Source organism: Symphalangus syndactylus, chromosome 7 (assembly GCF_028878055.3).
Source record: "Symphalangus syndactylus isolate Jambi chromosome 7, NHGRI_mSymSyn1-v2.1_pri, whole genome shotgun sequence".
In the NCBI taxonomy this organism is placed as follows: Eukaryota; Metazoa; Chordata; class Mammalia; order Primates; family Hylobatidae; genus Symphalangus; species Symphalangus syndactylus.
In genome coordinates this window covers 96,175,474-96,297,369 of record NC_072429.2, presented here as the reverse complement: position 1 = coordinate 96,297,369, position 121,896 = coordinate 96,175,474, and the positions used below count along the sequence as shown (strand labels likewise).

Sequence of the window (121,896 nt, the reverse complement as noted above, 5' to 3'; positions counted from 1 at the left end):
CAAGACTCCATCTCTACAAAAAATAAAAATTAGCTGGGTATGGTAGTGAGCATCTGTAATCACAGTTACTTGGGAGGCTAAGGCAGGAGGATCTCTTGAGCCCAGGAGGTTGAGATTACTATGATGAGCTATGATTTCACCACTGCTCTCCAGCCTGGGCAACAGAGTGAGACTCTGAAAAAAAAGAAAAAAGAAAAAAGGAAAAAAAAAAGAAAAATGAATGGCAGAGGAAATTTTGGAGGTGTGACTATGTAGCCTTTTGTTAAAATCTCAGAAAGATGAACGAATCAGTATCCAGTTATATACAAGGCCCTTGAAAGAGACTAAGACCTTGAAAGAGACTAAGAGTGTGCCTCAAGGACCTTTTCAGTGAAACCACAGGTCTTCTAGGAAGTTTAAGGACATTGTTCTCAGCAAAATCAACAGGACCCCAAGGTAGAACAAGATCTTACCTAGATGAGATTTTTGGATATGGCTTTTATCCAATGGAGTGAATGCCAATGAAATTCACAGAAGGCCTACAAAGTTTTTAAGAAAATTGTATCACCAAAAACACTGCCAGTTTGGACTGAAAGGGACAGAAAGAGTAGCAAATGAAAAGAAGTCATTGGACTTCCAAAATTCTATTAGCAGGAAGCAGCATAAGAAAACCACTGAGCATCAAACTTTACACCTTTCATGAAAAAGGAAGGGAGACTCAGAAGGCAGAACCAGGAGCATAGAGGGTGGAGCCAAGATCCGCAGAAAATTATTTCCATACATTGAAACCTAATCAAAGAACTTCCAATATTTGCTGAGTTGCATTTCAGAATTGCTATGGACCACGGCCTTTATACTTCACATTTCCTTCCTTTTTCTATTTTTTTAGAGACAGGGTCTCACTCTGGGTCTTACCTAGGCTGGAGTGCAATGGTGCCATCACAGCTCACTGCAGCCTTGACCTCCTGAGCTCCAGTGATCCTTCTGCTGTAGCCTCCTGAGTAGCTGGGACTATAGGTGTGCACCACCAGGACTGGCTAATTTTTAAAATTTTTTGTAGAGATGAAGTCTTGCTATGTTTCCCAGGCTGGTCTCAAACTCCTGGCCTCGAGCAATTCTCCTTCCTTGGCTTCCCCAAGTGCAGGTAGTGTGTACTTTGTCTACAACTAAAATAAGAACACTCCATATTGATGGGATGTGGTGGCTTACACCTGTAATCCCAACACTTTGGGAGGCCAAGGAGGGCGGATCACTTGAACCTGGGAGTTCGAGACTGGCCTGGGCAACATAGGGAGACTCTGTCTTTACAAAAAATACAAAAAATTAGCCAGGTGTGGTGGTGTGCACCTGTAGTCCTAACTACTGGGGAGGCAGAGGTGGGAGGATCACCTGAGCCCCTGGGAAATCAAGGCTGCAGTGAGCTGAGATCGCACCACTGCACTCTAGCCTGGGCTATGGGGTGAGGCCCTGTCTCCAAAAAAAAAAAAAAAAAAAAAAGTTGATACAGTGGCTCATGCCTGGAATCCCAGCACATTTGGGAGGCTGAGGCGGGAGGATCGCTTAAGCCCAGGAGTTTGGGACCAGCCTAGGCAACATGGGCGAAACCTCGCCTCTACAAAAAATAAAAAAGTCGGGTATAGTAGTGTCGTGCACCTGTGGTCCCAGCTTACTTGGGAAGCTGAGGTGGTAGAATTGCTTTAGTCTGGACAGTCAAGGCATCAGTGAGCCAAGATTGTGCCACTCACTGCACTCCAGCTGGGTGACAGAGTCAGACCCTTTCTCAAAAAAAAAAAAATAAATAAAAAGAGGAAGAAGGAGAAGGGGAAGAAGAAAGAAGAAGAAAAAGCCTGCCTTTGGAGAATTTTACTTACCAGGAGCTGAGGGATGGTAACAGAGAATAGTGCCTAAGTCTGGTGTGAACAAGAGTGACAGGATGTATTAATTCAGGCTGCCGTAACAGCATACCACAGACTGAGTGGTTTAAACAGCAGACATTGATTTTCTCACAGTTCTGGAAGCTGGAAGTCCAAGATCAAGATGCTTCCAGGATTAGTTTCTCCTGGCCTCTCTCCTTGGCTTGCAGATGGCTGCCTTCTTGCCATGTCCTCACATGGCCTTTCCTCTGTGTGTCCTTGGAGAGAAAGAGAGACAGAGAGGTCCCTGGGGTCTCTTCCTCTTCCTGTGAGGACATCAGTGGTGTCAGATTAGGGACCCACCCTTATGAACTAATTTAAGCTTAAAGACTGTATCTCTAAATACAGTCACATTGGGGGGTTAGGACTTCAAAATATGAATTTGTGGGTGGGAGGATACACTTCAGTTAATAACATAGGATAAGATCCAGGGCTATTCTATAGTCTCTGAGGACAAGTATGTAATAAAACTAGTTTGCCAGCATCCCTTGCTAGAACATATGCTCCACTGGGGCAGGAAGGGTGTCTGACTTGTGTAATATGGTACTCACAGCACTTACTGCAGTGCCTATTCATGTAAATATGTATTGAATGAATGAATTAGTGAATGTGGTATTGGAAAGTGGGTGCAAAGAAGGCTATCTCAGTGGTCTGAGATGTGAGGTACCCCAAGTACCTACATTCATTCAGTGGTGGTGGGAATGAAGAGAAAGGCTGACAATGAATGGCAATAAGTAGTGACAGACGTGGGATAAAGTGGAGGGAAGAATCATGGGTGTGTAATGCTTTGTGACTAAGTGACCTGGTGATCACTGTCCTATTAGTGAAAATAGAGAAACTGAGAAAAGTTAATTCATTACTACTAATCCTCACTTTGAAATGAGATTACTGTCATTAATTTAGGACTTATTCATGATTTGTAAAACTGAATGTTCTCGTAGCTTCTCCCAGATGTTCCCTGAATGTTCTCTAAGACGTGATTTCTCTCCCCTCCAGCAACATTTAGGGACCCTGTATTCTTACCACTCTTACCCTACTTTGGTAGCCCAAAGAGAATTATAAGCAGTAGGCTGGGCAAGGTGGCTCACACCTGTAATCCCAGCACTTTGGGAGGCTGAGGTGGGCAGATGACTTGAGCTCAGGAGTTCAAGATCAGCCTGGACAACAGGGTGAAACCCTGTCTCTACAAAATACAAAAAAATTAGCTGGATAAGGTGGTGCATGCCTGTAGTACCTGCTACTTGGGAGGCTGCTATGGGAGGATCACTTGAGCCCGTGGAGGTCAAGGCTGCAGTGAGCTGTGATGGCGCCACTGCACTCCAGCCTGATAGAGTGAGAGAATGAAATCCTGTCTCAAAGCAACAACAACAAAGAAAATTATAAGGGCTGGAAATACATTTTCTTTTTTTCTTTTCCTTTTTTATTATTTTGTTTTTTTTGAGAGAGGGCCTCCTTCTGTCACCCAGGCTGGAGTGCAGTGGTGCAATCATGGCTCACAGCAGCCTCAACCTCCCAGGCCCAAGTGATCCTCCTATCTCAGCTGCCCAAGTAGCTGGGACCACAGGTGCGTGGCACGATGCCTGACTAATTTTTTTATTTTTGTAGAGACCGGGTGTCCCTATGTTTCCCAGGCTGGTCTCGAACTCCTTGGCTCAACCAGTCCTCCCACCTCAGCCTCCCAAAGTGGTGAGATTACAGGTATTACAAAGTGGTGAGATTAAACTGCGCCCACCTCTCCTAGTAATACTACTTCTTTTATTTGTGGTAGCTATAGTAGAAATAGAAATTATGGTCATTGGCTGGGTGTGGTGGCTCACTCCCGTAATCCCAGCACTTAGGGAGGCCAAGGCGGTCAGATCACTTGAGGTTAGGAGTTTGAAACCTGCCTGACCAACATGACGAAACCCTGTCTCTGCTAAAAATACAAAAGTTTAGCTGGACGTGGTGGTGGGCACCTGTTGTCCCAGCTACTCGGGAGGCTGAGGCAGGAGAATTGTTTGAACACAGAAGGTGAAGTTGCAGTGAGCCGAGACTGCACCATTGCACTCCAACCTGGGCTACAGAGCAAGACTCTGTCTAAAAAAAAGGGGGAAAAAAAAAGAAAAATAAATTATGGTCATGTTGGGCATCACAATGACATAAAACTTCTAGGTACTAGTGCTCTTTATTTCAAGATTATTTCTTTTCTTCACTTCTTCCTTGTATTTATAATCCTGAGAGAATGACTCAAAACTAACTTTCTCAGTTCTCTAGCTGAGTTATTTATGAATGGAAATTTGCATCTAATGGCAATCTACTTTCTGAAAGAGCTCATAATTACAATAATTTCAGTTTTCTTGAACTTTTTGAATATAACTCTTATGAACATTTCTTTTGAACATATCTCTATGAACAGACTATTCTTAGCTAACTTTAAAACTGAAACTGAAGGCCAGGTGTGGTGTCTCACACCTGTAATCCCAGCACTTTAGGAGGCTGAAGTGGGTAGATCACTTGAGGCCAGGGGTTCGAGCCCAGCCTTGGCAACATGGTGAAACCCCCTCTCTACTAAAAATACAAAAAATAACCGGGAATGGTGGCATGCACCTGTAGCCCTAGCTACTAAGGAAGCTGAGGCAGGAGAATTGCTTGAACCTGGGAGGTGGTGGTTGCAGTGAGCTGAGATCGCAGCCACTGCACTCCAGCCTGGGTGACAGAGTGAGACTCTGTCTCAAAAACCAAAACAAAAACAAAAACAAACAAACAAACAAAAAACAAAGCCTAAAACTCAAAAGATTGTTAAATGTAGATTTAGAATAGCTGGGTAACATCTGCTAATAGGAGTTAGCCCCAAGAAATTACTTATTATGAATTTTGCACAAATTGCACAAAATTATGAATTTTGCACAAATTGCATGAAATTATGAATTTTGCACAAATGCTGCCTACTCACAAATCCTTGAGAAAAGGATTTGCTCATTGGGTTAGAACTTTTTTAATTAGCTGATATAATGACCATTTTCAACTACTGCATCATGTTAATGTCCATCAATTTTAGTAAAGTTACTATCTTTGTACAAAAATTTGTATAATTCTTTGAATGCGTTATTGCTCCTTGCCTTAAATACGCTGTAACAATTAGTGAAAATGAAATAGCAATTAGTAACAAAAACATGAATTCTAAATGTGACATTGAAATTGCAAGATACTTCAATTAGGATAAAGTTTCAGCTGTTTTAACAAAGACAACAAAAATTTAAACAGGATAGAATGTTATTTTTCTAATCTGTCACTCAGGGGTAGAGTTTTAAAAATAATAAAAAAGAATTTTATTTCTCATTTAATAGTCTGATTCATTTCTCAAATAATGCTGATATGTTGGCTCTTCCATGCTGCCGTTCAAGCGTCCCTAAAATATTAGCCTCATCTGTTTGGTCCTAGATGGTTTGTTGCCATGTCCAAGTTCCAGGCAGCAAGATGGGAGAAGGCAAAGTAGAATAAAAAGACATGTTATCCATTTAAGGGGCACAACCCAGAAGTTCCATGTCAGTTCTGCTCTCCTCCTTCTCCTCCTCCTTCTCCTCCTCCTCCTCCTCCTCCTCCTCCTCCTCCTTCTTCTTTCTTCTTTTTGAGACAGGGTCTCACTCTGTCACATAGACTGGAGTGCAGTGGTACAATCATAACTCACTGTAACCTCGAATTCCTGAGCTCAAAGGATCCTTTTGCCTCAGCCTCCCAGGTAGCTGGGACTATAGGTACTTGCCAGTGGGCCCAGCTAATTAATTTTTTTTTTTTTTGTAGAGACGAGGTCTTGCTTTGTTGCCCAGGCTGGTTCTTGAACCCCTGGCCTCAAGCAGCCCTCCTGCCTCGACCTCCCAAAGTGTTGGGATTACAGGTGTGAGCCACCACACCCAGCTGGGTTCTGTTTATTTTATTTTATTTATTTTTATTTTTGAGACAGGGTCTTGCTCTGTCGCCCAGGCTGGAGTGCAGTGGCATGATCATGGCTCACTGCAGCCTCAACCTCTTGGGCTCAAGGCATCTTCCCACCTCAGCCTCTTGAGTAGCTGGGACTACAGGTGCACACCACCATGCCTGGCTATGAATTCTATTTCTTAAGGGAATATGTGAAGTATGAATTTGGCATGCCAAAAGTTATGACTCTTTAGTCTCAAATTACTGCTTGTTGGACTAAGCTGCTTGACTGCATGTTCAATTGTGAAGAAGAAAACAAAAGAAACCTTATGCATCATCAGCAAATGCTGAAAATACATTGTCAAAAACTAAGTGTAAACGATGAAGTATAATTAACTGTTTTGTTTATTTTATAGATCTTGACTTTCAAAGATTTGGCCTTTGAATTCACTTAAGAGTCACATAACTTTATATGAAAGTAATGAACAACCTATCTGTATGGAAATTTCTGGCTTATTTGTTGTTCTGAAATTTTATGGTTGAATCAGCATTTCTGAGAAAGCTAGAGGCTTTGAGTGGCCAGCTTTTAAGTTAAGTGTAGAATGTAGTGGATTTCAATACTTTCTAAATAGGGTATCTCTGTTGAGCTTTAGAAAGTACTTTGAGCACAGGCGAGTCACTGTTGTCAGGCAATGCCAATGCTCACCTTAGTCAGAGCTGCTCTGGAGGGAAGCAGCATTCTCCAGTCTCCTGGCCAATGCTCAGTTGTAGCATTGTCACCCCTGACGGGGAAGGGGAAGAAGAGTACAGACTGTGAGCAAGTGAAGGGCCAAGAAGCGTGGAGTCCCAGCCTGGGTCCAAGTGGCCCAGAGAAAAGGATGATCAGAAATGTCAGGGGTCCTAGCACAGCAAGGAAATGAAGTCACATGATACTTCTCTGCTCTGGTCCGTTTGAGAGCAGCAGAACCTCAGCAGGTGGTAAGGGAGTGCCTGCGGGTGGCCATCTCCTGCAATACTAGAGCCACCGTGGCTTCAGATGCTTGATGACAGACCAGGACTAAGTGGCCATATGTTTAGGGCTTCTTTGAGGAGTACTCCAAATTTCACCCAGATGTATTCTATTTCTTTATATTCATTTTTTTTTTTTTTTTTTTGAGACAGGGTCTCACTTTGTCACCCAGGCTGGAGTGCAGTGGCGCTGTCACAAATCACTGCAGCCTCGACCTCCTAGGCTTAAGCAATCCTCCCACCTCAGCCTCCCGATATCTGGGACCACAGATGCATGCCACCATACCTGGCTAATTGTTTAATTTTGTAGAGACAAGATCTCACCATATTGCCCAGAATGGTCTTGAACTCCTGGCCTCAAGGGATCCTCCCACCATGGCCTCTCAAAGTGCTGGGGTTACAGACGTGAGCCACCATGCCCTGCTCATGTTTATTATAGTAGTCTACTACAGCCCTCAGTTACCTCTAACAAGTATGGGATGCCATGGCTTTCTTCTGGCTCCTGTAGCAAGAATTTTTTTTTTTTTTTTTAACCACTGAAGACATTTCTTTAGGTTAAGCAATAAAGATGAAGTCACCATCTCTGAAAGCTTCAGTCTTACTCATATATATTTCCAGAGAGGGGAAGGGAGTGGGATGTTGTATCTCTAGTCTCCTTTATCTCTCTCTTTTTTTTTTTAGATGAAGTTTCGCTCTTGTCGCCCAGGCTAGAGTGCAAATGGTGTGATCTCGGCTTACTGCAACCTCCGCCTCCTGGGTTCAAGTGATTCTCCTGCCCCAGCCTCCTGAGTAGCTGGGATTACAGGCGCCCACCACCACACCCAGCTAATTTTTATGTTTTTAGTAGAGACAGGTTTCCCCATGTTGGCCAGGCTGGCCTTGAACTTCTGACCTCAGGTGATCCACCTGCCTTGGCCTCCCAAAGTGTTGGGATTACAGGGGTGAGCCACCGCGCCTGGCCTTAGTTTCCTTTATCTCTTAACCATTTAAAGCTGACCTGTTTATCTGATTAACTGGTTGCCACATTAGGAGTAAGAAAAATTTGAATTAATGGCATCTATATTTCAGGCTGGAATAGTGAGACAAGAATAACAACAATACAATCTGAATGACCGGGGGCCATTTTTAGGGTGTGAGCTGAGGAGGGCAGGGTCTGGGTGTTGGGTTGCACGAAGGAGAGCGCCTGGTGGCTGTGCACCAAAGAAGCTGGAGTGGCACAGGAGCTTTATGTAGTGAAATGTATTCTCCAAGGCTACTCCTTCTCTGACACCTTTTAGGCTAAGAACGTCTGGGTTGGAGGCAATGTACGTTATTAGGATGGTGCAAGTCACTGTGGTCTAAGATATTAAATATTTTTTTCCTCTAAGGATTCGTTATGTTTTTTGAGCTAATCACAACATTACATTTTTAGTACTGTGACCTTTAAATGCATATCTTATGATGAATTATAAATTTGCATTAAAACTTTTATACTAGTGGGTATGGACAAAGGTAAGACTTTCATTAGCTTAGTGTATCTTTTTTTTTTTTTTTAGACAGAGTCTCACTCTGTCCCCCAGGCTGTAGTGCAGTGGCACAATCTCCGGCTCACTCACTGCAAGCTCCACCTCCTGGGTTCATGCCATTCTCCTGCCTCAGCCTCCGGAGTAGCTGGGAGTACAGGCGCCAGCCACCAAGCCCAGCTAATTTTTTTGTATTTTTAGTAGAGACGGCGTTTCACTGTGTTGGCCAGGATGGTCTCGATCTGCTGACCTTGTGATCCACCCTCCTCGGCCTCCCAAAGTGCTGGGATTACAGGCGTGAGCCACCGCGCCCGGCTACTTAGTGTATCTTTTTATATATATATATTTCTTTTTCTTCTTTTTAGTAGCTAAGCCTTCACAAGCTTAGTGTAACTCTGTGAGAGTCCTATATCTTTTGAATAGTTTGGATATTTAATGATATGTCTCCTTATCCACTTTAACATGTTTTTAAAAACCCCGATAACATTTCTTTATTTCTTTTTATAAAAATTTATTTATTTATTTATTTTTGAGGCAGGGTGCTTGCTCTGTTGCCCAGGCTAGGAAGGCATTGGCATGATCTCTGCTCACTACAACCTCTGCCTCCTGGGCTTAGGGTGTTTCTGCCGGGGTGCCACCACGCTCGGCTAAGTTTTGTTTTTAAGGTTTTTTTTTTTTTTTTTTAATAGAGACAAGGTCTCGCTATATTATCCAGGCTGGTCTTGAACTCCCGGGCACAAGCAGTCCTCCCACCTCAGCCTGCCAAACTGCTGGGATTACAGGCAATGAGCCACTGCACCTGGCTATTTATTTATTTATTTATTTGAGACTGAGTCTTGCTCTGTTGTCCAGGCTAGAGTGCAGTGGCACAATCTCGTCTCGCTGCAACCTCTGTCTCCCAGGTTTAAACGATTCTCTTGCCTCAGCCTCCTGAGTAGCTGGGACTACAGGCACACGCTACCATGCCTGGCTACTTTTTGGATTTTTAGTAGAGATGGAGTTTCACCATGTTGGCCAGGCTGGTCTCGAACTCCTGACCTCAAGTGATCCGCCTGCCTCGGCCCCCCAAAGTGCTGAGATTACAGGCGTGAGCCACTGCGCCCAGCCTATTTCTTTATTTGTAAAATTTTACACTTCTTTATATAAATATTTTTGTAATCCTTCATGGGATTGAAGATAGTTCCTTTGATAATGTAAGCGAAGCTGTCAATTAGTGGAAAGTACACCAGACCTAGATTCAGAGGTCTCAGATTGTTGTCACAGGTCCTGTTGAAATGATTTTGTTGTGTTTTTAATAAATTGGATACCTAGTTAATAATTTACAATGAGAAATGCCCCTTCACAAGGATTAGAATGTTCATGCCCATTGATCAAGAATCTAATTCCAGTGTCAGGATATTGAGGAGTAGGTATAATATATCTGATGCAATTTCTCATGATCTTAATTCTTCTTTTGTGATGTGAGAGGCTTGGATAAGATAACCTTTAAATTTCCTTTAATTCAAAAAATTTCTTTTCCATGGCCTGCGTCACGGAAAGGGGAAGCAGCATGCAAAACCTAGAAAATAGGTGGGTTCCGTGCCAGGCACCGTGGCAAGCATTTAGTGTGCATTATTTCATTTAATCCTCACAACTGATGAGGTAGGTATTATTATCATCCCCTTTTTAATATTAGGTTGGTGCAAAAGTAATTGTGGTTTTGCCATTAAAAGTAACTAAGCGTTAGGTAACTTGCTCAGTTATCCCACAACTAGCGAGCGGCAGAGTTGGGATCTTGAATACAGGTCTGTCAGGGTCTGGAGTTTGGGGGCTGAGGTCTATGCTGGCTCTTTAACTGTCATACAGTAGCAGTTTTGAGGAATGTTTATTTAAGAGCAATAAACAGGATGGAGATTGTTTGCTTTTAAAAAAGTTATGTATTGGTAATAGTTCTCTAGGTATTTTACATCCTTACATTATATAAATATATAAAATTTGACAGTATAAAAAGCAAAGAAATCTCTGAATGCAAGTGGCAAAATAAAGTCAGATTAAATCATCTGCCTCTAAATCTAATGAAATAAACAGAAGTACTGAAAAAACAAAGGAGAACAACTTTACACCATAAACTCCAAAAAGTGAGAGCCAAGGAAAGTGACGTTGTTGGGGTAGCTTTTTTTCCCACCCACCCCTCAGGAATAATGCTGAGAACTCTGATAATTTTTATGAATGTCTTCCAATTTGGAAAGAAACAGTTGGAAGGAGTGAGTAGGTGGCCCTGGGAAAAGTAAAGGAAAAGCCTGAAGTGTGGCAGACCCTGCTTACCCCTCCGGGCCTGACAGAGGCAGGAAGGGCCTCCCTGGCTTCCCATCTTTCCAGGTCTCTGTGATGAGTTAGAAGAGCAAGACAGACATACCCACAGCTAGCTGGGTGTCGGAGGGGGGGCGGCGGGCGGGCACTGGTACAGGATGTTTAACTGGACTCCAGAAGAGAAATCAGAGCTCCTCCTGACCTACTGTGGGTCTCCCTTCACATGACCCTCACCATGTCCTCAGGCTAAAGATAAGTGGATTGAAAGCAACCCCAACAACTTAAATAGCTCCAGATGAGGCAGACAGACCGGTCCTGAATATTAATGTAGAAACATTATATCAGACCCAATGAGAAGTCAGTACAGAGCTAAGTAATTTTTTTTTTTTTTTTTTTTTTGAGACAGAGTCTCATTCTGTCACCCAGGCTGGAGTACAGTGGCGCCATCTCAGCTCACTGCAACCTCCGCCTCCTGGGTGTAAGCAGTTCTCCTGCCTCAGCCTCCCGAGTAGATGGGATTACAGGCATGTGTCATCATGCTCAGCTAATTTTTGTAGTTTTAGTAGAGATGGGGTTTCACCATGTTGGCCAAGCTGGTCTTGAACTCCGGACATCAGGTGATCCGCCTGCCTCGGCCTCCCACAGTGCTGGGATTACAGGTGTGAGCCACTGAGTCCGGCCAGAGCTATGTAATTTAAAAGAAGAATGGAAAAAGTAAAGGCAAGGCAAGTGAGCAAACACATTAAAGCAGGAAGAAAAAGAAGGAGAAGGAAAAGAAGAATGAGAAAAATAAAAAGAGGAAGAAAAGAAGACAGAAAGAAGACAAAACCTGGTGTAAAAAGACAAGTGTTTAAAGGTGAAAAATAGTTTTCAAAATAATGAAAATATACCTCTTCCAAACAAACAGAAAAGACCCCCTGGAAGTGCTTTAAGATATAGGATAACTTTGTGGTACTATTATTCTAGAAAACTAAGGCCCCGAAATGAGGTAATAAAATAACAGAATGAAAAGAAAGGAGAAATTTTCAGAGCTAAGGAAACTAATTGAGACCCCAAAGACAGCCACCATAGATCTAATAAATAATTTAGGAAGAGCAGGGAACAGGATAGACATGACTGAAAATAGAATTAGTGGCTGACAATAATCAGCAAATGCAGGGCCAGGCGCGGTGGCTCATGCCTGTAATCCCAGCACTTTGGGAGACCAAGGTGGGAGGATCATTCAAGTGATCCGCCCAGGAGTTTGAGACCAGCCTGGTCAACATAGTGAGACCCTGCCTCTACAAAACATTAGCTTGGGGGTGTGGCACATGCCTGTAGTCCTAGCTACTCTGGAGGCTGAGGCAGGAGGATTGCTTCAGCTCAGGGTTTCGAGGTTGCAGTGAATTATGATCACACCACTGCACTCCAGCCTGAGTGACAGAGTGAGACCACCCTGTCTCTGGAAAAAAAAAAAAAAGATAAGAAAAACAACAGCAATAATAATCAGTAAATGCAGAGAAAAGGGACAAAGAGATTAAAATAAATGGAAGGCAATCAACATGGAGGTCATAGACTGTAAAATAATAACAGACATATATGTTATATATATTCTCATAAGGTATATATTATATATAAAATATTCTTATATGTTGTGCATGTTAATATACATATTCCTATAAGGAAGGAAATTGGGCCGGGCTTGTGGTACAGAAGGGAATGGAGCAATATCCACTAACTTCTGAGGACAAGAAAGTGTAGCCCGCTTCTTCTCCGAGAAAACACAGAAGTTGCAAATGGTAGATGGCTCTGGGACAGCGGAGAGAGGAAGGGGCCCTGGGATGGGGAACCGCGGAGTCTTCTGCGGAGGCTGCGGCAGTGGCATCCCCGGCGAGGGTTGCTGCCATGATTGGGGGCGGAAGCGGCTGAAGCCGCAGAGCTTGTAGAGGCAAGGCCAAGGACAAAGAATGGATGCCCATCACCAAGCTGGGCCAGCCTGGTCAAGGACATGAAGATCAAGTCCCTGGAGGAGATGTATCTCTTCTCCCTGCCCATCGAGGAGTCTGAGATCATTGACTTTTTCCTGTGGGCCTCTCTCAAGCATGAGGTTTTGAAGATTATGCTGGTGAAGAAGCAGACCCATGCTGGCCAATGCACCAGGTTCAAGGCGTTGGTGGCCATAGGGGACTACAGTGGCCACGTCGGTCTGGGTGTTAAGTGCTCCGAGGAGGTAGCCACTGCCATCTGAGGGGCCATGATCCTGGCCAACCTCTCCATTGTCCCCGTGCGCAGAGGCTACTGGGGAAACAAGTTCGGCAAGCCCCACACCGTCCCTTGCAAGGTGACAGGCTGCTGCGGCTCTATGCTGGTGCACCTCATCCCTGCACCTGGGGCATTGGCATCGCCTCGACCCCAGTAGCTAAGAAGCTGCTGATGATGGCCGGTATCCACGACTGCCACACCTCAGCTGGGGGCTGCAATGCCACCCTGGGCAACTTCGCCAAGGCCACCTTTGATGCCATCTTCAAGACCTACAGCTACCTGACCCCTGACCTCTGGAAGGAGACTGTATTCACCATGTCTCCCTATCAGGAATTCACTGACCACCTTGTCAAGACCCATGCCAGAGTCTACGTTCAGAGGACCCAGGCTCCAGCTGTGGCTACAACATAAGGTTTTTATACAAGTAAAATAAAGTGAATTAAGCCTGTTAAAAAAAGTGTAGTCCAACGAAACTGTTCAGTTATAAAGTCAACCAGCAAGCTTTCTCAAATATGAAAAGACAGAGGGAAAGTAGTACTTAGAATCTAGTGTGTAAAAGATATAGAAGTAAGCCTTGGCCGGGCGCGGTGGCTTACGCCTGTAATCCCAGCACTTTGGGAGGCCGAGGCAGGTGGATCACGAGGTCAGGAGATCGAGACCATCCTGGCTAACACGGTGAAACCCCGTCTCTATTAAAAATACAAAAAATTAGCCGGGCGAGGTGGCGGGCGCCTGTAGTCCCAGCTATTCGGGAGGCTGAGGCAGGAGAATGGCGTGAACCCCGGGGGGTGGAGCCTGCAGTGAGCCAAGATCGCGCCACTGCACTCCAGCCTGGGTGACAGAGCGAGACTCCTTCTCAAAAAAAAAAAAAAAAAAAAAAAAAAGAAGTAAGCCTTTCATGAACAAAACCTTTGGACATTGAAATCCAGCCAAAGAAATGAATCAAAATCAAGGATGTAGGAGTGGTAAAAGAACTGGAAATGAGGACTAGACGCTTTTTAAAATAGAACAAAAACTAAGTAACTAGGGGTATCATAATTACAGAACATGATGTGATGGCTTATAACCTGGCAAAGTAAAATACATTATAATTAATGAGAAGAGAAATGGAGAAAAATGTGTAGGTAGGAGAAATTGTTAAGAGTGTAATCACTTCATCTTTCATAGCAGGGAGTCAACCCGTGCTGTCTAAAATTCAACCACGCAGTTAAGAAAAAAACAAAAACATTTCCAGATCTTTGATTATTTTAATAATCTCTTTGCTTAACCTGAGAGCCAGAGAGGAAAGCCAGCATCTGTGTGCCAGATTTGCATACAGCTGTGTTTTGGTTTTGTATGACCAGATCAATGTTTTCAAATATTTTAAAATCTGAATGTCTTTAGGTGGGAGTGCACTCGCCTGTTAACTTCATTTTATACATTTGTATTTCATACATTTAAGGGCCTGCCTGGCCTTGTCTTTAGAGGACTCTTTGGCAACTAGTATCTTCTGTGATGAAGAATCGTTTATCTGAAATTCAGTAATTCCTGGAGTAAGATGAAATAATTGACCAATAGATACATTCCTCTTATTTTTTGTGTGAAATATCTTTCTCTCTGGCTTAACAAATGGAAAGTTTCCTGTGCATTATAACGACAGTAATCTGTCTCCTAGCAAAGCCAGACACTGCTGCCTCCAGCCTTTTCTTAAATTGGCTGCGCCCTGGCCTTTGACTCCAGTGCATGCATGAGTGATGCACAGAGAGTGATTTTCCTGAGAGATCCCTTTCATTGGGTAGGCGCCTCCAGGGAGGCTTCTCCTTACACGTCTTACTCTATTTAAAGCCTTGGGGACTTAGCTGTTGTCACCTTCTAGCTATTTCTTTGGCTCAAATTTAACTTTCAGTTCTTCAAACAGACTGAGGATTGGGACTGAAAGGGAGCCAGAAGAAACAACTGATTGGCTGTGCAGGTCTTGTTGGGGTATTCTGACCCTGGCTGGAGAGGCTGAGCTGGTCATTCTGAGAGCAACTGTGAGGGCAGCCTGAGTCTGCTCTGACGCTTTAGAAGGGACAGCGGATGGACATTGGAAGGACTGGTGTTCCAGCAGGAGACCAAAGATTGGGCATTGCAAAGAGAACTGCAGAACTCTTAAGATAGTATTTCCACATAAAGGTACTGTATTAGTTCTTTAGGGAGCTGCTGAAGACAAAATAGATACCGCCTTAAAAAAGCAAAACAAACCTTTTATTTAAATTAAATTTTGTAATAATCAAGAGAGAGATGCCTGTCACACTTAGATTTTGAACTTTTAAATGTTTCCATAATTAGAAGGCATTTCATGGGAAGGAATAAAGGCTGGATTGTGTGATGGTGGCTGTGAGAATGGGATGGGAAGGGTAGAGATGAGCTCTGTGAAAGAAAGAACCAAAGTTTGGTTGTTGATTGGATATGAGAACAGAGAAGGATTCAAGCTTGATCACCTGAATGACAGGTAATATTATTATTATTATTATTTTTGAGACAGAGTTTGGCTCTTGTTGCCCAGGCTGGAGTGCAATGGCGTGATCTTGGCTCACCGCAACTTCCATCTCCTGGGTTCAAGCAATTCTCCTGCCTCAGCCTTCGAAGTAGCTGGGATTACAGGCATGCACCACCACGCCTGGCTAATTTTGTATTTTTAGTAGAGACAGGATTTCACCATGTTGATCAGGCTGTTCTCAAACTCCTGACCTCAGGTAATCCACCCACCTCAGCCTCACAAAGTGCTGGGATTACAGGTATAAGCCACTGCACCTGGCCCCAGTAATATTATTAACTACGGGCAAGCCAAGGGGCTCACACCAAGGTGTTCTCATTGGCTTGCTTCTTGCTTTCGTAGGTAATATCATTACAGTCAGAAAATTTTCTCTAGTAAGGTGATTTTCTTCTGTCTTTGTAGTGCTTACAATGAGTGTTCTCCTAGGATAACCTTTCTAAACTCACCACATATTATCCAGGGCAGTTGGACTCCTTGCATATAACATTTTTGTTGTGGAAAAAAAGTTTAAAAATTTGTGTAAGGCCAATCACAATTAACCTATTGATTAACTTCAAAATTTATCATTGAGAAAGGTAAATTGTTTGCTACTAAAATATTTAAGGCATTCAGGCATATACAGACAAATATATATATATATATATATTTTATTTTTTTATTTTTTATTTTTTTAGAGACAGAGGCTGGCTCTGTTGCCCAGACTGGAGTGCAATGGCACAATCATAGCTCACTTGAACTTCTGGGCTCAAGTGATCCTTCTGCCTCAGCCCCCTGAGTAGCTGAGATTACAGGCGTGCCTTACCACATGCAGCTAATTTATTATTATTATTACTATTATTATTTTTGAGATGGATTCTTCCTCTGTCGCCCAGGCTGGAGTATAGTGGCATGATCTCAGCTCACTGCAACCTCTACCTCCTGGGTTCAAGTGATCCTCCCACCTCAGCCTCTCTAGTAGCTGGGATTACAAGTGTGCGCCACCACACCCAGCTAATTTTTGTATTTTTAGTAGAGACGAGGTTTCACCATGTTGGCCAGGCTGGGCTCGAACTCCTGACCTCAAGTGATCCACCCACCTCGGCTTCCCGAAGTGCTAGGATTACAGGCATGAGCCATGGCACTCGGCCAATAATATGTTTCTTAACCCATTGGTACTAAGAACTCTCAATGGAGATTGTTACCCCTATTCTGCATGCCATTCTATGACATCTTTTGAGTTTTTATCTGAGGGTGAAATTATGCGTGGAAATAGCTGCCTATATTTGCTTACATTTAATGAATGTCCAACTAATTAGAATTATAAATTGGAGAATTTTGTTTTTCTTATGCCTCTTAGTCAAAGTTGCAACTTGTTATTTTATTAATAAATGTTATACATTTTTGTAAAAATTAAGAAAAATTGCTTTCATTAAAAATTCCATGTTTCATTAATTTATAAATTTAACAGATTAAAGTTCCCAAAATAAAAGTAGTTTATTGAGTTTTCTTAAACATTTTAAACTACTTTTACGAGTTTCATAATATAGCATCAAATCTAAACTGCCATTAGTTGTAAGATGCACCATTATTTTATGTACTACCAGAAAGGGAAAATGCCACCAATGCAATCTTATATTGATTGTAAGACATATCCAGATCCATTTTGCACATTTGCTAAAATGAGGAAGAAATGTGCATCTAGAATTGATAAAATACTATATATCTGGTATCTCAAATAGTGCAAATGTTAGGTTTGAAACAAGCAAAATCTTTGTAAGCATTTAAACAGCTCTTGTGAATCTAAACGCATTTAAATTAATATACAGATTTCTAAATGTAGTATATATTAAATATTTAAGTACTGTCTATAAATGTAACCAAATTCTGTTACACATTCTGCAATAAGTTAAAAAAAGGGAAAATTTCAGTAATCATAGGATGATGTTAGTTTCTATAATGTGTCAGTTTCTCTTGAACAATTCCAAACACCTTCAAATGCAAACTCACGAGGATATTCTTGATGTTTATAAAACTTATTACTAAGCACAAAATTAATGCATGGGTTTGGTTACTTCACCATCCTTTCACCATTCTTATTATTTTTTTTCCTTTTTTTTTAGATGGAGTCTTGCGCTGTCGCCCAGGCTTGCAGTGGCACGACTGCAGCCTCGGCTCACTATAGCCTCTGCCTCCCGGTTCAAATGATTCTCCCACCTCAGCCTCCCAAGTAGCTGGGATTACAGGTGGCTGTCACCAATCCTGGCTAATTCTTGTATTTTTGTATAGTAGAGATGGGGTTTCACCATGTTGGCCAGGCTGGTCTCGAACTCCTGACCTCAAGTGATCCACTGCCTCAGCCTCCCAAAGTGCTGAGATTAGAGGTGTGAGCCACCGAGCCTGGACTTCACCATCCTTATTATTATTTTAATGTTATAGAGTCACTTATCCAATGAGCAGATTTACTGTCTTAGGCCAGCATTACTAGTTCTCAAAATCCCCCTTTGGATTCTGAATTAGATTAGTGGTTCACAAAATTTTAGGCATCAGGACCCCATTACCCTAAAAAATTACTGAGAATCCTAAAGAGCTTTTATTTACATGGGTTATAACTATTGATATTTACTACAATAGAAATTAAATCTGAGAAATTTAAAAAAATATTTTTATTGATTCATTTAAAAATAACAATAGTAAGCCTGGTGCAGTGGCTCACACCTATAATCCCAGCGCTTTGAGAGGCCGAGGTGAGAGGATTGCTTGAGCCCAGGAGTTCAAGAGTAGCCTGGGCAGCACAGTGAGACCCCATCTCCAAAAAATTAAGAAAATTAGTTGGGTGTGGTGGCACATGCTTGTAGCCCCAGCCACAGGGGAGGCTGATGTGGGAGAATTGCTTGAGCCTGGGAGGTGAAGGCTGCAGTGAGCTGTGATTGCACCACTGCACTTCAGCCTGAGTGACAGAGCAAGGCCTTGTCTCAGAAAAAAAACCAAAAACACATCAATGTTAGTATTAATAATATAGTTTTATGGGACAAACAATTAAAAAAAAATTTTGGAATTTTTTTAGCAATGAATTGAGTAAGGATAAAAATCTGAAAGATGCAGAGGAGACACATGACAAAAGGTATGGACTTGTCCCCATTGACACAACAGAAAAATGTGACCCTAACACTTTGACCCTAAATCCTATTCTCCTGCATATAATAGTCAAGCATCCAGACATTGCTACTTTATCTGTATTCAGCAGAAGCTGGGTGATCATTGTTAGAGAAATTGAAGAAGTAATTCCTTCATTAGGCAAGAAATTGGACCAGACCAATGATCACAAAGTTCCATTTTCATCCTATGATTCTATGCTCCTTTGAACCTTGAAAAACTCCAGGCTTCTCTGAGTATCTATGCAAGGGTAGGTCCTGTTGCTTGCTTTTCCTGTATGTGGTCTCCATTTCCCTTTGTGACAGAGTCCCAATTGTGCTTAGGGAATTAGAATGTCCAGTTAAGGAGACATAATTCCCTGGGTCCCCTGCAACTAGGAGCAGCTTTGTGACCTAGTTCCAGCCCATGAGATATAAGCAAAATCCACAAGATGAGAATTCTGGGAGATTGATTATTTACTTTATGAAAAAAAAGCATATTTAGAGATAGGTGTCTTTTTCCTTCTTTCTGCCTGGAACATTGATGTAATACCTGGAGATGGGGTAGCTGTCTATGACCATGAAGAAGAAAGCCATACACAAAAAATGGATGATCAGAAAGTGAAAGGAGCCTCCTTCTGGACTTCTTGTTACATAGGAAAAATCTTTCCTTAAGACACTGCAATTGAATTTCTGTTACATGCAGGCTAACTCAAACCTAACCAGAATAATGGTCAAAAATGCTTCAATTTAATCTGAACTTGATTGTCCAAGACCTTCTCTACAGGCCAGTGTGGCAGGCAGCCAGTGCATTCTTAAATTGCTTTAGCCTGTCATCTCACCACTTGGGTATTCTTGATGAGGTTAGTGCCATGGCACACTGCCAAGGGTGGCTTTGGGATCAGCCAGAAGAGTCCTGGGTTTGTATCACTAGCTGTGTGACCTCAGGCAAGTGACTTAATTTCTTTGAGCTTTAGTTTTCTCATCCATATAAATGAGATGAAGAATCGCTTCTCGGCCTTTTGGCTAAGATCAAGTGTATAAATGAGATGAAGATTTAATATCTCCTAGTTGTTGTGAGGATTACCTGAGATAACAGGGAGAATCTCTAGCACAAGGCCTTGTGGGCCACAAAGTAGGTACTTAACAAATGGCAGGCTCTGTTTCTCTCTTCCTGTTATGGAAGTAAATTAGTCTCATTCATGGTCAGTGGCAAATATTCCAGACCTATGTCCTACTAGTTTAAAGTTGAGTAACAAAAATATAACAGGATTTTTGGGTGCTAATGTTTATGCAAATGTTTATACAATAAACCAGATGAAGTATGGATGCCTGTGACCCCTACCAAGCATGCAGATGAGCAGGTGATATCTATGGATCTGAGTAAGTGCTGGTGACTTCAGAGGGTAGGGGTTAATAAAGATGATGATGATGATGATGATGATAGTAGTTAATAGCTCTTTTTTTTAAATCTGCCTTCTAAACATGAAGTAGCTAATATTTCTTAAGCACCTACTATGTGCTAGCCACCGTGGTAAGCACTTGATATGCCTTCTCTCATTTAATACTTATGAACTAAGGTTGCTATTATCATCTCCAGTTCATGAATAAGGAAATGGAAGCTTGGAGACGTTAAACAAGTTGCCCAGCATCACACAGTAGTAGAGTTGGGACTAGATTTCAGCTTTGTCCAACTTCAAGATCATGCTGGTAACCACTGTCTATTGATAAGATGAAAATCAATGGTGAGCTAAAGTAGGGTTTTGAGAGTCTATTATGTTCATCTCTTCTGGAATATGCATTTAATGAAGTCACACTAGTAGCTTGAAATCAGCCCTCATGAAAGTGTATCTGTGCCACTGAAACTGGCAAGTGCTACCTACCAGTCAGGTCTCTCTCCCACGCCACTGCCCTAAGAGCTGGTTGCTAAACATTTACCAGCACACCGCTGGATGGGATATAGCTGTGTTAGAGAAGGTATGGATCAAGAAACAGTGAATCTGGCTGATGGGAGATTAATGAATAAGTGAGGACAGAAAGCCTCTTAAACATTTGTCCTGAGTTATTTGCTAGGTGAGATAGATTCCTGTGAACAGTGGAAAAGGATAATTTTTCCTGGTGCTATGGACAGAAGGGAATCAGGCTGGACTGAGGGTCTGAGGATCTTAAACACGAAGGACAGACACAATGTACATTTCCTCACTTATTTCAAGGTCCTCTTTGTGAGTCCCTTCTCTGTGCCAGGTACTTCTATGTGTCACATCTAGAAATATAGATAGCATAGAATCCCTCTGGATTAGTCAGCCTCAGCTGCTGTAACAAAATACCATAGACTGGGGGGCTTAAATAATAGAAACCTATTTCTCACAGTTCTGGGGTCTGAGAAGTCCAGATCAGGGTGTTGGCTGATTTGGGTCCTGGGGTGGGCTCTCTTCCTGGCTTGCAGACAGCTGCCTTCTCAATTTTCTAGCATGGTGGAGAGAGATCGAGCGAGCCCTCTGGTTTCTCCTATCAAATTAGGGCTCCACTCTTATGATCTCATTTAACCTTAATTATTTCTTAAATCCAAATACAACCATACATATTAGGGGTTGGTTAGGGCTTCAACATATAAATTTTTAGGAGATACAATTTATTATTTATTTATTTATTTATTTTGAGACAGAGTTTTCCTCTTGTTGCCCAGGCTGGAGTGCAATGGCGTGATCTTGGCTCACTGCAATCTCCACCTCCCTGGATTCTCCTGCCTCAGCCTCCAGAGTAACTGGTATTACAGGTACCCGCCACCGCGCCCAGCTAATTTTCTGTATTTTTAGTAGAGATGAAGTTTCACCATTTTGGCCAGGCTGGTCTTGAATTCCTGACCTCAGGTGATCTGCCCACCTTGGCCTCCCCAACTGCTCAGATTACAGGCATGAGCCACCGTTGCCCAGCCCAAGACACAATTCAGAAGAGAAGTTTTCTTCTCTTCTTTAGTGATTCACTTACCATGAATCACTAAAAGGATTCCCTGCAGTAGTTAAGACGAACTTGCATCTCACTAAAAAATTATATGTAATGTTTAAATTACTTTTTAAAACATTACATTGTAATTATTTGTATATATGTTTGCAGATTAAACTAAAAGTGTTTCATGCCTAAAACAGTTCCTTTGTGACTAGCACAAAAATTGAGAAATTGAGAAAATATCCTTCAAGTATTTGAAGCTATTAATCTGATTCTGCAGTCACTCACTTAATTGACAATTGAGTCAAGTTGTGACAGAAGTATTGTTTCACTTTCATCTTACTGTTTAACATAAATGAAAATATCCACCAACACTTATGTTAGAACTAAATCTTTCCTTAGTTGCAACCATATATTGGCTACAACCATATAAAAGAATTCATAAAAAGTCTGTGAAAACATTCCATGAGAATCAATTGTGTGCATTGAATTTAAAATAGAGTATTGTATGTTTTATTGTTATTTTAAAATTGTGTGCTATATATCCTTTATGTCAGTAAAATTTATAACAAACACATGTATCTAGATATACAAAAAGTTTTTTTTTTGGAGCTCAGGTTGTTAATCATTTACTAGCACACTGCTGCGTTCGTGGTCTTCTTTTCTTCCTTAGCGCTCACTGCAATCATAGCTCAATAACTAAATGTGTATTTAAAAAAATCTAATGTCTGTCTTCCTTGCTTAGAATATAAGCTCCATAAGGGCAGAAAACATTTCTGTTTTATACATAGCCATTTTCTCAGACCCTGGCTCAGTATTTGGCACCTGGCAGGTGCTCAGTAAATATTTTTGGATGAATGAATGGATGAATGAGTGAATCCAAATCCTAACTTTTGTTTTCCTGCTGCCAATGATTCATTTAATGTTTTCTTATAAATCAATATATATATGTATTTGCTTTAAAAAATAATAAAGAGAGGGTTTCGCCATGTTGCTCAGGCTGGTCTCGAACTCCTGAGCTCAGGCAATTCACTTGCCTTGGCCTCCAAAAGTGCTGGGATTACAGGCGTGAGCCACCATGCCTGGCCACTTAACATTTTCTTACATTTAATATTAATTATGAGACATTTAACTTTAATTTTAAACATTTAACTTTAATTATGTAATAACATTTCTTTTTTGTGACATCTTAGAATGACTCTATAATTATGCTGTACTATGTTTTCCCTGATAACAAAGCTTCTGATTAAATGGTATAAAAACAATGCATTCACTTCATAAATACTCTTTTCTTTTCTTTTTCTTTTTTTCTGGGACAGAGGCTCACTTTGTCTCCCAGGCTGGAGTGTAGGGGCATGATCTTAGCTCACTGCAACCTCCATCTCCTGGGTTCAAGCGATTCTCCTGCCTCAGGCTCCTGAGTAGCTGGAACTACAGGCACCTACCACCATGCCAGGCTAATTTTTGTATTTTTAGTAGAGAGAGGGTTTCGCCATGTTGGCCAGGCTGGTCTCAAACTCCTGCCCTTAAGTGATCCTCCCGCCTCGGCCTCCCAAAATGCTGAGATTACAGACTTGAGCTACTGCGCCCAGCCACTTCATTAATATTCTTATATTGCTTTATCCAAATGCCTCTCATTAAACAATTATTGTGCAGTCTAATTAATATTTTTCAAACTATTTGTCTATGACACAGTAAGAAATACATTTTACATGACAGGTCTCTGATGCAGACATATGTGTATGTATGTATAATGTAATAAAATGTTTGTATGTATATATGTTTTTAACAAAAGTTTCCTAAAACAAAACACTTAATGATATGTACTCTGGTATTTTTTACCCTAGGTTAGTGTGTCCTAATTTATCTTTTAAAAACTCCTGATGGTGAACTTAAACAAATCAACAAGAAAAAAAAAAAAAACTCCATTATAAAGTTGGCAAAGGACGTGAACAGACATTCCTTAAAAGAAGGCATACAAGCAGCCAGCAAACACATGAAAAAATCCTCAATATCACTAATCATCAAAGGGATGCAAATTAAAACCAAAATGAGACACCATCTCATACCATACCGAACGGCTATGGGTTTTGTTGTTGTTGTTGTTTTGAGACAGAGTCTCACTCTGTCTCCCAGGCTGGAGGGCAGCGGCACAATCTTGGCTCACTGCAACCTCCACCTCCTGGGTTCAAGTGATTCTCCTGCCTCAGCTTCCCGAGTAGCTGGGATTACAGGTGTGTGCCAACATGCCCACCCTAATTTTTGTATTTTTAGTAGAGAACGAGTTTCACCATGTTGGCCAGGCTGGTTTCAAACTCCTGAACTCAAGTGATTCACCTGCTTCGGTCTCCCAAAGTGCTGGGATTACAGGCATGAGCCACTGCGCCTGACCTGAATGGCTATGATTAAAAAGTAAAAAATAACAGATGTTAGTGAGGATTCGGAGAAAAGGGAATGGTTACACACTGTTGGTGGGAATGTAAGTTAGTTCAACCACTGTGGAAAACACTATGGAGATTTCTCAAAGAACTAAAAATAGAATTACCGTTTAACCCAGCAGTCCCACTACTGGGTATCTACCCAAAAGAAAATAAATTATTTTATCAAAAAGATACCTGCACTTGTATGTTTATCACAGCACTATTCATAATAGCAAAGTCATGAAATCAACTTAAGTGCCCATCAACAGTTGTTTGGATAAAGAAAATGTGGTACACATATACCATGGAATACTGTGCAGCCATAAAAAAGAATGAAATCATGTCCCTTACATCAACGTGGGTAGAGCTGGAGGTTATTATCCTAAGTGAAGTAACTCAGAAGTAGACAATTAAGAACTACTCATTCTCCCTTTAAGTGGAAGCTAAATGATAGGTACACATGGGCACAAAGATGGAAATAATAGACACTGGGGACTCCAAAATGGGGGAGGAAGGTATAAGGCTGAAAAATGACCTATTGGGTACTGTGTTCGCTATTCAAGTGATGAGTTCACTAGAAGCCCAAGCCTCAGCATTACATAATACAACCAAGTAACAGACCTGCACATGTACCCCCCTGAACCTAAAATAATAATAAAAATATCCACAAAACCCCTACTGAATAACAAACATAAATAAATAAAATAAAAATTCCTAATTGTGACTTAAATTGATTTTAAAGTTAGTATGTCTCAATCTGGTTTTGAAGAATACTGATCTTTTAACTACAGCTCTCACCTGGAAGGCAGGATATTCTATTTCAGTACTGACTAATTTTAGGCAACTCACTAAATGTTTCTGTCTTATTTCTCCATTGGCAAAATGGAGAGATGTCATAAGAGCGAATGTGACTCCTTTGAGAATATGGGCAAGGAAGAATAGGCCATGTCATGGTAATAACTTCCAAATCTCAGTGGTTTAGCACAACAAAGTTCATCTCTTGCTCACAGGACATTCGATGAATGTCAGCAACTTTCCAGGGTACCTGTCCTTGTTGTGACCTAGCAATCTAGGCTGTCTCCATCTTTTGAAACTTCATCTGAATACATGGCCTCCATGACTGTAGTGGCTGGAGTGGAAAGAGCTAGAGAATAGCTCTGTCTCTTAAATGCTTCCTCCTTGGCCAGGTGCAGTGGCTCACACATGTAATCCCAGCATTTTGGGAGGCCGAGGCAGGTGGATCACTTGAGGTCAGGAGTTCGAGACCAGCCTGGCCAACATGGTGAAACTCTGTCTCTACAAAAAAATACAAAAATTAGCTGGGCATAGTGGTGTGTGCCTGTAGTCCCAGCTACTTGGGATGCTGAGGCAGGAGAATCACTTGAACCCAGGAGGCAGAGGTTGCAGTGAGCCAAGATTGTACCACTGCAGTCCAGCCTGGGCGACAGAGTGAGATTCTGTCTCAAAAAAAAAAAAAAAGAAAAGAAAAAAGAAAAAAAAAATGCTTCCTCCTAGAAATGATACACTTCTCCACCCAGCCCATTGGCCCAAACTAATCACATGACTGCCTATTTGGAAGAATGTCTGGGAAATTTGAGGGATCATATGGATATTCTAACAACATTAAGTATTTCATTGAGGTTTCTGGTACGATAAACATTCAAATTTAGACTCCACTTATATTCTCTCATAGCACACTATATTCCCCTTCCTAGTAGTCACCATAGTTGAGATTACATTAATTCCTAATATCTTCTTACTCTCTATTGTAATGATCTGTTTAGTTATTTGTCCCTCCCAAAGCTTCATATAGGCAGGGACCATGTCTGTTTTATTCAGAGTTGTATTTCGAGTTCTGAGCCCAGTGCCTGGCATATAATACAGTAGTTTGCCAAACTTACTGCTGTATTTGTTAAATGAATGAATACGTATATAATCTATATTGCTTGACCTATAGAAGGGAAGAGAGTTTCCCTTCTATGTAAGTGAATGATAAATAAGTGCTTTCGAAAACTGAAAATGAGGATGACAACATCTACATTATCAGTAATCTGAGTGTGTGATGGTGGGCTTGATTTGCAGTTATGTCTTTTCAACAACTGAGCACCTGTTATTTCTCTGATTGCATACAAAATATTGACATATTCTCTTCAGCGGAAAAATTTGATAAAATAGGAAATCTATAACATTTTAGATTTTTATAATTATAGTGATTGATTCTGCATTTTCTCTACTCTTGTTTTTTTTTTTTTTTTTCAGACAGTCTTATTCTGTTGCTCAGGCTGGAGTGCAGTAGTGTGATCAAAGCTCACTGTGATCTCAAACTCCTGGGCTCAAGCGATCCTGCTGCCTCAGCCTTCTGAGTAGCTAGGACTACAGGTGTAGTTTTTTAAGTTTTTAATTTTTTTTAATTTTTAAAATTTTTTATAGAGACAGAGTCTATGTTACTCAGGCTGGTCTCGAATTCCTGGCCTCAAGCAATCCTCCTGACTCAGCCTCCCAAAGTGCTGGGATTACAGGCATAAACCACCATGCCTGCCTCTACTCTTTCTTTTAATTTCTTACCTCTTATTACTATGTGAAAGCCTTTAGAATCAGTAAATTTGTGGTAAAACAACTCTGTTTGTATATAGTTCAAATTCATCTTGTTTCACCTATGAATCTAGTAGAAAATTTTTTAAAATCACGTTTTTATGATCCAGTATTTTATCTCTGGTGTTTGAAGAATCCTTGTGAATATTTATCTCTGTTTCTTGGAAAAGAATAAAGAATTAGTCTGATCTCTTATGACCTAAAAAGTGATCTCCTCCCACAACAGAATATGTTGGGTAGAAAACAGTTTTCAACCTCAAAGCTATATATTAAAGTCAGAGACATAATGTCTCGGCCATTAGATACAAGCAGAATAATGAATATAGCTATCCTGAGTTATATTCAAGAGAAAAGATAATATTGGTCTTAATTAGACCAGGGATGAACTCCAGACCAATTTTTTAAAAACTTGGTAATAAGTTATTCTAAGCTTGATTCATTATGTTTCTGAAAAGTCTCCTTTATTTATTTATATTTTTCTTTTCTTTTCTTTTTTTTTTTTTGGAGACAGGGTCTAACTCTGTCACCCTGGCTGAAGTGCCGTGGCCTGCATGGCTCACTGCAGGCTAGACCTCTCAGGCTCAAGTCATCCTCCCACCTTGGCTTCCTAAGTAGCTGGGACTACAGGTGTGTGCCACCACGACTAGTTTTTGTATTTTTGTAGAGAGGAGATCTCCCTATATGCCTGGGCTGATCTAGAACTCTTGCGCTCAAGTAATCCTTCTGCCTCAGCCTCCTAAAATGCTGGGATTACAGGCATGAGCCACCTTGCATGACCCTTTTAGTTTTTTTTTTTTAATTGTATTTTAAAAAAATAATTGAGACAAGGTCTTGCTATGTTGCCCAGGCTGGTCTCCAATTCATGGGCTTAAGCAATCCTCCTGCCTCGGCCTTCCAAAGTGCTGGGATTACAGGTGTGAGCCACAGTGCCTGGCCAAAAGTCTCCTTTAATATCTTGATCAGACAAGTTAATTTCTTTGGAGTCGTGGATGGTTTGAAGTTGATGTCACTACTCCAGCCTTATATAGTAGCTCCACAGGTACTGCAGAAATGAACAAACAGTTCAGTGCTGGTGTCAGCCTGACCAGTGTGTGGTGGACACTTCCCTTTCTCCCAGATGGTCTTACAGGCAGGCCAGCTGGGCCACTGCCAGAAGCTTCTGATTGCTATTGGAAATGGACCAAACTTCATACATCAGGGGATGTAAGAGGCAGGCTGTTCTCCATTGTTCAAATTTTTCCATTCAAATTCATATTCCCTTGAGGACCATATATCTTTTTGCCTGTCTACAAGTATATTGCCTGCTTTTTCATTCCTTGAAAGTCTCAGTAATACTTTTTTTGGTAATGTGTTGAAATAGGCTTTTTACTATGAATAGAAGTAGTGATACATTTTCCTTGGCACGGCTTGGACACGCTATTGTTTTGCCAATTATTTTTGTTATGTATTTTGGAGAGTTGTTTTTATTTTTATTTTTTTGAGACAGAGTTTCGCTCTGTCCACTGTCCAGGCTGGACTGCAGTGGCATGATCTTGGCTCACTGCAACCTCCACCTCCCGGCTTCAAGTGATTCTCCTGTGTCAGCCTCCTGAGCAGCTGGGATTAAGGCACGCACCACCACACCCAGCTAATTTTTTTTGTATTTTTAGTAGAAGTAGGGTTTCACCATGTTGGTCAGGCTGGTCACGAACTCCTGACCTCAGGTGATCTGCCCCCCTCAGCCTCCCAAAGTGCCGGGATTACAGGCGTGAGCCACCATGCCCAGCCAAAGTTTTTGAATGGCTGAAACCCAGATGCCAGCTGTCCCCAAGGACAGCTTCTGTTCTCATTTCATGCAAACCTAGACACATGGCTTGGCATCATTATGCAGTCTCCAGAAAACCCACTTCTGAGACAATGGTTACTTAGTACGCGGATTTGAGTCTTTTGCTACATGGTCTTTGATACATTAATTAACCTCTCCAAGCCTCAGTTTCCTTACCTCTAAAATGGAGATTATAGTAATAGTACCTACCTCACAGTAGGTACTACTGTGTTGTTAAGATAAAAAAAGATGATTTATGTTAATTGTTCAATAAATTGTAGCTTTTTTTAAATCTGCAATATAGATTTTTAAAAATTAAGGAAAGTTTCTAATGTATATAAAAGTAAAGAGAAAAGTACAATAAACTGCCATGTACTGGTCTTCCGGCTTCAATGATTATTAGTTCATGAACCATCTTATTTCATCTTATTTCTCACTCTTTACCCATTTGAAGCAAATTTCAGATTTCATATAATTTTACTCATAAATGTTTCAGTATATATATATATATAAAATTTATTTTTTGAGATGGAGTCTCACTCTGTCACCCAGGCTGGAGTGCAATGGCGCTGCTCTTGGCTCACTGCAACCTCTGCCTCCTGGCTTAAGCCATTCTCCTGCCTCAGCCTCCTGAGTAGCTGAGATTACAGGTGCCTGTCACCATGCCCGGCTAATTTTTGTACTTTTAGTAGAGACAGGGTTTCACTATGTTGGTCAGGCTGGTCTCAAACACCTGCCACAAGCAATCCACCCGCCTCGGCCTCCTAAAGTGCTGGGATTACAAGCGTGAGCCACTGCGCCCAGCCCTAGTATATGTTTTTGAAAGATAAAACAGCCTCATGTTGTAAAATAACCACAATGCCATTATCACGTATTAACATTAATAAAAATTCCTAAAGACCAGGCACTGTGGCTCACAACTGTAATCCCAGCAATTTGGGAGGTCAACATGGACAGATTGCTTGAGCTCAGGAGTTTGAGACCAGCCTGGGCAACATGATGAAACCTTGTCCCTAACAAAAATACAAAAAAAATTAGTTGGGAGTGGTGATGCACACCTGTGTTCCCAGCTACTTGGGAGGCTGAGTTGGGAGGATCGCTTGAGTCTGGGATGTGGAGGTTGCAGTAAGCCGAGGTCTCACCATTGCACTTTGGCCTGGGCGACACAGACAGACCCTGTCTCAATAAAAAAAATAAATTTTTATTTTAAAGCCACTGTTCAAGTTTCTAATTGTCTCAAAGATCATAATTTAAAAAATTGATTTACTTGTTTGACTCAGCATGCAATTAATGTCCACACATTGTGACTGTTGATGTGTCTCCTAGGTCTAGCTTAGTCCATAATTTTCTCACCCTTTCTTTGTTTTCCCCCTTGCAATTTAATTGTCGAAGATTGTCATGTCATGACATTGTCATGTGGATTTTGCTAATTGCATCCCCATAGTGTGTAGCATGTGCCTTTGCCTCCTAAGATTCTTGTGACCTGGTAGTTAGATCTTGAAGCTTTGTCAGCTTCAAGTTTGAGTTTTCAGCAAGACCACTTCATAGGTTATATAGTCCTTCCATCCATAGGTGTGATTGTCTCTCTGTGATACTAGCAGCCATTGATGGTTAATGCCTAGGTCCATTAATTCATTAGGGATTGCAGAATGGTGACATTCTAATTCTGTCACTCATTCTTCATTTTCTAGCTGAATACAATTTGGTTACACAGTGGCATAGTTTGTGTAGGAAAGGCAGGATAAATGCTTGATTCTTTCTCTTTATCAGCTTTCAAAATAATAATCTGGCTCGTTAGTATCCTGCAACAGTGACCAATTAGGCTATATTTTGCTTTACTGCCTTTGCAAATTCATAAAGTAAACATATTGGATGGATTTCAAGCCATTGCTATTATTATTCATAGTTATGCTTGAATTGTTTCATCTCTTGCCAGTGGGAGTCTCTTTAGGTTGGCACCTGAGCCCTTTTGACATGATCCTGTGGTCTGTGGTAGCCGCTTCGTTGTCTGATATGACAAGGTGTTCCAAGGTCATGTATTTGTCTGGCCCCTAGAATTAGTTCTTTCTAAAGAGTCTTGTTTCTTTTAGTGGGAATAGTATTTAAGGTCACAATTGGGGCACTAGAGTACTCATTGCTACCTTTTTTGTTATTATTTCTAGGACTTCTTATCAAACGGAACTAGGAAATATTTTTGGTTTTGTTTAGAAGATAAAATACCGCATTTGTTCATATTGGTACTCCATATTGAAATTCATGACTACGGGATTTTCAGTTAATCTCTTCTATCATTTATTTCCTTCCTCCCATGCCAAGAATCTGGTCTCAGTGACTCTGGGTATGAGAGAATGAACATCAGACAATTACTCATTTGCTTTGTCCCAAGTTATACGTTAATCTCTGATACCAACATCACAAACTCTAAAATAATTTTACGATTTTTTAAATTATCTTTTTACAGTTCTTTTTATCCTTACAGTATATCCCACTGGGAAAGCCCGTGAAATTACTGTGTTTTAGGTCACTTAAAGTGGTTCCTCTCTGGTGTTATGCCACCAACTGGATATACATGTTCATTTGTTTCCTTTTATTTTTTGATTTTGAGGATTGTTTTTTCATAATTTAATGATAAATTATTTAAATAATTACACCCAAAGTTATATCTACCCAGTGAGGCACATTTTAAGAAGTCTAGCCAGGCATGGTGGCACACACCTGTCATCCCAGCACTTTGGGAGCCCGAGGTGGGTGGATTGCTTGAGCCCAGGAGTTTGAGACCAGCCTGGCAATATGGCAAAACCCCTTCCCTATAAAAATTACAAAAATTAGCCAGGCATCATGGCATGAGCCTGTGGTCCCAGCTACTCGAGAGGCTGAGGTAGGAGGATCACTTGAACCCAGGAAGGTACAGGCTGCAATGAGCCGATATTGCACCACTGCACTCCAGCCTGGGCTATAGAGTAAGACTGTCTCACAAAAAAAAAAAAATCTACCTTCCTTGCTTCCTTTCTCTTTCTTTCTTTCTTTCTTTCTTCTTTCTTTCTTTCTTTCTTTCTTTCTTTCTTTCTTTCTTTCTTTCTTTCTTTCTTCTTTCTTTCTTTTTCTTTCTTCCTTTCTTTCTCTCTTTCTCCCTCTCTCTCTCTTTCTCTTTTCTCTCTTTCTTTCTGACAGAGTCTTGCTCTGTCACCCAGGCTGGAGTGCAGTGGTGCAATCTTGGCTCACCACCTCCCGGGTTCAAGTGATTCTCCTGCCTCAGCCTCCTGAGTAGCTGGGATTATAGGCACCCACCACTACGCCTGGCTAATTCTGGTATTTTAGCAGAGGCCGCATTTCACCATATTGCTCAAGCTGGTCTCGAACTCCTGACCTCAGGTGATCCTCCCACCTTGGCCTCCCAAAGTGCTGGGATTACAGGCATGAGCCACCACGCCCAGCCTTCTGTCTCTTTTTTCTCTACCATATTTCCTCCCTCCCCAGAGGTGGGCATTATGATTTTTTGTTTTATAATTATCCTTTAGTTTTGTTTTAAAAATATAAAAATATAATCATACAAATGTGTGAAATATAAACAAATTTGTAGACTCAGTTCTTTTTTTTTTTTTTTTTTTTTTTTTTTGAGACGGAGTTTCTGTCTTGTCACCCAGGCTGGAGTGCAATAGCATGATCTCGGCTCACTGCAACCTCCACCTCCCTGTTCAAGTGATTCTCCTGTCTCAGCCTCCTGAGTGGCTGGGATTACAGGCACTCACCACAATGCCCAGCTAATTTTTGTGTTTTTAGTAGAGACGGGGTTTCACCACATTGGCCAGGCTGGTTTTGAACTCCTGACCTCAGGCCATCCGCCTGCCTTGGCCTGCCAAAGTGCTGGGATTATAGGTGTGAGCCACTGCACCCAGCCTAGACTCAGTTCTTATATGTAGCTGGAGCATGCTATACACACTGTCCTAGATCTGGCTTTCTTCACTTAACAACGTATCCTCTCCCCAGCATTTTTTCCTTTCTCCCCGCCCCCTCCTCTCCCTTTGACAGCTGTGGAGTCCTCCACTGTTTGGATGCCCCACGTTTTACTCACCTAGTCGCTTATTCAAGGACATTTAGATTATTCCCAGCTGTTTGTTATTGCTGCAAATAGTGCTACAATGAGTAGCTTTGTGCATATATATAATTTTAGTTTTGCCAGTGTATGGTTTTGATCAATTTCTAGAAACAGGGCTGTTAGACACAGAAAATTTGAAAGCAGGACAAAAAGTTTAATTTCATTTTTTCTGTAATTATTTCACTTCTCCCCAGAACCTTTCTCTACACCATCAGGAACAATCTTCAGACTACAAGCTCCTCACTCTCATGCTTGCTCTTTTCATTGTACAGAGTATGTAAGGTCTCACTCATTCTCTTCCCTTCAACCCTGCTGAGCACCATGCAACAAAGACCTGCCAGATACCAGAACCCTACTGTTGGAAGCCACTTGGAATAGCTCTCTCTCTCAAAGATATTTATTTTTCTTCCCCAAAGGTACCTATCTCAAAGACATTTTTTATCTTTAAGATGTGTACCTACAAAACTCCAGTTGTAATGCCCATGTACATATCTTAGAGATAAATACTTCTACACTTTATTTATTTATTTTTTGAGACAGAGTCTCGCTCTGTTGTCCAGGCTGGAGTGCAGTGGCACGATCTCAGCTCACTACAACCTCCGCCTCCTGGGTTCTAGCTATTCTCCTGCCTCAGCCTCCTGAGTAGTTGGGATTACAGGCACATAACACCACACCAGGCTAATTTTTTTTTTTTTTTTGTGCATATATATATATATATATGTATTTTTTTTTTTTTGTAGGGACAGAATTTCACTGTGTTGGCCAGGCTGGTCTCGAACTCCTGACCTCAGGTGATCTGCCCGCCTTGGCCTCCCAAAGTGTTGGGATTACAGGCATGATCCACCGTGCCCAGCCCCTCTACACTTTAAATCCTGTGAGTCCCAACCAATAAAGCCTGTAGGCCTTGCTCATATGGAGGAAATAGTGAAGAATAATTTCTTATTGATTGGAAAATAGCCTTTAAACAAACTCCATAGAAATAAATCCAGTGATGACTGATCACTCCCATTGCTGGTTTTCAGTTCTTTTGTCCATCTGTCTCCCTCCAGCAAAGCTGATCTGGTTGCTGCCATGGCCAGGAATTACTTGCTCATCTCGGTTTCAGTGCCATCAACATGCACTGGCCACATGTGGAATGTCTTCTGTTTCCAGCCACTGCTTTCCTCAGCAGTTGGCTGAAAGCTCACATTCTCCAGGAAGCTCATTTGATGAACTCCACTCTGTCAAGATCCTTTTTGTAATGCACATGCCTCAAGTTTAGAGCTGCAGAATTTAGCAAAGAATAATACAAGATGCCCAGTTAAACTTGAATTTCAGATACATGATGAATACTTTTTTTTTTTAGCATGAGACATGCTATACATAACCTAAAAATTATTTGTTGTTTATGAAATTCAAGTTTAACTGGTGGTCCTGTATTTCACCTGACAACTCAAGTTGTAAAGGTCATGAAAAACAAATAATCCCCATTGTTACACTTGTTTATGATGTTGTTTTCAACATTTTCTTTTCTTTTTTTTTTTTTTGGTGGAGAAGGGGTTTCACCATGTTGGCCAGGCTGGTCTCCAGCTCCTGAGCTCAAGCGATCTGCCTGCCTCGGCCTCCCGAAGTGCTGGGATTACAGGCAAGAGCCACCATGTCTGGCCTCAAAATTTTTTTTAAAATCTTTTTTCTTTTTTATTTATCTCATTTTGTTTTTCTCCCCCTGTCTTATGGTGGTGATCAAGATTTCCTATGAGTGATTTTATGTATATACTTTGTTCTCTAAGTAGATCATAAACGTGGAAGTGGAAACTGTCTTCTGCTTTCTGTAACCCCTCCCCCACCACACTCCCAACACTACGCGATTATCAATTCCAAGCTAATGTCTGATGAATGAATAAATCCTCAAAATAAGTTTTGTTTTCCATTAAAGAGAAAACAACCTCTATCCTTGTGAGAACTTTGTGATTTAAATATAAAACAATATAAAGCTAATTTAAAAATTTTTATTTATTTATATTTTTTGAGACAGGGTCTCACTTTGTCACCAAGGCTCACTGAAGCCTCAAACTCCTGGGCCCAAACGATCCTCCTGCCTTAGCCTCCTCAGTGGCTGGGACCACAGGTGTACACCACCACACCAGGCTAATTTTTAGAAGTTTTAGTAAAGACGAGGTCTCGCTATATTGCCCAGGCTGGTCTCGAACTCCTGGGCTCAAGTGATCCTTTTGCCTTGGCCTATTGAAGTGCTGGGATTATAGGTATGAGCCACACCCGGGCTAAAAATTACTCTTGAACCAATCTAAATGTCTAAGGCTGATGGGAGTAAAATCAGAAGTTACTTTCATTTACTGTATTTTATCCTTACAAAATCATACCATTATCCTACCTGCAATATACATTTATAATTAAATGTAGTAGCTACTTCTTGCTTCAATTAAAAAATAAGATAAAATTGTAGTAGCAGTTGCTTCTAATTGCATTAATCGCTAAATGCAAAAAATTGTGTTATGCCAGAGTCAGTTATCTGTGAATTCCAGTGTCAGCAGAGCTCCAGCCCTTTTAAATCAGCAGAGGGGGTCAACTTCAGTTTTGATTTCTTTCTACTACTGAGAATTAATTCGCTGGCTTCTACTTCCAAAGTTTCAAAAGTAGAGGCTAATATTTGAAGGCCATTGATTAGGTGAAATAGTTAATTGAGAAAACTCAATAACCAGCATCAAGTTTGTGTTAGCAATTGAGTGGGGTGCAATTAAAGAAGATATCATGAATTGCAGTGATAGAAGCAGTTTAATTAGATGTTAATTTTCTAAACAAAACTTTCTGGTGTAGGTCGGGATTTTGAAACTTTCACCTTGGTTTCTGAAGGAACTGGCAAGGTTGAAAAGGGAAGCGGCTGGAGGGTGTTACATTGCTGAGACATTGTACACAAAGCAACCAGACAATGAAAAAGGAAGGAGGTTGGACAGGGTGGGTGGAGTGCGTGGAGTAGGAGAGGAGCTGTTCTTTATTTAGAGGGAACACAAAGGGAAACGGTGGTTCAGAGGCCGAGAAGAGGTCTGACTGGAGGGAATCTAACTGGAGGAATTAGTTTTTCTTAAACAGGGAATGGTTTGGGGTCCCTGTGGTAGGAAGAAAGAAGTAGGAGTAGAATAGGAGGATCCCATTTTAGCCCGCCAGGGCTCTGGTAAGAGGACCTGCGCTGCAGGGCTAGGGCAGTTCTAGGCTGGGCGAAGCGCCCCACCCCAAGCGCCAGTTAGGATGCGGTGTAAAGAAGCATTCCAAACAGGCTCTGCTGAGATGAGAGACGGAATCAAACATTGTTTTAAAAAGGAAAATTATTAGAAAGGAGAAACACTAGACCTTATTTTAAAACAATGATTTTTTTTTTGGTTATTCAATACAATTTTTCTGAATAAAAATCTTTAATTTGAGGCTGGGTGTGGCGGCTCATGCCTGTCATCTCAGCACTTTGGGAGGTCGAGGTGGATCTCTTGAGCTGAGGAGATCAAGGCTGTAGCGAGTCATGATCTCGCCACTGCACTACAGCCTGGGTAAGAGTGAGACCACCTCTTTCGAAAAGGAAAAAAAAAAGAATACATATATATATATTACAGACACATACACATTTAATTTTTTATTAGAAAGATGGTATGGAAGTCATAGTTACAGATCTGTGTATTTGAGTATATAGAGCCATCATCAGAATTTTTTTCACCAAATTATTAAGAGCTTTAATCAAAATACTATCTGCAATCCCACCACTGGGATATAACAATTATAACATTTTGATACGTGTCTTTCTAGAAAATGCATGTGTCTAAATACAGATATATTGGATGTTTAACAAGACAATGAGATCACACTTTACATTATAATGGTAGCTACAGTTGCTGAGAGCTTATTGTATGTCAGACATTATTCTTAGACTTTACCTGTAATACTCGGTTTAATTTCCACAACAATGTGGTGAGGCAGTAATATCACTTTCATTTTATAGTAGTATCATTTTCATTTAACCTAGAGAGGTTAAGAAAATTCCCTAGGGTCACAGCTAATAGTAGGACTATGAACCCAGACCATTTGGCTCTAGATAGTGTGCTTTTAGCTGTTATAACAAATTACCTCCTATATTAGTGTCCTGTAATCTGCTTTCTATTCACTTAACAAGAGTGTATAATGGACATCTTTCCATGTCAATATAGAGCTTGGTCATTAGTAAGACATCATAATGTATGCATTCAATCCACCATTGATTGGCATTTAAGTTGTTTTATATTTTTTGCTATTGTATACTCTCATGATTAATTTTATGTGTCAACTTGATTGGGCCATGGGGTGTGCAGATATTTGGTTAAACATCATTCTGCGGAGGCCGAGGCGGGCAGATCACCTGAGGTCGGGAGTTCAAGACCAGCCTGGCCAACATCGTTAAACCCTGTCTCTACTAAAAATACAAAAATTAGCCAGGCGTGATGGCATGCTCTTGTAATCCCAGCTACTCGGGAGGCTGAGGCAGGAGAATCGCTTGAATCTGGGAGGCGGAGGTTGTAGTGAGCTGAGGTTGTGCCACTGCACTCCAGCCTGGGCGACAGAGCAAGACTCTGTCAGAAGAAGGAGAAGGAGAAGGAGAAGAAGAAGAAGAAGAAGAGGAAGAGGAAGAGGAAGAGGAAGAAGAAGGAAGAAGAAGAAGAAGAAGAAGAAGAAGAAGAAGAAGAAGAAGAAGAAGAAGAAGAAGAAGAAGAAGAGGAGGAAGAAGAAGAAGAAAAAACCATTATTCTGAAAAAAACGTTTTAAAGAGTAAAAAGATAAATAAAGGGCTGGGGGTGATGGCTCACGCCTGTAATCCTAGCACTTCGAAGGCTGAGGTGGGAAGATCACTTGAGCCCAGGAGTTTGAGAACAGCCTGGGCAACACTGTGAAACCACATCTCTACAAAAAACAAGAATAAAATTTAAAAAATAACAACAAAAACATTCTGGGAGTGTCGTGAGTGCTTTTGGATGAGATGAACATTTGAATTGGTAGGCTGAGTAAAGCCAATTGTCTTCCCCAGTGTAGGTGGGCATCCTCCAATCTGTCATAGGCCCAAATAGAACAAAAAGGCTTCATGAGGAAGAATTTGCTGTTTCTGTCTTTGAGCCAGGACATCAGTCTTCTGCCTTCAGACTCAGCCTGGAGCTTACCTCAGCTCTCCTGGTTCTTGGGCCTTTGGACTTGGACTGGAACTACACCATCTGCTCTCCCGGGCACTTCTCAGCCTCTGTAATCATGTGAGTTGACACCTTATGGTAAATCTGTTTCTAGCTATCTATCTATCTGTATATCATATTGGTTCTGTTTTTCTGGAGAACCCAGACTAATACATGTACATACATCTTGTTCATTTAGGTCTATTATTTTCTGTAGTTTATCTCTAAGTCTGGTTTCTTGGTTAAAGGCTTTTTTGGTTCTTTTGGGTAACATTTTGAGATCACTTTGATAAAGATTCTCAATGAACATTCCATCAGGCTGGGCTCTCAAAGTTTGCAAGCTAATCTTGAAGTTGGACTCTCAAGGCGGAGACTCTCTAGTGCCACCTAGTGGTACCATCTCCAAATTGTAGTAGCAACATTTTGAGGTCATTGAAAAGCAATTCAGGAAACTGCCTTGAGCAAAATGGTCTCAATTTTTCATTATTATAAATAATACTACAGTCATCAAATATATTCATGTTTCAAATTATTTCCTTAGGGGAGAGATTCTTAGAAATGCGATCACGTTGTCAAAAGGTATAAACATCAAAAATTATTGTCTCGTAAGTATAATACATATTACAAATGTAATACAGAATAAAATTACATTAAAGTATAAGAAAAATAAAATGAATTATAATTTCATTAGCCAGAAAAACTATGTTTAAAGGTACCATTTAAGTACATTTATTTTAATTTTTAAAAAACAATTTTAAATTTTGAGACGGAGTCTCAAAAAAGGATCCATTGAGTCCAGGAGGTTGAGGCTGCAGTGAGCTGTGTTCATGCCACTGCACTCCAGTCTGAGTGAGAAAGTGAGACCCTGTCTCAAAAAAAAAAAGGTTACTAAATTGGTCTCTTTAGCAAGAGGAGTTCGATTTCATAAATAATAGTTTAATTAAAAGTGGCTTATGTTTGAGCCCAGGAGTTCCAGGTTGCAGTGAGCCATAATTGCACCATTGCACTCCAGCCTGGGTGACAGAGAGTGACTCTAAAAAAAAAAAAAAAACCAACAAAAACAACAAGAAAAAACCCATAGCTTATGGCAGACATTTCTAAATCATTTTTCTATTATCTGTGGAAGAGTTAACTGTGTACACCCAAATAGGCTCATACCAGAGACTGTTTATAGGGATACTGAGGAAATAAGGGAAAGAAATGAAGACGTTTTTACCAGAGGCCCAGAGCTGCAAAGATCCTCATTTTTTATTTCTAGCAACCAAAAGATCAGCCAGCACATATCAAAGCACCTGGTGTAACACTTTCTGCAGATGATCAACTCTTAATTATTTCCCGGATGAATGAATGAGCAAGTTTGAGGACTAAGTTAGAAACAGATGTAAATATGTTTTACAAACAACAACAACAAAAAATAAGTGACACTATACAATTTAAGAACAGGTTGCTTTTTCCCCCAAGATCTTTCACGTATGTTACATCCTTCGATCCCCGACACCTATTTAGTGAGTGGCTGAATGGATATCGTCATTTTATAGAAGAGGCAATTGAAACTCAGCCATACCTCAGGATGGTGAGTCTGCTGACCCCTAATGTAATGTCCTTCCCACCACCACAGAGCTGATTTGTGAAAATCAGACAACAACACTTGGATTCTGAAATTCCAACCTCAGTTGAACAAAGTTTACAAAGTGTTTGGTGGTCTACCTTCCTGAGATCAGGTGTGGCCCATGTCTTTTTCTCTCTCTGCCATAAGCCCCTTACCCGCCTTCACTCCTTTCCCAGTGTCTTGGCCTCTCTGCCTACCCTGAGCCTGATCCTCACCTGGGAAGTACAGACAAGAACTCAGCATCAAGTCATCTTGCTGCTGAATATTCCCTGACCTTGGTAGCCTGGTGTTTGAGAGCAGGTTTCTGTCCTAAGCAATTGAGTCTTAAATGCTTCCTTGGAACACAGGTTTTTAGCAACTGGGTTCATCTCCCGTTAGTGACCTACCCGCTTTGTGGCTGGTTTCTGCTCTCGATTTATCGGTCTGCTCTGGGTTTTGGCATTGCCTGTGCTTCCCACTGCCTTGCTTTCGAGAGCGGTTGCTCAGGGTCTCTGGGGTCTGTGGACACCTCACATCTGCTCCACAAATGCATGCGCTCCCTGACACTAACCATGGCTCCTCCACTACTCTGCACTTTGTGGCTCAGCGTGTTCAAAGAACAGGCTGCTCACAGTCTCGGGAAATCCTCACCTCTCTGAGGCCAGGCCAGTTCTCCCTGGGCCCTTGAACACTCTTGGCACACAGAGATTTGGGCTAAAGTTAGGACATCTGAGGTCGGTCGCCAGTGCCCTGCTAAGCCATAGGGAAGCCTGAGTCAAAAAAAAAAATGTGGATCTCTATGTACATTTATCAAAATTTCTTCCCATATTTTGAACAGTCCCTAAACATAACTGTATATAAAGCCCTGTGTTACTCAATCTGTTCACGTGCCACTGTCGACTCTTAGAGGATGCAACAGGCTAGAAGGGCTGGATCTGAGAACAGTGGGCTGATTGGAAATGACTGTTCCCACTGTACAATAACACCAGGTAGTAAAATACACAGCTTGTCTTTGTTTAAAATTTTGATATTTGGTTCATCATGAATTTTTTTTTGGCATTACCTTTGATTCTTAAATATTTGTGTTAAACTATACATATACATATATATTATACATATATAATACATATATATTATACATATATAGTATACATATATTATACATATATAGTATACATATATAATACACATATATTACACATATATATTATACATATATTATACATATATATTATACATATATATTATACATATACATATATATTATACATATATATTATACATATACATATATATTATACATATATATTATACATATATATTATACATATATATATATAGTTTTTTTTTTTTTTTTTTTGGAGAGAGAGTTTTGCTTTTTCGCCCAGGCTGGAGTGAAGTGGCGCGATCTCGGCTCACTATAACCTCCGCCCCCCCCGCCCCCACCGGGTTCAAGCGATTCTCCTGCCTCAGCCTCTTGAGTAGCTGGGATTACAGGCATGTTCCGGCCAGGCTGGTCCCGATCTCTTGACCTCAGGTGATCCACCCGCCTTGGCCTTACCCAAAGTGCTAGGATTACAGGCGTGAGCCACTGCACCCGGCCCTGTGTTAAACTATTTATTTTGGTTAATGAGTTTTTTTGGCACTTTTAAATTTTGTGCCCCAGGCAAGTGCCTCTCTTGTCTCATCCTAACCCCAGCTCTGTCAGTCACTTCCAACTGGTCCTCTCCTTTCTGTGATCACTGGAAAAGCCAAGTCCACCCCCAAACCTCCGCCCCAGTTTCTGCTCCCTTGTCCTCTCTGTACTTTTCCTATCTTCCTGGTCTGCACTTTCTCAGCCTCCTTCCCCTGCACAGTCTGCAGCACTTATTCCACTGTTAGCAAACTCCTCCACATCTCCCGTACTTTCAGACTCCTATCTCCCCGCTCCTGGCCTTAACTAAAACCTGGCTCAATCCCCAAAAACATTCTTCTGTAGCTCTTTTATTCTTCCCCACCAAGGACCGTTGGTGGAGGAAGGGAAGGAGGAGGTGTTGGCTTCCTCCTGGCTCGTCTCAGCCTCTTCTTGGCTGTGGATCATTTGTTCTTATGTCCAAGAACATCCTCCTTTGAGGGCCTGGTGTTCAGGTAGATTTTCCTCACCTTCTGCTGGGGGTCACCCACTAGTAAGTTGGAGCTCATCCCCCTCATTCACTGAAAACCTGGGAGTTGAGCTTACTCTTCCTGTTGAAGAAGTCTGCCACAAGCTAGAATATTTTGATGCCTTGTAGATCTCCCAACCCAGAGCTTGGCCTTGCAGTTCTTGAGCTTCCCATGACTTTCACTTCTAATCCTTGGTAACCACCTGCTTCCTGGGCCTCATCGTCAATTGTGTTAAAACTGGAAACAACTACCAAAAGTTTGGCTGGGTGCAGTAGCTCACGCTTGTAATCCCAGCACTTTGGGAGGTGAGGTGGGCGGACTGCTTGAGTTCAGGAGTTTGAGACCAGCCTGGGCAATGTGGCAAAACCCCATCTCTACCAGAAATACAAAAAATTAGGCTGGGCGCGGTGGCTCATGCCTGTAATCCCAGCACTTTGGGAGGCCGAGGAGGGCAGATCACAAGGTCAGGAGTTTGAGACCAGCCTGGCCAACATAGTTAAACCCTGTCTCTACTGAAAATACAAAAATTAGCCGGGCGTGGTGGTGCACACCAGTAGTCCCAGCTACTTGGGAGGCTGAGGCAGGAGAATCGGTTGAACCCGGGAGACAGAGGTTGTGGTGAGCCGAGATCGTGCCACTGCACTCCAGCCTGGGCAACAGAGCAAGACTCATCTAAAAAAAAAAAAAAAAATTAGCTGGGCATGATGGTGCATGCCTGTGGTCGCAGCTACTTGGGAGACTGAGGTGGGAGGATCATTTGAATCTGGGAGGGAGAGGTTGCAGTGAGCCAAGATTGTGCCACTGCACTCCAGCCTGGGCAACAGAGCTAGACTCTGTCTAAAAAAAAAGAAAAAGAAGTTTCACCTTAATTTTCTATTTTTCCCCACCAACCAGCTGTCTTTCTGTCTTTCCTATGGCCTAACTCCCACCTTACCTTCCTCTTGGCCTCCTTTCTACCGTCTCTAATGCTAAATCACTCAGTTTTCTTCCTGTCTTTTCAGCCTTCTAGGCTTTCTTCATTCTCTACCTGGCCATTTCATGGTTATTCAACTAAAGTAATCTACCACTTCTTTTGCACCTTTACCCTTCCGTCACACTCATCCATATAACTCAAACCCTAAATAAATCTGTCTTCTCTCTTCCTATAGACTTAAGGTTAGGCATTTCTGGAGACAGACAAGATGCAGTCTTTTGTCCCATCATTAGCTGGTCCTCTGCTGAGATTGTTTTCCTCACAGTATAACCACAGCCTCCCCTGGGTCCCAGGACAGTGAACTGACATCAGGCAGAAGTTTGCCTTGCAGACCTCCAGGCCACGTCACTGACCATGTGGGGTCCACTGGAAATGTGCCCGTGGGGAATGTGCTGTCTCAAAGCTGGCTTAGGGGAGTAAATGCTGATGGGACCTGTGCTGTATATTGCATATCACAAATCTTTCAAAAAGCACCTCCCACTTGAGCCTACTCCCCATCACCATAACAATCCACAACTCACAAACACAGCAGAGGGGAAGGAGTGTCTGGGTGGACTCAGAGGGCTTGTAAATGGTGCTTTTGCCACCATCCGCAAGGTCTTGTCATCCGTGGGACCCTTGGTGATCTTCTCTTCTTTGGGCTTCTATATGTCTCGTGGTATACAGCATCCACAAAATTTTTCAGAGGGATTTTGTGACCAAAAACATCACTTTGAACTTTACAAATCTTGTTTAAGTTCAAAAAAAATGGGAAATTTCATGTCTTAAGCCTCTTATCTGGGAATACTTAATTATATGCCAAATAAAAAAGGAGGACTATAACACCTTTTAGGCTAAAAAGAAATGTTGAACATTATGAAATAGTGAATTACCATTACACAACTGCCATGCAAAAAAAAAAAAAAAAAAATCCAGGCCAAGTGTGAAATAACTACTGACTGAATCTAGGCCTCTTGAGCTGAGGCCTCAGTATTAGTCACTTCTGTCCCCCTGTGTAGCTCCATCTTCACATTGTCTGCTGAAGCGAGAGCCAGGAGTTTCTCTGGGGCCTGCCACAGCAAAATGCAAGGGGATCCTGAATCCTGGCCCAGAATCATTGGGGAGATGTTGAGGAGACTCAGAGGGATCTGCAGAGGCCAGTGAAGGCCAAGACCAGGCCGAAGCAGCCAGGAAGTCCCACCTGAGAGGCCAGCCTAGAAGCTATGCTATCGTGGGAGTGGGAATTGATGATGTGCTGGTAAATTAGCCCTCTAGGAAAAACAAAACCAAAATAGCCCAGTTTAAAAGATTCATAGTGTTTGCTAATTTCTGTGGTGTAACTACTCCTAATGTAGTTGATTTCAAGCTATCAACATGTTACCCAACACAGATGTGAGAAAAGATGTGTGCAATTAGCTGTTGATGGCTGGGATGAACTGGCTCTAGAACCGTCACTGGGGGCAAGCAGTGATGAGGGATCCCACCCCCACAGAGGCCAGGGAGAATCCAAAAGCAGCAAAGGGATCTAGATGCCGTTCTGACACCTTCTTTCCCTGCCACTGTGACATTACATAAGTCATGGTTAAAAGAAGCCTACAGTTTCTTTGCATTCTGAGTTGAACTGAGAGTTAATCTGGGGCCCTCCTACATATGGGATGAAACCTAAGCTTATTTACATGGCATATAGGCTTGAATGATCTGCTTCTGCCTGAATTTCTGGATTCACTTATTATTCTTTGTCATGTTCATTTTCTCTTCTTGGACTAATATTCATCCCACTTTTTTTTTGTTTTTTTGCTTGCCTAAATTCTATGCATTTTTAAAAAATGGATGAACCCCAGTCTCACAGTTATGTAGTTGAAGGAAGTAGGAGTATTTTAATAGTCTTTTAAGACAATTGGGGGATATTCTTTGCTATTATGATAAAACAAATGGTAGCTTCTTAAAAGTTAGTTGCAGTATAAAATCTGAAACCACAATAAACAGAGTAACAAGCTCTGTTACATAAAACCCATTGGCCTGTCTTGTACTTTGAATTAGTCTTTTACCTATGTGCGATTTAGTGACATCTTGCACTGGTTCATATGCATTTAAAAAATTATTGTTTTTTTGTAGAAATGGGTCTTGTCATGTTGCCCAGGCTGGTCTTGAACTCTTAGACCCAAGCAATCCTCCCATTTTGGCCTTCTAAAGTGCTCAAATTATGGACATGAGCCATGATAAGCATTTTTAGAGTGAATTTAGGCATTAGAAAGCCTTCTCTGAATTTGCTAGAATTGAAGTGCTGTCTAATACAACTTTTTGCCATAACAAAACATCCCATATCTGTGTTGTTCTATATGGCAGCCATTAGGCACATGTGATTTTGAGAACTTCAAATGTGGCCAGCATGACTAAGGAGCTGAATTTTTAATTTTAACTAATTTAAATAGCCACATTGGTTAATAGCTAGCATAATGGATAGTGCAGCTCTGGAATGAGGTGGGTTCTTCTTTTCATGCTCATAAAATACGTTTTGCATTGCTCTAATTTTGTGTTTCTCTTAACATTTGCTCTTGTCTTTGCCTATTTCCCCACCAGATGGCGCCCACTTTGAGGGAAAGGAATGGGTTTGCAATTTGGTCGCCCTCCGTAAACGTCAGTTGAATGAATGATTAGTACTGGGGCTTCCAACACTGGCAACTGCCTCATGCACCAGTGGAGCCTCTGCTGGCTGACTAGGCCCTTACTTTTAGGCCACTGACTAGACCTGACTCTCCGCTAGACTAACTTCATTCCTAGAAAAGTTGAGTAAAATACAAAAATTATCTATTCGAAGGCATCAGAAAGCTACCCAAACAGCTAGGAATTAAGAAGGCACACATTTCTGGGAATGCACTTTCCACTTGCTCCATCTCTACTTAGACTGACATTTAAGGGTTTACTTGGGTCATGACTTAAGGTATCCATCTCTCCATTTCTGGACCCATATGTTGGTTTCCTTTGTCTGCTAGACTCAAGCTTCTATGTGCTGTGCTGGTCCCTACAATCATAGCTATACTATAAATTACCTATGTATTTGGCCTGAGTCTTGTCCTCTCTCAGTCTTTTCTAAGATGTCACCTCTTGAGAATTGGTTTTAACTCACTGGTTCATAAGGTATACACATTTTCTTTTATAGTCATTGTCATTATTCTCAATGTAGATTTGCCCATTCAAGAGGTCCCCCCAAGCCTTTTATTTATTTATCTATTTTGAGACAGGGTCTCGCTCTGTCATCCAGGCTGGAGTGCAGTGGCACGATCTCAGCTCACTGCAGCCTTGACCTCCCTGAGCTCAAGTGATCCTCCCACCTCAGGCTCCTGAGTATCTGGGATTACAGGTACCCACCACGATGCCTGGCTAATTTTTGTATTTTTTGTAGAGACGAGGTTTTGCTGTGTTGCCCAGGCTGGTCTTGAACTCCTGAGCTTACAGGTGTGTGTGAGCCACTACACCTGGCCACCCAAGCCCCTTAAAACTTGATTTTATAATTAATGTGTGCTGCTTTTGTACCCTGGTCATTTTACCTACTGTATTTAAAATAAGCCATGCAATTAGCTGAGTGGAAATGAACACACATTGTTCTTCTAAAAAATAAAAATAACTAGGTGTGGTGGCATGTGCCTGTAGTCCCAGCTATTCAGGAGGCTGAAATGGGAGGATCTCTTGAGCCTGAAGGGTCCTGGCTGCAGGGAGCCGAGATCACACCACTGTACCCCAGCCTGGGTGACAGAGTGAGACCCTGTCTCAAAAGAAGAGAGAAATATTTAATAAATATCCAAACCAAATATTAAATACCATCTTATGTAGATGATCATATAATTTTCTCCTTTATTTTATTCATATGGTAAAATCACATTGATTGATTTTTAAGTATAAATTAGCCTTTTGCTCCACTTTTGTTTTTTAAAAAATATTTTTTTAAATTAAATTTTATTTTAGTTTAGTTTTTGAGACAGGGTATCGCTTTGTTGCCCAGGCTGGAGTGCAGTGGTGTGATCTCGGCTCACTGCAGCCTCTGCCTCCTAGGCTCAAACCATCCTCCCACCTTAATGTCCTGAGTAGCTGGGACTACAGGCACCTACCACCATGCCTGGCTGATTTTTGTATTATTTGTAGAGACAGAGTATCGCTATGTTGCCCAGGCTAGTCTTGAACTCCTGGGCTCAAGTGATCCACCCACCTCAGCCTCCCAAATTATTGGGATTACAGGTGTCAGCCACCTAGCCTGGCCAGTCTTGTGTTCTTGGAATAAGCCCAATCTGGATGGGATATATAGCATATAGCCATATTTGATTGGCTTATATTTTGTTTCAGATTTTTGCATCTATGTTCATAAGAGAGAATGGCCTACAATTTTTCTTTTTTGCAGTATTATTATCTAGTTTGCTATCACGGTCAAGAAGACCCATAAATGCCGCAGATCCCCTTGCCCTTTGGGTGAGATAACTCTGAGGAAAAAGGTCTCCTCGATTTCCCCAGTGGACTCGAGCTCCAGTTACTCACAGTGGCAGTTTGTTTAAAAACCAGCTCTTTTTGGCTGTCTTCTCTTTCTTGTTTCTCTTCCTCACTTCCCTGCTAATGCTTCCTGAAATCACCTCCTTATGTTCAAATCCTTCCCTGGGGATCTACTTCAGGGGGAACTCAGAGTCAGGATCTTGAGCTCTTAATTCCTGGCTATTTTTGTAGTTTTCTGATGCTTTTAAACAAATGACTTTTGTATTTTATCCAACTTTTCTAGTTGTTCCTGGTAGAAGAGTTGGTTGGGTGTAATCTAGTCTATCATGGCTGAAACAGAAATTTAAACATACATCTAGCATAAAAAAAAGAAACACCATAGTATAATTTGGTAACTTTCCTAATAGTTGGATTCAGTCTTTAATATTTTATCAATTCTGATGTAAAGTAACCCTGATAAAATAGCTAGTCCTACTCTGTATGTATGTATGTATGTATGTATGTATGTATGTATGTGTTTATTATTTTTTTGAGACAGGGTCTTGCTCTGTCACCCAGGCTGGAGTGCAATGGTACAATCTCGGCTCACTGCAACCTCTGCCTCCTGGGTTCAAGCCATCCTCCCATCTCAGCCTCCTGAGTAGCTGGGACTACAGGCACATACCACCGTGCCTGGCTAATTTTTGTATTTTTTGTAGAGATGGGGTATTGCTGTGTTGCCCAGACCGGTGTTGAACTCTTGAGCTCAGGTGGTCTGCCCGTCTTGACTTCCCAAAGCTCTGGGATTACAGGCATGAGCCACCGCACGCAGCCTACCAGTCCTAATCGTTATAATTCACTCCAAAGGCTTATCTTGGAGTCAGGACTCTCCTGAAGAAGGAACACACTTTGGGACTTCAGGCCAGTTTGGGGCACCTCCACTTCTCCCAGCTGCCTGGATGCCTCATTTGCATGTGGCATTAGCCAAGCTAATAAAAGGTAAACCTAAGTGTATCCTCCTAGCCTCCTTACTGTCTTGGGAGGCTGCCACCTTCCCTGATTCCCCTGTATTCTCTTCAAAGCAGAAAGAGAGACTGCAGATGATCAACCCCACATTCACTCTGATGACAACAAAACCTCCTTTCTCCTGAACAAAATGAATCCAATTTCTACATAACCTAAAAAAGGAAACGTTTCTGTTCTCAGCCACTATTGCATCTTGAGTTTCTTACATATTGCTTCCATGTTCCTAAATTTAAATCATAGCATTTCATTTGTTTGAGTTGTCCCTAAATAATACACAACTTTTATAAACAGCTTTACTTAAAAGGGACATACCACTTTTTACAGAATATTTTTCAAAAACAGCTTTGAAATCACAGTCAGCATTTAAAGAAGAATGTTGTCCTATTCTTTTTTCTTATCTGTTTTCCCTTCTGTTTCCTTCCAGAACAATCCATTTCAAAAGCCATTAGATGGAGTTGGGCAGGTCAGTGACGAAAGGTAGGGTATCAGTGTCTGAACAAGTTCAGGTGGGGAGGCATGCAGGGAGGAAGACCAGGGCGGGGTGTTGGAGGCCATGCAGAGTGAGAAGGGCATGCACACGAGGGGATGATGGGGGCCTGGCACAGGTGTCAGATACCAAGCAAGGTGGGGTGCACATTCCTATGGTAGCCCAGCATGTGGTGTCAGAGGCCAGGTGGGGTGAGGAGGGCCTTAGATGAGGGGAATCAGCAGCCTGGTGCTGGGTGTGGGAGTCCGAATAGGGTGAGAGGGGCCTGCCTAGGGGAGGGCAACCTGGCAGGGGGGTGTCAGGGCCTACCAGGTGGGATATTACATATAGTAGTGCTCCAATATGTCAAGATATGGAGGAGAGTAGGAGCAAAGTTTCTCACTGTCACAGAAGGGAGTTAAAATATGGAAAGGGAGAAAACTGTTGAGCTCTCTATTGTTAGAGTTTGGAGTTGGAGATATTATTGTGAGTTCATAGTTTTCAATATACACAGATGGGTAGATATGGGAATCAATATAGATATGTGTGTGTGAGTATGTGTGTGTGTGTACATGTGTGTGTGTATGCGTGTGCATATGTATGCTCCCTAGCTTTGCCCCTTTTGAGGGCCTGGATGTAGTACACATCAACAGCAATGAGCAAATCTAGCACTGAGGTCTTGATTTTTAAGTACCATTCTCCACTAAAAGGATCCTGGACCCCTTGGAGAAGTGGCTGATACAGGGTTTGAGTAGGGAAGCACAGGATGAGCCTGAAATATCTTGTTGTGCCAAAGGATGCAGAAGCCAGCTTGATAGGAATGGATTAAAATCCACTGAATAAAATAGAACCATGATTCAATATGACGTAAATAAGTAAATGACTAACTTGAAAGATTGGTGAGGAACAGGATGTCTATATGTTCTCAAAGTACCTCCCTACAAAATATGTATTAATTACAGAGGGGAGAAGTATAAATTTACACTGGAGAAGTCTGGTGGATACCACCTTAATCAAGTGATAGAAGTTAACATCAACAATAATAGATTCTTATGGAATGCTTCGAGAAGATCCCAGCATCACTTCCATGATATTCCTGATAAAGATGACACAGAACCTGGATTTAATCACAGGGAAACATCAGACACACATGTTCTCTGTCTCTTTCTCTCTCTCTCTTTCACTCAGACACACATTGGGAAATGTGTTGTCATTGACTTCTTGTGATGTGCTAAAACTTTCCAATTCTAGAATCCAATCTTAGAGGAGGTTTGAAAAGATGAGGCTCCAAATATCTGTGATAATTATCTATGAAGATTACTTATAGAATGTGATTTAAAAAAATTTGCTGAGTGTAAAATGCATTCATGAAAGAAATGTTCAGACATTTATTTTTTCAAAAGTGAGACAAATGACAAAAGTATTGACTCCACTTGTAAGAAATTGAAAAGAGTCATGAGGGAAGGAAGTCAGTATCTGCCCAATATAAATTTTCATGATAACATGCAACATAATAAAGTGGCCCTAAAAATGCCAAACGATTTATTCGTACTCTGCACTGTCTGAACGAAACTCTCAAACTGGCTAGGATCTGTTAGGGAGAAGTGTGTAACTTTTCCTTTTTTTTTTTTTTTTAGGTTTTATTTTTTTTATTTTTATTTATTTATTTTTATTTATTTATTTATTTATTTTTTATTATTATTATACTTTAGGTTTTAGGGTACATGTGCACAATGTGCAGGTTTGTTACATATGTATCCATGTGCCATGTTGATTTCCTGCGCCCATTAACTCGCCATTTAGCATTAGGTATATCTCCTAATGCTGTCCCTCCCCTCACCGCCAACCCCACAACAGTCCCCGGAGTGTGATGTTCCCCTTCCTGTGTCCATGAGTTCTCATTGTTCAATTCCCACCTATGAGTGAGAACATGCAGTGTTTGGTTTTCTGTCCTTGTGATAGTTTACTGAGAATGATGTTTTCCAGTTTCATCCATGACCCTACAAAGGACATGAACTCATCATTTTTTATGGCTGCATAGTATTCCATGGTGTATATGTGCCACATTTTCTTAATCCAGTCTATTGTTGTTGGACATTTGGGTTGGTTCCAACTCTTTGCTATTGTGAATAGTGCTGCAATAAACATACGTGTGCATGTGTCTTTATAGCAGCATGATTTATAGTCCTTTCGGTATATACCCAGTAATGGATGGCTGGGTCAAATGGTATTTCTAGTTCTAGATCCCTGAGGAATCGCCACACTGACTTCCACAATGGTTGAGCTAGTTTACAGTCCCACCAACAGTGTAAAAGTGTTCCTATTTCTCCACATCCTCTCCAGCTTGGTAGACTCTCTCGGACCTCTTTCACTAATCAGACATCATGAATCTGAATCGGTGGCTGAAAATAAGTTCCTTGTTTTGTAGAATTCCTTGATAGACCATTGTTACCTGAAAACACTTTTTTTTCCCCCTCTGGGCTTCTGAGACGCCCACTCTCCTGACTTCTTTCCTTTTTCATTGGTCACTAGGTCTTCATTTATTTTGCTGACGTCTCCTCCCTGAGCTGACCGTTAAAAGCAGAAACGCTCTAGGGCTCCATCCTCCTTCTGCTCTGTCCGTGCCCTCCTGCTAGGTGAGTTCTCTAGTTCTTGGCTTTATATTCCATTGATGTGCTCATGACATTCACATTTTGATTGCCAGCCTAGGTCTCGCCTCTGGTCTCTAAACTCATATATCCACATTTTGAAGTAACGTCTCCACTGGGGTGTCTAATAGGAATAGCAAACTTAGCATGACAAATATAGAATTGTTGATTTCCCTTTCACCCCATACCCGTATTCTTCCTCCACAAAGCCTTCCTCATTTGAGTTAGAAGTACCAACATCTATTACTTCTAGTTTGGTAGCTCTGGCTAAAAACTTTGGAGTCCTTTTTGATTTTTCTTTTTTTTTTCCCCCTTAAAATCCACAGTCAATCCATCAGTAAGTGTTATCATCTTTGCCTTTAAGAAAGAGCCTAAAGGCGACCATTTTTCTCTCTTTCCACTGCTGCAAACCTGGCTCGAGACACCTGGATGATTGCAACAGCCTCCTGTTTGGTCTTCTGGCCTCTACTCTTTCTTCTACACAATACCCGGAGTAATCTTTTTGAAGCATAGGTTTGGGAAAGATCACACCTCTCCTTAAAACACCCTGTGGCTTCTTTCCCATAGCAACCAGAATAAAACGCTTTTCAAACTGTTTTTAAAAATTGCATTTATTTATTCTTTTTAAAGACAGGATCTCACTCTGTTGCCCAATCTAGAGTGCAGCTATAATAGCTCACTGCAGCTTTGAACTCTTGAGTTCAAGCGATCCTCCACCTCTGCCTTCTGGGACTACAGGTGTGTGCCATGACACCCAGCCCAACTATCACAGCCTACACGGGCAACATAATCTGGCCGTTAACAGCTTCTTGAATCTCATCTTTTCTACTCTCTTCTTTATTTGTGCATGTGTGTGTGTGTGTGTGTGTGTATGTATGCATTTTTTTTTTTTTTTTTTGAGATAGGGTCTTACTTTCTTGTACAGGCTGGAGTGCAGCAGCATGATCACAGCTTACTGCAGCCTCAACATCCCCAGGCTCAGGTGAGCCTCCCACCCCAGCTTTTGTATTTTTTTGTGGAGACAGAGTTTCACCATGTTACCCAGGCTGGTCTTGAACTCCTGGGCTCAAGTGATCTGCCTGTCTTGGCCTCCCAGTGTTCTGGGATTACAGGTGTGAGCCACCGCACCTGGCTTTCCACTCTCTTCTTGTTCACTTGGCTTGTATTAGTTTTTTTTTGTTTTTTTTTTTTTGTTTTTTTTTTTGAGACGGAGTCTTGCTCTGTAGCCCAGGCTGGAGTGCAGTGGCACGATCTTGGCTTACTGCAAGCTCCGCCTCCTGGGTTCAAGCGATTCTCCTGCCTCAGCCTCCCGAGTAGCTGGGACTATAGGTGCCCGCCATCATGCCTGGCTTATTTTTTGTATTTTTGGTAGAGATAGGGTTTCACTGTGTTAGCCAGGATGGTCTCGATCTCCTGACCTCATGATCTGCCTGCCTCGGCCTCCCAAAGTGTTGGGATTACAGGCGTGAGCCACTGTGCCCGGCCAAGCTTCTATTAGTTTTATATTGCTGCTGCAACAAATTACCACCAACAATAGTGGCCTAAACAATATAAATCTATTCTCTTGCAGTTCTGGAAGTAAAGAGTCCCAAAATTAAGGTGCTGGTAGGTTTCTGTTGTTGCTGGAGGCTCTAGATGGGAATCTGTTTCTTTGCCTTTTCCAGCTTTCAAAGACCATCTGTAGTTTGTGGCTTGTGATCTCATCTTCTGTCTTCAAAGCCAGCAGGGGTGACATCTTCCATTCTCTCTCTCTGATTCTCCTGCCTCCGTCTTATGAGGACCCCTGTGATTAATCATACTGGGTCCAGCAGATAATTCAGGATAATTTTCTTATCTCAAGATCCTTAATCACGTCTGCAAAGTTCCTTTTGCCATAAAAGTAACATGTTCACAGTTCTCAGGGATTAGGACACGGACATCTTTGGGGCAGGACATTATTCAGCCTACTCCACTGCTGTACCCCCACTGACCTTCTTTCTGTTCTCAGTGACATCAGATTTATTCCCACCTCAGAACCTTTGCCCTAAGCATTCATTCTGCTTAGAATGGCCTTCTCCCAAGGCACTGGGGAGCTGACTCCAGCTCGAATACCTCTCCTCTGAGAGGTCTTCCATGAACATCCTGGGCAAGGAAGATTCTCCCCCTACCCCACATTCTCATACTACTTTATATTATGTTCTTCATAGCTCTATTTATTCCTAAAAATATCTGATTTATTGTTAGAGGGGAACATTCTCCCCACTCCCCTAATTTCCATGAGGAGGGCATTTTCCTCAACATTTTCGACATTTTGTTCCACTTAATTCTCCTCCCTAGAGCAGGTTATCTGAGTAGTGAGTTTGAGGAGTGTCTCAGTCTGCTTTATGTTGCTATAACAGAATACCACAAACTGGGTAGCTTATATTCAAAAAAGTAATTTATTTCTCACAGTTCTAGGGGCTGGGAAGTCCAATGTCAAGGTGCCAACATCTGGTGAAGACCTCCTTGCTGCATCAACCCATGGTGGAAAGTGGAAGGGCAAGAGAGCATAAGAGCACAAAAGATCAAACTTGCAGCTTCTAGACTTTATAATTGGCATTAATCCATTCATTAGGGTGGAGCCCTCATGACCTAAACCCCTCCCATTAAGCCCCTCTTCCCAACGCTGTTACTTTAAGTTTCCAACACATGATTTTTGGAGAACACATTGAAGCCATAGCAAGAAGGAACTGGATATGAGTAGCAAAGTTCTTTTTGCTGCCTTCTCTTTCAGGATCTGCCTGCCTACAGAGAACACTTGTTCCCAATTGTTTTCAGTCATATATATAAGTAGGAGAGGTCTAGTCATGTGGGGAGAACTGCCTGCGGTGATTCTGAATCTTCTACGACTGGGTTGATGAGTCTGCCCAATTTAGGGGAGCTGGGAGTTGAAAGCTCACATGGCCCCCACACCTAAAGTCAGACTGCCAGATTCTCCATATCGGCCTTGTCAGTTATGAGGGTAATATTTTGGTCTCCTACACGGACTCTTTTGTCTTAATTCCTAATTGGTGCAGAACTTGGGCAGGGAAATGTGAATCTATTTGTTGGTGTTTCCCTCAAGTCTCCCAACATTTATATACTTAATTTTTGACGTTTCCTTTGCCCTTTGAATGTGAGTCCTTGAAGGAAGAAAGAGTATTGGCCATTTTCTCTGCCTAGGCTATCCCCACAGCCAAGGATAATGTTTGGCACAAAGAATGTATTCAATAAATATTTATTTAATACATAAATTTTATGTCAAAATACAATAGCTGCTGAAGTTTTGGTTGTGAATTCATTGGAGACTTACTGTGCTATAGGTCAAATTAACCATAAGGGCAAAGGCAATCTTTTGTCTGAAATTGCCCCTCTTAACCTGTAACTTATTTAAAGGAATATTACTGATATGGTTTGGCTGTGTTCCCACCCAAATCTCATCTTGAATTGTAGTTCTCATGATTATGTCATGGAAGAGACCCGGTGGGAGGTAATAAAATCATGGGGTTGGTTATCCCCATGCTGTTCTCATGATAGTGAGTGAGTTCTCAGGAGATCTGATGGTTTTCTAAGGAGCTTCCCCACTTTTGCTCAGCACTTCTCCTTGCTGCCACCATGTAAAGAAAGACGTGTTTGCTTCCCTTTCTGTCATGATTGTAAGTTTCCTGAGGACTCCCCAGCCATGCTGAACTGTGAGTCAGTTAAACCTCTTTCCTTTATAAATTATCCATTGGGGTTATCTCTATTATTAGCAGTGTGAGAATGAACTAATACAGTTGCATTTTTTTTTTTTTTTTGAGATGGAGTCTCGCTCTGACACCCAGGCTGGAGAGCAGTGGCACGATCTCGGCTCACTACAACCTTTGCCTCCGGGGTTCAAGCAATTCTCCTGCTTCAGCCTTCTGAGTAGCTGGGACTACAGGCGTGTGCCACCACGCCTGGCTAGTTTTTTATTTTTAGTAGAGACAGGGTTTCGCCATGTTGGCCGGGCTGGTTTCAAACTTCTGACCTCAAGTGATCCACCCACCTTGGCCCAAAAGTGCTGGCATTACAGGCATGAGCCACAGTGCCTGGCCCCAGGAATATTACTTTTTATGGAGTATAGTTTAAAAACAAGCATTTAGACATTATTAACTCTTTTTTAAAAAGCAGGATGTAAAATGATTTTCTTTCCCACACAACTCATGTTAACTTGACAGCTTTCACAATTAGCATTAACATTGTAATTTACTTGTTAAGCCTAAAATGAGTCAGTATTTAAGATTTCTATCACTAAAGCACCTAGAATGTAAAATAGTACATTTGATATTTCAAGATCTTCAGATATTTGACAACCAACTATTTAGTAAACATTTATCATGCAACTACTTTGTGCAATACATCGTGCTGAACATGGGCTTATGAGATGGGTAATACACACCCTCAAGCAACAAGCTATTGGGAGACAGAGTCATGAAATCATATTAGGGCTTACTATTTGCCTAACACTATTCTAAAGATTTTCATTTATTAACACATTTAATACTCACAACCTGGTAAGTTAGCTGCTATATAATTTTCCTCATTTTATTGTGCATCTTGTGAGCTAGGCACTGATTGCCCTTTGTTCTAGTCTATCATTTCAAGACATCTGTGTAGCAAAACAGCCTGTCTTGAAAGATATATTGTCTCCCTTTGGGGCAAACAACAGTTCCTCTAAGCTCAGACTTTCTTTCCAGTAACCACACTGCATGTGTGGGTGCCATCTGGCCCTTTTTGCATTACCCTGTGGAAGTTAGGGTGCAGGGAACCACAGCAAAATGTACTGATACTCTGGTTACTGCAGTTGTTGTCAGTAACAAACCGTTCTTTGCTTCTAGACCAGGAGTTTTCTGTCTTCTGCCAGCATCCATGAAACAGTGGCAGACTAACTTCTAGTTAGTAGGATAACATTGCAAACACTTGGCAGTGCTTGATGCTCACAAAAGAGGAAATTGAAACACAAAAAGTTTCCCAACTTTTTCACAGTCACTTGGCCTATAAGTGCTAGAGATGGGATCTAAACTCTTATAGCTCGGGGAAATTGATGAGTTCAATTTCAGGCATATGAAGTTTTAATGATCTTAGGTCATTGACTTGGTGATGTATCCAGTATGGGTTTGATTACATAGTGAGGAATCCAGGACATAGATTTGATTTACATCTGGAAACCATTTAGGTAGAGGTTGATGCTGAGATAATAAAGTGAGGATAGAAAGTGTAGATTTCCCTTTCTGGGACTTGGCTATGGTGAGACACAGATAAGTTGGATGCTAGAGGAGGACTTAGGGAAGCAGCAATTTTTTTTTTTGAGATGGGATCTCACTCTGTTGCCCAGGCTGGACTGCAATGGTGCAATCACTACAGCCTCAACCTCCTGGGCTCAAGTGAGCCTCCCACCTCACAAGTAGCTGGGACTAGAGGTGCACTCCACCATGCCCAGCTAATTTTTAAATTGTTTTTGTAGAGATGAGGTATCACTACATTGTCATACAATCACTTGAGCCCAGTGGTCTCGAATTTCTGGGCTTAAGTGATCCTCCTACCTTGGCCTCCCAAAGTGTTGGGATCACAGGTATGAGCCACCACACCCAGCCACAGCAGCCATTTATTTATGAATTTTTAATTTGGGATAGACCTGAACATTTAAATATTGTTGGGAGAGAACAACTAACAAGAAAGAGGTTGAGGGTAGAGAAGAGAGAGAGGGGAAATTAATGGAGTGAAACTCCTGAGAAAATAAGTGATGGGAACCAAGTCATACCTTTTCCATGGACGTGAGGGAAGAGGAATAAGGTGCTGATATGTGTGTAGATGTGAGGATGGTATAAAAGGTTGAGGGAGTCAGTGGGCTCGATGGCTCATGCCTGTAATCCCAGCACTTTGGGAGGCCGAGGCAGGTGGATCACGAGGTCAGGAGATTGAGACCATCCTGGTTAACACGGTGAAACCCCATCTCTACCAAAAATACAAAACCAAAAAATTAGCCGGGTATGGTGGTGGGTGCCTGTTGCCCCAGCTACTTGGGAGGCTGAAGTGGGAGAATGGCGTGAACCCGGGAGGCAGAGCTTGCAGTGAGCCAAGACTGCACCACTGCACAACTTCAGCCTGGGCAACAGAGTGAGACTCTGTCTCAGAAAAAAAAAAAAAAAAAAGAAAAAAAAAGTTGAGGGAGTCTTTCTCTAAAATAGGCTAGGTCATTGTTAAGAGAAATAAAGGAGGTGTTGGAGTTGGGGGCTTCAGAACAGCTGGGGTTAGAAACAGGTGTAGGGGGAATAGGAGATGGAGCTGTTTGCAGACCATGAACTCTCTGTGTCTGACACAATGCCTTGCATGGAGTAGGTGCTCAGTAAAATGAATTGAATTAATGAGTATTGTATTAGTCCATTTTCATACTGCTATGGAGAAATACCTGAGACTGGGTGATTTATAAAGAAAGAGAGGTTTAATGGAATCACAGTTTCACATGACTGGGGAGGCCTCACAATCATGGTGGAAGGTGAAGGAGGAGCAAAGGCATGTCTTACATGGTGGCAGACAAGAGAGCATGTGCAGGCTTTATAAAACCATCAGATCTCATGAGACTTAGTTATTATCCCAAGAACAGCATGGGAAAAACCAACCCCCATGATTCAATTACCTCCCACTGGGTCCCTCCCATGACACCTGGGGATTATGGGAGCTACAGCTCAAGATGAGATTTGGGTGGGGACACAGCCAAACCATATCAAATAGGGACATGTGGAAGGATTCGTGGATAGCACTAAGATGTCACTGAAGGTTGGAGACTACCTTTCTGCAAAGGCCAGTTTCTGAGATGTTCAGTTAGATGGTGTCATGGGCAGGAAGCAGTATCATACTTGGTCACTACTTGTTATCCAGTCCAACTGCAGAGAGATGGCAGGACAATTTATCCTAGAAAACAGGCAGGGCCAAAGCAGCAATCAGCTGGGATGGGGGAAGGAGTAGCACAGCTTACGAGCTCTACTTTGATCACTATGGAAACCAAGAGTTTGAAGCTTGGCCATACTTGAATTCTAATCACATCATAGAGTGAACAAGAACTGTTTCAATCATGATGTAATCTGAGAATAAATTCACCAACATGACCTCATTGCAAATAGGGTCAGTTTTTATTTTTAACATGTTTATGAAATTGAGGTTCAGGCTTCCAATAGAATGAGATAAAGGGACAGAGGTCAATAAAGAGGGTGAGAAAAATAGCTCAAAACGAGCCATAGGGCATTCCATTTTAAAAGAAATGTGTTTGTGGCTAGCCAGAAAATGGTCATTTAAAATGTAAATATGGAACAGTTATAAGAGAAATGTTTAAATAACTTTCCATTACTTGACAGTGTTTTTAATTTGGCTACATCTGACATGAGCAGGTGAGGGAGAAAGCCAGCCCATAATTCTAAAACCAAATTAAAACAGCTCTTGAGGCATCTGAAGATTTTGATCTTAGAGAGTAATTGGTTTTTGTTTCAGCTTACCAAGTCAGCAGGCAGGGTAAAAAGAAAAAAAAAATAACTGACAGCAGCAAAGCATTAGCCAGCCCTTCAAGTGGTGGGTCTTGGTTTCCATAAGTGCAGTTTAGGAAAAAACTCTTCCAACCTTCTGCCTCTGAACTGATTGGCGCTGTACAATTTAAATGTACACAACCCCCCACCCACGTGTATTTGGCTGGTGTCCAGGGATACCATGGCTCATGGTCCTGACATACAGTGAAGGGCACAGCATGATAGGACATCCCAAGAGAGCTGTGTATAGGACCCTAGTGCATGCCATTTTCCTTAACTATCCTTTAATTGGTCTTGATGTTTTTGAACTCTGCCATTTATTTCAACATTAAATTATAGGCTTTTAAAATCAAACCATTATGTCTGGTGATCCAGAGGTTTCCTATTCCTCACCTGCCACTGCTTGGGAAAGTCATCTGAGGAAATGTAATGGGATGACTGGGGAAACCCCTTTTCGAGGCTAATTATTCAGGCACACTCTGTATTGCATTTTATTTTTAACTTACTAATGCTAGCTTTTTTCTTTCCGAGGCAACTTTGGTCCACTCAATTTCCCTGACTGTCCAAAACGCAAATTGCAATTTACTTATTTTTTCCTTATTTCCTGGGAAACTGTAACCCTTATGTCCAGCCCCATTTTCTCTTTTTTTATTTTTTGCAGAGCAGGGATTAAGTATGATTGCTGTGAGATGACATTGCAAGAGCAGGCAGGATACATTTTCTTTTTTTTTTTTTTTTGAGACGGAGTCTCGCTCTGTTGCCCAGGCTGCAGTGCAGTGGTGCGATTTCGGCTCACTGCAAGCTCCGCCTCCCGGGTTTACGCCGTTCTCCTGCCTCAGCCTCCCGAGTAGCTGGGACTACAGGCGCCTGCCACTGCGCCTGGCTAATTTTTTGTATTTTTAGTAGAGACGGGGTTTCACCGTGTTAGCCAGGATGGTCTCGATCACCTGACCTCGTGATCCGCCCGCCTCGGCCTCCCAAAGTGCTGGGATTACAGGCGTGAGCCACCGCACCCGGCCCTGGATACATTTTCAAGTGGCCCAACCTTTGGAGGTGAATGCTGTTGGGAGAGGTGGCTTCTACTCCAGGAGGGCAACAAAAGCTTCTTGACTCATCTTCCTGCCTGGCCCCTCTCCAGTCTATTCTCAGTGCAGCGGGCAAGATGATTCTGCTGAGATACCAATGGATCACGTAAGTCCTTTACCCCAAACCCCCCATGGTTTCCATCTCAGTACAATAACTTGCAGGCACCACCCAACCTGTCCTCCCCTACCTCTCTGACCTCATCTCTTACCACGCCCTCCCCTCTTTCCACTTCCACTCAGGAATTCCTTATTACGTTCCTTAAACACACCAGGCATGTTCCTGCCCCCGACATGGTCCTTGCTGATTCTGTAACAGTGAAACAGCCAAAGAACTAACTAACAAAGCCCTTTTTTTGTTGTTTTTATTTTTTGAGACAGTCCTGCTCTATTGCCCAGGCTGGAATGCAGTGGCACTATCTCGGCTCACTGCAGCCTCACCTCCTGGGTTCAAGCGATTCTCCTGCCTCAGCCTCCTAAGTAGCTGGGATTACAGGTGCCCACCACCACGCTCAGCTAATTTTTGTAGTTTTAGTAGAGATGGGGTTTCACCATGTTGGCCACACTGGTCTTAAACTCCTGACCTCCAGTGATCTGCCCGCCTCGGCCTCCCAAAGTGCTGGGATTACAGGCATGAGCCACCATGTCTGGCAACGAAGCCCTTTAGTTAGCTGCACAGTTTAGTTTAAGGAGCTATTCCTGCATATACGCTAGGATAATTTTAGAGCACTGAGGTAATATGCAAAAACAGTAATCATGTAGTTTTAAAAACTAATTCTGGGATGAAAGGGGAAGTATGTAAACAACTATGTTTTGTTAAAGATTTATAGGAGCAATTGTGACCTGACCAAGGACAAGGAAATTCTCAGACACACGCTGGTGCCCAGATGTCTCGGCTGTGGATCAGCCCTGCGGTCATTGATCCCAGCCTCTCTCTCTTCTCCCTGCCCTTAACATAAAAAGAGCCTGAAATTTGTACTGACTTAAGATGGTACCTTAGGATGCCAATCTACTGTCTTCTTGGTTTGCTATTATTTAAGAAACCTTAAGTTATTTGAGGGAAGGGATAGGATTTCCAAACTCTCATACAACTTAGTTCTGGTTACACAGTAGACACTTAAAAATACATGAAATAATGAAGTAAATTTATTTTAAAAACGTAACAAAAGCTGTAAATTATAGGAATCCTATGGTGAATTACCTTACCAAGTGATAATTATTTTCTGTTTGGATTTTGGTCCAGGTCTAGGTGGTCTACACCAGTGGTTTTTAAACTTGGGTGTGGGTCAGAATCACTCCAGGAATTTGGTAAATAGATGGAGGCCAGGGCCCTATCCTACTTGAATGAGCCCTGGGGTCTGCATTCTTTATTGGTGCTCCAGGTGGTTCTGATACAGGGGCCCATACATTAGGCTTTCTTAAAATGTGTTCACCTGTAGGTAATTCTTTGCAAGTCCCAGAGATGAAGATACCTACAAGCATGAGAACTGGGAAGGAGCTCCATGGCTGTGAGGAAGGAAGGGATTTCTTGGGATTCTCTTAGTTGAGTTTATTTTTCTCCCCATTTCTTTAGCTTGTATGTGGGAACTCCATCACAAAACTGCTTTTTCACTTTTTCTTCATTCTCCTTGCCCCCCCCCCACCCCAGGTGTTCTCACTGTTACCCTTTCCACAAATGGAAACACAAATAGCCACAATCACCCTAAAAGAGAAACAAAGAAGAGTAAAATGGGTTTTTAAAGTATGCCTCCATTTTTGTACACTTGAAAAATAGGCCATACATAGTCTTTCTTATATAATTAAGAACTCCATTAGTACCATTAGCACATTATAAGCAGTGACTTGGAACAAAGTAGGTGTATCATATTCCTTCCTCAAATAAAGGAAATAACTGTAACAGCCCCAAAAGATGCCTTCGATTGAATAGGATCAACTTGGTTTTATTCTTTGCAGAAGTGATTTCTCTATATTGGGAGGCACTTTGTTGATTCATTCAATATTTATTAAGCACTTTCTGTATTCCAAGCAACAATAAATGAAATAAATTATTTCATTTATTAAGTTCTATTATTAGCAGTCTATTAGCAATCTTGCGTTTGGGTACTTGGTTCCTATTGGCTCAGGCCTATGGTAAATGTGTTAATTATTTTCTCTTTTAATAATTCTCTGTTTTTATAGTAGGAAGTGGAAAAAAAAATTCCCAGGAGATTACACCCTTTGAGGGACACACAGTTTCCCCTCCTAGGGGCTGCCTGGCTCTTTGGTAAGCCCCAGTCTTGGTCTCCAAGCTCTGTCCCACTTCCTGTCTAACTCACAAAGAAGCTGGAAGACAGGATTTCTCCAGGGCAGCTTCTGCTGTTCTGTGCTTTTGTGGGGAGTTAATGTATAGATCAATCATACTCTTTCTTTCTTTCTTTTTTTTTTTTTTGAAACAAAGAGTCTTGCCGTGTTACCCAGCCTGGAGTGCAGTGGCTTGATAACGGTTCACTGCAGCCTCCATCTCCTGGGCTCAAGTGATTCTTGAGCCTCAGCCTCCCGAGTAGCTGGGGCCACAGGAGTGCACCACCACACCCGGCTAATTTTTTAATTTTTTATAGAGACGGGGTTTCACCATGTTGCTCAGGCTCGTCTCAAACTCCTGACCTCAAGTGATCCACCTATCTTAGCCTCCCAAAGTGCTGAAATTACAGGCGTAGATAAACAATATTTTGTTGCACCAATTTACTCATAACTCTTTTAGAGACTGGTGGGTTTCAGTTGTGGTTTTCACTCCCTTCTTAGACATGATCAACACATATTTTCTGATTCAACACACATCATTCATTCATTGCAGTACAGTGGTTAAGCATGTGGGTTTTAGTGCACCAAATAAAACATTTAAAACGTTAAAAATAGACTGCTCTCAGCTGGGCACGGTGACTCATGCCTGTAATCCCAGCACTTTGGGTGGCTGAGGTGGATGGATCACTTGAGCTCAGGAGTTCGAGACCAGCCTGGGCAACAAAGTGAGACCCTTGTCTCTACAAAAAATAAAATAATTAGCCTGGCATGGTGGCATGAGCCCGTAGTCCCAGCTACTTGGGAGGCTGAGACAGGAAGATCACTTGAGACAAGGAGATCGAGGCTGCAGCGAGCTATGATTGCGCCACTGCACTCCAACCTGGACCATACAGTGAGAAGCTGTATCTAAAAAACAAAACAAAACAAAGCCAAACAAAAGATTGTTCCAGCAGCTGGTTAGTCTGGGAAGCCCACAGAAGTGTGGCAGTGGAGCTTATGAATGCATTGGAGAGCTATAGGGATTGGGGAGTTTACAAGTTGAATTGTGTCCCCCAGGAGATTCGTTGAAGTCTTTTTTCTTTTTTTGTTTATTTCATTTTATTTATTTATTTATTTATTTATTTATTTATTTATTTATTTATTTTTCCTTTTACAAACCCTTGTGTCAAGGGCTGAGTTTCAGTAGATCTCAGCAGGTAGATGCTCTGCTACGTACGAAACCCCCACCCAGAAGCAGGTGGGCTACGAATGGTTTAGCGTCAGGTTCCCCACGTGAGGGTCGAGGGTGCAGCTGCCTTTCCGGCAGCACCCCGTTTCCCAGGACGTGGGGCTCTCTGCGCTGCACCCCTGTCCCGGCCATGTGAGGACAGAATAACAGCCATGTGCGGACAGAGGCAAACATTCTGCTGCCACAAGCCAAGGAAGGCCAGGAGGCTGCCAGAAACTGGAAGAGACTAGAAAGGGCTTTCCACGAGAGGCTTTAGGAGGAGCGCGACCCTGCTGACGCCTTGGATGAGAGCTGGGAAAGAGCCTGGTGGCTGTAGCCAGACTTCTAGCCCCAAGTACTGGGGCAGAAGAAATTTCTGTTGTTCTAAGCCAAGTTTGTGGTACTTTGTTATGGCAGTCACAAGAAACTAGGGGATTTAGTTCTTTAGAACCTGAGATGTAAAGGTAGCTTTCCTTGAAAGGGATATTATTTATACTTATTTCAAAGTTTGTATTAAAAACATTTGCAGTCTGGGCATAGTGGCTCAAGCCTGTAATTCTAGCACTTTGGGAGGCTGAGGCAGGCAGATTGCTGGAGTGCCGGAGTTCAAGACCAGCCTGGGCAACGTGGCGAAACCCCATCTCTAAAAATTACAAAAATTCACAGGGTGTGGTGACAGGCACCTGTAGTCTCAGTTACTCAGTAGGTTTAGGTGGGAGGATCACCTGAGCCCGGGAGGTTGAGGCTACAGTGAGCTGTGATTGTGCCACTGTACTCTGGCCTTGGTGACAGAGTGGGACCCTATCTCAAAAACCATTTTGCAGAATAGGGAAACACTGATAGAAGATTTACAAAGCACAGTGGACAGTGGACATGGTTCAATTCTGGAATGGTCTAGTCAAAGAGGAAGACCTATGAAACCACGTGAGAAAAGAACACTGGGTAACATTCACTGAAGGCTGAAGCGAATATTGAGGAGATGGTCTACACTATCCCAAGTGATTTACATGAAAGAATTTATTTAACCCTTTTAAACAATCCTTAGTTATGTATTATTATTATCTCCATGTTACAGATGAAGAAATAAGTTATGGAGAGGTTAAGCAACTTGCTGAAGGTTACTGTTAATAAGTAATAGGATGGGGATTTAAAACCAGGCAGTCTGGTTCCAGAGCTTCTGCTCCAAACCACGCCAGTGCTGGAGTCCTTTACCTGCACTTCAGTGTGGGGAGAGGGCAAAACATCTCCCGCAGCGCCCTCCCCTTCCACTCCACTCATACCTGCAGTTGCTCTTTCCACAGCCACTGCCCTCAAACACTCTCTCTGCAAACATTCCCTGGTGCCATCTCTTCTTTTTCTTTTTGCTCAACTGATTTTTAAAAAATTGAGATAAAATTCACAAAACCTAAAATTAACCATTTTAAAGTGAAAAATTCAGTGTCAATACATTCTTAATATTGTAGAGCCATCACCTCTATCTAGTTCTGAAACATTTTATTCTCCCCAAATACAACCCCATGCCCATTAAGCAGTTACTCCTCATTCTCCCCTCCCTGAGCCCCTGGCAACCACCAATTTGCTGCCTATCTCTTTGGATTTAACTATTCTGGACATTTCCTATAAATGGAACCATACGATATGTGGCCTTTTGTGTCTTGTTTCTTTCAAGCAGCTTAATGTTTTTGAGGCTTATCCAGCATGTATCGATACTTCCTTCCTTTGGATGACTGAATAATATTCCACGGTATGTAAAATACCACAATTTGTTTATCCACTCATCTGTCGATGGGCTTTTGGGTTGTTTCTTGTTTTTGGCTATCATGGATAGCGCTGCTATAAACATGTGTGTACAAGTGTTTGTTTGACTCCGTTTCCAGTTCTTTTCAGTATTTATGTGGGTATGGAATTGCTAAGTCATGCATTATTTTTCTGCTTAATTTTTGACCTGGCGACTCTTGTGTTTCACATCTTTCCATACTGATTCCTTATCACACACACAGAAAAAACCCTGCTTGGACAGTGGGGAAGCTGAAGGGCCTGAAGCAGGCCAAGGAGTAGAATCAGGGTCAAAAAAAGGCTGCAACACACCCACATTAATCATCATTTACTTCACCTGTCACACTTAGTATGCGTGACTATTCTCAAGTTTGGGAATTAGGCCAAGTGTTTGCTCCTTAATACTGAATTGTAGAACTTTCAAGCTAGAAGAGACTGCAGAGATTTCCCAGTTTGGTGAGTTTTCAAACTTTCCTTGGCAGACTTCTCTCAGGCCTCTGGGGGAGGGCCCTGGGGTCCTCTCATCTTCCATTCTTTCCACCCCTTAACCATATTCTGGTTTTTATGTTTTACATTTTGGGTTTCTGGGTAAGATTTCACATGAAGAGCAGAGGAATGATATTTTAAAACCTATTTTTCTCTTTTCTTTTTCTAGGCAGGGTCTCACCCTGTTGCCTAGGCTGGAGTGCAGAGGCATGATCACAGCTCACTGCAGCCTCAACCTCCCCAGGCTCAGGTGATCCTCCTACATCAGCTCCTGAGTAACTGGGCCTACAGGTGTGTGCCACCATGCCTGGCTAATTTTTGTATTTTTTTGTAGAGATGGGGTTTCACTATGTTTTCGAGGGTGGTCTCGAACTCCTGGGCTCAAGTGATCTGTTCGCCTCGGCCTCCCAAATTGCTAGGATTACAGGTGTGAGCCACCAAGCTGCCACCGGCCTAAATCTAATTTGTTGTTGTTCCTGGAACTTCCTTATACCCCTGGTTCCTTTATGCATTCAGTGAGCATGGCATTCTGTGTTCACTGCCTTAGAGAAAGGTGACAGAGAAAACAGAGGGACAAAGAAAGAAGAGTATTCTTGGGTTCTGTGTTTCAGAAGCTCAGGCTTCAGAAAGAGCAGATTCCTGTGTGCAGACTAGAGATTTGGGAAGTGAGGAAGGGCAAGGGACTCTCAGAGCTGGAGGAGAGGCCAAGATGGAGAGGAAGAGAATAGGGAGGGAGGTCAGAGGGGCTGGGATGAGGGACCAGACTCCAGCAGGTGCAGAGTTGGCACCTAGAGGGTGTGATGCTCTGCTGGCTCAGCAGCCATTGATGAATGGCTCACCTTTGCAGGCTGTCAAAAGAAGCCAAGACTCCCTTGCAGTGAGCGCTGCATCCACCATAAGGAGGAGGTTGGTTAGCAGATTTCTTGTTGCTGTCTGGTGAGGACTTCCTCGTAGACAGCCATCTGCTGCATGCCCTAGCATGAGGACCTCCGAATCTGTATCCTAATACTTTTCTCCTTCTTTTGACATATGCAGCCAGTGGCCTACTCAATTTCCATGCGCCTCATTTCCCTTGCTTGTTATAGCTCCAATTTGCTTCAGGATGGCGTTGGGCCCATCAGCAATTCAAGGTCACGTGGATAGTCTGGCCAATGACATGTGAATGAAAGGTTTATATCTTCCACTCCATGAGGTTCCAGGAAAGCTACTGTTTTCCCAGGAAAATTGGGCAGACTCAGTGGGTGTGAGCCCTTTGACTTCTCCTTTCTCCTCCTTCCTGCCTGAAATGGTGACATGATGCCTAAAGATGCCCCAGCCATCTTATGACCACTTGCAAAGATGACAGTGGGGAGGTAGCAGGAGCCTGTTCTGTGAACAGCCCCATTAGGGCTGGCTTACCCAGTACTTGGTTTCCTGGTTACATAAGAGAAATAAACCCCTCACTTAATCCACTATTTTTGCTTCTGAAACATGTACCTGAGCACAATTATGAAGGCCCCATGACTTTTCTTCTTCTTTTTTTTTTTTTTTTTTGATACAGCATCTTGCTCTTGTCGCCCAGGCTGGAGTGCAATGGCACGATCTGAACTCACTGCAACCTCTGCCTCCTGGGTTCAAGCGATTCTCCTGCCTCAGCCTCCCAAGTAGCCAGGTTTACAGGTGCCCACCACCATTTCTGTGTGTGTGTGTGTATTTATATATATATATATATATATATATTTTTTTTTTTTTTTTTTTTAGTAGAGACAGGGTTTCACCCCGTTGCCCAGGTGATCTTCAACTATTGACCTCAGGTGATCTGCCTGCCTTGGCCTCCCAAAGTGCTGGGATTATAGGCATGAGCCACCGCACCTGGCCCCATGACTCTTTTTTTTTCTTTTTCAAAAATTATTATTATTATACTTTAAGTTTTAGGGTACATGTGCACAACGTGCAGGTTTGTCACATATGTATACGTGTGCCATGTTGGTGTGCTGCACCCATCAATTCGTCATTTAGCATTAGGTATATCTCCCAATGCTATCGACTCTTACTTTGTGTAGACAACCTGCATTGGAATGTCTGTCCTGCACTTATGAGCTCCGCCCACGTGATTTTTTGGGGGCCTAGCCTCTAGAGACCTGGAGAGGTGGTGTAGAATGAAAGGCAAAACATTATAAACTTGAGTGAAGCCAAATGTAATCTGTTTACCATCTCCTTAGAGCCAGGACATTGGTGGAATATACCCCTTCTGTTACAGAAGAAGGGGTTCACTTGAAAAGGTAAAATCCTCTACTGTAGTCCAACCCTCTCTCTGAGGTCGAGAAGTACAGAGTGACTTGCTCACGGTCCCACAGGTAATTGGTGGCTAACGTGATGGGAGAGCAGGTATCTCCCCACCTATGCCCCCCTGGCTTTCTTCATGACCATGGTGGTTCAAGTGTTGAGCTTCTGCATATTTTGTTTTCTGCTAAGACGATTAGCTGAGTATCTGGCATGTCAAATTAGTGAAATCTGAGGGCTTTTGAATGAGAATAAACAAGGCTTAAACAAATCAAATAATTGACAAGAAATCCAGATGGCAATTAAGAGGATGAATCCTGGTGTTCCTAAATGACAAATAGGTCTCTTAATCTTAACTATTAATTATGAAATTAAATGTAACAGTCTCATAGGTTTTCATATTGTCCTGATTTATTAATCACCAGTGTACTTAAGGGAAGTGACAGACATAAATTAACCATATGTAAATTACTATATTCATGAGCAGATGCAAGAATAGAAAAGGGACTGTTCACGTAAGGGTACCGGGTTGTAGGTGATAGAGCTCTCCCGCTGAGGGCAGTGTTGGTCCCATGTGACTCTGCTTCTAAGAAAGGGTGTTCTGCTCTGGAAGTCTAGAGCAGAAGTCAGGGTGCTTTTCCATGAAGCACAGTTTATGGAGAACTGATTGGGAAAACCAGGAAAGCTTTGAGACTGGCCCACGCTACGTCTTCAACACGTGAGCACTCTGTGGGAAATTCGCAGGAGTTCCATTGGATTTTGGTACAGCACCCTCTGGTGGCCATTTTTTTTCATGCATGTTTTTCCCAACGAAAATTGAACCAAGCCCTTCCGAATGATACGATTTTCGAAACACAGTGTGTGCCATTTTTGTGGTGATTCCATATCTCTTTTAGGAAGGCATTTTCCTGCTTCATATATTTTATGTTCAACAAAATTTTCCCGAGTCTTAACCTGGATTCCTTTCAATGCTGTTTAACTTCTCTACTTCTTGGTTTTCCTACAGTTGAAGAAGGTAGTCACGCTTCTCCTGGCATTTGAAATGCACATTTTCAAATCCTGCCTTTAAAGGATTTGAAGGAAGGAAGAACCAATTGGAAGGAAGGAAAAAGACAACTCCTCCTAACTTCATTCGGTGTAAAAGGGATACTTGCTACCACTCCCATGGTCGAGGCATATTTTCTAGGTTAATTTATTTTTAAATTATTAAAAAATGTATGTGAAAAGCTCTTAGAAAATTTTGAAGTCCTGCACACACGAAAGCATTATCCTCATCTCTGTCATCTGTCTCAAGAGAACAGGAAACAGTCACTAAGCTCAGTTTTAAAGGCAGGGAGTCTTTAACCAGAAGGTTGAAAGACCATTCTTTTATTCCCTCATTGAACATTTATTAAGTGCCTGCAGTTAGCAAACACAAAGTTCTTAAGGAGTTACAGTCTATTTATTGGAGGACAGGATGTAAACAAATATAACAATGGATGGGTGCTTTTATAAGATGTAAATTCCCTTTACAGTAACAACAGTACAAAACAACTTTAACCCATGCCATTTGGGAAGGCATACCATCCAAAGATATATACTACTTGCTAACAGTTACATATGTGTGTCATGTAAAGGAAAGTCAACTCACATAACTAACCATGGAATAACTGAACGGTTTAGATGACACCTTAAAAGCTTTCTTCTATCCCACTGTTTTCTGAAATAACAACAACAACGAAAAGACACATCAAAAAAAAAAAAAAAAGAAAGAGAGGGTTGCAGTGGCAAGCACAGTGTCTAGAACACAGGAGAGGCTCAAAAATATTTGAAAAATGAACAAATACATTAATAGCAAGATGGGGAAGAGGTTTTCCTATTTTTTCTGGTGAGCCTTGTTCACAATGTTCATTTTGGAACTCAGAGGATCTCACATCCTAGCTATGAACATGCTAACATCTATATGCGCTTCTATGGTTCTGTCGGAAAAAATGTGAAGGGTTTATGAACAGGGTGCTGTGGAAGACTAGATCTCCATCTTCCCTGTAGCTAGAGGTGGCCAATGAGTTGGAAATGGAAATTTTAGAGTGGGAGTTCCAGGTCATGTTCTTAAACAGAATTGACTCGGATAAAGGGTAGATTCTTTTTTGCTACATTTTTCGCTGTTTATCTGGAACACAGATGTAATTACCAGAGCTCCAGCAGCTATGCTGGGCCATGAGACAAACTGGAGGAAGGAAAACTCTTGCTAAGAACGACAGGGAGCAGAAAGATAAAAGGAATTTGGGTCCCTGGTTACCATGAAGCCACCAAACCCAAACTTAGGCTGTCCACCTCTTGACCTCTTTCATGTAGGAGATGTAAAATCTTTATTTTGTTTAGCCTAGAATTGAGTTTTCTGTTATGCACAGCTGAGCCAGATGCCAACTTATACACTGTCATTTTATTGTTCTTCTCGGGGGCTTGACTGTCAGGAATTTCTTTCCTTTTACCTTCCTTCATAGCTTTCCCTGCCACCAGTCCTCCACCTATCCTTAAGTCCAGGGGTTGACAAACTTTTTCTTTAAGGGCAACACAGGAACTATTTCAGGCTTTGGGAGCTGTATGATCCCTATTGCATACTCAGAGCAAACCAGACTTGTTATTGTAGTGCAAAAGCAGCCACAGACAATACATAAACAAATATGTGTGGCTATCTTCCAGCAAAACCTTATTTATAAGAACATGTGGCTGGGCTCGGTGGCTCACGCCTGTAATCCCAGCACTTTGGGAGCCCGATGAGGGCAGATCACGAGGTCAGGAGTTCGAGACCAGCCCCGCCAACATAGTGAAACCCCATCTCTACTAAATATACAAAATTAGCCCGGTGTGGTGGCATGCACCTGTAATCCCAGCTACTCAGGAGGCTGAGGCGGGAGAATCACTTGAACTTGGGAGGCAGAGGTTGCAGTGAGCCAAGACCATGCCATGCCACTGCACTCCAACCTGGGTGACAGAGTGAAACTGTCTCAAAAAAAAAAGAACATGCAGCTGGCTTGCAGGTGCATTTGCTGACCTCTGCTTTTTTTTCTTTGAGACAGAGTCTTGCTCTGTCGTCCAGGCTGGAGTGTAGTGGTGTGTCTGGAATTGGTGGGTTCTTGGTCTCACTGACTTCAAGAATGAAGCTGCAGACCCTCGCGGTGAGTGTTAACAGTTCTTAAAGGTGGTGTGTCCGGAGTTTGTTCCTTCTGATGTTCGGACGTGTTCAGAGTTTCTTCCTTCTGGTGGGTTCGTGGTCTCGCTGGCTTCAGGAGTGAAGCTGCAGACCTTCGCGGTGAGTGTTACAGCTCTTAAGGCGGTGCTTCTGGAGTTGCTCATCCCTCCCGTCGGGAGTTGTTCATTCCTCCCGGTGGGTTAGTGGTCTCGCTGGCCTCAGGAGTGAAGCTGCAGGCCTTTGTGGTGAGTGTTACAGCTCATAAAGGCAGTGCAGACCCAAAGAGTGAGCAGCAGCAAGATTTATTGCAAAGAGTGAAAGAACAAAGCCTCCACAGCGTGGAAAGGGACCCAATTGGGTTGCGGCTGATGGCTAGGGCAGCCTGCTTTTATTCTCTTATCCGACCCTCCACCCTTCCCCCCCCCACTCACATCCTGCTGATTGGTCCATTTTACAGAGAGCTGATTGGTCCATTTTACAGAGACGGCCCTTTGGCGGTGGATGGGACCGGGCCCCTCCAAGCAGGCGCGGTGTGTGTCGGGGAGGCTCGGCCAGCGTCGGAGCCAATTGCCGGGGAGGAGGGGTGGCTCCGGCGTTTCTGGCTGCAGGTCGGGAGCCCTGCCCTGCGGGGAGGCGGCTGAGGCCCGGCGAGAATTCAAGCGCGGCGCGGTTGGGCCGGCAGTACTGGGGGACCTGGTGCACCCTCTGCAGCTGCTGGCCCGGGTGCTAAGCCCCTCACTGCCCGCGGCCAGCGGTGCTGGCCGGCCGCTCCGAGTGTGGGGCCTGCGGAGCCCGCGTCCACCCGGAACTCGCGCTGGCCCGCTAGCGCCGTGCGCAGCTCCGGTTCCCGCCCACTCCTCTCCCTCTACACCTGCCTGCTAGCAGAGGGAGCCGGCTCCGGCCTCTGCCAGCCCAGAGACGGGCTCCTACAGTGCAGCGGCGGGCTGAAGGGCTCCTCAAGCGCGGCCAGAGTGGACGCCGAGGCCGAGGAGGCGCCCAGAGCGAGTGAGGGCTGCTAGCACGTTGTCACCTCTCAGTGGCATGATCTCCGTTCACCGCAACCTCCACCTCTCGGGTTCAAGCGATTCTCCTGCCTCGGCCTCCCAAGTAGCTGGGATTACAGGCACAAGCCACCACACCTGGCTAATTTTTTTTGAGGTTTTAGTAGAGATGGGGTTTCGCCATGTTGGCCAGGCCAGTCTTGAACTCCTGGACTCAAGTAATCCACCTGCCTCAGCCTTCCAAAATGCTGGGATTACAGGCATGAGCCATCGCGTCCTGCCCTGACCTCTGCTTTCAGCCACAAACTCAGGTAAAAGAAAAGTAGCTTTTGCTCATAAAGTGATTGGAGACAGCCTGTTGTCCAACAGTGTCTCCCTTATTGTACTATGACTTCCCAGGCAGGGGCCATGTCTTATTTGTGTGTATATTTCCATCACCCAGCACAGCACTTGGCACGTGATACAGGTTCAGTATATATTTTCAAACAAATAAATTGAACTGAAGAATTGAGTCAAGGGGACAAGACCTTTGAAGGCCAAAAGATTGAAGTTGGTGGTAATGAGACATCGAGCTCTGGTTTGAACTAAAATCCTTTGAAGTGAAAACCTCTTGAGTGGTTGTGAAACTTGAACTTACCATAAATATCTCTTCGTATTTTTTGAGCCGATTAATCCATGGCTCCCATAAAATCTTCTGCAAATTAAACAACAGGGTAAGAGCACCACGCCTTGCTCTCCCTCCACCACCAACTTGGCAGAGACCTAGACCCAAGGATGCAGGAGCTGTTCCTCTCCGTCTGAGCCTGCTGGGCTGAATGGGCATGAAGAAAGTTGGAGAACGGAACAGGCAAACCAGGTGAGTTGAAGTGGGTCCCTGCTCGCTGGAACTGGAGAGAAGTGTCATTTCCAGCAGGAGGGCTGCTTCCAGTACCTGGGGCTACAGAGAGGGACTGGGCCACACCTGTGATTAAGTTTCGCTTCTTTCCTTTCTGGGAGATGGATGTAAACAGTGACTGGTTTCTTTGGACAGAGGCTACCTGTGCTATTGAAGGGGCAAAATCCACATGCCCTACATGCAAACTTACACTCCCATCTTTCCCTATTTATCTTGTAAGCTCACAATTTGCTGGGCACGGTACAAGATGCAAATGAGGAATAATGAATACTTATAGTGTGAAGGTGTTAGCTCCAGTTTTGCTCAATTCCCTGAGAATTTACATATTCTGGCCCACAATACCTTATCCAAAACCCTCAGGGCCATATATGTTTTGGAATTCAGATTATTTTGCGTTTCAGAAAGGCAAAACAGTGCACATGTTATATATTATGTAACACCCCCAGCACAGTCTGAGCAAGCACCCTTTGACCAAACACATTAATATTTGTGTAGAAAAACATGAATAGTCACACTCAGCAGGACCAGTGAAGACTGTCAGTGGTGTCATTCACCTCAGGTCAGGTTTTGCCACCAAATAAATTTTGATGCCAAATACATTAAACGAAAAATAGGTTCTCAGAATTTTTTGGATTTCAGAAATGTGAATAAGAGGTTCTGGGCCTGTATTCAGTCTTTCTTTCTTTCTTTTTTTTGAAGACAGAGTCTTGTTCCGTCACCCAGGCTGGAGTGCAGTGGCACTCATAGCTCACTTCAACCTTGACCTCCTGGGCTCAAGTGGTCCTTTCACAGCCTCCCAAAGTGCTGTGATTACAGGTGTAAGCCACTGCACCTGGTCAATATTGTCTTTCTTAAAGTTCTATCTCCCAATGATTCATTATTAATTTTCCTATAGAAGCACGTCTGTATAGTGCATCATACTCTGCGTAGTAATCTCATTTTCAGACTTGAAACTGTTCCTCATGGAGTCATCAGCACACTGCCTTACACATAGTAGGTGCTTAGTGTTTGTTAACTAAACACACAACAGTCTTTCAAAATAAAAGTAATGATATATATATATGTATTTGCAGTTGATGAAACCAAGGCCAGGAGGCTCCAGGATGTGGCACAGGGAAACATAGGGTCTTTAACCTTTTTTTTTTTTAGGGATGGAGTTTCACTTTTGTCGCCCAGGCTGGAGTGCAAGGGCGCTTGCAACCTCTGCCTCCTGGGTTCAAGCGATTCTCTTGCCTCAGCCTCCCGAGTAGCTGGGATTACAGGCATGTGCCACCATGCCCGGCTAATTTTTGTATTATTAGTAGAGACTGGGTTTCAGCATGTTGACCAGGCTGGTCTCGAGCTCCTGACCTCAGGTGATCTGCCCACCTCAGCCTCCTAAAGTGCTGGGATTACAGGCGTGAGCCACTGTGCCTGGCCAGGGTCTTTAACTTCTAGTTCTTTGTCCTTGTAATTGCTGCTTGTTTGCACACAATGAGAGTGATGGTTTGTATAAACGTCAGGGGTTAAAAGGAAGAGAAGCTGGAGCTCAAGAAGTGATTCTCAGCAGGGGGCCATTCCCCCTACCCAGCTTTCCCCATCCTCCCTCCAGGTAGGAAGAAGGGGAAGTTGACAATGTCTCAAGATATTTTCGGTTGTCACAACTGAGGGCAGGGTGCCATGGCATGTAGTGGGTAGAGGCCAGGGGTGCTGCCAAACATCCTCTAATGCACAGGACAGCCCGCACTGTCCTCTATGTAATAACCAAGAATGAGCCTGTCCTCAAAGTCAATAGTGTTGAGGTTGAGAATGTAGCCTAATTCAGAAAAAACCCCACTCAAAGGTGTTGAGTTAGGAGAAACAGCTGATTCCTTTCTGCATCGTGACTGTCCGTGTTGCTTTAGGCAGATCCTCCAGCCAACCCCAAGCACTGGGGTACTGCGCCCAACCCCTGGCCCCTGTCACCTACAAACCAAAGCATACCTGCCCTCTGCCAACTGAAACCGTGTGCCTCTGACTCGGATGGTGGTCTGGAGTCCCAGCCAAGGATGGGCTGTGCTACTGGTCTCTGAGGGAAAGTGAACAAAGGGCTTTCCTCTCTGATGTGAGAGTATGCTTATAGAAATGGGAAACCTGGTCAAAGTAATAAAACGAATGCCTTTAAGATCAGAATGGTGATTTTACCTTTCTTGTCTCTTGATCACTCTGTCTTGCCACATGGGAAAGGCAAAGTGTTGTGTTTGGTAGCTTTTAAATGCCCAGCAGAGGGCAGACATTGCTTACCTAAGGGAAAAATCCAAGCTCTACTCTGCCTTCAAGTAGAGGCTAAAATGCCTGTATCTGCAGGAACCAGCTGATTGATCAACTAGCTCTCATGGCCATTCCTTCCTCTGTGTCATAATGGATATGATGATAGTTGTCTCACTCAGTAAACATTCTGTGTCTGGAAGGATTCGATTTGTCCTTTTCTTGAGGCAACAATTTTGATGTGATTTGAGAAATCTTTCTTGAAAAATTAAAAAATTTTTCTAATTAAAAATAATGTAAGCTCGTTAGAAAAAATTTGAAAAATAAATAAAAGCACAGTTTTTCTTAACCACTCAAAGATGACCTTTTTTTTTTTTTTGGTGCTCTTTTCCCCTTCCAATCTCTTTTCTATTAAAACTTCTGAAATATGACTGTAGCAATGACGCATAAGGGGCCCTTGACACATTGAGAAATTTGTAAATACACTGGTTTCTCATCTCTATGCTTTTGTCCCCAGCTTAACTGGGAACTCTTTTTCTATATCTCTGAAACTCCAAATCCTAGATAATTCTTCAAGGTCAAGCTCCAGTGTCTTGCTGGATTCTTCTCAGCAGGAATTGATCTATTTTCTCTGTATTTTTGTGCCACAGTATCTATGACTTTCTTATGGCAACTACCACCTTCTGCCTTATATTATGATTTTTGAATCTTCCAACAAAGTCTAATTTTTTTTTTGAGATGAGGTCTTGCTATATTGCCCAAGCTGGAGTGACTATTCACAGGTTGCTTCATAGTGCACTGCAGCTTCAAACTCCTGGGTTCAAGCGCTCTTCCTGCCTCCACCTCCCAAGTACCTGGGACTAAAGGTGTCACCGCACCCAGCCCTAATTCTGAATTTTGAATGTTGGACTCTCACTTCATCTTTCTATGTTCCAAAGCAGAAACATTGGGTTATCTCATAGTAAATACTCATAAGTATTTGTGAAAAGGAAAGAAAGAAAGGAGGAAGAAAGGAAGGAAAAGAAGAAGGAGAGAGGAAAAGGAGGAAATAAAGGAAGGAAAGAGTGAAGGAAAGAAGGAGGAAGGGAGGAAATTGTTTCATTATAACTTGTGACAAGCTTTTGAAGATGAGAAGGATTATTCCAGTTTCTCAGAGAAGGCCCAGAAAGTCCAAGTGCTACCTCATGTTTGTAATGCCATTTGGTGGAATTTTCTCGGATTAGAAGGCTCAGAGTTTGGGCATTGTCGTGAGTTGAACTGTGTCCTCCAAAATAAGTTGAAGTCCTAAGCCCTGGTACCTGTGAATGTGACCTTATCTGGAAACAGATTCTTTGCAGACGTAATCCAGTTAAGATGAGGTTGTACTGGATTAGAATGGGCACTAAAGCCAGTGACTGATGTCTTTCTAAAAAGAGAGAAATTTGGACAGAAAGACACACACAGGGCCGGGTGTGGTGGCTCATGCCTGTAATCCTGGCACTTTGGGAGGCAAGGTGGGCGGATTACTTGAGCCCGAGTTTGAGACCAGCCTGGGGCAACATGTTGAAACCCCATCTCTTCAAAAAAAAAAAAAAATTAGCGGGGTGTGGTGGTGCACCTGTAGTTTCAGCTACTCTGTGGGGCTGAGGCAGGAGGATTGCTTGAGCCTAGGAAGTCAAGGCTGCAGTGAGCTGTGATTGTGCCACTTGCACTCCAGTGTGGGTGACAGAGCGAGACCCTGTTTCAAAAGAAAAAAAAGAAAAGACACACATAGTGGGGAGATGGCCATGTGAAGACAGATGCAGAAATTTAAGTGATGCTGTTACAAACCAGGAAATGCCAAAGATTACTCTGGCAACCTGGAATGGAAGAAACTGGAAAAAGCAAGGAAGATTTTTTTCCTGGAGCCTTCAGAGAGGGGATGGCCCTGCTGACACCTTGATTTCATACTTCTAGCCTTTGGAACTGTAAGAGAATAAATTTCTGCTGGTTTAAGCCACCCGGTTTGGGCTAACTTGTTACAGCAGCCCAAGGAGGTTAATGTATCATGTTAAAAACTCTTAGTGACAATAGGCCCACCTGGGGAATGCAGAGAAGTCCTATGTATATTGGAAGGAAGTCAATATTCCAAGGAGATAAAGAGAGTTCTTGGTAAGGGTCAGACAGAAGAGAATTGTTTGATGGGTTCGAAGATACGTTTCTGTTGTTTCTTTGCCAAAATTTTAGTACAGGTAAATCTTTCTTTTCCTGTAATTTATATTTCAAGGTATTAAGTCTTACTGGCGGTCTTTGAAAAATGTTGCAGAAGTTTAGCCATCTGATTTCTCCTCTCGTCAACTGACCATTTCTAAATGCACATAACAGCAGTTAGCATCTTGCATGCTTCTAAATAGTTTCTGTTGTAGCATGATATGTTGCAATAAATGATTGAAGAGCTGAAAAATGGTAACCACCAAGATCAAGCTCTTAGGATGAAAATAAGGATTTAATGTACTGCAGCCATTCATTTATTCATTACTATCCTAAGGATCTTACAGGATTCTGAGGATTAAATTACTACTGGGAAAATATTGTCAAAGTAGGGGAATGGAATTTCTTCTCTGAAATAAGAACGAATGCTTCCCCTCATCCTTATGACTCAGGTAACTTAGGTAATATGGTCCCAAGATAGAGACATCAGTTCTTAGAGTTCTTAGGATACAACAACTTGTCAGTGGTTTAGGTGAGACAGCTTGATAAATGTCATCATCATTGCCCACGGCAGGAAAAATAAGTAAAGGACACCGAGATGCCTTTCTTTAGTTTCCCATGGTAACCTTTATATGCCTCCAGCTTTCCATGAATAAGATGATGGCAACAGAGATAAGACTGCAACAAAATCAATAGCAAACACTATTGCAGATAGGATTTTAGTCTTCGCACCTAGTTGTGTCAAGCACATAGTATCCACTCAGTGAAAGTTTGCTGAATGAATAGAATAAATAAATACATAAATTAGTGGGATTGGATCCTTCACGGCAGTGTCCTTTATTACTTTGTAACTGAGTTTGTTTCTATAATTTCCTGGCAGGATATCTAGAAGTGAGGGAGGCTCAGTGGATATTGACAATATATGGCCAAAGTCATTAATTTAGAGTAGTAGTAAGTTTTGATTTTGCCATATTACCTCCTGTCATATCAGGGTCACTTGCTCCTGAGCATATTAATAGGCTGGTATTTGATCCTATACGAAGATTTCAGAGGTACTGTGACTGTCATTGTCTTTTTAAATTTATTTTAGATGGACTCTCACTCTGTCACCCAGGCTGGCGTGCAGTGGCGTGATCTTGACTCACTGCAACCTCCACCTCCTGGGTTCAAGCAGTTCTCTGCCTCAGCCTCCCAAGTAGCTGGGATTGCAGGTGTGTGCCATTATGCCCAGGTGATATTTGTATTTTTAGTAAAGACCAGGTTTCACTATGTTGGCCAGGCTGGTTTTGAACCCCTGACCTCAATTGATCCACTTGCCTCAGCCTCCCAAAATGCTGGGATTACAGGTGTGAGCCACTGCGCCCAGCCTCATTGTTTTTAAAATCAAAGGCAACTACATGGCCTATAGCAATGACTGTGGCGTTTCTGCTTTCAGTTTCTGGTAAGTCCCTACATTAAGTTCCCATTTAGCTAAAAATAATACTGCCATAAGTGTTTCCTGACCACAGGATTTTTAATACCAATGGATTCATTCAACATATATTTTTTGGGTGCCTACTATGTGCCAGGGACTTTTAAAGCAGTGAAGAGTTTTCTCTGAACAAAATGCCACCATGGAGCTTAAATTTCAGTGGAACGATAATAAGCAGATAAAAATCTAAAATAGTGTCAGATATTGGTAAATGCTACAATGGTGAGAGAGAGTGCCATCAAGAAAGGTTTCTGGGGTGTAGGTGAGAGTACCCTTTATAGTTATGGGGGAGGTGGGGAGAGATCTATTTTCAGGAACAACCTCTAGAGATCTGTTTTAGCTATGTTAAATTGGAGATGCCTATTAAACAACTGAACATCAGTTTCTCCTGATATTCGATTTATATCTATGCGCACGTGTGTGTGTGTGTAAAATAATGTGAAGAAATGTGAATGAGTTAAAAGGGTTCTGGATGAGAAGCAGTAAGCCAGAAAGCTAGGACCCAATCATAGTAAAAAAAAAAAAAAAAAAAAAAAAAAAATTACCTTGACCAAATAGCTTAATCTTATTAGGTCTTCTTTTATCTTTAAAATAAGAAGATTCATCAAGATTATCTCTTCTTACGATTTTCAAATCCTGCAATTCTGGGTTTGGGACTTCCTATCCTATAACCCTAGATCCGTAGAGTAACTACCAAGCAATATGGTTGCCCTAAGACATTCACCAATAACCTAAGCTTTTCATGAAGGCAAAGTTGTTTGGGAAGAAGAAATTGTTCTTTCTCTGACCCATTCATGCTCCATTCACAATAGATATGCTCATGATAGACCCATGATGAAAGGAGTTTTCCATTGCTGTGTGGACTAGTTGTTACATCATGGGTGGGCTGTGGTTGTTCTGTCCTCAAGGTGTTATACTGTGGACCTGTTATGAGGGAAGCCACCTCTATTGCATGAGAGGAAGAGTTTAATCTTTCAATGGTGAAATTATGCATTTAGGTGAGCAATACCATCCCACCTGCACTGAGATACTTACCATATGGCCACCCACTATATCTCTGAAATCCAGTGGGCTTGTCTCGGTTTTCACATTGATTGACTGCTTTATGTCATGTGGCATTGCTGCTGAAACTCACAGAACTGTCCACCATAGCCTCCGGATCCAGACAACACCCATTCTCTGATTACTTCTCTGAGTCCTGCTGCCCTGTGCCATTTACTGACTTTTCCTCTTCCCCCTTCCCTTAAAAATATAAGAATCTCTTCATAAGGATCTATTCCTGGTGTTTTGTTTAGTTTCTTCCCTCTTTTTTCTGTACATACTTCCTGGGCCATATTATTTTCTCCCTTTGCTCCTCCCACCACTTAGATAATATTCATTCCTAAGTTATTGACCCTCTCTTAGGAGCTGCTTATTTAACAATTAGGCATCTCTGTTTGCGTGTCTTCAAGGCTCATCCCCATGGCACTTCCAAAATAGAACTAATGATCTGCTTTCTCCCTTCCCAAACTGGTCCTCCCACCTCCTTTCTGTGTCTTGCTTAATCTGACCATTGAATCATTTAAGCTAGAAGTCTCAGAGTCAGTCAGCTTCTTTATTTCCATCTTGTTCACTGTGGTAGTCAGGCTTCAAGCTGGCCCTTCATGATCCTCACCTCCTATATTCACCTCTTTTTAGGGGCCCTTCCTACAGTGTATCATGTTTGGTCAGTGTGGCCAAAGAATATGCAAGCAGTCATGGTGTGTGACTTCTAAGGCTAGGCCGTAAGAGAAATTGCCACTGTACCATATTCTCTTTTGGGTCACTCACTCTGGGGAAAGCCAGCTGCCACATCATGAGGACATTCAAGCAGCCTCATGGAAAGGTCCATATGATAAGAAACAGAAGCCTCTTGCTAACAGTTAGCATCAACTTCCAAGCTATAGAAGTGAACCATGTTGGAAGTGGATCCTCCACCCCAGTCAAACCTTCAGATGACTGCAGCCCTGGCCAACGTCTTGACTGCAACCTCATGAGAAATCCTGAGCCAGGACCAACAGCTAAGCTGTTCTTGAACTTTCTGACCCACAGAAACTGAGATAATATACCTTTATCATTGTTTTGAGTTGATAAGTTTTGGGGTAATTTGTTACATAGGAATAGATGACAAAAAACATCTATATAGCACATTTTGATAATCACTATATTTGATATTGCAATGTAATGTTGATATTGCAATGTAGATATTTCTTAAATTTAACTCATTTTCTTCACTTCCACTGTTATTGCTCTTATTTTAGGCCTTTATTATCTCTTTCCTGGACTATCGCAATATCTGTGTATTGGTTTTGTGCCTGTAATTCCTCTCCTACTTCTAATCCATCCTCCATGTTGTCTCAATTATCTTTTAAAAATATAAATCTCATCATGCTGGTCTCCTGCTCCATCAGTCAAGATAGCCTGCAGTTTTTATGCAGTAATAAGAAAGCCCCTGCAAATCAAAGTGGCTAAGACAACAAAGTCTTAATTCTTACTCCCATTACAAATCCACTGCCATTCAGCAGGAAGGCTCTGCTCACTGCAGTGCAGGGCAGGTGAGCCCTAACACTGGGGCTTAGCCCAGGACAGTTCTTGGCTTTGCTCAGGAAAGAATTCAAGAGCAAGCTGGTGGTAGAAGAAAACAGCTTTACTGAGGAGGTGGTGTTATAGCTTGGTCAGTGCTCCTGCAGAGCAGGGCTACCTCATAGGCAGTGTGCTGTGAGCAGCAACTCAGGGAAGTTCTGCAGTCATATTTATACCAACTTTTAATCACACGCAATTAAGCAGTGGGTTATTCAGAAATTTCTAGAGAAAGGGTGACAACTTCCTGCTAGTTGCCATGGGAAGAGGTGGTAACTTCTGGGTATTGCCATGGCGATTGTAAACTGTCATGGTGCTGGTGGGCACATCTTATGGAGAGGTGCTTTCAGCGCCACTTCCCTGTTTCAGTCAGTCTTTAATCTGGTCTGGAGTTGAGTCCTGCCTCCTACCTCAATTGTAATCACTCAGGAACCCAGGCAGACAGAAAAGCCACTATCTTTTTTTTTGTTTTTAAATTATACTTTAAGTTTTAGGGTACATGTGCACAATGTGCAGGTTTGTTACATATGTATCCATGTGCCACGTTGGTGTGCTGCACCCATTAACTCGTCATTTACATTAGGTATATCTCCTAATGCTATCCCTCCCCCTCCCCCCACCCCACAACAGGCCCCAGTGTGTGATGTTCCCTATCCTGTGTCCAAGTGTTCTCATTGTTCAGTTCCCACCTATGAGTGAGAACATGTGGTGTTTGGTCTTCTGTCCTTGTGATAGTTTGCTCAGAATGATGGTTTCCAGCTTCATCCATGTCCTTACAAAGGATATGAACTCATCCTTTTTTATGGCTGCATAGTATTCCATGATGTATATGTGCCACATTTTCTTTTCTTTTTTTTTTTTTTTTTTTTTTTGAGACAGAGCCTTGCTCTATCGCCCAGACTGGAGTACAGTGGCCCAATCTTGGCTCACTGCAAACTCCGCCTCCTGGGTTCACGCCATTCTCCTGTCTCAGTCTCCTGAGTAGCTGGGACTACTGGCGCCTGCCACCACGCTTGGCTAATTTTTTGTATTTTTAATAGAGACGGGGTTTCACCGTGTTAGCCAGGATGGTCTTGATCTCCTGACCTCGTGATCCACCCGCCTTGGCCTCCCAAAGTGCTGGGATTACAGGCGTGAGCCACCGTGCCCAGCTGTGCCACATTTTCTTAATCCAGTCTATCATTGATGGACATTTGGGTTGGTTCCAAGTCTTTGCTATTGTGAATAGTGCCGCAATAAACATATATGTGCATGTGTCTTTATAGCAGCATGATTTATAATCCTTTGGGTATATACCCAGTAATGGGATTGCTGGGTCAAATGGTATTTCTAGTTCTAGATCCTTGAGGAATTGCCACAGTGTCTTCCACAATGGTTGAACTAGTTTACAGTCCCATCAACAGTGTAAAAGTGTTCCTATTTCTGCACATCCTCTCCAGCACCTGTTGTTCCCTGACTTTTTGATGATCGCCATTCTAACTGGTGTGAAATGGTATCTCATCATGGTTTTGATTTGCATTTCTGTGATGACCAGTGATGATGAGCATTTTTTCATGTGTCTGTTGGCTGCATAAATGGGTTCTTTTGAGAAGTGTCTGTTCATATCCTTCGCCCACTTGTTGATGGGATTGTTTGTTTTTTTCTTGTAAATTTGTTTGAGTTCTGAAAAGCCACTATCTTAAAATTGTTAGTCACTGGCTAGGAAAAAATAGAATGTGGCGTGACTTCTTTTTTTTTTTTTTTTTTCTGAGATGGAGTTTCACTCTTGTTGCCCAGGCTGGAGTGTAATGGCATGATCTCAGCTCACTGCAACCTCCGCCTCATGGGTTCAAGCTATTCTCCTGCCTCAGCCTCCTGAGTAGCTGGGAATACAGGCGTGCACCCCCACACCTGGCCAATTTTGTATTTTTAGTAGAGATTGGGTTTCACTATGTTGCCAGGCTGATCTTGAACTCCTGACCTCACCCACCTTGGCCTCCCAAAGTCTTGGAATTATAGGCGTGAGCCACCACGCCCGGCCAGAATGTAGCATCACTTTTATTCACATTTCACTGGCCCAAATAAGTCACATGATCACTTCTGGCTTCCTGTGGGCAAAGAAATTCTCTCCCATTGTGTGTCTGCTTAGAGCTTTGGGGTGGATCCACTTTGACTTTAGGCTAAAGTCCAAATCTGTGTGCAGAGCATTGCAAGGTCCTTTGTGATTTGAGCTCAGTCTGCTTTTTCAGTATCATCTCCTGCTACTCTCCACTTTTCATGCAGTGCTGTGCTCCAGTTACACTGCATTACTCTCCTATCTAGAATATTCTATATGTATTTTCTTTCCTCTGTCTTTGCACATGTGTTAAATTTGCCTGGCAGAAACCTACTGATATTTCTTTTTTTTTTTTTTTATCCTTTAAGTATTTTATTGTATAATTGTGTCTTATTTAACAAACTCTTATACAGTATTTATTAAAGTTAGGCACTATTTTAAGAAATGTACAAATATTAATTCATGGAGTGAAGGACCTATTTGACGTCAATTTTAATGTTTTTCCCATCCTGCCATCATAAAGTTGATATACAGGCCGGATGTCTTTCTGGAAGGATGGGGAAGTCCCTGGTAATAACGATTATTATTACATGTATACTCAGGTTCCACGGCCTCTAACTTGTATCCATGAAACCCTGCATGATTGTTACAGGAAATTTATTTGTCACTGTTTGCTATAGAAAATTTGTCAGCTCCCTCCAAGGCAGCAACTATGTTTGCCTCCAGAAATTGAATTTGCTCTGTGCCTATATTGTTTTTTTTTTTTTTTTCTTTTTTTTTTTTATTAATTTTTTTTTTGCATACAAAAACAATAAACATTTTCTAAAAATACATACAAACAAAAAGATGCGTATCAAACATATTAGGAAGGTTGCACATGGGAAGTCGGGGAATAGAAATGGGGGTGGGAGTTAAAATAAATGAGAGAGGGACTTTATATGGATCAGTGATAATAACTCAATCCTCTATTTGACGAAGAAGAGGGAGAAGGAAGAGGAAGAAAAAGAAAGTGGGATAAAGGATCAGAAAGGGAGGAAAATAGAAAAAATTAGAGTATGACTCCAGGGTAGACCTGTTTTTTTGTCATTGAGTTGGTTGGTTGGTTTGTCTGTTGTATTCTTCATGTTTCGCCAAGTTGGCCAGACTGGTCTCGAACTCCTAGCCCGAAGTGATCAACCCGCCTCGCCCCCCAGAGTGCCGGGACCACAGGCGTGAGCCACCACGTCCAGCCCCCACATTGCTTCTGGCCTCCGTGGTAGACCTCCCAGACGGAGCGGCCAGGCAGAGGAGCTCCTCACTTCTACCCAGACACGGGGCGGCCGGGCAGAGGGGCTCCTCACTTCCCAGACGGGGCGGCCAGGCAGAGACGCTCCTCACTTCTTCCCAGACGATAGGTGGCCGGGCAGAGGCGCTCCTCACTTCCCAGACGATGGGTGGTCGGGCAGAGGCGCTCCTCACTTTCCAGACGATGGGTGGCCGGGCAGAGGCGCTCCTCACCTCCCAGACGATGGGTGGCCGGGCAGAGGCGCTCCTCACCTCCCAGATGATGGGTGGCCGGGCAGAGGCGCTCCTCACCTCCCAGACGGGGCGGCCGGGCAGAGGCGCTCCTCACTTCTTCCCGGACGGGGCGGCCGGGCAGAGGCGCTCCTCACTTCTTCCCGACGGGGCGGCCAGGTAGAGGCGCTCCTCACTTCTTCCCGGACGGGGCGGCCGGGCAGAGGCGCTCCTCCCCTCTTCCCGGACGGGGCGGCCGGGCAGAGGCGCTCCTCACTTCTTCCCGGACGGGGCGGCCGGGCAGAGGCGCTCCTCCCCTCTTCCCGGACGGGGCGGCCGGGCAGAGGCGCTCCTCACTTCTTCCCGGATGGGGCGGCCGGGCAGAGGCGCTCCTCACTTCCTCCCGGACGGGGCGGCCGGGCAGAGGCGCTCCTCACTTCCTCCCGGACGGGGTGGCCGGGCAGAGGCGCTCCTCACTTCCCAGACGATGGGTGGCCGGGCAGAGGCGCTCCTCACTTCCCAGACGGGGTGGCTGGGCAGAGGCGCTCCTCACCTCCCAGACGGGGCGGCCGGGCAGAGGCACTCCTCACTTCCCAGACGATGGGTGGCCGGGCAGAGGCGCTCCTCACTTCCCAGACGGGGTGGCTGGGCAGAGGCGCTCCTCACTTCCCAGACGGGGCGGCCGGGCAGAGGCGCTCCTCACTTCCCAGACGGTGGGTGGCCGGGCAGAGGCGCTCCTCACTTCCCAGACGATGGGCGGCCGGGCAGAGGCGCTCCTCACTTCCCAGACGGTGGGTGGCCGGGCAGAGGCGCTCCTCACTTCCCAGACGGTGGTGGCCGGGCAGAGGCGCTCCTCACTTCCCAGACGGTGGGTGGCCGGGCAGAGGCGCTCCTCACTTCCCAGACGGGGCGGCCGGGCAGAGGCGCTCCTCACTTCCCAGACGGTGGGTGGCCGGGCAGAGGCGCTCCTCACTTCCCAGACGGGGCGGCCGGGCAGAGGCGCTCCTCACTTCCCAGACGGTGGGTGGCCGGGCAGAGGCGCTCCTCACTTCCCAGACGATGGGTGGCCGGGCAGAGGCACTCCTCACTTCTTCCCGGATGGGGCGGCTGGGCAGAGGCACTCCTCACTTCTTCCCGGATGGGGCGCCTGGGCAGAGGCGCTCCTCATTTCTTCCCGGACGGGGCGGCCGGGCAGAGGCGCTCCTCACTTCTTCCCGGATGGGGCGGCCAGGCAGAGGAGCTCCTCACTTCTTCCCGGACGGGGCGGCCGGGCAGAGGCGCTCCTCACTTCCCAGACGGGGCGGCCGGGCAGAGGCACTCCTCACTTCCCAGACGATGCGTGGCCGGGCAGAGGCGCTCCTCACTTCTTCCCGGATGGGGCGGCCGGGCAGAGGCGCTCCTTACTTCTTCCCGGACGGGGTGCCCGGGCAGAGGCGCTCCTCATTTCTTCCCGGACGGGGCGGCCGGGCAGAGGCGCTCCTCACTTCCCAGACGGGGCGGCCGGGCAGAGGCGCTCCTCACTTCTTCCCGGACGGGGCAGCCGGGCAGAGGCGCTCCTCACTTCTTCCCGGACGGGGCGGCCGGGCAGAGGCGCTCCTCACTTCTTCCCGGACGGGGCGGCCGGGCAGAGGCGCTCCTCACTTCCCAGACGGGGCGGCCGGGCAGAGGCACTCCTCACTTCCCAGACGATGGGCGCCCGGGCAGAGGCGCTCCTCATTTCTTCCCGGACGGGGCGGCCAGGCAGAGGCGCTCCTCACTTCCCAGACGGGGCGGCCTAGCAGAGGCGCTCCTCACTTCTTCCCGGACGGGGCGGCCGGGCAGAGGCGCTCCTCACTTCTTCCCGGACGGGGCGGCCGGGCAGAGGCGCTCCTCACTTCTTCCCGGACGGGGCGGCCGGGCAGAGGCGCTCCTCACCTCCCAGACGATGGGAGGCCGGGCAGAGGCGCTCCTCACTTCCCAGACGATGGGTGGCCGGGCAGAGGCGCTCCTCACTTCCCAGACGGGGTGGCCGGGCAGAGGCGCTCCTCACTTCCCAGACGATGGGTGGCCGGGCAGAGGCGCTCCTCACTTCCCAGACGATGGGTGGCCGGGCAGAGGCGCTCCTCACTTCCCAGACGGGGTGGCCGGGCAGAGGCGCTCCTCACCTCCCAGACGGTGGGTGGCCGGGCAGAGGCGCTCCTCACCTCCCAGACAGTGGGTGGCCGGGCAGAGGCGCTCCTCACTTCCCAGACGGTGGGTGGCCGGGCAGAGGCGCTCCTCACTTCCCAGACGGTGGGTGGCCGGGCAGAGGCGCTCCTCACTTCCCAGACGGGGCGGCCGGGCAGAGGCGCTCCTCACTTCCCAGACGGTGGGTGGCCGGGCAGAGGCGCTCCTCACTTCCCAGACGGTGGGTGGCCGGGCAGAGGCGCTCCTCACTTCCCAGACGGTGGGTGGCCGGGCAGAGGCGCTCCTCACTTCCCAGACGGTGGGTGGCCGGGCAGAGGCGCTCCTCACTTCCCAGACGGTGGGTGGCCGGGCAGAGGTGCTCCTCACCTCACAGACGGGGCGGCCGGGCAGAGGCGTTCCCCACCTTCCAGATGGGGCGGCGGCCGGGCAGGGGTTGCAATCCCAGCACCCTGGCAGGCCAAGGCAGGCGGCCGGGGGGTAGAGGCTGCCGCGAGGCCAGATCACGCCACCGCACTCCAGCCCGGGCAACACCGAGCACTGGGTGAGCGAGACTCCGTCTGTAGTCCCAGTACCTCGGGAGGCTGAGGCGGGCAGAGCACTCGGCGTCAGGAGCCGGCGACCAGCGTGGCCAAGATGGCGAACGCGTGCCTGCATCCAAAGGAGAAAAGGCAGGCAGCGGTGGCGCGCGCCGGCAGTCCCAGGCAGTCCGTGGCACGGGCAGCAGCAAACCGAGTAGATTGCAGCCTGGGCCAGAGAGGGAAAGAAAGAAAGAAAGAAAGAAAGAAGGGAGGGAGGGAGGGAGGGAGGGAGGGAGGGAGGGAGGGAGGGAGGGAAGGAAGGAAGGAAGGAAGGAAGGAAGGAAGGAAGGAAGGAAGGAAGGAAGGACCTACTGATATTTCAAGGTCTTATTTTCCCTTCCTTTATGAAGCTATCCTGAAACTCCCTAAACAGTCCCTCCTTCCTCTTTGACCCCATTCCTCTTTGCAAATATCTCCTTTATAGCATAGCTTTCATCACATCGTAAGATAGGAAGCTGTTTATTTTTCATGCCTGTCTGTTCTCAAGTCTAGGGCTCCTTTAGGATAGGAACGATGTCTTACATTTGTGTGACTTCTGCCAAGCACAGGTCCTGGCGCATAGCAGTTTAAGAAATATTTGTTGAATGAATGTGTAAATATCCTCTCCCACAATCCCTGAAGATTAGTCATAAATGCTCTGCTCTCTGATCCATGGACTTTAAGGGACTTTTGCCATTTTATTTCTTTCCCATTATGTCATTTTGTTTTTTCCACTTTCTAATAAAATACGGACTCTTTGACTTAAAAACCCAAGAACGCCATTAGTCATGCCTCATGAATTTCTTTTCCTTGCTGGGTAATCTTAACTAGCTCTGATGGAACTCTCACTTGTGTTTCTCAACTAATTTTAATGACATATAATACCAATATTTAGTGTGCTCTCTTTGTGCCAGACACAGTGCTTGGCACTGGGGACATGAAGACAGATGATAGTTTCTGTATTCAGTGAGTCCTGGACCAAAATATTATATTTCACCCACATCTTTGGGTGTGCCAGGGACATTCTGAAGTGCCTTCATCAAAGTTCGTAGTCACATTTTTTTTCCAATATAGGATATGTATAAAGCCTTTAATGGAAAGAAAATGTCTTCCTTTCTAAAACATGTTAAAAACCAGACTGTTACTTGGGAATATTAGCTACTTAAATTGATTGGCACTTAATAACACCAAACTAAGTGGCATTTTAGGGCAGGAATCTGGGAGATGGGATGGTACATTTTGTAAGTCAGAGTGAATTAGGAATGTTTTTAACTTGGATAGTTAAGTGGCTAGTCAGGAGGAGCCGGACATAGTAGGTGGAGCTCCAGCTGGGGAAGGCAGGACTTCTGAAACGGAAAAGACAGTGAGAAGGTATGTAGAGTCTAGAGCTGCACTGTTCAATATGGAAGCCTCTGGCCCCATGTGGCTGTCAAATACTTAAAGTATGTCCAGTCTAAATTGAGATGTTCAATGAGTGTAAAATATATGGCAGATTTGGAAGACTTAATACAAAAATTCTAAAATCTCATAATAATTTTTTATATTGATTATATATTGATATGATAATATTTTGGATACATTTTGCTAGGTAAAATATATTATTAAATATTAATATAATTAGTTTCTTTTCACTTTTTAATATGGCTGTTAGAAAATATAAAATTACACACATGGTTCACACTTAGGGTTTGCATTACATTTATACCAGACAGCAGTGGTCTAGAAGCTAAGCATCGCCCATTCTGTTGTTTGTTGCCTCCATCTTCCTTCTTTCCATTCCTTTCTCCCTTCCTTACTGAGCATCTTCTATGTTCAGGTTCTGTGTGAGGCTCTTGGTTACAGAAAGGAATTCCCTCTAGCGATTTCCAGTCTAGTAGTAAAGAAAGTCATATAAATGACTACACTATAGTGTTGTTATGGGATCTTTGGGGTGTCAGTTTTCTTCCTGGAAACCTCTGTAGCTGGTGGCGCCTTTGCCTGAGTTCTTGTCCTGTGTCCAGGAAGAATGAAGTATGCAGACAAGTAAAGGGTGAAGAAGATGAAGAGAAGCTTTATTTAGTGTCAGAACAGCTCAGAGGAGACCTGCAATGGGTAGCTGCTCTCTGTAGGCAGGTCATCCCATCAAGTGTTTAGCTCTCAGCAGAGAGGGTAGCTCCTCTCTGCAGCTGGTCCACCTGTTGTCTCTCTGTCCTCTGCCCTCTGCCCTGCTCTGGCTGAGCCTGGGGCTTTTATGGGGCTCAGAGGGGAGAAAGTGCCTGCTGATTGGTCCATGGGCAGCCATGGGTGGGCCCAGAGGAGACCCACAAGTCCTCACTCCCCTCGGCAGGACTGGCAGCCTGGCCCCCAGCCTTCAGGCCTTCCCTGGCCTGAAGGTGGAGCCTTTCTGGGGGACCCACTGCTTCCGCGCAGGACTCTGCCTCCCACTGCCATTCAAGGCCCTGGGCTTGGCCCCAGCCTTACTCTGAGGCCAGGCAGTGGGAGCAGATACCCCCAAGCCAGCAGGGACTGTGGGGAGGGGCTTCCCGGTCCCCCAGGATGCAGGCTGCAGAGAGGCCCAGGCCCTGGGCCTGGGAGGGCAGGCCGTGGCTGTACCCAGGGAGCTCCTGCCCTGCCAACTTGGAAGGGGTGGGGGTTGTTGCTTGTGCCTGGCTCCTGCCTGCTCCTTGGAGCTAGAGGCCAAGGTCTGCAGCCAGGGATCCTGAAGCTGCAGCTGCACCCGGGAGGTCAGATTTTGCCTGCTCCTGGCCCTCTCCATGAGCACAGGCTTGGATCCACAGCCACCGTTTGGGTGGCTGTAGACCCGCCACCCAGAAGGGGTGGGACTCCCACCGGCTCCATGGAGTGTGCAGCCCCAGTCACGCCTCCCTTCTGTAGCCAGTGTGATGGCAGCAGCTGCTGCCATCAGTGGGATAAGTACTTTCTTAGGCCATCCAGTGGTAATTCTTTGGGGGAACACTTGACTCTGAGTCAAATGAGCTGGTGAGACTGAAGCTGCATTGCAATTCTGCCTACAGCCATCTGTGGGAAGTGGCTGAGTCCAGGAGGCAGCCCCAAATCAAATAGGTCTCTATCCTTATGCTTCTAATTACTCATTAGAAGGCAGACTTCACATATACTCCAAGGGAGCAATGACCCTTTCAGTTGTGTCAGGAGTGGGAGGACAAAGGAAAGGGAACTTAAATATTTGAGACCTTTCAGTGTGCAAAACACTTGCTCAGTGCTTCACATATACCATCTTTTTCATTCTCTTCACAGACCTTTGAATTATATATTGTCTCTAATTACAGGTAAGCTACCTGAGACTTAGAGACAATCAAAAACTTGCACATCTCTCTTTGGTCAACTATTTTCAAAGAGGCACTGGATAATTAGGTGAAGCTGACTCAGTGCCAGTCCTCTGCCATATTGAAAAAGTAGCTTGAAAAATCATCTTGTTGATCATGATGCAATCATCTCATACACAAAGGACATCTCATGGCTTTTAATATCCGTGATCAGTGAATACTTAGAGTAATTTTTGTCCAATTTTCTTATTTTTACAATTCTACCATTTGGTCAAGGGTTAATGACAGCCACATGTACTATTCTTTGGATCCCAGTTGGTTCTGTTATGTCCGCTGTCCATCTTTCTTATGCAAGTTTACTTCTGTTCCCGTCACTAGGGTTTTTCCATTGTAGTGTATATTTCCAATGACAGAATTCTCCTATTAATGAGAGAGAAGAACTCTCAAAGGTCTTTACTTATTATACTTTTCGTTTTCACTTTCAGCTCATATTTTCCTTTTATCTTCATCAATGATATTATTACTTCCTTTCCCATTTTTCCCTTTAAATGTCTTATCATCTGCCAGTAATGAACATTGTCTAAGAATATCAGAGTAAACCATGACTTTAGCTGCTGCAAATTAGTGAAAATCATTTTCAGATTAGTGCTAAATTAGTTGAGTGGAATTAGTTCCGAGAAATAAGTCTAGGGCATTTACTCACTACCTGCAACATCCAAAAATCATCCTTCAGGAAAGTGTCTAGGAGGAGTATTGTAGGATAAAAGCCTTGACCAGAAGCTTATGGTCTGGTATCTGGTTCTTTCTGCCTCTGTTCTGTCATCTTCAGTGTTGGCTACATCTGCCTGGCAGCAACATGGCTGCAACAATGTCAGGCAGGGTTAACATCTAGAAAGACAACCCATCTGGTCTCCCAGTGGCTTTTTATGAAGAATGAGAGAAGCTCCAGCCTCTTGCATCTCATTGGCCATCCCTGCGTTATATCCCTGTGCCTGAGCCAATCACTCCACAGGAGTCGTATCACCGTTAGAAGGATTGCCTTTAGCTGGAATGAGTCATCTTCCCTTGAGGCACTTGGCTGTGTGGCACCTGAACAAAACTGTGGTTCTACTAGGAAAGAAGAAGGGGGAATGGGATTTTGTAGGCAACCAACAATGTCCCCTATGCAAAGCCAGCACAATTCAGTGTGGCGCAAATGATGGGGAAGTATTTTGGTGGACTCTGGTGACACAAAGAAACACAAGTGGAAGTTCCTTGGTTATCAGGGTAGTCAAGGAAGCTATAGTGAGTAGAAGACCTTGACATACACATTGAAGTATCATAGCCAAGAATACTGTTATATATAGGACTGCTATGTTGTTCTGCTGATGAACTCATGCTTCCACAGGGGAAAACAGATGTTTAGAGTGAAGAGTTAGAAAAGAAGAGAGACAAAATGAATCCAAGTTCTGCTGCATAACAGTCAGGTGTTTCATCAAGTTAGCTGCTTGAGTCCCTGGAGAGAAGGCGAGATGCTCTGAGTCAGATGTTTATACATCAGTGGTAGATCAAAAAGAAATTAGCCCTTTGCTATATCAAGGAGCTCATGGTGGTGTTTAGTCACATCAGATTGCTTATTTATTCACGTTAACAGTAGGAATGAACAGGATGAGTGTGATAGATAGGACTGGATCCAGACCACACTCACCCTTGGGAATAGTGGGAAGTTCTGCAAATTTCTGATTATTTCCAGCAATAGATGAGAGTCAGAGTACAGCTAATCTAAACCAGCATTCAAAAGGGTTTCTTTTCAGCAGCTATTACTTGTACATTAACACAAGAATATCTGCTATTTTGTTACTGAAAAATCTGTCTTCAAAATTAGAAATCTCTTGATTTCCTCCCTTCAGCCCTCCTTATGTTCTTTGGACTTCTGTTTCACTCAGTCAGAATAACCTCCATACATTTGCAGATGCTGTTCCTTCTTAGAGTGCCATTTCCTGCTTGTTCACTGCCAGATTTATGTGAATTTATGTGAGGCTTTGGAAATTGTCCTCCATAATAATTTCCTGCCATTGAGGTGACTGAAGTGTCCCATTCTTTTCAGAGTTTATCCAGCTGGAAAAGAAGCTGTTTACCAGAAGGGTGACAAACCTTTCCAGTTTGCCAGGATTGGGCTGGGGAGGAAAAGTATCCAGGGATGTGGATTTTCAATGCTAAAACCACAAAAATTCTGGAAAGTTAGGAAGAGTTGGTAATTCTAGAATGCCAGCCACTGAAGAATGAGGAGGAAGAGGAGCCAGAGGGGGTTGAGGAGCAAGAGGCAATGGATGAAGAAAAGAGTGAAATGGTGGCAAGGCTCTCATCACACATTCCACGCTTTGAAAAACAAGCAATGAGGACAGTTTGGAGATAGAGACAGTAAGTAAAGTGTTTATCTTTTCTCTTAAAATATGTTAAAAGCATCACTTTTTTTTTTTTTTTATTTTAAGAGATGGGATCTCTCTCTGTCACCCAGGCCAGAGTGCAGTGGCATGATTATAGTTCACTGCAGCCTCCAACTCCTGGGCTCAAGTAATCCTCCCACCTCAGCCTCTTGACTAACTGGGACTACAGGTGTGTGCCACCATATCTGGCTAATTTTAAAATGTTTTGTAGAGACAGGATCTCATTATGTTGCCCAAGCTTGTCTCAAAACTCCTGGGCTCAGGCTTGTCTCAAAACTCCTGTCTTGGCCTCCCAAAGTGCTGGGATTACAGATGTGAGCCACTGTGCCCGGCCTAAGTATCATTCTGAAATGGAAGCAGTGACTATTGAATTGTTGTGATCACTGAGTCAAGTATTTGTGATGCACTTATTGAGAACATCATCTTAAAAACTGTCGCTGTCACTTATTACCTACCATTCATGCCTCCATTCATGTATTAATTCAACAGATTTTCACTGAGTGCCTGTGGTGCTAGGCTCCATGCTGGAGCCAACAGCCTGGCGAGGCCCTGTCCCCCTGGAGCCAACTATCAGCCCCTTGCTGCATATCTTCTTCATAGCTGTTGGGTTTACTATGCAGGGGGATCTTAGTAGACCTCCAGAGCAGTCTTGGGAGTCAAATGCTCAGCAGAACCTTGGCAAACTTGAATATAGCTTGCTACCACAAGTACTCTAAGATACCCAGGAATGAAAATAGCCAATTACAGTTCATCCTCAGCTTAGATGCAACTGTGAGATGGAAAAAGCAGTTCATTCTTCGGCTTAACGCCATAGCTTCTTTCTCATCACTTCCCTCTGTCCACCCCCAAGGAACTCCTTGTAGCTCCCTGAACTTGCCTGCTTCTCTTTGGCTTCTAGGCCTTTCTGTAGGCTGTTTACTGTGCTTGTACCTTCCCCATACAACACCTGTCCCCACCCCTATTAACGTGGCTTATGTAGGCTTGCCCCTGAAGTTTCATGTTTACCGTTGCTTCCTCCTGTAAACCTGCATAAGGTCTCTCTGAGCTATCATAGCACACTGTACCTGCTTCTTTGCAGCCTTACACAGGATTGAAATTTATTTAGTTACCTCTCTTTGTTACTAGATTGTAAGCATCCAGGACTGTGCCCTGCTCATCACTGAGCAGGTGCCTAATAAATATTTGTTGAATAATTGAAGGTGAGAATAAAATAACACTCCATTAAAACTATAGTAAACCCATATTCCATGATTTTTTTGAGGTTAGCTGACACATTAGTCCCATTCAAGAAGATATTCAAAATATTTATTACTCCTGAACTAGATCATCAGTCAAAATGGACCCTGACCCAGTGTTGCTAGATTAAGGATCTAGAGGCTCCTTCTGTGCCAGATGCTAACTCTTTACCAGTTGCTGGATCATGGGGAGGTAGGGGTCTAGGGAGGGGCCTGATGTCCAGGGCCAGGTATGCTGGAAACAGATATTGATACTGTAAACAGACAGTACCAATTAGTAAATATTTCCATATTTTCACAACAACCATAGTCATCCAGATACATTTGGGCCACATTTTAGCCCTGGTCAAGTTCATTTTCTCAATAAAGTGAATGCTGTGGAGTTTACAGCAGGACGAGAAAGGCTGCATTTAAAATAGCCCCAATTTCCCCCAGTGGAATGATCTATGTAATCTTATCAGATATGTTTATTCATGGGGGAAGTCTCTTTATGCAGGTTTCACAGCAGGGGAGAGAAACATTGATTTTGTCTAAAACTCTGCTGAATGCCAGGCTGATGGGACTGATTGGGGACCACGCTGGACCTCTGTCCCTGTAGTGGCATTTAGTAAGCCCTCATGCAAAACGGATGGGGAAGCTGTGGTGGAAATGGTGGCAGCCATGCAGTGTTGGGGGCTGAATGCCCCCTGGATCTTTCTAAAGGACACTGACCCTTAAATCACAGAGTTTTAAAACAAACAAACAACAAACAAAGAAACAAACAACCTCTGAACTGATTTTTTTTTTTCAGATCCCGAGAATGCCAAAGTAAAGTGTGAATTCTTAAGAAGTGAAATCCCTTGGATATGTCTGAAATCTTTTTGTGTTTTCAAACACTTTAAAATTTGGCTTCATTTAATGTAGCCATAGGGAGATAGCTGGTATAGATCTGTGGGCCTGTTTTGCTCAAGCACTGAATATAGAAAGGTGTTTAACTACAACTTGGATGCTAATAAGTGCAAATCTCAATAACTCTGCCATGTTCCCCAGTGAAACTCTGATCTGAAAGAATTATACAAGGTTGTACTTTCTCTCTAAGCATGAAGGATTTCCCATGGAAAAAGAGTTCAGAAAGTGCAGGTTTGTGTTATAAAGGCTGTTTTCTACCCATTTTAATATATGCTTTGAACAGGCAAGGGTATTAGAAGAAGAGGAAAATGTAAGATCCAAGTTATGTACTGAAAGATCCTGGGGAATGACTTGTAAAGTATAATAAGATATAAGATAATGAGAGATTGCATCAGCATCAAGAGAATGCTGTTCTCGATTAAGAGCTCAAATCAAATGGCCAGGACAACTGAAATGACTCGGTGAAAATAGAATCCCCAGAAGAATCTTTCAAAATAAGATAAGACAGAAGCCCAAAAGCATATCCAGAAATTGTTAAAGTCACCCAGTAAAGAAAGGTCACAAAGAATAAAAGGACATGGAATGTCAAAAAAGGGGGAGAATAGAAAGGGGTATCTCATTAAAACATGGTGTGAAAAACTGTACTATTGTATTTTTCTTACTTATCCAAATAAAATAATCTCATTGGCAGGCCAAGATTTATGCTCAAGTGTTCATCACATTGTTATTTATCATAACTCAAACGTGGAAACAATCTTTTTCTTAAATTATACTTTAAGTTCTGGGATACATGTGCAGAACGTGCAGGTTTGTTACATAGGTATACACGTGCCATGGTGGTTTGCTGCACCCATCAACCCATCATCTATATTAGGTATTTCTCCTAATGCTATCCCTCCCCTTTCCCCCCACTTCCCAGCAGGCCCCGGTGTGTGATGTTCCCCTCCCTGTGCCCATATGTTCTCATTGTTCAGCTCCCACTTATGAGTGAGAACATGTGGTGTTTGGTTTTCTGTTCCTGTGTTAGTTTGCTGAGAATGATGGTTTCCAGCTTCATCCATGTCCCTGCAAAGGACAGAGACTCATTGTTTTTTATGGCTGCATAGTTTTCTATGGTATATATGTGCCACATTTTCTTAATCCAGTCTAACATTCATGGGCATTTGAGTTGGTTCCAAGTCACTGCTATTGTGAATAGTGCTGCAGTAAACATACGTATGCATGTGTCTTTACAATAGAATGATTTATAATCCTTTGGGTATATACCCAGTAATGGGATTGCTGGGTCAAATGGTATTTCTAGCTCCAGATCCTTGAGGAATCGTCACACTGTCTTCCACAATGGGTGAACTAATTTACACTCCCACCAACAGTGTAAAAGCGTTCCTATTTCTCCACATCTTCTCCAGCATCTGTTGTTTCCTGACTTTTTAATGATGGCCATTCTAACTGGTGTGAGATGGTATCTCATTGTGGTTTTGACTTGCATTTCTCTAATGATCAGTGATGATGAGCTTTTTTCATATGTTTGTTGGCTGCATAAATGTCTTCTTTTGAGAAGTGTCTGTTCATATCCTTTGCCCACTTTTTGATAAGGTTGTTTGTTTTTTTTCGTGTAAATTTGTTTAAGTTCTTTGTAGATTCTGGATATTAGCCCTTTGTCAGATGGATAGATTGCAAAAGTTTTCTTGCATTCTGTAGGTTGCCTGTTCACTCTGATGATAGTTTCTTTTGCTGTGCAGAAGCTCTTTAGTTTAATTAGAACCCATTTGTCAATTTTGGCTTTTGTTGCAATTGCTTTTGGTGTTTTAGTCATGAAGTCTTTGCCCATGCCTAAGTCCTGAATGGTATTGTCTAGGTTTTCTTCTAGGGTTTTTATGGTTTTAGGTCCTACATTTAAATCTTTAATCCATCTTGAATTAATTTTTGTATAAGGTGTAAGGAAGGGGTCCAGTTTCAGTTTTCTGCATATGGCTAGCCAGTTTTCGCAACACCATTTATTAAATAGGAATCCTTTCCCCATTGCTTGTTTTTGTCAGGTTTGTCAAAGATCGGATGTTTATAGATGTGTGGCGTTATTTCTGAGGCCTCTGTTCTGTTCCATTGATCTATATGTCTGTTTTGGTACCAGTAGCAGGGTGTTTTGGTTACTGTATCCTTGTAGTATAGTTTGAAGTCAGGTAGCGTGATGCCTCCAGCTTTGTTGTTTTTGCTTAGGATTATCTTGGCTATGCGGGCTCTTTTTTTGTTCCATATGAAATTGAAAGTAGTTTTTTCTAATTCTGTGAAGAAAGTCAGTGGTAGCTTGATGGGAATAGCATTGAATCTATAAATTACTTTGGGCAGTATGGCCATTTTCACTATATTGATGCTTCCTATCCATGAGCATGGAATGTTTTTCCATTTTTTTGTGTCCTCTCTTATTTCCTTGAGCAGTGGTTTGTAGTTCTGCCTGAAGAGGTCCTTCACGTGCCTTGTAAGTTGTATTCCTAGGTATTTTATTCTTTTTGTAGCAATTGTGATTGGGAGTTTGCTCCTGATTTGGCTCTCTCTTTGTCTATTATTGGTGTATGGAATGCTTGTGATTTTTGCACATTGATTTTGTAGCCAGAGACTTCGCTGAAGTTGCTTGTCAGCTTAAGGAGTTTTTGGGCTGAGATGATGGGCTTTTCTTTTCTTTTGTTTTCTTTTCTTTCTTTCTTTTTTTTTTTTTTTTGAGACAGAATCTTGCACTGTCGCCTTGGCTGGATGGAGTGTAATGGTGTGATCTCGGCTTACTGCAACTTCTGCTTCCTGGGTTCAAGCAGTTCTCCTGCCTCAGCCTCTCAGGAAGCTGGGACTACTGGCGCCTGCCACCATGCCCAGCTGATTTTTTGTATCTTAGTAGAGATGAGGTTTCACTATGTTGGCCAGGTTGGTCTCGAATTCCCAACCTCGTGATCCACCTGTGTTGGCCTCCCAAAGTGCTGGGATTACAGGTGACAGCCACTGTGCCCAGCCTGATGATGGGGTTTTCTAAATATACAATCATGTCATCTATAAACAGAGATAATTTGAGTTCCTCTCTTCCTATTTGAATACGCTTTATTTCTTTCTCTTGCCTGGTTGCCCTGGCCAGAACTTCTAATACTATGTTGAATAGGAGTGGTGAGAGAAGGCATCCTTGTCTTGTGCTGGTTTTCAAAGGGAATGCTTCCAGCTTTTGCCCATTCAATATATTGGCTCTGGATTTGTCATAAGTAGCTCTTATTATTTTGAGATATGTTCCATCAATACCTAGTTTATTGAGTGTTTTTAGCATGAAAGGGTGTAGAATTTTCTCAAAGGCCTTTTCTGCATCTATTGAGATAATCATGTGTTTTTTGTCATTGGTTCTGTTTATGTGATGGATACATTTATTGATTTGCATATGTTGAACCAGCCTTGCATCCCAGGGATGAAGCCAACTTGATCATGGCGTATAAGCTTTTTGATGTGCTGCTGGATTCAGTTTGCCAGTATTTTATTGAGGATTTTTGCATCAATGTTCTTCAGGGATATTGGCTTGAAATTTTCTTTTTTTGTTGTGTCTCTGCCAGGTTTTGGTGTCAGGATGATGCTGGCCTCATACAATGAGTTAGGGAGGAATCCCTCTTTCTCTATTGTTTGGAATAGTTTCAGAAGGAATGCTAACAGCTCATCTTTGTACCTATAGTAGAATTCAGCTGTGAATCTGTCTGGTCCTGGACTTTTTTTGGTTGGTAGGCTATTAATTATACTGCCTCAATTTCAGAACTTGTTATTTGTCAATTCACGGATTTAACTTCTTCCTGGTTTAGTCTCGGGAGGGTGTATGTGTCCAGGAATTTATCCATTTCTTCCAGATTTTCTGGTTTATTTGCATGGAAGAGTTTATAGTGTTCTCTGACGGTAGTTTGTATTTATGTGGGATCAGTGGTAATCTCCCATTTATTATTTTTTATTGTGTCTACTTGATTCTTCTCTCTTTTCTTCTTTAGTAGTCTGGCTAGCGGTCTATCTATTTTGTTAATCTTTTCAGAAAACCAGCTCCTGGAATCATTGATTTTTTTGAAGGACTTTTTATGTCTCTATCTCCTTCAGTTCTGCTGTGATCTTAGTTATTTCTTGTCTTCTGCTAGCTTTTGAATTTGTTTGCTCTTGCTTCTCTAGTTCTTTTAATTATGATGTTAGAGTGTCAATTTTAGATCTTTCCCATTTTCTCCTGTGGGCATTTAGTGCTATAAATTTCCCTCTAAACACTGCTTTAGCTGTGTGCCAGAGATTCTGGTACGTTGTGCCTTTGTTCTCATTGGTTTCAAATAACTTATTTATTTTTGCCTTAATTTTGTTATTTAGCCAGTAGTCATTCAGGAGCAGGTTGTTCAGTTTCCATGCAGTTGTGCAGTTTTGAGTGAGTTTCTTAATCCTGAGTTCTAATTTGGTTGCACTGTGATCCGAGAGACTGTTATGATTTCCACTCTTTTGCCTTTGCTGAGGAGTGTTTTACTTCCAATTATGTGGTTGATTTTAGAATAAGTGCTATGTGGTGCTGAGAATGTATATTCTGCTATTTATTTGGGGTGGAGAGTTCTGTAGATGTCTGTTAGGTCTGCTTGATCCAGAGCTGAATTCAAGTCCTGAATATCCTTGTTAATTTTCTGTCTCATTGATCTGTCTAATATTGACAGTGGGTGTTAAAGTCTCCCATTATTATTGTGTAGAAGTCTAAGTCTCTTTGTAGGTCTCTAAGAACTTGCTTTATGAATCAGGGTGCTCCTGTATTGGGTGCATATATATTTAGGATAGTTAGCTCTTCTTGTTGCATTGATCCCTTTACCATTATGTAATGCCCTTCTTTGTCTTTTTTAATCTTTGTTGGTTTAAAGTCTGTTTTCTCAGAGACTAGGAATGCAACCCTTGCTTTTTTTTTGCTTTCCATTTGCTTGGTAAATCTTCCTCCATCCCTTTATTTTGAGTCTAAGTGTGTCTTTGCATGTGAGTTGGGTCTCCTGAATACAGCACACTGATAGGTCTTGATTCTATCCAATTTTCCAGTCTGTGTCTTTTAATTGGAGCATTTAGCCCATTTACATTTAAGGTTAATATTGTTATGTGTGAATTTGATCCTGTCATTTTGATGCTAGCGGGTTATTTTTTCTAATAGTTGATGCAGTTTCTTCATAGTGTCAGTGGTCTTTACCTTTTGGTTTGTTTTTGCGGTGGCAGGTACTGGTTTTTCCTTTCCACATGCTTCCTTCAGGATCTTTTGTAAGGCAGGCAGTGGTATCAAAATCCCTCAGCATTTGCTTGTCTGTAAAGGATTTTATTTCTCCTTCGCCTATGAAGCTTAGTTTGGCTGAATATAAAATTCTGGGTTGAAAATTCTTTTCTTTAAGAGTGTTGAATATTGGCCCCCACTCTCTTCTGGCTTGTAGGGTTTCTGCCGAGAGATCTGCTGTTAGTCTGATGGGTTTTCCTTTGTGAGTAACCTGACCTTTCTCTCTGGCTGCCCTTAACATTTTTTCCTTCATTTTAACCTTGGCGAATTTGTCAATTATGTGTCTTGGGGTTGCTCTTCTCGAGGAGTATCTTTGTAGTGTTCTCTGTATTTCCTGAATTTGAATGTTGGCCTGTCTTGCTAGGTTGGGGAAGTTCTTCTGGATAATATCTGGAAGTGTGTTTTCCAACTTGGTTCCATTCTCCCCATCACTTTCAGGTACAGCAATCAAATGTAGGTTTGGTCTTTTCACATACTCCCATATTTCTTGGAAGCTTTGTTCATCCCTTTTTATTCTTTTTTCTGTAATCTTGTTTTCATGCTTTATTTCATTACCTTGATCTTTAATCTTTGATATCCTTTCTTCTGCTTGATAGATTCGGCTATTAATACTTGTGTATGCTTCATGAAGTTCTTGTGTTGTGTTTTTCAGCTCCATAAGATCATTTATGTTCTTCTCTAAACTGGTTATTCTAGTTAGCAATTCCTCTAACCTTTTATCAAGGTTTTCTTAGCTTCCTTGCATTGGGATAGAACATGCTTCTTTAGCTCAGAGGAGTTTGTTATTTCCCACCTTCTGAAGCCTACTTCTGTCAATTAGTCAGACTCATTCTCCATCCAGTTTTGTTCCCTTGCTGGCAAGGAATTGTGATCCTATAGAGGAGAAGAGGCATTCTGGTTTTTGGAATTTTCAGCCTTTTTGCACTGGTGTTTCCTCATCTTCATGGATTTATCTACCTTTGGTCTTTGCTGTTGCTGACCTTTGGATGGAGTTTTTGTGTGATTATCCTTTTTGTTGGTGTTGATGCTATTGCTTTCTGTTTGTTAGTTTTCCTTGTAACAGTCAGGCCCCTCTTCTGCAGGTCTGCTCAAGTTTGCTGGGGTTCCATTGCAGACCCTGTTTGCCTGGGTATCACCAGCAGAGGCTGCAGAACAGCAAAGATTGCTGCCTGCTCCTTCCTCTGGAAGCTTCATTCCAGAGGGGTACCTATCAGATACCAGCCAGCGTTCTCCTGTATGAGATGTCTGTCAACCCCTGCTGGGAGATGTCAGGAGGCATGGGGGCCAAGACCTACTTGAGGAGGCAGTCTATCTCTTAGCAGAGCTCAAGTGCTGTGCTGGGAGATCTGCTGCTCTCTTCAGAGCCGGCAGTCAGGACCATTTAAGTCTGCTGAAGCTGCACGCACAGCTGCCACTTCCCCCAGGTGCTTCGTGCCAGGGAGATGGGAGTTTTGTCTATAAGCCCTTGACTGGGGATGCTGCCTTTCTTTCAGAGATGTCCTGCGCAGAGAGGAGGAATCTAGAGAGGCAGTCTGGCTACAGAGGCTTTCTGATGCTGCAGTTGGCTCCACCCTGTCTAAACTTCCTGGAGACTTTGTTTACACTGTGAGGGGAAAACTGCCTACTCAACCTTCAGAAATGGTGGACGCCCCTCCCCCCACAAAGCTCAAGCATCCCAGGTCGTCTTCAGACTGCTATGCTGGCAGTGAGAATTTTGAGCCAGTTGATCTTAGCTTGCTGGGCTCCATAGGGGTGGGATCCACTGAGCAAGACCACTTGGCTCCCTGGCTTCAGTCCCCTTTCCAGGGAAGTCAATGGTTTTGTCTTGCTGGTGTTCCAGGTGCCACTGGGGTATGAAAAAAAACTCCTGCGGCTAGCTCAGTGTCTGCCCAAATGGCTGCCCAGTTTTGTGCTTGATACCCAGGGCCCTGGAGGTGTAGGCGCCCAAGGGAATCTCCTGGTCTGCAGGTTGCAAAGACCCTGGGAAAAGCATAGTATCTGGGCTGGATAGCACTATCTGTCATGGCACTGTCCCTTACAGCTTTGCTTGGCTAGGGGAGGGAGTTCCCAAACTCCTTGCGCTTCCTGGGTGAGGCAACACCCCACCCTTCTACTCTTCCTCCGTGGGCTGCACCCACTGTCTAACCAGTCTGAATGAGATGAGCTGGGTACCTCAGCTTCTGCCTTGGTCCCTCTGGGAGCTGCAGACCAGAGCTGTTCCTATTCAGCCATCTTGCCGGGGAATGTGGAATCAATCTTAAAGGTCAACAATAGAAAAATGTTTAAATAAAGTACAGTGTGCCTGTGTAGATAGACTATCAACACGATGCTTTTTAGAATCTTTTATTGAAGTGAGAAAATATTTGTGACATATGTACAGCTCCATCACATCCCTCCAAACAAAACAAAAAAATCATTTTGCTACAGGTCAATTCATTGACATTGTAACTAATTTTTTTCATATAATTTTTCCTTCTCCCTATTTTAAAAATTTATTTATGTATTTATAGAGATGGGATCTCACTCTGCAGCTCAGGCTGGTGTGATTTTGGTTCACTGCAGCCCAAATTCCTGGGCTCAAGTGAACCTCTTGCCTCAGCTTCCCAAGAAGCTGGGAATACAGTTGTGTGCCTGACATCCAACAATTTATTTTTCCTTTTTCTTTTTTTTTTTTTTTTTGAGATGGGGTCTCACTCTGTCGCCCAGGCTGGAGTGCAGTGGCGCAATCTCGGCTCACTGCAATCTCCGCCTCCCGGGTTCACGCCATTCTCCTGCCTCAGCCTCTCCGAGTAGCTGGGACTACAGGCGCCCACCACCACGCCAGGCTGATTTTTTGTATTTTTGGTAGAGATGGGGTTTCACCGTGGTCTCAATCTCCTGACCTCATGATTCGCCCGCCTCGGCCTCCCAAAGTTCTGAGATTACAAGCTTGAGCCACAGCGCCCGGCCGACAATTTTTTTTCAACTTTTATTTTAGGTTGAAGGGGTATATGTGCAGGTTTGTTATACAGGTAAATCACATATCTTGGGGGTTTGGGGTATGGATAATTTTTTCATTTCAACCAGCATAATATCAGATAGGTAGTTTTTCAATCCTCACCCTCCTCCCACCCTCCACCCTCAAATAGACCCCAGTGTCTATTGTTCCCTTGTGTCCATGTGTAGTCAATGTTTAGCTCCCGCTTACAAGTGAGAACATGTGGTGTTTGGTTTTCTGTTCCTGTGTTAATTTGCTTAAGATTATGGCCTGTAGAGGGTTCCAAGATGGCCGAATAGGAACAGCTCCAGTCTACAGCTCCCAGCATGAGTGAAGCAGAAGATGGGTGATTTCTGCATTTCCAACTGAGGTACCAGGTTCATCTCACTGGGGCTTGTTGGACAGTGGGTGCAGCCCACAGAGTGTGAGCTGAAGCAGGGCAGGGCTATTGCCTCACCCGGGAAGCACAAGGGGTCGGGGAATTCCCTTTCCTAGCCAAGGGAAGCTGTGACAGACGGTACCTGGAAAATCAGGACACTCTCACCCTAATACTGTGCATTTCCAATGGTCTTAGCAAATGGCACACCAAGAGATTACATCCCACGCCTGTCTCGAAGGGTCCCATGCCCACGGAGCCTTGCTCACTGCTAGGACAGCAGTCTGAGAGCGAACTGCAAGGTGGCAGCAAGGCTGGGGGAGGGGCTTCCACCATTGTTGAGGCTTGAGTAGGTAAACAGAGCGGCGTGGAAGCTCAAACTGGGTGGAGCCCACTGCAGCCCAAGGAGGCCTGTCTGCCTCTGTAGACTCCACCTCTGGGGGCAGGGCATAGCTGAACAAAGGCAGCAGAAACTTCTGCAGACGTAAACGTCCCTGTCTGACAGCTTTGAAGAGAGTAGTGGTTCTCTCAGCATGGAGTTTGAGATCTGAGAACGGACAGACTGCCTCCTCAAGTGGGTCCCTGACTCCCGAGTAGCCTAACTGGGAGACATCTCCCAGTAGGGGCCGACTGACACCGCATACAGCTGGGTGCCCCTGTGAGAGGAAGCTTCCAGAGGAAGGATCAGGCAGCAACATTTGTTGTTCTGCAATATTTCTGTTCTGCAGCCTCTGCTGGTGATACCCAGGCAAACAGGATCTGGAGTCGACCTCCAGCAAACTCCAACAGACCCGCTGCTGAGGGTCCTGACTGTTAGAAGGAAAACTAACAAGCAGAAAGGGCATCCACAACAACCCCATCTGTACATCACCATCATCAAAGACCAAAAGTAGATAAAACCACAAAGATGGGGAGAAACCAGAGCAGAAAACATGAAAATTCTAAAAATCAGAGCACCTCTTCTCCTCCAAAGGAACGCAGCTCCTCGCTAGCAGTGGAACAAAGCTGGACAGAGAATGACTTTGACAAGTTGAGAGAAGAAGGCTTCAGACGATCAGTAATAATAAACTTCTCTGAGCTAAAGAAGGATGTTCAAACCCATTGCAAAGAAGCTAAAAACCTTAAAAAAAGATTAGACTAGGCCGGGCGCGGTGGCTCACGCTTGTAATCCCAGCACTTTGGGAGGCTGAGGCAGGCGGATCGTGAGGTCAGGAGATCGAGACCACAGTGAAACTCCGTCTCTACTAAAAATACAAAGAAATTAGCCGGGCGTGGTGGCGGGCGCCTGTAGTCCCAGCTACTCGGAGAGGCTGAGGCAGGAGAATGGCGAGAACCCGGGAGGCAGAGCTTGCAGTGAGCCGAGATTGCGCCACTGCACTCCAGCCTGGGCCACAGAGCAAGACTCCATCTCAAAAAAAAAAAAAAAAAAAAAGATTGGACAAATGGTTAACTAGCATAAACAGCATAAAGAAGACCTTAAATGACCTGATGGAGCTGAAAACCGTGGCATGAGAACTACATGACACATGCACAAGCTTCAGTAGCTGATTCGATCAACTGGAAGAAAGGGTATCAGTGATTGATGATAAATGAATGAAATGAAGCGAGAAGAGAAGTTTAGAGAAAAAAGAGTAAAAAGAAACAAAGCCTCCAAGAAATATGGGACTATGTGCAAAGACCAAATCTACGTCTGATTGGTGTACCTGAAAGTGACAGGGAGAATGGAACAAAATTGGAAAACACTCTTCAGGATATTATCCAAGAGAACTTCCCCAACCTAGCAAGGCAGGCCAACACTCAAATTCAGGAAATACAGAGGACGCCACAAAGATACTCCTCAAGAAGAGCAACTCCAAGACACATAATTGTCAGATTCACCAAAGTTGAAATGCAGGAAAAAATGTTAAGGGCAGCCAGAGAGAAAGATTGGGTTACCCACAAAGGGAAGCCCATCAGACTAACAGTGGATCTGTTGGCCAAGAGAAACTCTACAAGCCAGAAGAGAGTGGGGGCCAATATTCAACATTCTTAAAGAAAAGAATTTTCAACCCAGAATTTCATATCCAGCCAAACTAAACTTCATAAGTGAAGGAGAAATAAAATCCTTTACAGACAATCAAATGCTGAGAGATTTTGTCACCACCAGGCCTGCCTTACAAGAGCTCCTGAAGGAAGCAGTAAACATGGAAAGGAACAACTGGTACCAGCCACTGCAAAAACATGCCAAGTTGTAAAGACCATCAATGCTAGGAAGAAACTGCATCAACTAACGAGCAAAATAACCAGCTAACATCATAATGACAGGATCAAATTCACACATAACAATATTCACCTTAAATGTAAATGGGCTAAATGCTCCAATTAAAAGACACAGACTGGCAAATTGGATAAAGAGCCAAGACCCATCAGTGTGCTGTATTCAGGAGACCCATCTCATGTGCAGAGACACACATAGTCTCAAAATAAAGGGATGGAGGAAGATCTACCAAGCAAATGGAAAACAAACAAACAAACAAACAAAAAGCAGGGGTTGCAATCCTAGTCTCTGATAAAATAGACTTTAAACCAACAAATATCAAAAGAGACAAAGAAGGGCATTACATAATGGTAAAGGGATCAATTCAACAAGAAGTGCTAACTATCCTAAATATATATGCACTCAATACAGTAGCACCGGATTCATAAAGCAAGTCCTTAGAGACCTACAAAGAGACTTAGACTTCCACACAATAATAATGGGAGACTTTAATACCCCACTGTCAACATTAGACAGATCAACTAGACAGAAAGTTAACAAGGATATTCAGGACTTGAACTCAGCTCTGGACCAAGTGGACCTAATAGACATCTACAGAACTCTCCACCCCAAATCAACAGAATATACATTGTTCTCAGCACTACATCGCCCTTATTCCAAAATTGACCACATAGTTGAAAATAAAGCACTCCTCAGCAAATGTGAAAGAACAGAAATTATAACAAACTGTCTCTCAGACCACAGTGCAATCAAACTAGAACTCAGGAACTCACTCAAAACTGCATAACTACATGGAAACTGAACAACTGCTCCTGAATGACTACTGGGTAAATAATGAAATGAAGGCAGAAATAAAGATGTTCTTGGAAACCAATGAGAACAAAGGCACAACATACCAGAACCTCTGGGACACATTTAAAGCAGTGTGTAGAGGGAAATTTATAGCACTAAACGTCCACCAGAGAAAGCAGGAAAGATCTAAAATTGACACCCTAACATCACAATTAAAAGAACTAGAGAAGCAAGAGCAAACACATTCAAATCTAGCAGAAGGCAAGAAATAACTAAGATCAGAGCAGAACTGAAGGAGATAGAGACACAAAAAACCCTTCAAAAAATCAATGAATCCAGGAGCTGGCTTTTTGAAAAGATCAACAAAATTGATAGACTGCTAGCAAGACTAATAAAGAAGAAAAGAGAGAAGAATCAAATGGACCCAATAAAAAATGATAAAGGGGATATCACCACCAATCCCACAGAAATAGAAACTACCATCAGAGCATATTATAAATACCTCTATGCAAATAAATTAGAAAATCTAGAAGAAATGGATAAATTCTTGGACACATACACCCTCCCAAGACTAAACCAGGAAGAAGTTGAATCCCTGAAAAGACCAATAGCAGGCTCTGAAATTGGGGCAATAATTAATAGCCTACCAACCAAAAAAAGTCCAGGACCAGACGGATTCACAGCCGAATTCTACCAGAGGTACAAAGAGGAGCTGGTACCATTCCTTCTGAAAGTATTCCAATCAATATAAAAAGAGAAAATCCTCCCTAACTCATTTTATGAGGCCAGCATCATCCTGATACCAAAGCCTGGTAGAGACACAACCAAAAAAGAGAATTTTAGACCAATATCCCTGATGAACATTGATGCAAAAATCCTCAATAAAACACTGGCAAACCGAATCCAGCAGCACATCAAAAAGCTTATCCACCATGATCAAGTGGGCATCATCCCTGGGATGCAAGGCTGGTTCAACATATGCAAATCAATAAATGTAATCCGTCATATAAACAGAACCAAAGACAAAAACCACATGATTATCTCAATAGATGCAGAAAAGGCCTTTGACAAAATTCAGCAGCCCTTCATGCTAAAAACTCTAAGTAAGCTAGGTATTGATGTGATGTATTTCAAAATAATAAGAGCTATTTATCACAAACCCACAGCCAATATCATACTGAATGGGCAAAAACTGTAAGCATTCCCTTTGGAAACTGGCACAAGACAGGGATGCCCTCTCTCCCTACTCCTATTCAACATAGTGTTGAAAGTTCTAGGCAGGGCAATCAGGCAGGAGAAAGAAATAAAGGGTATTCAGTTAGGAAAAGAGGAAGTCAAATTGTCCCTGTTTGCAGATGACATTATTGTATATTTAGAAAACCCCATCGTCTCAGCCCAAAATCTCCTTAAGCTGATTAGCAACTTCAGCAAAGTCTCAGGATACAAAATCAATGTGCAAAAATCACAAGCATTCTTGTACACCAATAACAGACAAACAGAGAGCCAAATCATGAGTGAACTCCCATTCACAATTGCTTCAAAGAGAATAAAATATCTAGGAATCCAACTAACAAGGGATGAGAAGGACCTCTTCAAGGAGAACTACAAACCCACTATTCACAATAGCAAAGACTTGGAACCAACCCAAATGTCCATCAATGATAGACTGGATTAAGAAAATGTGGCACGGCTGGGCGTGGTGGCTGATGCCTGTAATCCCAGCACTTTGGGAGGCCAAGGTGGATGGATCACAAGGTCAGGAGATCGAGACCATCCTGGCTAACATGGTGAAACCCCATCTCTACTAAAAAAAAATACAAAAAATTAGCCAGGCACGGTGGTGGGCACCTGTAGTCCCAGCTACTTGGGAGGCTGAGGCAGGAGAATGGTGTGAACCTGGGAGGCAGAGTTTGCAGTGAGCCGAGATCGCACCATTCACACCATTGCACTCCAGCCTGGGCAATAGAGAGAGAGACTCTGTCTCAAAAAAAAAAAAAAAAAAAAAGAAAATGTGGCACATATACACCATGGAATACTATGCAGCCATAAAAAAGGATGAGTTCATGTCCTTTGTAGGGACATGGATGAAGCTGGAAACCATCATTCTCAGCAAACTATCACAACGACAGAAAACCAAACACCGCATGTTCTCACTCATAGGTGGGAATTGAACAATGAGAACACTTGGACACAGGGTGGGGAACATCACACACCAGGGCCTGTAGTGGGGTTGGGAGAGGGGGGAGGGATAGCATTAGGAGATATACCTAATATAAATGATGACTTAATGGGTGCAGCACACCAACATGGCACATGTATACATATGTAACAAACCTGCACGTTGTGCACATGTACCCTAGAACTTAAAGTATAATTTAAAAAAAGATTAAAAAAAAAGATTATGGCCTGTAGCCCCATCCATGTTGCTGCAAAGGCCATGATCTCATTTCTTAAAATAGCTGCATAGTATTCCATAGTGTACATGTACCACATTTTCTTTCTCCAGTCCACTGTTTATAGGCATCTAGGTTGATTCCATGTCTTTGCTATTGTGTATAGTGTATATGTACCACATTTTCTTTCTCCAGTCCACTGTTTATAGGCATCTAGGTTGATTCCATGTCTTTGCTATTGTGAATAGTGCAGTGATGAACATATGTGTGCATGTGTCTTTATGATAGAATGATTGATATTCCTTTGGGTGTATACCCAATAATTGAATTGCTGGGTCAAATAGTAGTTCTATTTTAAGTTCTTTGAGAAATCTCCAGATGACTTTCCAAAATGGTTGAACTAATTTACACTCCCAGCAGCAGTGTATGAGCATTCCCTTTTCTCTGCAACTTTGCCAGCATCTGTTGTTTTTTGTCTTTTTAATAATGGCCACTCTGACTGGCGTGAGATGGTATCTCATTGTGGTTTTGATTTGCATTTCCCTAATGATTAGTGATATTGAACATTTTTTCGTATGCTTGTTGGCCATGTGTGTATCTTCTTTGGAGAAGTGTCTATTCATGTTCTTTGCCCATTTTTTTTTAATGGGGTTGTTTTTGACTTGTTGATTTGTTGAGTTTCTTAAAGATTCTGGATATTAGACCTTTTGACAAATTAAAAAAAATTTTTTTTTGTAGAAACAGAGTCTCACTATGTTGTCCAGGCTGGTCTGGAACTCTTGGGCTCGAGCGATCCTCCCCACTCAGCCTTTCAACCTCCCAAAGTGGTGCAATTATAGGCATGAGCCACTGCACCCCAACCTCTCCTTGTTTTTTTTTTTTTTTTTGAGACAGGGTCTCTCTCCCGTTGCCCAGGCTGGAGTGCAGTGGCGTGATCTTGGCTTGCAGTCTTGACCTCCCAGGCTTAGGTGATTCTCCTACTTCAGTCTCTGGAGTAGCTGGAACTACTGGTACACACCACCACACCCAGCTAATTTTTTGTATTATTAGTAGAAACAGGATTTGGCTGTGTTGCCCAGGTTCATCTTGACCTCCTGGACTCAAGTAATCTGCCTGCCTGGGTGTACCAGAGTGCTGGAATTATAGGCATGAGCCACTGTGTCTGGCCTCCCTATTTTAATTAAGAAGGCAGGCCTTATAATTCTTGGCCTGAGAGATCTGAGCAGCAAGCAGAAGAGAATGAAGGCAGTTACCTATCACAATATTACTTTTGTAACCAGAAAATGACAGAAACGTTATTATTGTTTTTTATCTTTTATTTTAAGTTGGAGGGTACATATGCAGGTTGTTACATAGGTAAACTTGTGTCAGTGGGTTATACAGATTATTTTGTTACCCAGGTACTAAGCCACTTACCCAGTAATTTTTTTCTCTTCCTCTTTCTCCTCCCACTCTCCATCTTCAGGTAGGCCCCCGTGTCTGTTGTTTCCTTCTTTGTGTTCATGAGTTCTCATAATTTAGCTCCCACTTATAAGTGAGAACATGCAGTATTTGATTTTCTGTTCCTGTGTTAGTTTGCTAAGGATGATAGCCTCCAGCTCCATTCATGTTCCTGCAAAAGACGTGGTCTTGTTCTTTTTTAATGGCTGTACGGTATTCCATGGTGCATACGTACCTTTTCTTTATCCAATCTGTCATTGATGGGCATTTAGGTTGATTCCATGTCTTTGCTATTGTGAATAGTGCTGCAACAAACATTCGTGTGCATATGTCTTTATGGTGGAATAATCTATTTTCCTCCGGGTATATACCCAGTAATGGGATTGCTAGATTGCTAGGTTGAATGGTAGTTCTGTCTTTAGCTCTTTGAGGAATCTCCATACTACTTTCCACAATGGTTGAACTAATTGACACTCCCACCAACATTGTATAAGTGTTCCCTTTTCTCCACAACCTCACCAGCATCTGTTATTTTTTGACTTTTAAAATGATAGCCATTCTGACTGGTGTGAGAGGGTATCTCTTTGTGGTTTTGATTTGTGTTTCTCCAATGATCAGTGATATTGAGCTTTCTCTCATATGCTTGTTAGCTGCATGTATGTCTTCTTTAGAAAAGGGTCTGTTCATGTCTTTTGCCCACTTTTTAATGGGGTTGTTTGATTTTTGCTTGTAAATTTGTTTAAGTTTATTATAGATGTTGGATATTAGACCTTTGTCACACGCATGGTTTGCAAATATTTTCTCACATTCTGTAGGTTGTCTGTTTACCCTGTTGATAGTTTCTTTTGCTGGACAGAAGCTCTTAAGTTTAATTAGATCCCATTTGTAAATTTTTGCTTTTGTTCAATTGCTTTTGGCATCTTTGTCATGAAATCTTTGCCCGTTCCTATGTCCAGGATGGTATTGCCCAGGTTGTCTTCCGGGGTTTTTATAGTTTTGGGTTTTATATTAAAAATACAATTAAAATTCCCACTTTAAACATCATGGAAAAAAATTCTGCAATGCCCTTTGGCAAAACCATGCTACTGACTCCAAAGAGCTGTGGCTTGTGCTGCTGCTGCTGCTGCTGCTGCTTTTGTAGAGGATGGGGAGGCTGGACAAGGTTTCTGCACACTGTGGAGCGATTAGGAGACATCCGTCCTTTCCAACTGGTCTGTAAGCAGCTCCTGAACATCTACTAAGAGCAATTTTGAGGGTTTATTTTGCGTATATATGATATATTGGGAGAGCCAAGCATGGCACGTGCCGTTACCATCATTCTACTAACCAGAACATCTTATTAACCACTGCTTCTATAGTAAGATCTTGTGGTACTTTCTGAATCATCCAGATTGGCTCAGTACAGATTTAGGATTAAGTGCTTTTTATTGTGATTCTATTCTTTGAAAATTAGTAATTCGTGTAGGGTCTGAATCACAACTTACTAACTAGAACTGTGGTTTCCAAACATTTGCTTTTCACCAGAGGAGCAGCCCATTCTTAAAACTGAAACTTTGGGACGTTTACAAGGTCAAGGGAATGAATAAAAGCTGAGTGGCTCTGGTGCAGCCCGATTGCCTCCAGCAGCCCAACTCAGTCTGACTTCCTCTCCTCCACGCAGGACACCCCAGGAACCCTCAGGGCTCAGCCAGCACTATTAGAAAACCACAGAACTTACCCGTTTTCATGAGAATGAGCTCTGTTCTAAACAAACACAGAAGGCAGAGATTCTATTGCTTGTGGATGGCCTAAGCTTATTACACATTACATATTGCTATGACTTGCAGGGAGGTGGAGAAGGGGAAAAGAAGGGTGTCTCTCTTAGCTGGGAAATATTTGGAAGTCCCCAATCCCTTTCCCTCCACTAAACCTCATCATTTATGCTTTCATTTGGACTATGAAATCTGAGAGTGAGATAACGCTGCTTTATGGAATGCAATATAAAATTGAATTTAACCTCAAATTTTAATATATTCTAGGGTCAACCAGACATTTGAAATATAAGAGAGAAAAATGCTCTAACCATGCTGGCTCAGAAGACGTTTGAGTTTTAAGATTCATTTTGCATGACAAATTTCTTCACCTTCCCTCTTTTTCTCAATTACAATCAGATTTCTTAGTGTTCCTCCATATTCATTTACCAGTGATGTGGCTTCAAGTGTCCTGGTCGGACACAGCCAAGTCCAAATCCTTACCCCATCATTTAGTAGCTGTGTGTCAGGAAGTATGGTATCTAAGCTCTGTGAGCCTCAGTTTCTCTCTGCAAAGGCGGAGAGAAAAGGTACTTAGTTCAATGGGTGGCTGTGAGGATCAAATAATGTATTTAAATATTTATCATAGTGCCTGTTACATTGTAAATGTCCAAAAAAATTTTATTATTATTGTGATTGTAGTTCGTAAGGTTCAAAACAGTGAATTTTTTTTGTTTTGAAATGGAGTTTTGCTCTGTCGCCCAGGATGGAGTGCAATGACGTGATCTCAGCTCACTGCAATCTCTGCTGCCCAGGTTCAAGCAATTCTGCTGTCTCGGCCTCCCAAGTAGCTGGGACTGCAGGTGCACGCCACCATGCCTGGCTAATTTTTGTATTCAAAACAGTGATATTTAAAAAAAAACAGCCACTCATGGCCCATGAGAATCACCAGGAGTGCTTTAAAAATTGTGAATTACTGATAGCCTGGACCAATTGAATGAAATATTTTGGGCTGGGGTCCAGGCACTGGTAATTTAAAAAATTACCTCTAATGGCCAGGTGTGGTGGCTCATGCCTGCAATCCCAGCACTTTGGGAGGCTGAGGCAGGCGGATCACCTGAGGTCAGGAGTTCGAAACCAGCCTGACCAATATGGTGAAACCCCATCTCTACTAAAAATACAAAAACTAGTTGGGCGTGGTGGCACATGCCTGTAATCTCAGCCACTAGGGAGGCTGAGGCAGGAGAATCACTTGAACCTGGGATGCGGAGGTTACGGTGAACCGAGATTGCACCACTGCACTCCAGCCTGGGCAACAAGAGTGAAACTCTGTCTCAAAAAAAAAAAAAAAAAAAGAAATTGCCTCTAATGTACGGCCAGGTTGACAGCCACTGGGATGAAATATGCAACTGTGGGCGAGAATGCCCGAGAGGGAGTGTGGGGGTACCCACGGGGATGCTTTGCCTCCCATGACTGGGCAACTGGAGGAGCATGGAGTGATGGTGACAGTGAGGAGGGAGGACCAGGCTGGAGTGCAGCTGCGTGATCCTGGCTCACTGTAACCTCAAACTCCTGGGCTCAAGGGATCCTTCCACCTTGGCCACCTACAGTGCTAAGATTATAGGCATGAGCCACTGCACCTGGACTCATTGCCCTTTATTGTTTTCAAAGTTTTTTCCCATAATTAACTCATTAAATCCTCTCGGTGACCCTGTGAGGTACATGGGGCACATGGTATGCTCAAATAAAGAAAGGGGCATTGATCATTTGCTCCAGCCAAATAGTACCTTGTAGGCAGGATCACATTGAAATCCACATCTGATTCCAGATGTTTTTCCAGGATACCATTAAGCCTCTTAGCTCCTCTACCTGGTAGCTGTCCCCTACTGGCTTCTTAACTAGTGAGGGGCAGTTCTGGAGAAACTTTCTGTTTAATATGCAAGGAGCCAGAAGTGGCTTTTTGCCTTTTTCACAAATGATATGAGTAGGATAAGAGAAGGTTCAAGTAGAAGTAAATGACATAATGTGACTCTCTGTATTGCATTGGCCAGCCTTGCTCTGAGAGCTTTGAACTACAAGCAAGCTGACAGAGTCAGGAGGAATTTGGTTTTGAATTTTCATGTCAACAACAGGCCTTGATGTTGCTGCTTTGGTGCCCAGGTTCATGGATGTTGAATAAAGTTTGTGAATGGGAGACAAATATATTACATGATGGCTTTCAAGCTACTTGTGTTGTATTCCGGGAAAAGCTGACCTGAGAATATGTGATGTTCTCAGTGTCCCATGTAACTTCTTAGAAGAACCTGTTCCAAAGTAAACCCTAGTCTGGATAACAGCAAAACGTGTACACACGTGTGCACCCACCCCACTCTCCCAAGGGACAGTAGCCAAAAATTGGATCCAACTCTTAGGTACTCTCTGGTCCACTGTTTCTTTGACACTCTAGAACTGTTGAGTTAGTCCAGCATAAACTATCTAGTTTCCCTACCCTGTGGGATCTGTTGCAACTTTAAATGTTGGAAGCAGATGAAGGGTTTACAGGAATTGTCTAACTAGGCATTGCATCTTGATTTGTGGTCTCACAACTGGTTATGGTGTTGATTTGAATTCAAAGAAGCAAATGACCACAGCATCAGGATGTGGGTTGGTCTTGAAAACAAGGGTGGATGCTCATTCAGATGCAGCCTTCTGGGAACTAAACTTGTTTTGTACCATGAAAGAGACCATCAAGGTGTTTTTCTTTGTTTTTGTTTTTAATGAGGCTTGGTTTAGTAATTTATTCAGAGACTTCAGACTACATGCAGAATCCCCCAGGATCTGAAGGAGTAAAGGGCAAACTATTTTAAATCATGTTGCAGTCATGGTTACTAAGAGACATAGTGCCCAGGAAACCTCTGTGTTCCATCTTTAGGGATTTACCCATGAGGATGTCAGAAACAGAGTCAGAGAAATGGTAGGCTCATGGCATGCTTTCTGATTCTGATCAAGGTAACTATCAACATAGTTTTGGCTGGGTGTGGTGGCTCACGTCGGTAATCCTAGCACTTTGGGAGGCTGAGACGGGCAGATCACTTGAGGTCAGGAGTTGGAGACCAGCCTGGCCAACATGGTGAAACCCCTCTCTACTAAAAATACAAAAATTAGCTGGGCATGGTGGTGCATGCCTGTAATCCCAGCTACTTGGGAGGCTGAGGCATGAGAATCGCTTGAACCTGGAAGGCAGAGGTTGCAGTGAGCTGAGATCATGCCATTACTTTCCAGCCTGGAGGACAAGAGTGAAGCTCCATCTCAAAACAAAACAAAACAAAACAAAAAAACTAGTTTTGATAAATTGTCATGAGGAAAGATAGGCACAACAGGATAAGCTGAGAAGAAGCAAGATCACAGATTGCCAGTCACCCTGCCTTGCCTCTGTTCCTCAAATGTACTGTGCTCCTTCCTACCACAGGGCCTTGCTGGGGCCTTCCCTCTGCCCTACCTGTCTTTTCCATATTTGTTCCTAAACCTCAGCTATGGGTTGAATTGTGCCCCTCTAAAAGATATGTTGAAGTCCTGATCCCTAGTACCTCAGAATGTCACCTTGTTTGGAAATAGGGTTGGTGCAGATGTTATTAGTTAAGACGAGGCCATTCTGGAGCAGGGTGAGCCCTTAATCTAACATGACTGGTGTCCCTATAAGAAGGCCATGAAAGACTCCCAGGGAGAACACTATCTGGTAGGAGTCAGACCTTGGAGGGATGTAGCTGCAAGCCAAGGAAGGCCTAGGATTGACCACCACCACCAGAAGCAAGGAAGAGGCAAGGAAGGATTCTGTCCAGGGTCTCAGGGGGAACATCGCCCTCCTGGCGACTTAATTTTGGACTTCCAGCCTCCAGAATGGTGAGAGGATAAACATTGGCTTTAAGTCACCTAGTTTGTGATGGTTTCTTAGACAGCCCTTGGAAACTCATGTACCATCCCTCTGCTCTGAGTTCAAATGTCATCTTTTGGAGAAGCCTTCCAGATCCTCCCACAGCCTAGGGTATATCCTCCTGTTATATGATCACCTGCCACTTCAACGTTTCCTTCATCACCCTTATGACATTTAGCACTTACTGCTGAGTTCCCTATTAGATTGGAGACTCTCTGAAATGAGAGACTATGTTTCTAGGACTCATCATTGCATTCCCAGCAATCAGGGTGGTATCTGTCAGCAGCATCCACTCTTTAAATATTTGTTCAATGAATCAATGAATAATGAGTAAATAATATTTTAAAACTTTATTTCTCATGTTTCACAATTATCTGGGGGCTAACAATTTATGAACAGAAATTTTCTCATTAAAACTCATTTTACTTGAAAGATGGGATTACTTTCTTGGAAGCTTGAAATCCAGCATTTTCATACTTAGTCATAATATTTTTCTTCAAAGTAATGAAAAAATATTTAGGCTCTTTTATAGAAATAGTTTTCAAGATGGAAACAGTAAGAAAAAAATATTGCTTAAATTATTTGAAGTCTCTCCTCTTTCCTCTCTAAAATGCAATTTAGAATATATTTTGAATATAATTTTCTGGATAGAGTCATCACTTAAGGGAATAACAGGACTATTCATTGAGTATGAAATGGGTCAGCAACTTGTTGAAGGTATCTTCCTTACCTTTTACTTGGTGCCTTCTGCCTTTCCTTGAAGCTGCTGGTATGGATTGCGAAGTATCTTTCTAAAGCTTCCTATTCCCTTTTGGCCAGGCATAATAGTTAAAGGGAACACTCAGAAGATGGAAAATGTATAAAGTAATGCATTGAAATAAGTATTTATCTTCACCTTTAGGTATTTATTCCAAAGTTATTAGAAACATTGTCGTACCTCTTATTTTGGAAGAATTTCTAAAGCTTGGGAGAAAATCAGTTTTATTACTATATTGTCGTGCCTGGTTTTGGAGAAAACAAATAGATGTCTTCTTTATTCATCTGTGTGATCTCCATATGATTTCTGACCTTTTTGAAGGATGAAAATTTGTTCATGATGGGGATATTTGAAGGGTTGGGCTCTGAAAGAGGGGGACAAGAGGGCTCAGCAATGTCAGCTGTAGTGCAGTAGGAAATGCTGTGCATGTGGGTGAATTTCAGCCCCACTAGTGATGTTGAGCTAGTCTTTAACTTACCTGAGTCTCAGTTTCTTCACTTGTAAAATGAAAATAATATTTCCTAATGTTGCTAAGAGGATGACTTTTGACAGTATGTCAGATGCTTATGAAAATGCTTTACCACACATTAAGTGCTCTGTGGCTGTGAATCAAATTTGAAGTTAATTAGCTATAATTATACTGTATGCTTCGGAAACACATTACCACTTACAGAATACTTTGTATACATTCTATTATTTGAGATTTAAAATAACTAAGCAAACTGGGCTAGGCACTAATCTGTTCAGATGAACAAGATATAGTTCCTAGTATCAAGGCACTTACGGTCTAGTGGAAGAGACAGGCACATAAACAGATAATTCCAACGGTAAGTACAGTAATAAAGGCATATCTGAAGAATAAAGCAGACAGACATTCAGTGGCTGTGTCATGTACTCTGCGTTGTACTTTATGTGTGTTATCCCATTAAATCCTTATGAACAACCACAAAACAGTAATAATTACCTGGCGGACTTGTCTGCAGTCATAGAGCTGGTAGAGGATGAAATTGAGACTGAAATCTAGATGTGTCTCCAGAGTCTGAGGCTTGAGTTCTGCCCTTGACAGATACTTCATAGGTGTTCAGTTTTTATAACTGAGTAATAAGCCGCCTCAAACTTAGTGACATAGTACAATAATAATTTTATTGTACTCATGGGTTTTGGTGGGCTATGTATCCATAAAATGAAACATCTTGTTCCATGATGTCTGGATCTCAGCTGGGCACACTGAAAGGCTGGGGTGACTCAACAGCTGAGGACTGGAGGGCTAACTTACTCACATGTCTGGTGGTGATAATGGCTGTCAACTGGGACCTTAGTTTGGGCCATTAGACAAAACACCCACATGTGGCCTCTCCATGTAACTTATTGAATTTCCTCACTGCGTGGTGTCTGAGTTTTTTTTTTCTTTTGACTGAGTTTTAAGAGTGAGAATCCCAAAAAGAACCAGGCAGAAGCTGTATAGCTTTTAAAAATCTAACCACACAGGTTGGAAGTCACACTGTCATTTCTGCCAGAATTCCAAGCCAGACTTCTACCCCAGACTCAAGGGGAGGGGATGTAAACCCCACTTCTCATGTGAGGAGTCCCGAAGTCATATTGTAAGAAGATCGTATGGGAGTAGAAAATACAATCTGCCACAGTCTACCCTTTGGCCGCAATAATTCACATATCTCTCACATGCAAAATACACACATCCCCTTCTCCAAGAGCCCCAAGTCTCATCTCAAAATGGCATCAGCTTGAAATCCAACATCTTATCACTTACATCAAGTCCAGTGTGATGAAACTCTTTTCACATAGCTCCTCTGATGCAGTTTCTCTAAAGACCAGTGAACTAAAGAGACAAGTTATCTGCCTTCCCCCTTACCCATCAAATATACAACTGTGGGATAGGCATTGACTAACTGTAATAGCGCTCCCATTTAGAAAGAGAAAAAATAGGAAACACACTGATTTCCCAGCTATTATCACTGGTCCACAGCAGTTTTGAAATTGAGCTGGACATATGTTGTCAGTTCCTTAATTAGGGCTCAGTCCTACTGCCTGGGAGTTTTCTCTTGGCTTTTGCTTCTATTCTCTGAGTTATCTTCCTTTTTCTATAAGAAGCTGCTAGTAGCCACTGAGTAGTTTTCTCAGCCGGTTTCTTTACTTGTAGTACTTTAAAGATCAAAGAACTCCTGTCTCTGTTCTGCTCTTTGTCTTTTAAAATCAAGGCTGATACAATTTTAAAAAAATCTTTGCAGATTTCCTATGTATCTATTTATAAACCCCTCCATTGCTTAAAACCCATGCCACAAAACTCTTGGCAGTAAGTCTTTTCTACCTCAGGCTCTCTGTGAGACTACTGTGGGACAATGCCCTTATAGTTGTTAGAAACCACATTGTTTAATGGAGAATGTCTCTGAAGTATGCCCTTCAGATCTTCAGAACTTTTGCTTGTTGGAAAGATGCTACAAGGTTTAAACAAAGGTTCTTAGTGTCCCAGCCTAGATTTGACTTTTGGCCTGAAATACTTTGTTAATTTAATATTTGTTTGCCACTCAAGAGGCTGAGAATGGAAAACAGTTTTATGTTTGAACCCACTAAGTCCTGTCTTCTTTATATTCAACATTCCATTCCTTAGCTGATTTCTTTCCTCACTTTTTTTTATAGGATACAAGAAGCCAGCTGTCATTTTCAACATTGTGACTAGAAATCTCCTAATCTAGCTCATTGAGTTTATTAGATACAACCCTACTTTCTAGGTTACTGCAAGTGACAGTGTTGCTAAACTTTCTGCCTCTACTAGCAAGGGTGTCCTCTTCTCCAGCTTTCAATAACACTGAAAAAAAATGTTCCTTTAATCCTTCACCAACAGCCCCCTCAAAGCCTTATAGGTTTCCACCAATCAACCAATACCAAGTCAATGCTAAATGTTTTAGGTTTTATTATAGCAGCATACTTTTTTTTGATACTGAAATAGGTATCGAAACCTATTTCAGATACTATTGATTTACCACAAACCACCCCAAACTTAGTGGCATATGAGAGCAAATATTTTGTTAGTTTGTGGATTCTGTGCATCAGGAATTCTAGACATGCCAGTAGAGATGTCTTGTTTTGGTTCCATGATGTTTGGGACCTCAATTGGGGATACTTGAAGACTGAGGATGAATTGATGGCTCAGGTATAGACTCATCTGAAGACATGTTTACTTGTATGTCTGGTAGTTGATGCTGGCTGTTGTCTGGGACCTTAGCTGGGAATGTCAGCCTGACCACTTACATGCAGCCTCTTCCTTTGGCTGCCCGGGCTTTGTGGCTGGGTTCCAAGAATAAACTCCAAAGAGAATCAGGGAGAAATTATAACCCCTGTTAAGATATAGCTCTACAAATAATAGAGCCATAACATCTTTCTGATATGGTCACAAACCTGCCCATATTTAAAGAGAGGGAATATAGACCTTCTTTTGTTGGAAGAAGTATCAAAGTTATTGAATAATAGCCTGTGGATGGGAGATGCTATTGTAGCCATTTTGGAAAATATAATCTGCCATGATCAGAACCTATTGGATCATAAAGAATGAGTATCTGAAGATTCCAGAAAGGCTGTCAGAGGGAGAGGATACCTAATCTGAGTCTTAAAGGATGAACTTGGCAAGAGTAAGTGTTAGCATGTTTTTCAGTTAATGGCAAGGAAACAATTATGAGTATAATCTCCTAAATTGTTAGGGGAATAACATCCTGAAGTGACTACTTTGAAATGAAAACACTCATTTATATATGCAAGTTATATTGTATTAGAAATGTTCACTTTATTTTATAGTCAAACCTCACACTAAATAAATGCTTAACAATGATCTGTAAATGGTAAAAACAGTCACTGATTCAAGAGATATAATTCAAATGGAATTGGTAACAGGGAACCTATAAATAGGAGAAACTGATAAATAATAATGAAGATAATTCAAGCAGTGACATCCAGTAAAAAGAATTTCAAGGTAGGGAGAAAAGGATCTTAGGATCTGTCACACTGAGATACAAAGGGATTGCAGGCAGCAAATCACATAGTAGCACAAGATGGGGCTAAATGCAGCTAGGATTGATTAACATCTAGTACAGAGGAATAATTGTTTTTCCCATAAATAGCTCTGAGTCACTGTCCTGGTAGCACTATTCTGGATGAGACCGTCTATGCCAATACCTTTTCCTGTTCAAATAATAGCCTGGTAGAGTATAGATGGAACTGGATCTCTAAATCTCATCTTCCCCCACAAACTGCTGCTCTTTTTAATGGAGCTTGTAGACACTAAACTCCTCAAAGCCTTAGCTCATTTATCTGTCCTACCCTAGTTTGGTCCAGTATTTATTTATTTATTTATCTTTATATTTAATTCTATGGATAGCTCTATCATTCATGTTGTTCAAAAAACCAGGAAGTATCAATAGATACACCATGGATTTCTCCCTCCCATCCTTGTCCTCATTCCACTTCCTCATATGTAATCACAGTCCTTAGTATTGTTCTAGAGTTTCTTCATGCATAGACAAGCAAGTAGAAACACAAATTTTAATTTTCTTCCTACCTATCCTTGCCCCCTACTTTTTAAACCCCAAAGATAGTATACTAAATGTTCTTTATCTTGCTTTTGTTATTTTACTCCATCTCTTGTATATTTTGTGTATGTATGTACATATTACAGGCATCAAGAGGATTCTTAAACCTTATTTCAAGGGAGGTATTGGAGAGAATATAGATACTGCGATTAGGACTAACATGGGTTTGAAACTTACCTTTTGCATTTAAAACTCATGTAATATTGGGCAAGAGTCTTAATCTTTTAGAGCCAATTTCCTCCTTAGAAAGCAGCGATAATAATAGTGTGCAGGTTTGTGGTGAGATTATCAATAAAAGAGTATATATCAATGGCCTAGAACATATTAGATACTCAGTAAAAACTGCCTATCATTATTACTTCATCATCAGAGTTTAA

General features: G+C 42.9%; 1 long non-coding RNA gene and 1 pseudogene across 2 annotated transcripts; both read left to right on the top strand.

Moving 5' to 3' along the window:
- Positions 1-12,517: 12,517 nt before the first annotated feature.
- Positions 12,518-13,262, top strand: LOC129486637 (small ribosomal subunit protein uS5-like; annotated as a pseudogene).
- A 1,488-nt stretch (positions 13,263-14,750) lies between these two features.
- LOC134737124 (uncharacterized) lies at positions 14,751-74,608 on the top strand. 2 transcript variants are annotated; one of them, XR_010121716.1, is made up of 13 exons: positions 14,751-14,980; positions 18,388-18,444; positions 21,141-21,230; positions 37,351-37,567; positions 48,077-48,129; positions 50,651-50,754; positions 59,205-59,492; positions 64,543-64,614; positions 65,302-65,423; positions 66,673-66,791; positions 70,454-71,878; positions 72,010-72,423; positions 74,346-74,608. It is a non-coding gene; the product is annotated as an uncharacterized lncRNA (long non-coding RNA). The 2 variants fall into 2 exon arrangements; XR_010121715.1 differs by lacking the exons at positions 18,388-18,444; positions 59,205-59,492; positions 64,543-64,614; positions 65,302-65,423 and having other exon boundaries at positions 14,805-14,980.
- The last annotated feature ends 47,288 nt before the right edge of the window (positions 74,609-121,896 follow it).